General features: G+C 44.3%; 2 protein-coding genes across 9 annotated transcripts in view; both read left to right on the plus strand.

Moving 5' to 3' along the window:
- The first annotated feature begins 23,458 nt into the window (after nucleotides 1-23,458).
- PLEKHA1 (pleckstrin homology domain containing A1) lies at nucleotides 23,459-77,417 on the plus strand. 8 transcript variants are annotated; one of them, XM_065923471.1, is made up of 13 exons: nucleotides 23,495-23,683; nucleotides 41,756-41,916; nucleotides 47,610-47,666; nucleotides 49,922-49,967; nucleotides 57,433-57,530; nucleotides 63,319-63,444; nucleotides 64,603-64,746; nucleotides 66,268-66,336; nucleotides 68,725-68,789; nucleotides 69,388-69,451; nucleotides 71,140-71,229; nucleotides 72,450-72,520; nucleotides 73,810-77,417. In XM_065923471.1, exons 2-13 carry the CDS (start codon nucleotides 41,776-41,778, stop codon nucleotides 74,018-74,020), a joined length of 1,182 nt encoding a protein of 393 aa, XP_065779543.1. In that variant the 5' UTR covers nucleotides 23,495-23,683; nucleotides 41,756-41,775; the 3' UTR covers nucleotides 74,021-77,417. The 8 variants fall into 8 exon arrangements, with proteins under 8 accessions (XP_065779542.1, XP_065779543.1, XP_065779544.1 ...); XM_065923472.1 differs by having other exon boundaries at nucleotides 72,450-72,490; XM_065923470.1 differs by lacking the exons at nucleotides 23,495-23,683; nucleotides 72,450-72,520 and adding an exon at nucleotides 23,459-23,478.
- Nucleotides 77,418-97,948: 20,531 nt separating this feature from the next.
- The window catches only part of HTRA1 (HtrA serine peptidase 1), a 57,124-nt gene continuing 10,893 nt past the window's right edge, over nucleotides 97,949-144,179 (plus strand). Inside the window, exons 1-3 of the mRNA XM_065923476.1 lie at nucleotides 97,949-98,560; nucleotides 127,319-127,418; nucleotides 127,880-128,084. Of these exons, the coding sequence (XP_065779548.1) occupies nucleotides 97,957-98,560; nucleotides 127,319-127,418; nucleotides 127,880-128,084 (909 nt within the window). The 5' untranslated portion in view covers nucleotides 97,949-97,956. The remainder of the gene's footprint in view (nucleotides 98,561-127,318; nucleotides 127,419-127,879; nucleotides 128,085-144,179) is intronic.

Raw genomic sequence — 144,179 nt, forward strand, 5'->3', positions numbered from 1 at the left:
AAGAGTACTGGAGTGAGTTGCCATTTCCTTCTCCAGGGGATCTTCCCGATCCAGGAATTGAACCCGGGTCTCCTGCATTGCAGGCAGATGCTTTACCTTCTGAGTCACCAGGAAAGCCCTATTTCTCAGAATCATGAGAAATAGTTAAGGCTGTTTTAAGCCACTAAGTTTTGGGGTGGCTTATCACCCAGCAATAATAGAGTACTGAAAAACGCAGCCTTTTGATTAAAGAAATCCACATTGGGTGTTTATATGGATGAAAACAAAATCCAGGAAAAAGCCAGTGACTTAGTTACAGGTTGTTCCTTGCAGCATTGTTTACAGTGCAACACGTCAGCATGATCTCAGCTGTCCAACAGTAGGAATTAGAATACTGTTCACTAGGCAATCATTGAAAAGTTATTGTTGAAGCATTCTAGTGGCAAGATTTCCAGGATATACTATTAATTGGAAAACCAGAACAAATTCTAAAAACCTATGTGATCTCATTCAAATATGCATATTTTAAGTACACTTTTATATGAAGTTGGGCTTCCCTGATAGCTCAGCTGGTAAAGAATTCGCCTGCAATGCAGGAGACCCCGGTTTGATTTCTGGGTCAGGAAGATCTGCTGGAGAAGGGATAGGCTACTCACTCCAGTATTCTTGGGCTTCTCTTGTGGCTCAGCTGGTAAAGAATCCGCCTCCAACATGGGATACTCTGGGTTCGATCCCTGAGTTGGGAAGATCCCCCTGGAAAAGGGGAAGGCTACCCACTCCAGTATTCTGGCCTGGAGAATTACAGTCCATGGGGTTGCAAAGAGTCAGACACAACTGAGCGGCTTTCACTTTCACTTTATATGAAGTTGGTGGGTCCAAGGGCAAATTGTAAAATTGCTCTATAATGTGGATGGTCCACTTTTTCTTTCCACCAGCAGTGAACCTTCCTGCTTCTCTGGGTCCCAGTTACTTCCCACCAGCCACATTTGAGAAGCAGGTCAATCCATTCTTGGAGCTGATGTGACTTGAAGCAAAGATAGCTTCAACTTTTATTTCATTGAACAGGATTTCCTGGTTTCTCAGCCAGCCAGAGCTATCTTCCCCTGACCCATTTCTCACCTCAAAAAAGGGGCCGGATTGACTCCTGGACCCCCTTAAGGAGAGACCTTTTGAGCCCAGCACCACACAAAACCAAGCAGGAAGCCGGACTCTGTGGGCATGGGGTGGGAGGGCAGCCGGCGGCAGGGGGCTGTCACGTGTCCACCCAGAGCCTCAGCGAGGGCTCGGCGAGTCTCGAACACAGTGATTAACTCCTCTTTATCTCCGCATCACTGAGCAGCCCGGCCAACTGCTTGGCCTCCCCGGCAAGCTCTGCATGAGTCACCGCTGTCTTACTGCGGCCTGAGCACGTTTCCTGGTAGGCAGGTGTGGCTGTTCCTTTATGTGCCCTTGAGATACCCAGGGAGCGAATAACACTTTCTGTCCCCCTCTAACACCAGCTGAATATCGAATCTGTAATGCCTTCCTTAACACAACAAAATTTTGCCCCAGAGTCTTTTTCTCCTGCTGGTTTCAGCACCCAAGAGATGAGTCCCCATTTTCCCCCTCTTCTCCCTGGCTGTTGAATCAAGGCTGAAGGTCCCTGGGGTCTGGGGCATTTCCTTAAGTAACAGGAAGCTTATTAACTCATGGGTTAACTGAGAAAATCATTTACCAAACCACATGTGAGCGTGCGTGTGAGCAACCCTTGACCTGCTGTGCAGACCGGAGACCCAGCGTGACTTGCTGAGCGCCTTCTCCGAATGTGGGTCACTCCTCGAACTAGGACAGGCTGCAGGTGTTCCCTTTGTGCTCAGGCAGATACTCAAATCTTAACCCCCGAGAAAAGAAGGAGGGCCAAAGGCCGGCCCGGGCACGTTGAGGAGCAGAAATCTCAGAAGGAAAACACCAGAGACCTCTTTGATGATGCAGGCGCCTTGTTCGCCTCTTAAATGACTGTGTCATCTGTTAAGTTCAGTTAGGATCACGCAGGCCTGGAGTCCACTTCCCCGTTCCTTCAACCTTCTAGCTGTGTGACTTTCACAAAATCACATCACCTTCCTTAGCTTCAGTTTTCCAGCCTCCCAGAGCCACCGTGAAGACGAGATGCTGTGATGGATGGGGGTGTGTGGTAGGCAGAATACTGGCAATAAGATATCCATGTCCTGATCCACAGAGCCTCTGAATGTTACCTGACATGGCAGGAGTGATTACATTAAGGATTTTGAACTGGGGAGATTATTCTGGGTTATTCAGGTGGGCCCGAAGCAGGCGTTGGAATCTTTAAGGGGGGTGGGGGTGGCAGCAGATTGGAAAGGTGAAAGGTGAGGACACCATGGAAGCAGACACTGGAGTGATGTGGCCACAAGCCAGGGAATGCTAGCAGACTCTAAAAGCCAGAGGCGGTGAGGATCAGCATCTTCCCTAGAGTCCTCAGGAAGAACCAGCCTTGCCGACACCTTGACTTTATCCCAGTGACGATGTCCGCCACACCCGTAGGGGGGATACATGGATGTTGTTTTAGGTCACTGAGATCATGGTAATTCATCATAGTGGCCACAGGAAATGAATACAGGATGATGTGAAAATACACAGTCCTCCACAAGGAGAAGGATTTGCTGTAATGTCGTCAGAGCAGGTGAGGCCAAAGGCGGTGGGCGTGCCTGATAAGCTGGCAAGGAGGCCGACCGCAGGTGTCTCTTTGCATGAGCTTATTTGCCCGAGGGAAGGTGCCCCCGAGGCAAGCGGCTGTCTGACTGGAGCACGCCTGTGCTGGGACCCTGCCTGCTCACCAGATTTGCGCGCCAGGGCAGTGGGGAGAGGCTCTGGAGAGAGCCTCATGGGGACAAGCTGTCCTGCTCTGGGGCCCAGTGACGAGGCAGGACACAGAGGGCGTAGGCAGCATTTGTCCCATTTCTAGACACACCACAGTCTGGCTGCGGCCCAGGAGACACGGCCGGGCATGTCCTGGCACCCTGAAGCCTGCATCTCAAGACCGCTGGCTGACCTCAGCCTTGGCCTGGTCACTGTCCAGGTGGCCAGTGGAGAAACAGCCTCCTTGGAGCCGTGCATGCAGCAGCGTGCGTGCGTGCTCAGTCGCTTCATTGGTGTCCGTCTCTTTGCGACCCTGTGGACCGTAGCCCACCGGACTCCTCTGTCCATGGGATTCTCCAGACAAGAATACTGGAGTGGGTTGCCTTGCCGTCACAGGTATCACTGGGCTTCCCTGGTAGCTCAGCTGGTAAAGAATCCACCAACAATGCCGGAGACACCAGTTCGATTCCTAGGTCAGGAAGTTCCCCTGGAGAAGGGATAGGCTACCCACTCCAGGTTTCTGGGGCTTGCCACGTGGCTCAGACAGTAAAAGAATCCGCCTGCAATGTGGGAGACCTGGGTTCGATCCCTGGATTGGGAAGATCCCTTGGAGGAGGGCATGGCAACCCACTGCATTATTCTTGCCTGGAGAATCCCCAGGGACAGAGGAGCCTGGCGGGCTGCGGTCCAGGGGGTCGCAAACACTCAGACATGACTGAGCAGCTAAGTATAGCACAGCGCGGCACAGGCGTCACTAAGAGGTTTGAGCCAAAGACACAAAGTTCCCCTGCACCTTCCTTAAAGAAGTAACGCAGTGAGCACTCGGGGAGGCGAACTCACGCTACTGGAATGTGGACATCATATGATGGTGCCACTGATGAAGCCTTGGCCCCTGTCTGCCCTTCCTGTCACTCGTCAGGTTTTCCCTCCGGGACATCTACTCCCTGAAGGTCCACTGACCCGGTTCACAGCCACCACTCCACTCCCTGCACAGAGGTGACCACACCCAACATTTCATATTGCAGCTTATTCCCTGGTTCTCACGTACGAATCTCTGAGAGCTCCTCCTCCTCCTGGCCACTCTCTTTCTGGGTGCACCCAGAGAGCCGTCAACGCCAGTGGCCCAGCAAGACGCTGGGTGTCACAAGACTTCTCAAGCACCGGGTATCTTAGAGAGTTTTGTTAACCCATCAGCACTGCAGCTGATGGCAAGGGTGCCCTGCCCACTGGGGGTAGCCCTAGGATTGGGGTCCCTTCTGCTCAATCAGTCAACAAACCCTGAGTGGGTGGCCTGTCCCTGTGAGCAGACACTCACCTGCCCAGCTGTGCTCCTCGGCTACCAGCCTGGTTGAGTAGCCTCTTTGCCCTCCTGATCTGCAATTCCCACTTCTCCTCCTGCCTCCCCACTCCCCAGCCCACAGCCCACAGAGCAGACCCAACGACCCAATTAGGCTACAAATTAGATCAAATTGTCATTCCATTGTTTTAAAACCCTCTGTGCATGCTAAGTCTTGTGTCTGACTCTTTGTGCCCTTATGGACTGTAGCCCTCCAGGCTCCTCTGTCCATGGGATGCTTCTGGCAAGAAATACTGGAGTGGGTTGCCATGCCCTTCTCCAGAGGACCAACCTGGGTCTCTTACATCTTCCGCATTGGCAGGCAGGCTCTTTACCACTAGTGCCCCCTGGGCAACTCGCTTAAAACCCTCCATAGTGATAGTGAAGTCGCTCAGTCGTGTCCGTCTCTTTGTGACCCCGTGGACTGTAGCCCACCGGGCTCCTCTGTCCATGGGATTCTCCAGGCAAGAATACTGGAGTGGGTTGCCTTGCCCTCAGAGGTATCACTGGGCTTCCCTGGTAGCTCAGCTGGTAAAGAATCCGCCTACAATGCCGGAGACACCAGTTCGATTCCTGGGTCAGGAAGTTCCCCTGGAGAAGGGATAGGCTACCCACTCCAGGATTCTGGGGCTTGCCACGTGGCTCAGACAGTAAAAGAATCCGCCTGCAATGTGGAAGACCTGGGTTCGATCCCTGGATTGGGATGACCCCTTGGAGGAGGGCATGGCAACCCACTGCATTATTCTTGCCTGGAGAATCCCCATGGATAGAGGAGCCTGGCGGGCTATGGTCCAGGGGGTCACACAGAGTTGGACACGATTGAGTGACTAAGCACAGCACAGCAAGAATACTGGAGTGGGTTGCCATTTCCTTCTCCAGGGGATCTTCCTGACCCAGGGATTGAACCCTGGTCTCCTGCATTGCAGGCAGACGCTTTAACCTCTGAGCCACCAGGGAAGCCCTAAAACCCTCTGCTGCTGCTGCTGCTGCTAAGTCACTTCAGTCGTGTCCGACTCTGTGCGACCCCATAGACGGCAGCCCACCAGGCTCCTCCAACCCTCTACTACCTTTCAAATAGGACTTGGAAAATATATTTCACGAATAAAAACACAGAATGCCAGTTAAATTTGAATTCCAGGTAACACATGAATGATTTTTTAGTATAAAATTTATCTGAAATTCAGATTTAACTGGGTGCCCTCTATTTTATCTGGCAACCCCAACTGAATATGATGGATGCCATCTCAATTCCTCACCTTGGCACAGCAATCCTGCAGAGCCCGCCTTCCCCCCTCCGCCCCCACCCCCTGGTGAATTCACCTTAACTCTTTACCTGCTCCCCATACCTCCCACCACTCCGAGCTTCTTCCTGCTGTTTGAGCATTGAGTCCTTCCCTGCTCTGAGCCCTTGGGCTTTTTGTCCTCTCCCTAGAACATTCCTCTCCAGATCCTAACACCGCTGGCCTCTAGGTCCCAGGTCTCAGCTCCTGGTTACCCCCCAGGGTGGCTTCCTTGAAGTCCTCCAGGCTCTCTCTGCCCCATCCCTCTCTCCTGTTTTCTTCCTGCTGCTCATCTAAATCCACTGCTCACTGGGCTGGAAAATCTCAGGAACCAGCCGAGTGGAAAAGGCACAGGAAGCCAGTGAAGTGATTTTCCATCGGGATGGCCTGAGCTGGGGTCAGTGGAAAGCTCTGGAAGCGTTGTCCTGGTTCTCCTGCCACATTACAGCTTACTCTTCCCTGCGGGGCTGGAGAGATAGAGCGGGAGAGGGACGTGCGTCTCTTTTGGGGTCTTTCTCTCCCCACCTCCTCCTTGGCCTTGTTTTGTAACATCATCCCCCATGGCATCTCTCTGTCCTTGCCACTGTCTTGCCTTCTTTATTCTCAAGTTTGGCTCCTCTAGTCACACATTAAGGAAGGTTTTCCCTGGTGGCGCTGTGGATAAAATTCCGGCAGCCAATGCAGGGGACACGGGTTCGATCCCCAGTCCGGGAAGATTCCACGTGCCACAGAGCAACTGAGCCCATTTGCCACAACTGCTGAAGGCTGTGGGCCTAGAGCCCTGATCTGCAACAAGAGAAGTCACCACAGTGAGAAGAAGCTAGAGCACTGAACTGGAGAGTAGTCCTTGCTCTGAAAGCCCGAGTGCAGGAAAGAAGACCCAGCACAGGCAAAATTAAATAAACAAATCTAGCAGTGTGTACATGTCAGAAAATAAATTTATTTTTAAAAAACAGTTATGAAAACTCTGGAAGGTTTCTTCTGGTCACTGGGTGTCTACACAGATCTCACAAAAGATCTAAAAAACAAAACAAAACAAAAAACAACTCTTGCTACGAGTTTTCCTCTGAAAGACTTTTTCAGAACTGGGGGTCCTGAGAGATTCTAGAATTTCAAAATCTGTGGTGCCATGAGGGGGCAGGTAGAGGGGAGCGAGCTAGAGAATCCTTTTGTTCAAGCAAGGTCAGCTCCTCTGGAAATTGGGAGCCAGTCCTCAAAAATCTCAAATGTTCTTGACGTGAGCCTCTCAGAGACCTTCAGAGGTGATCCCTGGCTGAGGACTTGCCAACCTCGAAGGTAACCTCTGTGCCTTGAAACTGTGATGTTAGAGCAGGAAGCCGGTCACACAAATAACCTTGCTATCAGCACTGGTTGTCTAACCTGAATGTGCACGTATCAGGATCACTTGGAAGGCTGCTAATGCAGACTGCTGAGCCCCCACCCAGGGAGACTCAGGGTATCCAGGCTGAGAGTGGACAATTTGCATTTCTTCGTTTGTTTGCCGAAATGTGACCCATTCTTGTGGGGTGATGCCAACACTGAATGCAGGACTATTTTAAAATCATCTTGGACCTAATCTTACTTTCACAGGTTCCCTCCTTATTACATCAAATATATTAAAACTTAGCCCATTACACATCAAAGCAAGTCTATTTTGCTACAAATTTTACAAGGGCTTTCATAAATATGCTTTTAATAAATATTTACTGTATTTATAAATAAATCATTAATAATAACAAATGATAATGTAATTTATAATAAATCATTTATTTACTGTAATTTATAACTATACAAATTATTTAATAAATAATTTACTGTAAACGGTCTATGATTTCTTAACAGTCATATATGTTTGGGAGCTTTTTGTGAAGTAAAAGAAATCTAATCTCTGTTATTAAATGTTAAGACATTCAAACACGCAATTGGGAAACTCAGCAATTAGGGAAGTTGACAAAATGTTACATTACAGGTGGACATACAATTCAATGCTTATTAATTTCAATATCATCATTTTTAATTTTGAAGCTAATAGATTCTTTTCTTCTGGTCCTAATCACTTTCAAAGGCTCATGGGTCCAGGGAGTGTCTTTTTAATGCCTGAAGTTTAAAATATTCCATCACATAGGCGCTTGGGATGCCCTTGCACAAACAGCCCCGCCTGGGCGCCTCTCCTGAGAACAGCGGTGTGGTTCATTCTTTTACCTTCTTGAAGTGTGTGCACAAGTATCACCTTCTCCTTGAGACCAAGCCTGACCGCACCCGCCTCTCCTTGGCGTCCCTAATCTCCTTTACTTTGTTCGACTATTTCACCTTAAATGTACCATATAATTTACTCAATCTTTTTGTTTATCTGTCCCTCTCTCCCCATGCCCACTAACCACATCCAGACAGAACTGGAGAACCAGAGAAATGGGAATGGGAATGGGAATCTTTGTGTTTTTCACTGGTATATCCCAAGTACCTAGGATAGTTGTTGTTATTTAATTGCTCAGTTGTGTCTGACTCTCTGTGACCCCATGAACTCTAGTCCTCTAGGCTCCTCTGTCCATAGGATTTCCCAGGCAAGAATACTGGAGTGGGTTGCCATTTCCTTCTCCAGGGGATCTTCCCAACCCAGGAATCAAACTAGCATCCCCTGCATTGGCAGGCAGACTCTTTATCAACTGCGCCACCTGAGAAGCCCTGTGGGGAGGGAGCAGCCAAATCATAAGGGATAAAGATAAAAATATAAAGGACAGAGTGATATAGTGACAGATTTCTTCTTGGGCTCTAAAATCACTGCAGACGGTGACTGTAGCCATCAAATCAGAAGGCAATTGCTTCTCAGCAGGAAAGTGATTACAAACTTAAGACAGTTTGTTGAAAAGCAGAGACATTACTCTGCTGACAAAGGTCTGTATAGTCAAGGCTATGGTCTTCCAGTGGTCACATATTGTTGTGAGAGCTGGACCATAAAGAAGGCAGAGCTCCAAAGAATTGATGCCTTCAAACTGTGCTGCTGGAGAAGACTCCTGAAAGTCCTTTGGACAGCAAGGAGATCCAACCAGTCAATCTTAAGGGAAATCAACCCTGAATACTTGTTGGAAGAATTGATGCCAAAGCCGAAGCTTCAGCATTTTGGTCATCTGATGCAAAGAGCTGACTCGTTGGAAAAGACCCTAATGCTGGGAAAGATTGAGGGCAGAAAGAGAAGAGGGCGTCAAAGGCTGAGATGGCTGGATGGCATCACTGAAGCTATGGACATGAACTTGGGCAAACTTTGGAGATGGTGAGGGACAGGGAGGCCTGGCGTGCTGCAGTCCTTGGGGTTGCAGAGTGTCAGACATGACTGGGCAACTGAATAGCAACAAATAGTGACAACAAAATAAAGATAATGCTGCCTTCGTATTAGAATAGTAACAATAACTAAGATTCATTGAGTTTACTGTGACAGATTCCTCACATACATCATTTCATTTAATCTTTAAATAACCCTGCAAAGTTCCAGATAACATCTTTATCTGCCCTTGAGAAATAAGTGAGGGAGACAGGAACAGAGAGGTTAAGGGGCAGTTTCTAAGCCATACCTCCAAGCACCAGCAGAGCCAAGACCTGAGTCCAGGACTGTCAGATTCCAGAGCTCTCAGCCACTGCCCTGCTGGAAAAAAAGACCCACCTCTTGTTATCCAGCTGAAAATTGTTTGAGGCTGGCTTTGAACAAGGCAAGAGATACTCTAAGAATGGTCTGGAGCTGTGAAAGTTCAGTGGCTTAGTCATGATGGATGAAATTAACAACAACAAAAAAAACACCTACAGCCCATGAACATTATTTAAATTCATCTTGGCTGAAATTTACTCCATGATTATGAAGGGAAAGAACCATTACCTTCCCTGATAGTCCTGAGTTGGCTGATGCATTTAAAAACCATTTTTAGTAAATTAAAGGGTATTTTTGCCCACTCTTGCTGAATGAAAAGCCAACAGAGCAGACAAAAGGGCACGTTTGTCCTAAGAAAAATGAAAGGTGATACACTTGAGAATTCTGCTTGGACGGAATTGGTGAGGGCTGTGTGATTAAACCTCTGAAAAGAGCCCGTGGCCTGATTATCTGTCCGCAGACAGGTCCGGCTGCCTAGATCCCACCTTCAGAAATCTGTGCTTTTGGGGTAACACACGGTTGTTTCTAGAAGTCTTCTGCTTTCATCTCTTGTGTCTTATTTGGCTGTTTATCCTCAGGCGACTCAATTCTTTCACTAACTTGCCATGGGAACTTCAGTGGCCACTCTGGGGACTTGTTAGACAGGACAGGTGTGGGGGGAGGCAGGGGTGAAGGGTGGTGGGAGAAGGGCCATGCTCTCCACTGAAGTGCTCAGGCCCAGCAGCAGAGAGAAGACAAGACTTACCTGCAACTCAGGGAGGAGGAAAGAAGGACTTGAACAAAGTGACCTGAGGCTTCAGAGACAGATTCTTCTCAGCTAACCAGTTGGAGAGTGACCCAGGCAACGAGTTCAGCAAAATTTTACAGGAGTAGCAATGAAAAGCCACTTCTTTGGGGTGGCCAGAGGGTGTCCTCCTCCTTCTGTGTCACTGAATCCCCTGTGGCCTGTAGAGACGGGCTTCCCTGGTGGCTCAGATGGTCAGGAATCTGCCTGCAATGCAGGAGACCTGGGTTCGATCTCTGGGTCGGTAAGATCTCCCTGGAGAAGGGAATGCTTACCCATGCCAGTATTCTTGCCTGGAGAATTCCATGGACTGAGGAGCCTGGTGGGCTACAGACCATAGGATTGCAAGGAGTCGAACATGATGGAGCGATTAAGCACGCACGCAGGAAGTCAGCCAAGAAGGGTGGAGGTATGGAGAGCCTGGCGGGGGGGTTCATTCTCTGCTATACCTTGGGCAAGTCTTTTTTTCCTATCAGGGCCTCTTTATCTGTAAATGGGTTGACAGAGAGGCAAGCGCTGCCAGGCTGCCTCCCCCAGATGTTGTAAGTATGGGGCCCGTGTTGTGAATGGCTCCTCAGTCAGGGCGCTGTTGCAAATGGGTCTTTGTTCCTTGCCCCAGGAGGCTGCTGTGACTGACGGAGCCATCTCCTGACCCACGAGCTCACAATCAGCAGGATGGGGGCCTCTCTGCAGGTCCTCCTTTCCTAGGAATCTAACCTGCCTCCCTAGCTTGCTCAGGCCAGTTGCCTCTTCTCTCGTGGGACAAGCAATGCCCGCTTCCTCAGCAGGAAGTTGATGTCCACCAAGGACACAGCTCCAGTCTGAGCTGGGAGAGCACCCGGTCCGAGCTTGCCCACTGGCAGCTCAGAGAGGGCACCGCCTCTAGTCCGTGCAGCCCCAGAACATTTGTCCTTGTTGCCAAGATAGGCCTCGATGGGACTGCCAAGGAGCCAACAGCTGCCTCTCTTCAGGAACCTGGTTACCCTGGTTACCTGGCAGGGGCACCTGGCCACCGCTAAGAGAGCCTTCAAGGCAACTGGTGCTTTACTCATACCACGAAGGCCAGGGGGAGGGTGGGCCTCTGGCCTGAAGGAGATCAGTCATTTACTGCCAGGTCCCTCCTGTCACTCATTTAGTGATGTGCTCACTCCATTCATCATTCATTCATTCATTCATTCATTCAGGCATTCCTTTGCTTCTTGATTTTTTCAGCTATCCGTTTGGTCATCCACTCATTTAGTTATTCATTTATTCAGTCAGACAGTTGTCCACCAGTCCACTCATCCATCCATCTACCCACCCGTCTACCTACCTATCCATCCTATATCCCTTTATTTGTGTGGTCTGTAATTAAATCAGCCAGGCAATCAATAGACACATATGTATTCCCATGTCCAAAGGACTGTTGTTTGGCGAAAAGGAGGTGCTAACACCCACTGCCAGGCCACTATGTGCCAGGCAATGTGCCAACTTCTTAACATATCTGATCTGCACATTAATCCCAGAGGCAAGTACTAAGGTCCCCACCTACAGAGGAGAAAAGCAAGTCCAGAGACTCTGGTTGACCTGCCTAGAGACAGTCAACCAGTGGGACCAGAGCCAAGGTCCCACCCCAGGTCTCCCTGGCTTTGCAGCCCATGCCTCTTCCCATTTTTTTGTTTACCATCATTGTTCACACAACAACACAATCACAACAGTCAACATTTTCATTGCACCTCAAACTTTGCAAACCCTCCTCTAGCCCCACTTTACCTCTCCATCCTCTAATTTCTTTGTAACTATAAGTTAGTTCTGGAGAAGGAAATAGCAGCTCACTCCAGCATCCTTGCCTGGAGAATCCCATGGACAGTCCATGGGGTTGCCAGAGTCGGACACAACTTGGCAACTTCACCGCCACCACCATAAATTAGCTTGCATTTCCCACAGTTTCTATTATAAAACTGGAATCATGAAGTATGTTTCTTGGAGGGAGAGTAGTGGGGTTTTTTTTTTGTTTGTTTGTTTGTTTGTTTTCAGCTGCACTGCACGGCATGTGGGAACCTTAGTGCCCTGACCAGGGGTTGAACCCAGGACCTTGGCAGTAAAAGCATATAGTCCTAAACACTGGGCCACCAGGGACGTCCTATGGGAGAGCAGTGGTTTTTTTTTTTCCTATTTATGTTTTTCCTATGTACGGGTCTGGCTTCTCTCACTTGATGGTATATAAAAATAAAATTGTTTTTGTGTATTGCTCCTGTATTCTGCCACCCTAAACTCAGTTGACTAGCTTTTGGGGGTAAATTTCTTCAGATTTTGTGGATAGGCAATCATGTTATCTAGAAATAAAGATCATTTTACCTCTTTTTTAAAAATCACTATTTACAGTATGCTTTTAGTTCTTTTGGTGCACATCCCAGTCCTGAGAGTTGCATTGTATGGTCCTACTGATCAAGTGACCAAACTGTGGCTCAGAGAGGTTGAGGGAGACGCTGAAGATCACAAGTTGCCAAGGACAGAACTTGAAATTGAACTTGAATTTTCTGACTGTACAGCTTTGTTCTTTCCACAGCATTGCATGCTCCAAGAATTAGGCCCACAGAGTAGCAAGTTCTGAGTGGCGCTGGCCCGTGGGGTGTGGGAAAGAACCCTGGGGTCTGGGAAGGGAGCTGTAAACATGTGCTGAGGGATAGGAAAGAATTTCTGGAAGAGGAAGAACCAAGCCAGGCCTTAAGTACAGGGAAAATGTTGCTGTGTGGAGAGCACTCCAGTGGGGCAGGGGTGCAGAGAATCTATGTAGGGGGCTGGCTACAGCAGACAACCTGTGCTGGGCAAAGGAAGGAGAAGATACTGGAATCTAGGTGGTGTCTTTCCTTCCGGAAAGACTCATCAAAGAGTTCAGAGGACTTTTCTAACCCACAACTCTGATCACATCCCTTTCTTATTTAAAACTTTTTCATGCCTCTTCTCCAAAGCCCCCAAGACAAAGCCGACACCACATGCTTGGCCTGCAAACCCTCCATCCCCACCACTCCGCCTGAGCACCCCCCCACACCCCCACAGTCCTGCCCACAGAGTATCCTACCTCTGACATGCCTGTGTAGCTGCTTGGATGTTCTGGCTTCTCCCAGCAGTGACTCAGGGAGCAGCTTTTGTTTCAAGGAACCGCATGGGCAAGCCTGCCACTCCCAGGCTGCCCTCTTCCATCCAAAACAAACAGTCTGGCGGGTGGCATGTGGGCAGCAGAATGAAATGGAGGAGGGCATTTCAGGATAACCAGGAGAGCACCCAGAGCAAAGCTTGTCTGTTGGTGTTAGGAAATAAAGACGATGAACACAGGAATGGGTCTGGAGAGGGGATGGGCGTGAGGCTTCTTCAATGCTCAGGTGGACACCCTAGTGGTAGCCTTCCTGAGCACTTGCCAGGCACTAAGCCCCATCCTGACAACCACTATGCAGCAGAGAGACTGCCTGACAGAGAGGAAATGGAAGCGCAGAACTTATGATTGAGTGGTTCAGTTACATAGCCAGCAAGCGGTCGATTTGAACTCAGAACAGCAGCCCTTTGCCACTGTGTTGGGGGTCAAAAAGCTTAGATCACAGAGATGTAAACATTTAGGTCTTTGTGAAAGCAAATTTCTAAGCAATGCTAATCATCTATGACCTAAAGCATGAATTGTTGAAGAGCTGTTAACTCAGAGACTGGCCTTCCTAAGTAGTGCTATTGGGTTGCCATAGAGAATTAAGAACTGTACCAGTAGCTTTATTTAAGAGATGTAAGTGAAGGACAGGAGAGAAATCAGAAAAAGTAACCCTGCAGCAGACAGTCCACTGACTCCCACTCACCCAGCATCCTGGGTAATGCCAAATGTCCCACTGGAAGGGGCGTGGCAATCATGAGGGACAGGGGCCACGTGGCAGTTCTTAAGACAGAGTTCTGGGCCATGGCAGAGTTAGGAGACCCCAGTCCCTCAGAGTTGAGGGCCCACTGACACCCTGTCTCAGGGCTCTGTCCTCCCAGGCTCCTGAGCTCATCTCCACAGGTACCATGTGGGGCTCAGCATCCCAAGTTAAGCCAGGGCCTTGGATTTAGGACTTTGGGGTTACTGTCAACGGTGAGTCCTGGGCAGCTGCAAGCCATGCTCACACCCAATCTGTCCTGCTGGGGCTTCCTGTCAGGTGCCTTCGTGGAACATGCTTAGCTCCTGCCAGCCTCCCATCCCAAAGCCAGATCTGTCCCCAGGTGTCCCCACTGTCCCTGGCAGGAGTCCGGCCTCCCAGAAACTGGTCATTATTTCCTGTGGGAGGTGTACCCCTGAGAAACTGGATCACTGATTTATTGCTGGTAGGTGCATGCACGATAAGTTGCTTCAGGTGTGTCTGACTCTTTGCAACTCTATAGAGTGTAGCCCGCCAGGCTCCTCTGTTCATGGGGATTTCCCAGGCAAGAATATTGGAGTGGGTTGCCATGTCCTCCTCCGGGGATCTTCCCAACCCAGGGATCAAAGCCATGTCTCTTATATCTCCTGCATTGGAAGGTAGGTTCGACCAACTTTAGACCAATGTCTCTGAAAAGCAGAGACATTACTTTCCCAACAAAGGTCTGTCTAGTAAAAGCTGTATTTTTTTCCAGTGGTCATGTATGGATGTGAGAGTTGGACTAGAAAGAAAGCTGAGTGCCGAAGAATTGATGCTTTTGAACTGTGGTGTTAGAGAAGACTCTTGAGAGTCCCTTGGACTGCAAGGAGATCCAACCATTCAATCCTACAGGAAGTCAGTCCTGAATATTCATTGGAAGGACTGATGCTGAAGCTGAAACTCCAATACTTTGGCCACCTGATGTGAAGAACTGACTCACTGGAAAAGACCCTGATGCTGGGAAAGATTGAAGGCAGGAGGAGGCGGGGGTGACAGAGGATGAGATGGTTGGATGGCATCACTGACTCGATGGACATGAGTTTGAGTAAGCTCCGGAAGTTGGTGATGGACAGGGAGGCCTGGTGTACTGCAGTCCACGGGGTCACAATGAGTCGGACATGACTGAGTGACTGAACTGAACTGGACTGCAGCATGCCAGGCTTCCCCATCCATCACCAACTCCCAGAGCCTGCTCAAACTCATGTCCATCAAGTCGGTGATGCCATCTGGGAAGCGCCACCTAGGAAGCCCCTTTGTGCTGGTAGGAATGTACAATGGTATAGCCACTCTGGAAAACACTTTGGCGGGTTCTTTTTTCTTTCCTTCATTGCACTGTGTGGCATGTAGGAGCTCAGTTTCCTACCCGGGGTTTGGACCCATGCCCCCGCATTGGGAGCACAGAGACTTAACCACTGGGCCTCCAGAGAAGCCCCCAGGTCACTATTTTTTGACCCCTCCTATCTCCATGCCACGGTGCTGGGGGCTGAGATTATCGAGATAATTAAGACATGGTCCCTGTCCTTGAGGACGTCATGGTCCCTTGACAGAGATCCCCCTAAATAATTTCAAACTGGAGAGCAGTGGTGTCACAGAGGAGAGAGGCTCATTTCTCCAAAAGGTCAGAAAGGTTCTCAGAGACAATGAGTTTTGCCTGGGGTCTTCGTGCTTGCCTGTTGGAGTAGGCAGATTTTATTTGTAAGAGATCAGGGGGTGGAATGAAGCTGGAGGGAAGAGCCATTTTGGCAGAGGGAGCAACATGGAAAAAGAAACAATAGGGGAAACAACCAAAATGTCCATTTATAGGAGAGTAGATAAATTGTTCTTAATTCATAAAATGACACATTACATAGCAAGAAAAAAAAGCAAATTGTTACAACACTCAGTGACATAGATAAATTTCACAGGTAGGATGTTGAGCAAAAGAAGTTAGACCTCAAAGAGTATACAACATAGTATATAATTACAATCACATGACGTACCAGAACAGGCAAAACTAATCTACCGGTGTTAGAAATTGAGGAGTGATTACCTCTAGTTGGCATAGGAAGTCTCTGTGGGTGTTAGAAATGTAGTGTCTTGATCTGGATGGTTGTTACATAGTTTATTGGTCTGTATGCTTAAGAGTTGTAGACTTTACTATATGTCTTAGCTCTGGCTGCTCTAACAAAATACCATACTGGGTGGCTTAAATAGAAACTCATTTCTCGTAATTCTGGAGACTGGAAGCCTGAGACCAAGGCACTGGCTGATTCAGTTCCTGGTGAAGGCTCTTTACCTGACTTGGAGACGGCCACCTTTGCACTGAGTGTTCACATTTTGGGAAGGTGAGCTTTCTGGTGTCTCTTCCTCTTTTTTTTAGTATGTATTTATTTGGCGCACTGGGTCTTAGTTGTAGCATGCAGGATCCTTGCTCTTTAGTTGCAGCATGTGAACTCTTAGTGGGAGCATGTGAAATCTAGTTCCCTGACAAGGGATCGCAGTCAGGCCCCCACATCTGGAGCACAGAGTCTTAGCCACTGGACCACCAGGGAAGTCCTGGTGTCTCTTTTTGTATGGACACTAATGCTATTGGATCAGGGTTCCATCCTTACGACCTCATTTACTTTATTTACTTCCACAAAAACCCCAGCTCCCAAATAGTCACATTGGGGATGGGGGCTTCAATGTATAATTTTGGAGGGACACATCCAGTCCATAATACTGAGTTGCTCAGTCATGTCCGACTCTTTGCAACCCTGTGGACTGCAGCATGCCAGGCTTCCCTGTCCTTCACTATCTATTTGCTTAAACTCATGTCCATTGAGTTGGTGATGCCATCCAACCATCTCATCCTTTGCTGCCCCCTTATCCTCGTGCCCTCAGTCTTTCCCAGCATCAGGGTCTTTTTCAGTGAGTCAGCTCTTCGCATCAGGTAGCCAAAGTATTGGTGCTTCAGCTTCAGCATCAGTCACGCCAATGAATAGTCAGGGTTGATTTCCTTTAGGATTGACTAATCTAATCTCCTTGTAGTCCACGGGACTCTGAAGAGTCTTCTCCAGCACCACAGTTCGAAAGCATCCATTTCTCTACACCCGGCCTTTTCTATGGCCCAACTCTCACCTCCATACGTGACTACTGGAAAAAAACATATTTAAGCTTTACTTCAAAGCGAAACAAAGAAGAAACAAATAACGCTCAGGTCAATTCCTTATTGCCAGAGATTCTGATTCAATTGGTCTAGGGTGGGGTCTCGTCCTAAGAAATACTTTTAAGGCACTTAGTGATCCTGACATGCAACAAGGCTTAAGACTCACTGGAGTGATCCCTTTTAAAGACTTCTTTCAGTGGTTCTAGGGCTTGAATCTGGCAGGAGAAGAAGCCAGCTGCCAGGCTTATCCTGGGTTGCATAGACTGCTGTGCTGGATAAGAAAATCAGTGTAAAGCTCTCTTTTATCTGAAGGAAGTCTTGCATGAATTGCTGGTGCAGAGACAGCTGCTGAAGTCTCCAGCCTCGGGGCAGCCTGGCCCTGTCCCCCTGCTTCTCAGGGCCAGCCTCACGTGCACACCTGCATGGGCTGCTCTTGGCAGGGGCCCAGGCTTGGCATCCCCTTTCAGCTTCTCGAAAGTCCTGCCGAGGAGGCAGGAAAGCTGGGGATTCGAATAAGCCACAGGGGGACTAGGACCAGGCGAATAATTGTGAATGGAATCCATGCTCGAGACTTCTGGTTCTCACAGCTGCGGATGGGGGATCACCATGGGAATTCTGGGTATTGTTCAGCGCTGACTGCAGCTTCCATTGTTGGGCTCTGATTACAGCTTTTGTTTCACCATAAAGTACAGTTATTAAATGCCCAGCCGGGAACAAAGACGTATTTACATGCCATGGGGTCGGGGAAGGCAAGTTATTTTTAGAGTTGCCCTGCTGTTAAGACTGTGGATGGGGAAGGGCTTGGAGCAGTGGTTCCAGTTTTTAGGTGTAAGTGAAAGATTTCTAAAGGAGCAAAGAGGATGGGAAATGATGAAGTCATCACAATCCTGCTCTAATCTTCTTACGTCAATTTATTTATATTTATTTACTTTTGTAGCCAGGAGAAGGGGGGTGGAAAGAGTGCTTGGGAAAGCAAATTGAAGTTCCCCTGTATTAGAGATCTCCAGAGAAACAAACAGGAGATGGATGGATGGATAGATAGATATACAGACATAGGTATGGGAGGATATTTGTTATAGGAAATGTCTTGCATAGTTATAGAGAAGTTCCATTATCTGCTGTCTACAAGCTGCAGAACCAGGAAACAAGTGGTGTAATTCAGTCTGAGTCCAAAGGCCTGAGAATCAGGAGTCCAATATTTTAGGGCAGGAGACGAGGGATGTCTCAGCTCAAGTAGAGAGAGTCAATTTACCCTATTCCCGCCTTTTTGTTCTATTCGGGCCTTAAATGGACTGGATGGTACCCACCCATGCTGGGGAAGGTGATCTTGAATCAGTGTACTGATTCAAATGTCAGTCTCTTCCAGAGACACCTTCATTGACACACCCAGAAATAATGTTTTACCAGCTATCTGGGCATCCCTTAACCCAGTCAAGTGGATGCATAAACATCCCCGAGAATGGCATCCTGGGTCCTTCCAAATCAGGCCCTTTTTATTTCCCCAGCAGCGTATCCACATGGCCCTGCTTCCCAGTCATATCGAATTCCCCAAAGTCTTAGACCACAGTGACCACTGCTATCTCGTCATCCAGCTACGTGTGTGGTCCACAGCAATTGAAATAATTCTAGAACTTACTCACTACCCAGGCGAGAGACTCTGAATGTGTCATCCACCTTGCTCAGACAGGCTCAGGAAGTGGGCCAAACAAGATCACATTGATGGAGCCAGTAGTATATGCCAGACATTTGGTTAAGGGCTTCACATGCGTTATTCCACTTAAGACTTGGGATGAGGCTGTGAAGTAGGAATTGTTACCAATTCCATTTGATAGACACTGAGGAAATATTGAGGCTCAGAGAAATAAGGTAATAAGCCCAAGGTCAAGGCTAGTCAGCTCAGATGGACTCCAGAAGACCAGGGTTTTTGCTTGTCTTTCCTGGTGTCCACAGGGTCAGCTGGTGGAAGCCGTGACATCTGCTGCTTTTCCCCTGGGGGTCACAGCACAGCGGCACACATCAGCCTTCTCGAACGCTTGAGGCATTCGTTCTTGTTGAACAGAAACATTCTCCTGACAAATGGCAACATGGATGAGAGAAACCATTGGCCTCTGACCTGAGCTGGGTTTAGCTAGCCTTAGACAGGTGAGTGGCAGGGGTCTGAGGAGGAATGTCCACTGCCCAAGAATTTTCATTCCCAAATTCTCCCTCAGCTTTGTCTGGAAAGAGCCTTCACCTTCTAGAATGTTCCCCACTTCAGTGTGGCAATTAGCTGCTCAGGTGTGACCCTGGACAAGCACTTTGGCTTCAGAACATCTTCCTTTGCAAGTTTTCATGTCACATTGGAGCAAGAGTTCACATGTTTGGAAGATGCAGGCGTTGTGTGCTCTGCAATTTTGGGGCTTATCGGAATTGCATACTGGCCACACGTGGTCAGAATAGTTAATGCATGACCTAACTGGGGTGTCTGATGGGGCTGGGACCTCACCAGACCCCAGCGATCACAGGGATTGCTGGGGACCCTCAGGGCTCCTGTGCCATCAGGCGATATTCCATGCCAGGCTCCTTCTTTGTTGCCTGATTGTCCTAAGGCAGGAAAGTGCACCCAGGGCAGGTGGTCCTGCTTTCCAAACATCTTGGAGGCAGTCATCCTCCCCAACCCTCAATTTTCTTCCCTTTGTGAGCTTGGAAGTCAGGTTGGTTGCTGACCTGTTTGGAAATCCTGTTCTTGAACCTCAGTAAGTGTGACATATGGGCAGTCCCTTAGAGCTCCTCCCTGAAGGAGGATTGTATTACAGCCCCAGGATACAAGGATTAGCTCCAGAAGGAGAATCAGTCACCTTATCTGTATTTTGAGCAGGTCACCTCATCCTATTATGTCCAGGTTAATGACTGAGAATCACTCTTCCTACGGCATGGCTGAGACCAGGTACACGGGCGAGCCAGTCTTCTGACTCCTCAACCTCAAAAGCAACCCCCACAACTTCCCTCCCAGGGTGTGGGGTTCATTTTCACACCAAAAAATAGGAAAGAACTGTCTTTCACTCTCTGCTAGCCAGTTTCTGAAGGGGATAAGAAAGGATAAATGCTGGGTTCAGAGAATGAGTGATTCATATCTGCATTTTGGTGTCTCTTGGTTCTGATTTTTAGTAAAAACAGTAGTTTACTTCTGGAGTTGCTTCTTCACGTTAACTTCTGATTCTGACTCTGTCCATGAAGAGAACTGGTGGTATCCATCATTCTCCAGATACTTCTACTCTAGGCACTGAGGATCCCCTGGCAGTCCAGTGGTTAGGACTCTGTACCTCCATTGCAGGGGGCAAGGGTTGGATCCCTGGTCAGGAAATTAAGATCCCCCACGCCACATCCCATGGCCAGAAAAAACCAAAACAAAACCGATAAAATCCCTGTGGGTGTGAATGTTACCTTCTAGTGTGACACACAGAGAATAAACAAGATAAAGAAGTAAAACATATAATGTGTGGGAATGTGATCATTGCTAAAGAGAAAAAAATAAAGCAGAAAAAAAAAAAAGATGGGGGGCGGGCGGGGGGGAGGTAGTCAAGTGCTTGGTCTCTTTGTGTGACTTTGCATTATTCTCCTGACTTCTCTTCACTGTTCTAATTTGCATTGTCAAAGGAGCTAAAGTCTGTATGGAGGATCAAGAGCCCAGCAGGTAAGCATACAGGAGGGGCTCAATAAATATTTTTGCTGGAAACAAGTGCTTTACACCTGCAAGGCAGGATGATGGTGATGACAAGGATGTTTTAAAGGTAAACTGCAGATTCTTGAATTCAGACTCCTCCTCTCCCTTTTCTTTGGATGACAAGTATCCATGGAATATTCCAGCATTTCTCAGTGCCGTCTGTGGGTCCTGAATGTTCTTGGTTTGCTCCCAGACTGTAATTTCAACAAGGGAATATTCCACATACTTTTTTTTTTTTTAAATAACACTGAAAGCACTGTTATGCAATGAACCTCTCCATCCAAAAAAAGGCTGGAGGAAAAGCAGAGAGTGTTTTTTTGTTTTGTTTTTTCTTTTTCTTTTTTCTGTTTTTATTTCTTTTTTTGTGGGGGGAGGGGAACCGTCATGTTTATTGGCTGATCCAGAGCCTTCCACACAGAAGGATGCTGACAGGTTCTGGTTGGTAGCCTCAGAGTAGCCCTGGGCTTACTTTGCTGTATGTCTTTGGGCAATTTGAGTCACCTCTCTGTTTTTCCTCATAGTCTGTAAAGGTGACTGTCAGAATCAAACCACCGTTGGGACTTGTTACCCAAAAAGAGCAAAGGAATAATTTAAAACCACTCAGTCAATGATGTCAAATGAGAATAACCATCAGGAGAAAGATTCGCTCTGGATCCCATCTGGAGGGAGGGAGAGCTCTCTGCTTTAGTGGCCTGATCTCTGAGCTAGGATTTTCAGATCAAACACAAGACGTTAAGTTTGAATTTTAGATAAACAAAGGAATATTTTTCTTAAGTTTAAATATGTCCCATCTAGAATCTTCTAGGATTCTGGAGCTGGAGACCCTTCTAGACCCTCTAGCCAGGGACAAGCAGCTCAAATGTCCAGAGAGATCAGGCAAATGACATCTGGTGAAATCTCCCTATTTTTAAATGTTAGCCGCCCATTCAGTTAAAAATAAAACCCACTGTGTGGACAAAAGGAAATAGCTCTGGCCAGTTTATAAACTACGATGAGGCCAAATCCTTTCAACCATTGTAAAGATGAGGAAATGCGGCCCTGGGAAGACAGGTGTCAGCAAGGCAGCCCAGCTAAGGTTTTTCAAAAGATAACAGAACAGTCATCTTGGAAATGCTGAAGACAAGCAGCCTGAAAGAGCCAGGGCGGGACCATTCCATGCAGTCTAAAGAGCATTTTCCTCTCTATCAGCTTAGAGGACTCTGAGAACATTTTGGAAGGTTGAGCAGTTGAGGTCACTGAGGATCAGAAGGGTAGAGTGTCATCTTTTGTCTAAGGTCACACAGGGGAATGTCCACAGGTAAGTCTAGGGCTATTTTTAACTCCACCTCTGATTCAGATGAGATAATACCTAAGCTTCCTCAAGGATCCTGAGGAAGGCAAACTCCAAATCCGGTTCTCTGCTTCATAAACAGAGTTGAGTCAGGAGGCCAGGCCAAGTGCTGAGACTTTTGACCCAGTTCACAAATAAAGAAGGGGGTTAAGTCGTCAAGGTTCCATCCGTGTTACCAGGCTTGTCCGCACGTACCTTGTGCCTTTTGTCCCAGCAGCTTGATTGTCTCCTGGACATCTTCACATAAGGAAGGATGTTCTGAAAGGTGTTGATAAAGATTTTGATGGGGGAAGGATGTGATCTAAGACTGGTTAGGCGAAAGAAAGCAAGAAGAACACAAACGGAACAAATATTTATCGAGAGCCTCATGTGTGCCATGTGCTGCGAAAGCGTGGCCTGTAATCCTTTGCCAGCTCTTTGCGTGTCTGAATGATTTTTTCCCCCCTCAGGTTTCAGCTCAAAATTCACTTCCTCAGAGAGCTTTCCCTGACCATCCTCTCCAAAGAACCCCTCCGTCTCCCCCATCGCTCTCTTTTTAGATATATAATTTTACATGTTTATCTTTGGCTGTGCTGGGTCCTTCTTGTTGTGGACGGGCTTTCCTCTAGCTGAGGCAAGTCAGGACGGCTCTCCAGTTGCGCTGTGTAGGCTTCTCATTTCAGACTTCTCTCGTTGGTGGAGCAAGCAAGGGCTGTAAGGCCTGAGGGCTTCAGTAGCACGTGGGCTCTAAAGCACAGGCCTAACTGCTGAGAAACTCATCCGCACTATCTCTTTAATTTGCTTGGTTTCTCCCTTTCCTAAACAGCTGTGTTCATCCTACCGGTTTAAGGACTAACCGCAGGCTTCCTGAGGGCAGGACGACCCTCAAGCGTGTGCCTAGCGCCTCTCAAGGGACTCGCCATGGCATGGTAGGTTCACGAATAAATATTTATGATAAGACATCTATGTTCCAGCCCGTCGACTAATTGAATATCAACTGAATTTTGACTAATCATTCTTAAGTTTCCCTAAGCCTCTTGTCCTACTAAGTAGGAGGCGGAGCTAGTTCTAGGAAGAGAGAAATTGTTAGGAGAAAAAAGAATTGGCATGAAGAGCTGGTAAAGCATTTTTTCCCTCAGGTGACCCAGCAGCCTGTGAATTTTACACTTCCCGGACTGATTTATGGGATTGCTTGCAAACAAATTGTCTGTCGCGAATGAAGCCTATTTTTAAAGATCCTTGCGCCTGGAAGTTCTCGGCGGTGACATCAGAGAACCCTGAGCTCCACTCGCGAGCCAAGCCTCGCGTTCCTCCAAAACTACGGATCCCAGGATGCAACGCAGCGTGAGGGCCCAGAGCTCCGCGCGCGGCCCTCCCCTTGGAACCCAGTAGACGCCCAGAGCCCGGCCCGCCGCGCCTCCGGGGTCCGCGCGGTGCCTGCTGGGACTTGTAGTCAGCCCCCCGCCGGCTGGGAGTGCCCGCTCCGGAATCTCGGCCGCCGTCTGGGGGGCTGAGGCGGCTCGGGCACGCGTGCGCAGTGCGCGGGCGGGCCGTCGTGGGCGCCGCTCCCGGCAGCTGTGAGTGCCTGTGGGATTCCCCCCTCTCCCCGCCCCACTCCCCGGACCGTGGCGGCGCGGGTGCTCCGGGGGCCGAGGGCCGCCGTTGAAGTTCGGCGTGAGGAGTGTGAGGAGCGGCGCCGGGGCAGGGGTGAGCGGGGCCGGGCTCCCGGAGCGCGGCGCCGACTGAAGCGAGCTGGGACGCTCGAGGGGCCGGCGGGCGCCGGTGAGTGCGGGGCGGCGGCGGCGGCGGCGCGGCGTCCCCGGCTCCCCGAGGCGCCTCCTCAGGCGGGGTTGGCCGGCCAGCCGGCGCGGCTGCACCTGGGCGAGGCCGCGGGGGGCCCGGGCTCACCTGCGCGCGTGAGGTCATGGGCGGCGGGGGTCCCTCTTCCCGCGCGGCTCCCGCGCCCTCATTGTTTTCCTGACCTCGGCCCTCGGCGGCGTCCGGCCGAGGAGGGTGTGGGGAGCGCCCCGGGCGGCCGTCGCAGAGGAGCTCTGCGGTGACTCGGTTCAAAAGTACCGTCGCGCCCTCGCCTCCCGGTTGGCCCGGCCGGCCAGCTGTCGGGGTTGGTGGTGGGGATTCCCGGCGGGCGACGATTGTCGAGCGGGGGTGACTTTCAGGGTTGTGCCCACCCCCCATCCCCCGGAGGGGGTGCTCAGCCGCCTGGGGCACGGTTTTCTTTTTCCTGCGCTTTCGCTTTAGGACTCGCCGAGTCAGAAGTCGACTCCGCCCAGTGTACCCCCGCCGGCATCCTGCAATATTCGTGCTTTTTTACCCTCGCACTTTCGTGGTTCAATGACCATAGGGTGGAAAAAGTTGGAAGTGACTCGTCCAGGGTCACGCAGGTAGCACGGAGGAGGCGAACCCAGGTCTTGAAAGCTTAAGAGGCCAGCAGCTGCCAGTCGCACCGCTTTGGGACCTGCTTGAATGGTTTGTGGTTTCTTTCGGATGCTTTCTATTGACCGTCCTGGATAGACCATCAGAGGGGCGAGTGTTGTCATAATGAAAGTGGCGTTTGGTAGAATTCTAGTTGTGTTGTGCCCCACGACAGAGCATCTGACCCCGCTGGGCACCTCAGCAATGAAACTAGATCGTTGTTGTTTGGAGGCAGATATAAGAGAAAGTTATAGAAGATATAGGCAGGCAATTTGTGCCATTTTTTTTCTCCTCCTGTTTCACCTTCCAGTCCTATAATACTTGTTTTCTTATTTTACGATTGATCGTTGTCAGTTTTGTTACGATTTTCTTTGCTTTAACAAAGCCGTTGCCATTTGTGAATTAGTTTTTCAGCTAGAAAAATCTTATTTCCTGTGTGCTTAATGAGTGGAACCAATAGCGCACTATGCGGTTTATACCTTTGTCTTTTATCGTAGAACTACTGATTAGTCGGCTTTATTTCCCCCAAGCACTCGGCTTCTAAACTTTCTGGGTTAGTTTAATGCTGTTGAAATACTTCTAAGTAAAATTTGGGTACCCTTTATATGATTCAGACAAAAACTTGAAAAATTAATTTTGTAAAACTGTTTTTCTTCGCAAAAGACTGAAGAATTGTTATTTAAAAAAAAATAGTAAGATTCTTTCTGACTAAAAAGCCTATTTTTTTCATACTCAAATTTTCATATTAACATGTCTGTGGCAAAAAATATTTCCCCAAAGAGTTTGTTTAAAATATCCTTAATTTGGCCATATCTCCCCAGGGGAAATGACATGTTAGAATATTTGCAAATTTAAACAATATTTAAGCTTAGCAGAATTTGAGTTAATAGTCAGTTTTGTAGAGCTGTAAACCCTACAGTGTATCCATTGACAGGGTTCTCTTGAAGAGTATATCCATATCAAAGGATATGGCCAGGACTTTGTGGTAAGCAGAGGATAACTTTTGTGACATTGAGAAGATGTGATTTGTATAAAGCTGCTTTCTACCTCACGTTATCTTGTTAATTAGTATTTTTATTGTTACTTTGGATAAAGGCGGGAAGTAGCAGGTTTGTATCCCCCCTTTCCTAAGTTTTAGCAACATAGCAAAATAGGAAAGAACTGGTGTGTAAATTTGAGTTTGTCATGGACTAGGAGAGACAGTGAAACAGGATAAGTAAACAATTGTTAGGAAGCTGCCTTGAGTTCATAAGCCGGAAGGACCTTTTTAGAATTGTTTAAGGACATTAAGAATAGCATTGAGTTATTTTCTTTAAAAAGTCACTGTGGGCATTACTCACAGGTTGGTTGTTAATATATAGGATGTGATATTGAAGACTCCTTGAAAAGTACTTGAGAAAGGTGGAAACATTTTATCTTTTTATAAGGCATTTTCTCAAAAAACATTTAATGCAGCTTAAAAAAAATAAGACCTTTATTTAAGCCTGAAAGTTTTTACAGCCCTACTGCCAAACCCACAGTTACTTCTGTTGATGACAGTTTGTAATCCAGAATAAAATCTGTGAAGTAATTTATTAGTGTAATTTAACTTGGGCTTTTACTTTGACACACTGCTTGATGTTAAATAATTATTCTTGTTTAAATAATTGTCATTAAAGAATGAGGGAGATAAATAGTTTTCGGAACAAAATGTAGTAATTAGTCAGGTGTGACAGTAGTTACATTCTGCCTTTATTAGAAAATTTCAAGTTCTGTGGTGGTAACTGCCAAAGTTGTGAACTGAGGTAATATACACATATTGCTTTTTTACATGCTTGAGTATTTTACTTTTAATAATATTAAAATTTGATTTAAAATTTCAAAATGATTGCCTTGCATTTAGATCTACAATAATACAATAAAATGGCTTTGGTAGGAGATAAATGTTAAAATTTAGCTTTACTTCTTTTGAGCATTTGTAAGCCCATAGCATTTGGAAATTTATTTACTGGTATCAGGAAAGAGTTCCTAGGGTAGAAACTTTCTGTGGCTTTAGACACTTGTCTGTAATGCTTAATTATTTTTAGAAACATAAAAGTGTAGGGTTTTTCAAATATAAAGATAAAAATTGTTGGTATTTGCTATAGCTGTAGGACTTTGTTGTGCTTAATGAGTGACATCGAACCATTTGAACTCTGAGTGATTTCTTTTCCTCATAGCTGCTGTATGATAAAGAACCTGTGAGTTTGTATTTCCTAGAAGATATTTAAGCAAACATGTGTTTGTTGTTTATTTTGGTAAGCCTTTGATTAGCTGAGTTGCTTTGATTCAGGAAGATGGTATTTTGAGGATTTTATATTGTAAACATTCTTTGAACTGAAATTTCTGTTGAATATAAAAGAAAATCAAAGTCATTTAGGATTTTTTTTAACACTTAAGTCTACTTAAGTCGTGAGAGTTTTAAAAATATTGAAGTCTTAAATATTTTTTCCTTCACGAAACTCTTATCAATCTGAGAGTTTTATTGTTCAAAAAGTTGTGGTTTTACTCTGTTGGGCCTTTAATAGTTTACCCGTTGAAATCGATTCTGGATGCAAGAAGTTTAACCTCTTTTTGAAGAAAGGACAGTCATAGACACTTAGAATTGGAAGCACTCTCAGAGGACTTCTAATGTAGCGTCTTACCAGGTGCAGTAAATCCCCCATGGGAATTTTCCACATCAGGTGTTCCTCTCATTAGTGAGGGCAGTGATGCTGTTCCATATGTCCTCAGGTCATTGAGCAGTCTGAGCTTGGTGAGAACCAGACTTAAGACGGTTATATTTTTCAGCATCGACTGCTTTGAACTATGCTTTGTTGAATCTTCCCTCTTGCTACCTCATGACTCCATGGGCAAGTGGTAGCTTTTCTATCATTTACAGCTTTTAAAAGCTCCAGTCTAATCTATTTCAGTTTAGACCTTCAGTCTATGAAATATGAAAGCCCCTCTTTTCCTTTACCCCAGTATCTGGCCACTTTATCCCCAAAGCATTTGCAGTGGGGAGGGGTTGTTGCATGCTCCCTGGATACCTCTTTTCCCTCTTTGTCGGTCTGTTTGGACAGGGACTGGTTAGAAGAAAAATGGGAAAAGGCAACTCTCTCTCACCATCTTAATAAAGTTCTCTCTTGAATAACAATGGCAGGCCGTTAATGTTGACTGGTAGGCTTCCAAACGGGAAATTTTGGTGAGATCTTGCAGGGAAACTCCCCACTGTACAGTCCTTGGATGTGAAATTTGCTGTGGGTAGACCTTTACCAACCTACATTCCGTTCTCCTTGTTTCTGTCCTCTCAGTCTGCCCGCTGATTCGTATGAGTGTTTGGGGATGAGGTGGGTTTCACTCTGCCATCCAGAGTTTTTGATAACAGAAAGACAGCTCAAGTCCAACTACCTGCTGTAATTTTCACTTAACTCACTGGAATCTTACTTCCTCTTGATGTCAGATGGCAGCACGCAGGCTGCTTAAGTCTGTACCCTTTCTGCGTGCTGCCTGCCGTTTCTCAACAATTCTCCTTGTCCCCCTGCTCACACAGGCCCCAGGACAGTCACTCAGTCTCCCTCATAAGCCAGCATCGAACTGGAGAATGAGGTGACGCTCTCTGCTCCTCGTGGGCGCTTCTGATCTTGGTGAATGATTCTCTTGGGGCCCCCTTCCACAGTTTGTGGGTAGATAGCATCTTCCTCCCAGTACCCTTTTGCCTGGAAAATCCCATGGACAGAGGAGCCTGGTAGGCCGCAGTCTATGGGGTCGCTAAGAGTCGGACACAATTGAGCGACTTCACTTTCACTTTTCACTTTCATGCATTGGAGAAGGAAATGGCAATCCACTCCAGTGTTCTTGCCTGGAGAATCCCAGGGATGGGGGAGCCTGGTGGGCTGCCATCTCTGGGGTCACACAGAGTCGGACTTGACTGAAGCGACTTAGCAGCAGCAGCAACAGCAGCATCTTCCTTTCTCTGTGTTTTTCCTGAACACTTGGAATACTTTTCTTTTTTCTCCCTGTCTTCTGTCAATTGATTGTATAGAGTGGAATGATGATAAGGCTTTGGTTAGGGTACCACAGCCCTGAGTTGTGTGTGTGTGGGGGGGGGGTGTTGGTGCCAGACTTCACAGATGTTTGATCCTTGATGACTGTATATCTTTGGCTTTATGTTTGTCAACAGTTTTGGGACAAGACTACTCCCACTCAACTTCTAATCAACAAACAGTACTGAAGTCCTATGGGCCTCATGAAGTCGCACTGTTCAGAATTTTCTTTTCTTTTCTTTCTCTCTTTCTGATTTTTGTTTTATTTTTGACTCACTTCATGGTTCCTGACTGATGAAGTGCTTTTAACTGTGTACGTCAATTAATGAGTGTTTGTATACGCTAACCACTCCTAAGAACACAAGTAAATCTGAAGGATAGATTTTGTGGTGGTTTTAATAATACAATTTTATCTGTTCCATCATCTAAGCAAATCAGTTAAGTCTCCTAAACAATTTCTCATCAGATGAGGAAAAAGCAGCTTTCTGTCTGGAAACTTAAATGTTAATATTTGATGCAATAATTATAAGTTCCTTAATATTTCATTCAGCAAATTGTTACTGAGTCCCTTCCATATTCTAGCCACTGTTTTAAGCACTGGAGAAATAATAGTAAATAGAAAAAAAAAAATGTTGCTGTCATGAAGCTTACTTTCCAGTGTTGGGAAACAGACAAGAAATAGATAAATAAGTAAATGATACTGTTTGTTAGCAATAAATACTAAGAAGAAGAATGAAGCAGGGAAGGGAGATGGGATGGCAGGACAATTTGGAGCATTTTCAGTTTTCGATAGGATGTCAAGAAGGCTTCACTGGGAAAGTGATATTTGAGTTAAAAGGCTCTGAGTGGGGAGCTTGTCTAGTGTAGTAGGCATCCAGTGGCCAGATGTGTAGCCAGTCACGGGGGCTTGGGACAGGTTGAGTGGGGTAGGGGAAGCCTGTGTATCTTTGTAAGAGCTTTGGTTTTTACTTTGAACGCAGTGGGATCGAATTAAAACAATGATTCTTAACCCTGGCTGAACATGGGAATTATTGGGGGAGCTTTAAAAATGTATTGATGCTTAGATCCCATCTCCAGAGTTTCTGATTTAATTGGTCTGGATGCTCTAGTCTAGGCATCAGGTAATTCTAATAAGCAGCTGAAGTTGCAGAGCTTTTTGAGCAGAGTGACATTATCCAGTACTGAAGAGCATGGGCTTTAGAGCCCGATTCCTCTGGTTTGGATCCTGGCTCTGCTGCTTCCTAATTGCACGACCTTGGACAAGTTATTCGTAAAACCTTCTGTGCTTTGGAAGAGATCTTAGAGAAAGGAATTCCCTGGAGGTCTAGTGGTTAGGACTCCACACTTCCACTGTAGCGGGCCTGGGTTCAATCTCTGGTTATGGAACTAAGAGACTCATGGATCTCTGCTCAAAGTTACGTGGCAACCTGCATGAGAGGGGAGTTTGGGGGAGAATGAATACATGTATGTGTATGGCTGAGATCCTTTGCTGATCACCTGAGGCTGTCATATCATTGTTAATCAGCTATACCCCGATACAAAATAAAAAGTTAAACAAAAAATCTGTTCTTTGGTTTTCTCATCTGTAAAATTGTTGTTATAAGGATTAAATCAAATGAATGTTTACTTGCAAATATTGAATAAACACTTGACTATGTGTTTTAATGAGATCGCTGACAGCTTTATGGAGAATGGAGTGAAACGGGCAGGAAAGCCCTTGGGGTAATCCAACTGAGAGGTGATGGTAGCTTGGGCCAGAATGGCAGCAATACATCTAGTGAGAAGTGGTGGGATTCTGGATGTATTTAGAAGATGGAGCAAATAGGATTTGCTTATGGATTGGACATGGAACGAGAGAAGTCTTGCTCCAGTGTGACCCAGATTTTGCCTGAGCAGCTGGAAGAAGTGAGTGACTATTTATTGAGATGGGAAGGACAGAGGGGAGCAGATTGCCGAGGGGGTATATCTGCGCCCAGTTTGTTAAGTGTGAGATGCCTCCACTGTCTCCCGAGGTTTGCTCAAATTCATATCCATGGAGTCAGTAATGCTATCCAACCATCTCATCCTCTGCTACCCCCTTCTCCTTTTGTCTTCAATCTTCCCCAGCATCGGTGTCTTTTACACTGAGTCAGCTGTTTGCATCAGGCAGCCAAAGTTTTGAAGCTTCAGATTCAGTTTTGGTCTTTCCGGTGAATATTCAGGGTTGATTTCCTTTAGGATGGACTGGTTTGATCTCCTTGCAGTCCAAGGGACCCTCAAGAGTCTTCTCTAGCACCACAGTTTGAAAGCATTGATTCTTCAGTGCTCAGCCTTTTTTATGGCCAAACTCTCAGATCCATACATGGCTACTGGAAAAACCATAGCTTTCACTATACAGATCTTTCTCAGCAAAGTGATGTCTCTGCTTTTTAATATGCTGTCTAGGTTTGTCATGCCAGTCCATTTTAGTTTGCTGATTCCTAAAATGTCGATGTTCACTCTTGGCATCTCCTTTTTGACCACTTCCAATTTGCCTTGATTCATGGACCTAACATTCCAGGTTCCTATGTAGTATTGCTCTTTACAGCATTGGACTTTGCTTCTATCACCAGTCACATTCATAACTGGGTGGTGGTTTTGCTTTGGCTCTGTCTCTTCATTCTTTCTGGGGTTGTTTCTCCACTGATCTCCAGTAGCATAATGGGCACCTACCGACCTGGGGAGTTCATCTTTCACTGTCCTATCTTTTTGCCTTTTCATACTGTTCATGGGTTTTCAGGCAAGGATACTGAAGTGGTTTGCCATTCCCTTCTCCAGTGGACCACGTTTTATCAGAACTCTCCACCATGACCTGTCCGTCTTTGGTGACTCTACATGGCATGGCTCATAGTTAATCATTGAGTTAGACAAGGCTGTGGTCCATGTGATCAGATTGGTTAGTTTTCTGTGATTGTGATTTTCAGTCTGTCTGCCCTCTGATGGAGAAGGATAAGAGGCTTATGGAAGCTTCCTGATGGGCTAGACTGACTGAGGGGGAAACTGGATCTTGTTCTGATGGGCGGGGATCATTTTAGGAAACAGCAAACTAAAATGGACTGGAATGGGTGAATTTAACTCAGATGACCATTATATCTGCTACTGTGGGCAAGAATCCCTTAGAAGAAATGGAGTAGCCATCATAGTCAACAAAAGAGTCCAAAATGTAGTACTTGGATGCAATCTCAAAAATGACAGAATGATCTCTGTTCATTTTCAAGGCAAACCACTCAGTATCACAGTAATCCAAGTCTATGCCCCAACCAGTAATGCTGAAGAAGCTGAAGTTGAACAGTTCTATGAAGACCTATAAGACCTTCTAGAACTAACACCCCCCAAAAGGTGTCCTTTTCATTATAGGGGACTAGAATGCAAAAGTAGGTCAAGAAACATCTGGAGTAACAGGTGAATTTGGCCTTGAAGTACAGAATGAAGCAGCTGCTGCTGCTGCTAAGTTGCTTCAGTTGTGTCTGACTCTGTGCGACCCCATAGATGGCAGCCCACCAGGCTCCCCCATCCCTGGGATTCTTCAGGCAAGAACACTGGAGTGCGTTGCCATTTCCTTCTCCAATGCATGAAAGTGAAAAGTGAAAGTGAAGTCACTCAGTTGTGTCCGACTCTTAGCGACCCCATAGACTGCGGCCTACCAGGCTCCTCTCTCCATGGGATTTTCCAGGCAAGAATACTGGAGTGGGGTGCCATTGCCTTCTCTGGAATGAAGCAGGGCAAAGGCTAATAGAGTTTTGCCAAGAGAATGCACTGGTCATAGCAAACACCCTCTTCCAACACCGCCAAAGAAAACTCTACACATGGACATCACCAGATGGTCAATACCAAAATCAGATTGATTATATTCTTTGCAGCCAAAGATGGAGAAGCTCTATACAGTCAACAAAAGCAAGACTGAGAGCTGACTGTGGCTCAGATCATGAACTCCTTATTGCCAAATTCAGACTTAAATTGAAGAAAATAAGGAAAACCACTAGACCCTTCAGGTATGACCTAAATCAAATCCCTTAAAATTATACAGTGGAAGTGACGAATAGATTCAAGAGACTAGATCTGATAGACAGAGTGCCTGAAGAACTATGGACGGAGGTTCGTGACGTTGTACAGGAGACAGGTATCAAGACTGGCCCCAAGAAAAAGAAGTGCAAAAAGGCAAAATGGTTGTCTGAGGAGGCCTTAGAAATAGCTGTGAAAAGAAGAGAAGCAAAAGCAAAGGAGAAAAGGAAAGATATACCCAGGTGAACGCAGAGTTCCAAAGACTAGCAAGGAGAGATAAGAAAGCCTTCCTCAGTGATCAGTGCAAAGAAATGGAGGAAAACAATAGAATGGGAAAGACTAGAGATCTTTTCAAGAAAATTAGCGATACCAAGGGAACATTTCATGTAAAGATGGGCACAATAAAGGACAGAAATGGTATGGACCTAACAGAAGCAGAAGATATTAAGAAGAGGTGGCAAGACTACATAGAAGAGCTATACAAAAAAGATCTTCACGACCCAGATAATCACAATAGTGGGATCACTCACCTAGAGCCAGACATCCTGGAATGTGAAGTCAAATGGGCCTTAGGAAGCATCACTAAGAACAAAGGTAGTGGAGGTGATGGAATTACAGTTGAGCTATTTCAAATCCTAAAAGATGATGCTATGAAAGTGCTGCACTGAATATGCCAGCAAATTTGGAAAACTCAGCAGTGGCCACAGGACTGGAAAAGGTCAGTTTTCATTCCAGTCCCAAAGAAAGGCAATCCCAAAGAATGCTCAAACTACCACACAATTGCACTCATCTCACACACTAGTAAAATAATGCTCAAAATTCTCCAAGCCAGGTTTCAATAGTATGTGAACTGTGAACTCCCAGGTGTTCAAGCTGGATTTAGAAAAGGCAGAACCAGAGATCAAATTGCCAACATCTGCTGGATCATTGAAAAAGCAAGAGAGTTCCAGAAAAACATCTTTTTCTGCTTTATTGACTATGCCAAAGCCTTTGACTGTAGATCACAACAAACTGAAAAATTCTGAAAGAGATGGGAATACCAGGCCATCTGACCTGCCTCTTGAAAAATCTGTATGCAGGTCAGGAATCAACAATTAGAACTGGACATGGAACAATAGACTGTTTCCAAATAGGGAAAGGAGTACATCAAGGCTGTTTATTGTCACCCTGCTTATTTAACTTATATGCAGAGTACATCATGTGAAATGCCTGGCTGGATGAAGCACAAGCTGGAATCAAGATTGCCGGGAGAAATATCAATCACCTCAGATATGTAGATGACACCACCCTTATGGCAGAAAGTGAAGAAGAACTAAAGAGCCTCTTGATGAAAGTGAAAGAGGAGAGTGAAAAAATTGGCTTAAAGCTCAACATTCAGAGAACTAAGATCATGACATCTGGTTCCATCACTTCATGGCGAGTAGATGGGGAAAGAGTGAAAATAGTGGCAGACTTTATTTTTTTGGGTTCCAAAATCACTGCAAATGGTGACTACAGCCATGAAATTAAAAGGCACTTGCTCCATGGAAGAAAAGTTATGACCAACCTAGACAGCATATTAAAAAGCAGAGACATTACTTTGCCAACAAAGATTTGTTTGGTCAAAGCTATGGTTTTTCCAGTAGTCATATATGAATGTGAGAGTTGGACTATAAAGAAAGCTGAGCACTGAAGAATTGATGATTTTGAACTGTGATATTGGAGAAGACTCTTGAGAGTCCCTTGGACTGCAAAGAGATCCAACCTGTCCATCCTAAAGGAAATCAGTCCTGAATATTCATTGAAAGGACTGATGCTGAAGCTGAAACTCCAATACTTTGGCCACCTGATGTGAAGAACTGACTCATTTGAAAAGACCCTGATGCTGGGAGAGATTGAAGGCAGGAGGAGAAGGGGATGACAGAGGATGAGATGGTTGGATGGCATCACCAACTCAATCAATGGACATGAGTGTGAGGAAACTCTGGGAGTTGGTGATGGACAGGGAGGCCTAGCATGCTGCAGTCCATGGGGTCGCAAAGAGTCGGACACGACTGAGCGACTGAACTGAACTGAGGTTTGTCATAGCTTTCCATCATACTAATTCAGATGCATTGTGTAGAATTTTTTGTTTTGTGTTGCATTTGTATATTTTTTCTCTTACTGTGAAAATCCCAATTCTTAATAACAAATAACAGTTTTTTAATTTTATTTTAAATATAATCATAGCATCAATATGTTTGCATTGGCCTATTGTTGAAGTACACGAAGTACTATCATTTAAATAAAAGAGTTTCAGAATTACAATAGCAAGTAGGATTGTCAGTCATAAGGGAAATGCACATTTGATTTTGTTAAATGATGCCAAATTCACCTCAGTAGGGCTGTACCATTCTGCATTCCCACCAGCAGTTTAAAAGAGTTCCTATTTTCTCACAGCCTTACTAGTATAACATATTGTCAAACTTTTGAATTTTTGCCAGTCTCATAGATCAGAAATGGTATCTCTGTGCAGTATAGATTTTGGGGGGAACTTTTCTTTTTGTAATGAAGAGCTGTGAATATCCACAGAAGTAGACAGAATGGTATAACTACAGTACCCATATATTTAACTCCAACAGATATCAACCTGAGCCATCCCTCCTTCATCCATCCCTCCTTCCAGATTATTCAGGTAACACTTTGTGTGAATAAATATCTCTAGATGATAAGGATCCATTTTCTTAGTAATATAACCACAATGTCATTGCACTGGAAAAAAAATTAACTATTTCCTTAATATCTTGAGATGGTATTCAAATATCCAGTTTCCTTAGATAAACCAGTGTTGTTGTTGTTAACGATTTAAATAAGGTCTACATGCTGTGATTATGTCTTTTCAGGTCTTTTAATTTTTAGGTTTTCACTCAGGTTTCTTTCCCCAACCCCTTTGGAATTTATTTCTGAAGAAACCATGTTGTTTGTCCTGAGAAACTTCAAGAGTTTGAATTTTTTCTGTCTGAAACTCTGATATAGTTGAACATGTTCTTTTCTCTGTCTTCTCTATTTCCTATAAATTGGTAGTTAGATCTTGTATCAGGTATTTTTACATTTTTTTCCCCCCATAAGTGATAGATGGTATAAATTCCACAAGGAGGCACATGAAGTCTTTTGCCTTTTTTTGTGATGTCAGTAGCAATGTCTGCTATATCTGTATGTTATTTTGGAACTTTGTTATTATGAGTGAAGTTGAGCATCTCTTCGTATATTTAAGGGTCATTTTTATGTTTTTTCTTGTAGAATATCTGTTCATGTCTTAATTTATTTTTCTCTTGAAGTTTTGATATATTTCCTTTGACATTTTTTGCAAGCTAAATTTTAGGGATATTAGCCTTTTGTCTTGTAAGGTGCAAATATTTTCTTCTGGTTTTGAGTTACTATCAGGATGTGTCACACAAAATATTTTTTTAAAAAATTATTTGTGGTCACATTTATCAGTGAATTTTTTGTTCTGGATTTTTAAAAAGTTCTGGAGTTAAATTACATACACTAAACTTTTAAAGTTAACAATTGATAAAAACAAAACAAAACAAACAATTGATGAATTTTGACCATATTGTTGCATGCATTACGAGTTCCTTTATATTATAGAGTGCTATTTCATGTTATAAATATAGTCTGTTTTAAAAATCTATTCACCTTTTGATGGACATTTGTGTTATTTCTGGTTTGGAGCTGTTATGAATAAAGCAGCTATGAATATTTATAAATTACTCTTTGCATGAATATATTTTCATTTCTCTTGAGTAAATACTTAGAAATAGAGTGGCTGTGTCATAGGTTAGGTGTATATTTGGTTTTATTGCCAGAACTTTTCCCACAGTGATTGTACCATTTTGCATTCCCATCAGCAGTACGTAAATTCTGGATGCCCCACACCTTTGACATTATTTGGTGTTGTCAGTCTGTTTTAATTTTAGTCATTCTGAGTGAGGATATATGTTTTAAAAACATATCGCCATTATTGAGGTATTATTTTACATACAGTGAATTTTACCCCCTTTAGTGTACAGTTTTATAAGTTTTGATGGATGCATGTAATTGTTCTAGCTCTACCACAGTCTAGATATGCAACAGCTATGTTGCCAAAAAATTTTTTCTCTAGTCTTCTTTTGTAGTCAGGCCTATCACAAGCCCTCGCAACTGATGTCTGCTTTATATCACTGTAGGTTTTTAGTTTTTCCTTTAATTTGTATGCAGTACAGCTCACTTTGTGTGATACGTGAGCCTATTTTTGATAAATGCATAGTTGTTGATCCTATCACAATCATAATCAGAACAGTTTTGTCACTCCATAAATTATCCTTTGAAGTCAGCCACTCTCACTGATCTGTTCACATCCCTGTAGCCTTTTGGTCTGACTTCTCTCACTTAGCAAAATGCATCTGGCATTTACACACGTTGTATATATCTCTACTTTGTTTGTTCCTTTATCTTGCTAGATAGTATTCCATTGTATTGGATAGAACAGTTTCTTCATTTACCGGTTAAAGAACATTTGGTTTGATTCTGCTTTTTGCCAATTATGAATAATGTTGTTTTAAGCATTTGCCTATAGATGGGTTTCCTTTGTGGCTCAGCTGGTAAAGAATCTGTCCGCAATGCAGGAGACCTGGGTTCTATCCCTGGGTTGGGAAGATCCACTGGAGAAGGAAAAGGCTACCCACTCCAGTATTCTGGCCTGGAGAATCCCATGGACTGTATAGTCCATGGGGTCTCAAAGAGTCAGACATGACTGAGCAACTTTCACTTCACTTTGTGTAAATGTAAGATTGCAGTTCACTTGGATAAATACCTAGGAGTGGAATTGCTGGGTCGTATTGTTAAGGGTAGGTATAACTTTCTAAGAAACTGCCAAAGTGTCTTCCCAAGTTGCTTTGCCATTTTGCATTCCCATCAGCAATATGAGAGAGTGTTCATTTGCTTCACATCCTTGCCAGCATTAGGTATTGCCAGGGTTTTCTTTGTTTTTGTTTTAGCATCTTAGTAGGTGTGTAGTGGTATCTCACAGGTTTTATTTGTAACATCTTCTTGACTAATGATGATGAGCATCTTTATATGCTTATTTTTATTTGTCTTTTTTCTTTTTATTATTTTTTAAAAACTATGTATATCTTCTTTGTTGACTTGTCTGTCCAGAGTTTTTTTGCCTATTTTCCAATTTTTTGTTTGTCTTATTGTAGTAGTTCCTTGCCTATTTTTGGATATGTGTTATGTGATAGATACATGTGTACTGAATATTTTCTGGTGTTCTGAACCTCATCATTTGTGTCTTTCAAAGAGCAGTTTTTAATTTTGATTAAGTCCATTTTATTAACCATTTCTATGGGTTAGGCTCTTTATGTCTTACCTAAGAAATCTTTGTCTAACCCTAAGGTCATGAAGACTTTCATTCATAGATGTATATATTCATATATGTGGGTGTGTGCTCAGTCGTGTCCGAGTCTGTGCAACCCCACAGACTGTGGCCCTCTCTTATCCTTGGGATTTTCCCAGCAAGCATACTGAAGCAGGTTGCTGTTGCCTCCTCCAGGTGATCTGCCCAACTCAGGGATCCAGCCCACATCTCCTGAATCTCCTGCATTGACAGGTGGATTCTTTACCATTGAGCCACCTGGGAATCCCATATATTCATAAGATATATATCAGTATATATTTTATATATGTGTGTATATATGTATTAGAATTTTAATTGTATATTAGGTTTCCAAACCATTTCAAGTTAATTTTTTTCCACATGGCTCACTAATTGTTCCAGTATCATTTGTTGAAGATGTTTGGAGTTGCATTGACATCTGTTGAAAATCTGTTGACAGTATATATATGTTTGTTTCTGGATGCTGTTCTGTTCCCTGTATTTACTGTTATCTTTTCACCAATCCTACACTGTCTTTATTGCTGTAGCTGTATGGTTACTCTTGAAATCAAAGTAGTGTAAGTCTGTTCTTTGGAAAATAGATTTAGCTTTTCTAGGTCTTTGCATTTCAACTTATTGAATAGAATCACCTCATCAGTTTTGATAAAATATCTTGGAATTTGATTGAAAGTATTGATAGCTCATTCCTTTCTGTGTCTGGATAATATTCCATTGTATGTATTATGCATGTTGATGGACATGGGTTGTTTACACTTTTTGGCTCTTGTGATTACTGTTGCTGTGAACATTCATGTATAAGTGTTTGAGTACCTGATTTAATTCTTTTGGATATATACCTGGGAGTGGAGATGCTGAGTCATGTGGTAATTCTGTGTTTAACTTTTGAAGAACCACCAAACTGTTTTATGCAGCTGTTGTGTCATTTACATTCCCACCAGCAATGTAGGAGGGTTCCAGTTTCTCTACTTCCCTGCCGATACTTATTATTTTCCTCTCTTAATTATATCCATCCTAGTGGGTGTGAAGTGGTAGCTCATTGTGTTTTTGACTTACATTTCCCTAGTAACAAATAATATCGAGCATCTTTTTGTGTGCTGGTTGGTCATTTGCTTCTCTTCTTTGAGAGAAATGTCTTTTTAATCCTTTGTCCATTTTTAAACTGGATTTGTATTTTTGTTGTTGAGCTTAAAATAAGAGGTTTTTTTGTATATTCTGGATATTAGACTGTGACTTCAAATATTTCCTCCTTTTCTACATGTTTTTATTTTCCTGATGTCCTTTGATGCAAAAAATTTTTTTTAATTCTTATGAAGTCCAATTTGTCTTTTTTCTTTTGTTGTATGTGCTTTCAGTGTCATGTAAGAATTCATTGCCAAATCCAAGATCATGAAGATTTTCTTCTGTTTTCCTAAAGTTTTATAAGTTTAGCTGTTATATTTTGATTAATTCATTTTGAGTTATTTTTTGTATATGGTGTAAGGCATGAAAGTGAAAGTCACTCAGTCGTGTCCAGTTCTTTGTGACCCCATGGACTATACAGCCCATGGAATTCTCCAGGTCAGAATACTGGAGTGGGTAGCCTTTCCCTTCTCCAGAGGATCTTCCCAACCCAGGGATCAAACCCAGGTCTCCCTTATTGCAGGCAGATTCTTTACCAGCTGAGCCACAAGAGAAGCCCAAGAATACTGAAGTGGGTAGCTTCTCCAGTGGATCTTCCCAACCCAGGAATCAAACTGGCATCTCCTGCATTGCAGGCAGATTCTTTTTTCTTTCTTTTTTAAAAAATTAATTAATTTATTTTATTTGGACAGTAATTCAGTTCAGTTTCAGTTCAGTTGCTCAGTCGTGTCTGACTCTTTGCAACCCCATGAACCACAGCACGCCAGGCCTCCCCTGTCCATCAACTCCTAAAGAGTCTACGCAAACCCGTATCCATTGAGTCAGTGATGCCATCCAGCCATCTCATCCTCTGTCGTCCCGTTCTCGCCCTGCCCTCAATCTTTCCCAGCATCATGGTCTTTTCAAGTGAGTCAGCTCTTTGCATTAGGTGGCCAAAATATTGGCATTTCAGCTTTAACATCAGTCCTTCAATGAACACCCAGGACTGATCTCCTTTAGGATGGACTGGTTGGATCTCCTTGCAGTCTAAGGGGCTCTCAAGAGTCTTCTCCAACACCTGGCTTCAGTCCTTGGGTTGGGAAGATCTGGAGGAGGGCATGGCAACGCACTCCAGTATTCTTGTCTGGAGACAGGAGGAGTTACAAAGAGTCGAACACGACTGAGAGAGTAAAAAATATAAGTTTCATGTGAATAGCCAGTTGTCCCAGCACTGTTTGTTAAAGAGGCTGTTCTTTCCCATTGAGTGATATTGGTACCCTTGTTGAATATCATTCACAGATGTATGGGTTTGTTTCTGGACTCTTAATTCTATTCCTTTGGCCTGTGTCTTTCTTCATGGCAGTATACCACACAAGTTGATTGTTTTTACCTGTTAATATGTTTTAGTATAGTATATTGAGTTTTCAAGTTTTGGTTACATTTTAGAAGTTTTTAAAAACTTTGGGTTAGTTCATTAAAAAATTATCTCCAAGTGTCAGATTTATGATAACACATGTATACAAACTTCATGGATAGTTTTGTTTAAAACATTTTGGTGTGTTTCACCATTTCTCTAGCTGCATACAGATGAGTGATTTAGATAAGCAGTGTATCAGGGCATATTCTAACTGAATTTTCGCCATGAGTTTAATGAGAAGCTAGCTACATAAATAATTCAATCTGTCACAAGATGTTGACACTTGCTCTGGAAGGCCCAGAGTAAGAACAATCTAGAGATTTGCATCACATCAGGAGGGAATCATATATATAGTTTCTTAGAGAAAAATGGATGGAAACACTGCTTTTTACCCAAGTCATGGTTTTTAACTTTAATCAACACAACAAAAATTTCAGTCCTTCAGAATCAAAATATGATATGCCTCTGAAGTTTCTTTTCATCTGTAACTTCTCTCTACTCTCTCTTTTTCCTGTAATAATTTATTTGCTGAAGAAAATGGACTTTTGGTCCTAATGTTTCCCATTTTTGCTGATTGAATAACTGTGGTGCAGTTTGATATGTTCCTGTGTTCTTTATTTCCTGTGAGTTACAAGTTGACCTTAGGGAAATCTAGAGACTTGATCAGATTGAGATAAAACATTTTTTTTGGTTATATGCACCTCATTGCTAATGTTAGTGTCTTCTGTTAGTAGGCACATAATACCTGCTTCTCTGGTGACTCAGACAGTAAAGAACCCACCTGCAATGCTGCAGACCTGGGTTCGATCCCTGGGTTGGGAAGAACCCCTGGAAGAGGGCATGGTAACCCACTCCAGTATTCTTACCTGGAGAATCCCCATGGACAGAGGACCTGGTGGGCTGCAGTCCATGGTGTTGTAAAAAGTCAGACACGACTGAGTGACTAAGCATAAAATACCTGCTTATGTCTGTTTTTATCATGTTAGCTTACTTTATTTTGATTCATTTTGGTTTTAATAATTCTAGGGATTTTAGATGGAAAGGTTAAGATACAAGCTCTAGAGTCTAAGAATCTTGGTTCATGTTTTATTTCATTACCTACTAGTTCACTAATTTTGGAAAGTCACTTCCCCTACTCAGTGTTAAATTTTTATCTGTTAACATGAAGAGGGGATGATGGTGTCTACTCATGGGGAAAAAAGTAAGCAAATTATTCAGCTGAGATGAATAGCTCTCCTTTGTCCCCATCAGTGTACAGTTGCATATAGTAACCACTCAAAGTAAGCTTAATTGCAAGTGATTTTTGCCCTTGCTTTTATGAATTCACATTAATCAGCTCCCAACTAATGTTGGAAAGTAGGCTCTTTGTTGAATAAACTGTACCATAGCATGTTTTATGCTTGAAGTCCACTGAGAAGTACTTACTGCTAATTTTTTTTTTTTAACAGTGTAATGTTCAAGCTCAGAAATGCCTTATGTGGATCGTCAGAATCGCATTTGTGGTTTTCTAGACATTGAAGAAAATGAAAACAGTGGGAAATTTCTTCGGAGGTACTTCATACTGGATACCAGAGAAGATAGTTTTGTCTGGTACATGGATAATCCACAGGTGTGTAAAATCCAAAAGGTTCCCTCTTCAAATGCATATGAATTTTAATTATTAATTATTAAAGTATTTGACACACTAACTGTGTGTTAGGATTTGTCTTCCTAAACAACATATGTTAACAACATATGTTTAAATTTATTTCTACTATTCTTCTTGCCCTGTACCTCCAGCTCCTACTGTGTTAAAGTTCGGAAGATGAAGCTCAGTTTGTTTGATAAAAATTTATGCATGTGTTTATGTTTTTCCTTCCTTGGGAGAAACAACTCTAACTCTGGTAGAAAATTTTTGGATTGTTTAGATTTGAGGTACTGTCTCTAAGATAGAGACTACTATCTTTTGGTAAATAAGCTGCTTAACCAATTTGACACTCTTGCACTTGTGTAGTCCTTTCATCTTTTAGTGTCAGACTTGAGTGACAGCCATTTGTGAATTTGATTTTTTTTTTGTTACCTTGCAAATTATTGGGGGCAGATGTCATATATTAAAACTTAGAATCCCATTTTTAAGATCTGTGAGAGGCCTTGGCCTGGAGATCATCTGTTGAATGGTTTTAAATTTTCTTTATCCGTGAAACTCTTAATTCAAATTGAGATGTATATTGCAAGGAAGTATGTGCAAAGCAAGAGATGAGTCCCTAGCAAACTTTTAAGCTGATTTGGTCTAGTGGATGCCCTGTACAGGTGAGGAATGAAAAATTGAGGAGAGCAGGGACTGGTAGGAGGTTCTGTTCTGTTTCACAGAGAAGGAACCAGAACCCCTAACAACTGGTCTGGTATTCTTTTCTCTTCAATATTGATTTTAGATTAGGCAAAATGCATATTGCTAATACATTTATATTTCTTTATATAGAATTTGAGTTGTGGGGAACTATAATACATTGAGATAAATCATAATGGAAAAGAATATAAAAATGAATTCATTTTCTTTCATTTTCTTAATTCATACAGAAAATATGTTCATTTTCTGAACATATATATATATGCAGCAGAAATTAACACAGCATTGTAAATCAACTATACTTCATTCAAAAAGTCAAAGAAAAAAGAGAATAGGATAAATACTCGACAATTGAAAAAGTAGTCAGTTGAGTCAATCAACTCAAGTTGATTAACCCCTTGAAGGCCACGGGGTTCTGAGTGATCCCAGCAGGACTTTGTGGAAAGCAAGTCCAGTCCGGAAGCAAACATCCCCTCATCCTCTCTTCTAATGGGGACAGAACAAGGAGAGATGATGAATTGGAGCTTGATAGTGATAAGTTTTTAAAAAAATTCTCTTATATGAAAGGTAATAAAGTGATAATCAAGTCCTCTAGGGGTTTATAATGTACGTAAGCTCACACATTGTAACTGGAAGTTGATCATCAGCCATTATTTTAGAAAATATAATGTCATGTATCTTGGGTTTGAAGTTTATACATTTATCATTTACTATACCTGATATTCGGAGAAGGCAATGGCAACCCACTCCAGTACTCTTGCTTGAAAAATCCCATGGACAGAGGAGCCTGGTAGGCTGCAGTCCATGGGGTTGCGAAGAGTTGGACACAACTGAGCGACTTCACTTTCACTTTTCACTTTCATACATTGGAGAAGGAAATGGTGACCCACTCCAGTGTTCTTGCCTGGAGAATCCCAGAGACGGCGGAGCCTGGTGGGCTGCCGTCTGTGGGGTCGCACAGAGTCGGACACGACTGAAGCGACTTAGCAGCAGCAGCAGCATACCTGATATTACTGACAGCTTCTACTGATAATTAAAAGAAATTATAAACTTCAAACTAATTTTTTTGAGTTGTAAGGGATCTTAATCCTTAGTAGTAATTCATTCTCCTCCTTAATGCAAGAGACCCATTTATTCCTAATGTTCATTACTATGTTGTTTGAACTACACATTACTAAAAAGTATTTATTATAGTTGAGACAGCTTTAGTTATTGTTTTGCATGCCAAAATCTAGTTCTTTGTATCTTCTATTTATGGACCTACTTTTACCGTCTGATTCTCTATACATTTAGTCCTGTATCCACATGGAGTCTTTTAAATTTTGGAGGATTATTTGTATTTTAATTCAGTTTACATTATTTGATTGCTGACCTTGTATGAGGCTTTTTTTTTGCTAGGAACTGTGTCTTCTCTACCCTTGTCCTTATTGAACTTATTGATACCCTGTTTTACTTCCTTATTTCTGAGTATGACCAACTTTCTTGGGTGATAGTAACCTGTCTATGCAGCTACGTGATTAATATCTTTATTTACTTGATCAGAGTCATTGGGAGAAGGAGTAAGTCGGCAGAAATCAAAAGCTCATGTTTACTTTCTTTTCTCCTTTTTTTTAAAAAACATGAATCCAGTTCCTCCTTTTTATTGCCCATCTCTTTATCTGTAGCACAATCCCACTCCACGTTTCCAAGGTGGGGAGTAACTTAGCCCCTCTTGTCTCCCTCTGATTACAGTTTACTAGATTCCAGTTTCCGATTTTCCTCCCCACACAAACCAGTGCTTAGTTCTATCTATGAGCTTCCCTTGATTTCTCTCTTTCGTAAGATCTGGTTGACTCTTGTACAGTTTCTCCTGAATGTTATTTACACCTGCTTGATTGTTTCTCTGTCTTCATATAATAGGTTCTTCTCCTTAGAATATCTCCTTTTGTCAGTACTTCCCACTTAAACAGAACTAAAGGTAAAGAACAAAATAGAATATGTGTATTACATAAACTTGGATTTCAGAGGGAAGTTGTGATTGTAGCTAGCAGAGGGAGTGAATGTCTTCCCGGAAGTGGTAGTAACATTTGAAATTGACCGGGAGGAAAGAGTATGATTTTTTATTTTGGCCAAGATGTAGAGAAATGGGTATTCGGTGCTCACCCAGTAGCGTGGGGCAGGAAATCAAAGTAAGGAACCCTGTGGCATACTTGGGAAGTAATTGGCTTTGGCTGTAGCAGGGAGGGTATTTGTTAAAGTGTGTGCTTAGCTAGATCTTTTTCACATGCATTCTTTTTTTAAAGCCAAATTTCTGTGGTGTAATTACTTAGCCCATTAGTTTTTTTGGAGTGCAGAATTTTAAATCTGTCTTTCTATTCAGTTTATTCTTAATAATTTTATCTCTTCATTCCAACTAATAAGAATCTTTTACACTCTGCATTCTGTCATCCAGTGTATTAGCTTTCAATACCAGCTTTGTGTCACTTTAAAATGTATTAAGACATGTCTTGTCATGAAAACTTTAGTAAAATGTCTTGCTAAGATTATTGTGTTGAACCACATGAAATTACCATTTTACTACCATTTTGATCTACTAAAAAAACAAAAATGGTGATTTCATATGATTCAGCCTGGTTGCATATGTTACATGCCCTAGCAGTGTTTCACTGATTTTAGTACCCTGTCCTTAGGCAGCCATTCTTCCTCTGATCACTGCTTTCTTTACATTGACCATTGGTTTAAAAATCCATTCTAGAGTATTACTAGGGACTCAATTTGGGGCTGTCTGTGTTTTGTTGATGGTGTGAGACATGGTGGAGAATTAATTAGCTTTATTAGAAAGTGAATTTGAAAAAACCTGAAAGAGGATTTTCGCAAAATGAGTAGAGGAACTCAAAACAAATGGTTTGTTTCCCTTTTTATCTTAAATGTCATACTAGTTTATTGTTTCTTGTTCATTGTCAAATAACAGATTTGAAACCCACTTCTTTTGTGAATTGGCAGCAATCACACCACTTCGTAGAAACTAGGTATTTTGAATATCCTTTATCTGCCAGGTACTTATATTTCATTGTATCGTGTCACTAATCTATGGCCTTTTATGTCATACAGTCAGGATATAGTTGCTCATTTCTTTTTCTCACCCATGGGATTAGAACTGTATTCAGCTAGTTCAAATGATAGAATTATGGAGGATTAAAAGAAAAATAATGATTTCGAATTGTGGAATAGCAGTATTTGGGAAAAAAAACTCTTTGATAGTGGTTAGAAGAGCTTGAAGACATTTTAATATTTCATTTCCTTATCCAAATTGAAAAGAAAAAACCCTTTAAACATAAGACATTTTGTATAAGGACAACCATTTAAAGATACACATTAAAAGTTATAATTTTATGTACATGTTTATTATATAAATATAGAAGCTTGTATCAGTATATAGTCTGGAGTTTAAAGCAAAACATAATGCAATTTTACTCTGCATAGAAGTGACAGTTTTGAAAAGACTTGTCCATGTAAGCAATAATCAATTTGTGATTGAGAATCTTGTCTTTTAAATGTCTAGGCTTCCATATCATTAACTGTTTCCACTAAGCTTACAGAGGTTTGAGACAGGTACCTCCTAATCATTCATCAAAATAAGCCCATAGATTTTTTTCTTTAATGTACATTATTATAAGGGAAATTAAAAATTGATCCTTAATCTACAGTGGAGGAAACTTTCAAAATCAGGACTGTTTTACTTTTACTTTTGAAATCATCTATCAGTCTTTATGTTTATTACTTTTTTCTAGATTCTTCTATCTGGTTTTCCCATCTCCATCTTCCCCGTCTATTATAGTCCAAGACATGTTAATTAAAGCACAGTTTTGGTTACAGAACTGCTTACAAGCCTTCTTTAATGGTTTCAATTATATATATATATATATATTTTTTTTTTCTGGGGGGCTGCTTGCAGGATACTAGTTCCCCAACCAGGGATTGATACCCAGCTACCACACTGAGAGGACTGAGACCTGAGCACTGCGTGGCTGGGAATTCCCTCCAAGTCTTCACAGTATAAATTCCTTGCTCCTTTGTTTCTTATTTGGGTCTTCTATGATTAAGCTGTTAGTTTAAGTTCCTAAACCACTGTTTCCTACTTCAGCCCTGTGTGGCCCCATTTTACAGGCCAGCGTGGTCTCTTTCCCGTTTCAGCACAGTACGTCCTCTTCCGCTTGGTGAAGCTCATCTGTTTCTCTGCCTGGAATATTCTCCCTCCTGCTCTTTGTGTTTAGAACTTTATAAAGTCCAACTTCAATGCTTTTTATTCTTCCACTGAATCTTTCTGATAGCCTCAGCCAGAAATGATTCTCCTTCTTTTAAGACACATACTATATAAAAAAAAAAAAAAGACACATACTATAACCCAAACTTGGGAAGGGAAGAATAATTACATTTTTTATGAATGTGCCAATATATACATTCCTTGCATATGGTTTTAAAAGTGTCAATAATTTTCTTGAAAAATGGTATCAATGTAGATTAGTAATGGTGTAATAAATACTAACAATTTAAATGGGGGAAAATCCAGTCTTTTTAAAGAGATATATGTGATTTAATAATTTTAATAAAACAAAGTATATATTTACTCTTTTGAAATTTCTTACCTTTGTATTTGTTTTATGTTTAAATATTTTTCCCCATTGTTTTCTGAAACACAATCTGATCTTGCTTATGGTTTGTTAAGCTCATGAAAAAAATTTAGTTATAATGATAGTAAAATAGCCTTTAACTATAACAGAATGCGTTGTGGTGGAACAGAAAGAATTCAGTGTTGTTATCCATGTTGTCCACTCGATTTCAAACCTAGTAAATACTTGAACTGAAAAGTTAACTTGTTAAGTGTGACATCTAAACATCTGATTTCTCAACTTTTTTTTTAGTGTGTATAGGGCATTTTATGTGAAATAAATTTGTAATGTTGGATCATTAATTATATATTAATAATTTGTTTATAGAACCTACCTTCTGGATCATCACGTGTTGGCGCCATTAAACTTACCTACATTTCAAAGGTAGTTTCTCTGTATTGTCTTACATTCATGCTTGAATGAAGATCCCTTAGAATGAGTATGAATGAAAGGAGCCGACTCTTCTCTTTGTCATTTAAGATGATGTTGTGGTTCATATCACACTGATAACAGTACTTGATTACTATGTTTAGGAAGTTCTTTGGTAAAATTAGGATATTTTATCAAATTTAGAGAGAATACAGAGATAAATTATAGAATGTAGCAAATTGGGAGGTTAGCATTAACTTTTATGATTAGGCATATGAATGTCAGGAGGGGAGATTGATCTGTTAATTGTTAGGTTCTGTCTTTGGGAAATCTGGTGAAGATTTTTCTGAATCTGTATTTATTGAAACTAATTTTTAATCTCATTACCTTTTTTTCTTTACATCTTACTTTGAGGAGAATATGAACTATCTTCATGATGAAAGTTGATTTTTTTCCCTCATTTGACTTTGTCTCTATTAATTTCTTTTCAATGTTTGTTGGCTTTTCAGAAATTTTTGCAATACTATTTTTCTTTTCAAAAATTTAGATTTGTATTAGGTAGTTTTTCCCCTCTTATTATCTTTTATTAGTGTTTTGGGAACTGAGATAGATGCTCAGGAACTATTAATAGTTTTGTTTTACAGAAAGTAATAAGCTTGGTGATGACTTGAGATATGAAAGTAGTAAAACAGTATGATTAAATAATATGCATATACATACTGTTATGCATATGTTGGGATTTATTAGCAAAGGTCTTCATCAGAGGACCAGTTTACAAGTATGCCTCTGTTTAAAAGAAAAAGATATTTTTGATAAATAAAAAGCTTTGTTATCAGTATCATAATAGAGCTATTCATTCTCACTGACCAAAAAATAAAATAGTCCTTGGACAACAAAAATTACATATTTAAAGGGAACCATTTTACTTTAAAATCGTTATTATGTAAATTTTCAGAAGACAAATTTTGTTTAAATATACCTCAAGTGTTCCTATAAATTTAAGACATTTAGTAATACTTCAGGGTAGATAGCAACTTAAATTCTGTAGAGACTATTGTTAGGAAGTGTAGGATTCCATTGTAGAACAGACTGTAGATGCCCCCGAACACCCCACCCCCTCATCAGTTTCCTTGATTGCCTGCAGTATACATATACTGCAGTGTAAACATGCTGCCAAGGATTTTTGACTCTTAGTGAAGTGATGTGGAAAGGCCTATTTCATTGGAATAGGCAGTTGAGGTAGAAATTGCCCATGTGCCTGTATCTTTTCAATTGCTTATTGCCTGGTCTTTTTAAAAATGGGAGGTCTTTTTAAGGGTTAAGATATTAATTCAATAAAACAGGCAGACTGGCCACTGCTTTCCCCTCCTCCATTGCTTCCCTTTTGAAATATAACCTCTGTGTAGTGAAGTTTCACCACTGCCCTATAGTATATTGAAGTTTGAATTGTATGCTTGTACTCTATTTTAGACTTGCCACTTTCCCCTCAGGATTTATCCCTGGAACAAATTTCGTTGTGATTCAGTGCTCTGAATTTGTAGTTGGGATCAGTCAGGAAACCTAAACTTAGAATTCCTTCTGAAGGTGCAGAACAGATGCTTCAGTTCTGAGCTCTGACACCGGGCAGCAGCGTGGCAAACAGCCATGAATGGGCTTCCATGTGAGCCACTTAATTTAAAGGGCCAGCAGCAACCAGGTGCAGCTAGTTGTTCACTTTCCACATGGGACCATGTGCTGCATGTAGTAAAGGGGGGCCCCTTATCCTAGGGTATTTCAGTGAACAAATGAGGATCCAGTGCCATTTTGGTTTCCTCATTGCAGACTTTGTTAAATATACAATTTGGCCCTTACCCACCACCATTTCCTCATGCAGTTAATTTAGAAATATGAAATTTGGGAAGAATTCATGGTTTCTTTGGAGTATTCCTTGAGGGTATTTTGAAAATTGCATGAAACCAGAAATGTTTATATGTGTGACATAAAACTTACTGGTTTATTTTCAGTTTCTTCATACTTCCTTTGAAGAAAAAACAATTTTGTTCAAAGAGAGCATGGAAGTAACACTTGTTTTTGTGCATCTTAACATTTGGGACCCATGTTCTAAATTTAATTTATAGTTCTTTTTCATTTGCCTTAAAGTTTAACTTTAGATCTATGTGCTAAATGTGTGTGAGTACTGGGAAATCATACATGTGGAAGTTCACACAGTGTTTAAGTTTGATTATAATAGCATATGAAGAAGTGAGTGATTCATTTTTCTCTCTTGTTAGGTTAGCGATGCAACTAAACTAAGGCCAAAGGCTGAGTTCTGTTTTGGTGAGTAGCCATATTTTATACATTAGTAATTTTAAGTTAGACTAATATAATTAAATCATATTGCAAGAGAAAACAGTCACAGAAAGCCCATGACTTAGTCCTACGGGTTAATGAATTATTCTAAGGCAGATTGCCTTGAAATTACTGTCTGGTGAAGAAGTAAAACTGCTCCCCCACCCTTCCTGTGTCCCATCCCAGTCACAACCTCCTCCCACTCTACCCATGTGTAATCATTATCTAGACATTTACAGTGATCACATCCAGTGAGATTAATTTTATTATTATTTGATGTTCAGTGCTTAAATAATGAAAAGGATTTAGTTTGCAGCTTATGGGAAATGAGAAGTGCACAGCTTGGGAGCACGGTAGTTGAGGGTATTTGATTAAGTACATTTGATTAAGTGCTCAGTAAACATTTAATGAAGGTCTAGTATATGTGCACTTTACTTGGCACTGGGGCTGTGAGAGTAGTAAGAAGCAATTGTTGCCCTTGAGAATCTCCCAGGCTGCAATTCTCACAGACATGTTCAGTTCAGTTCAGTTCAGTCGCTCAGTCGTGTCCAACTCTTTGTGACCCCATGGACTGCAGCATCCCAGGCCTCCCTGTCCATCACCAGCTCCTGGAGTTTATTCAGACTCATGTCCATTGAGTCGGTGATGCCATCCAACCATCTCATCCTCTGTCATCCCCTTCTCCTGCCACCTTCAATCTTTCCCAGCATCAGGGTCTTTTCCAATGAGTCAGTTCTTCGTCACGTGGCCAAGGTATTGGAGTTTCAGCTTCAGCATCAGGCCTGGGATGAACTGGTTGGATCTCCATGCAGTCCAAGAGAGTCTCAAGAGTCTTCTCCAACACCACAGTTGTAAAGCCTCAGTTCTTCGGTGCTCAGCTTTCTTTATAGTCCACCTCTCACACCCATACATGACTACTGGAAAAACCATAACTTTGACTAGATGGACCTTTGTTGGCAAAGTAATGTCTCTGCTTTTTAATATGCTGTCTAGGTTGGTCATAACTTTTCTTCCAAGGAGCAAGCATCTTTTCATTTCATGGCTGCAGTCATCATCTGCAGTGATTTTGGAGCCCCAAATCAGGTACAGGGCCAGGGAATTACCATTGCATTTATCACAGGTGGTAGATAAAGGGGTAGCAATCTATTTAATAGAGTCACAGAAGAAGAGCTTCAAATCCTTTTTTGGGAATCTTGGGAGTCAAGGGAGCCACACTGCATGAGGCTCACATGATCATCCTTTATCACTGGGGAGAAAAGGTGGGAGGACCCCTGGACAGAGGCGTGCAGGGGAGAAGAACATGGTGTATGGGGGAATCTGAACACTGAATGAAGCTGGAGAGAGTGGTGAGAGACTGAAAAGTGAAAAGGCAGGAATTAGGGTGTAGTATGTTGACAAGTGATTTTTTCTTGTTGTTTTTTGGAAAATGAGAGGTAAGAGATTAGAGAACATCTAGAGAGAAGATAGAAGGTGAAGGAAGTTTTTTTGTGTTGATAGGAGAGTTTGATGCAAGGAGACAGGTTAAGTGGTTTTTAAACTACTGTTCCTAACATGAGCCTGAATTAGGATAATGACTTTGGGGGAAAGAGGAGGGATGAAGAACATTAGAAGGAAAAGCACAAGGACTTGGTGACTGGACATGTGGGAACCAAAGGGAATACAGAGATGTCAAATAGGTTTGCTTCAAGGAAAGAAATGGAGGATCTAGGAGAGCTGATTTGATAGGGTGAAATATTTAGTATAGGATGAGATATTTAGTATGGAGTTTGAGTGGTGGAGAAGCATACAAATGGAAATACTCAGGTGACAGTAATTAGGGACTGGATGAAGCTTGAAGATCAAGAATGGAGAACGTTAGAATCTGTTATCATAGTGGGTATAGTTAAAGCTGGGAGAATCTATATGCTTTCAGTGTGTGGACGTTAGTGAGGAAAGGGACAAAAATTAGTAGGAGTTTCCAGCTGACCTCAAAAGAGACTATTTTACATGCAAGTAGAAGATATTGGTTAAATTTTTTTTTTTTTTTTTTGCTTGGGTAGGGCAGGTTTCTTCTGTAGGCAGTATGGTAGGGATAGCATTGTATATGTCCACTCAGAAAGTGTGATACAAGCAGGATATAGTATGAGGATCCTCTGTAATGCTTTCATCACCACTAAGAAGCTATAAAAAATCATGTATTTCTTACAAATTTATAATTTTTGGTTGCTAAATCAGAAAATGCCTCAGAACCTTGTTGAATGAAAGGCTCCTGGAGGCAAGTCACGTGACAGAGAACTTTGTATTTTAGAGTATATCATGCACACACTCTTGAAAGTTGTTAATGTAAAATCTCAAACATACAATTTGAAGGGCTAGCAGTACACAGGGAAAGATTTGACATTCAGTTATCGCGGTATTTAGAATGAGGGATTTTAATTGAAATCAGAGATTAAGATTAGTTATCTACTGCTTTGCCAGTAGTTTATTAGTCTTCTATTAGAGGGAGTGTTGCTCAGTTGTTTTCAAGTCTTTGCAACCCCACAGACTGTAGCCCGCCAGAGTCCTCTGTCCATGGGATTTTCCAGGCAAGAATACTGGAGTGGGTTGCCATTTCCTTCTCTAGGGGGTCTTCCTAACCCTCCCCCATCTCCTGGGTCTCCTGCGTTGGCAGGCAGATTCTTTTAACACTGCACCACCTGGGAGGCCCCTGTTAGAGGAAGGATTCATAAAATGTTTACCTTCAGAAAGAGGCACTGACTTCTAAAATGGACCCACAACTTCCATAAAAATGGCAGCATAAAGACTTTCCTCCCTTTTTTTTGTTCTTGTTCAGTTGTTAAGTCATATCCAGCTTTCTGCTACCCCATGGACTGCAGCATGACAGGCTCCCCTGTCCTTCACTGTTTCCCAGAGTTTGCTCGGATTCATATCCATTGAGTTGGTGGTGCTGTCCAACCATCTCATTCTCTGCTGCTTCCTTCTCCTCCTGCGTTCAATCTTTCCCAGCATCAGGGTCCTTTCCAGTGAGTCAGCTGTTTGCATCAGGTGGCCAAAGTATTGGAGCTTCAGTATTCAGCATCAGTCCTTCCAATGACTGTTCCTCTCCCCTTTCCTCTCAAATTCCCTCTAACAGTGAGAACAAGAAACATTCAAACCATATTCCCTGAAATGAGCAGATTTCTGTTAATTCACAGTGTATAAAGATGGGAAGTGGATGGAGGAGGAGGAAATAACTTAGCAGAGTAGAAGGGGCCCCTGAAAAGCTAGCCATTTCCATATCCTGCCCCCACGCCAACTCTGGACAGACTAGGTGCTGGATCCAGTCTGGGTAAGCATCAAAGGAGGGACCCAGATCAGTGACTCTGTTTGCATGTCTCTGTAGAAACAACCTCTGGTCCCTACCTCCAGCTGGCTCAGGCAGGCAGCCACCCTTCCCCCATCCCAGCAAGGAATGGCATGTGTAGTATCTCCCGAAATAGAATCAGTGAGGCTCTGTGCCTGGGGACATTAGTCCCAGAGAAGAGAGGGAATGAGGCATGAAACGGAAAACGGGAGGATTAAATAAAAGTCTGCACACCGAATGCAGTTCTTTCCTATGTCCAGGCCCAGAGCATCAGGCAGCCAGGTGGAAGTGGGGCAAGAATCTGAACACCCCAGAGAAGAGAGCCATAGGTACTGACAGCTGGCATTTCTGTCAGAGGGGCTTGCTGTACAGTGATGCTCACCAGTCAGAATCCCTACATAATATTCAAGAGAACTTCCAAGGAGTTTTTTGGTATCTTGTTTTTAAGTATGAATGGCCAGCCCAGAATTACATGACATTTGAGGGGAAAAAACTGTCAAATAGGAAAAAGAACATGAGACTGTGAAAAACTCAGAAGTACAAGTCAAAGAAAGCTAAAAATGAAGCAGATAGTAGGAGAGAAATAAGAAGATTAAATTAGAGGCTCCCTTCAGAAAACTGATGTGTGACTAGTAGAGAAAGAAGAGGGAACAGAGAAAACAGGAGAAAATTGGCAAAGAAATATGATAAAATGTCTCATAACTATTTTATCCATAACCGTATTTGAACCATAGCAGTTGATCCTTGGTTGTGAGATGATTTTTATTTTGAATCAAGCTAATGTTTGTGCTTCAGGTTTTATCCATTTGATAACATTCACTCTGATGGTTAAGATTTGAAGTGAAATAAGGGAGGTACTTAAGTGAAAAGCTAGTAAGCGTGCAAGCCTCTGCTCTACATTCATTATACACAATAAAACCTTTGCTTTAAAAGCGTGGAAACGTAACCGGTTTCATACAGTTTATCATTATTCTTATTAAAAGTATTTTTCCTTCCTTTGCCTGTCTGCCTTTTCCCCATCACTGTTAATAAAATTTTTCGTAAGTTGCTCTAACATTTTTCACAATGCTTCCTTACTTGGAAGTCTCCAGATGATACTGATGATCATGAAGGTGATGAAGATGGTGACAAGGAGTTTCTGTTCTCTTCCCAAGCCCTATGCTAGCTTCTTTACACACATCACCTTCACCCTCAAAGGAGGGATGGGTTACATTCTATTTCATAGATGAGGAAAACAAAGAGTCAGAGATTAAATAGATTTTATAAGATGGGATTGTTAGTAAGTGCATGAGCTAGTTAGGTTTGGTTAGCTCTAGGCTCAGATTTTCCCTCCTGTCAAATCACTATGCCTCTTCCTGCCGTGAAAATAATTCTTAAAGCACGTGATTTTTTATTTAGACTGCAAATTGTGCTAAGAGTCTTTTTAGAGGTATATTTACCTCTTTTCTTTCCCTTAAAAGATACATTTCTATAAATGTTACTTATTCAAAAAATATGTATTAAGCACTTCCTTTATAGCAGGTATAGTATATTACCAAGTGCTTAGAATTTTGTACTCTTCAGATGTTCTAGGCAGATGCCCAGAATAACATTGAGCGGGAAAAAGCCATTATGAGGGGAGTGCAGCTTCAGCCTAAGTTGGAAAAGCTTATAAAGGATGCTTTACTAAGTATTGGAGATTAAAAACAAAAACTATATATTGACATATATAATAGTCTAGTGAGTTACTCACTTATCTTAATTTATATTTATAGCATTTTTAATTTCTCCAGTCACTAGTAAGATATAAAAGAACAGATTTATAGTGTGTTAAATTTCTTTAGGTCCAGACTAATTGTTTATAGCCCTTCACAAGATAAGATGTGTGTCAATTCAAGGAAGCTCTGCTTTAGTATCTTGTTCTCAGTCTTAGTTTCATAATCTAGTGTGTTTGAGAAGTAAGCCTTTCCCCCTCTCCCTCACGTTTAGCTGAGTATTAGTATGCTATTTAAAATTTTGTTGGAGATGTATAGAAGTCATTAAAAAAAGTATATTAAAAACAAAAAATTACAGCACCGTAGCTGTTCAAATGCTTTAGCTCTTAGAATATTTTTTTAAAAATAAATCATGTAATATATAATTAATAAGCTTTAATTTTAACATTGACTATAATAGTTTGTTGACAACTGTATGCAGGAATGTTTTGCTTCATAGAAGTAGTAGGCACTAAATGGGTATATGTAAATTAAACTGCATAAAAAGTTCTAAATGTGTTAAGATTATAAACATAGAATGCATAAGTGCTAGAAAAATAAAGGTTTATTTTTATAATCTTGAGTCAGGGAGACTTTCTAAATATCACATGAAAGCTAGAGTCTTTAAAGAAAAAGATTGATAGGCTATTTCTGATTCGTTAAAATACTGTGAACTAAGTGACAAGACTAATGATAGACAGGGAAAAGTACTTGAATTAAAGCTGAAAGGGTTAATATAACAGTTCAGTTCAGTTCAGTCGCTTAGTCTTGTCTGAGTCTTTGCGACCCCATGGACTGCACCCCAGTCTTCCCTGTCCATTACCAACTCACAGAGCTTACTCAACTCATGTCCATTGAGTTGGTGATGCCATCCAGCCATCTCATCCTCTGTCATCACCTTCTCCTCCCATATTCAATCTTTCCTAGCATCAGGGTCTTTTCCAGTGAGTCAGTCCTTCACATCAGGTGACCAAAGTATTGGAGTTTCAGCTTCAATATCAGTCCTTTCAGTGAATATTCAGGAGTGATTTCCTTTAGGATGGACTGGGTTGGATCTCCTTGGAGTCCAAGGGACTCTCAAGAGTCTTCTCCAACACCACAGTTCAAAGGCATCAATTCTTCGGCGCTCAGCTTTCTTTATAGTCCAACTCTCACATCCTTACATGACTACTGGAAAAAACATAGCTTTGACTAGATGGACCTTTGTTGACAAAGTAATGTCTCTGCTTTTTAATATGCTGTTTAGGTTGGTCATAGCTTTTCTTCCAAGGAGAAAAGCTCTTATAAATAAAAAAGCTTTTATCAATCAAGAAAAAGTACATGAACGACTCAGGAGAAATATGGGTAAAGAAAATAAACAGAGCTTACAAACAAGTGTAGACAACCAGTAAACATACAAAACTAATTTGTCTCAGTAATCAAAGATTCAGATTTAGACAAGCTATAATTTTTTACCAGTTAGGTGGACAGAGAGTCAGGAAAACACACCACACTTGCCGTTTCAAACCCAGGGGATTTGTTACAGGGAATTGGTTGATCAGATGTTGAGAGGCTGAAGGCACAGGAAGGGAATGCTGAAGTAACCCAGCGATTAAAAACTGTATGAAGCAGCTTCCATCACCAGGGCTGGATAGAGGAAAGGGAAGAGATGATATCACCAGAACCTAGGACTTGCTGAGGGGACTTCAAGGCTGCTGTAGGGAGCAGCAGAAGAGCTTGGAGCCACACTGGTTGTGTGTTGCTGCTACTGGAGGGGCGTCAGCAAGAGCAGTCCCCGCCCCCACTTCCCTCCCACCTCTCGTCTCCCACCAGTACCACCGTTATAGCAAGACATGGCCCAGGCTGGCAAGGAAGTCTGGGAAATAATGTCACAGCATCTCGGGGCTGAAAACAAAAGAGGTGCTAGTGAGGAATGTTAGATAATCGAGGCCTTTGGATACACTATTGGTTGGATTCAACCTTTGGGGAAGACAGTTTACTAATATCTGTAAACATGTTAAATGTGAATTTTCTTCTTACTGAAGCTTATGGTAAGAAATCTATCCTATAGAAATGCTAGCCAAAGTGTGGAAAAGTATACATACATGATGTTTCATTGGGATATTTTACATTGTTTCAAAAATCAGAAATAGTGTAAATGTCCATCATTAGATGATTGGCTAAATATATTGTGGTATTTTTACATTTAGTGAGAAACGTGACCATTAAAAATTAGAGTCTTATTGATGATAACTCTATGTTATTGAGTGATGAAAGCAATATCATATATGATCTAACATTCTGTCAAATTCAAGAGTCACAGTACTGAAGCTGGCAAGGTTTTTCAGCTGCCACAGACATATGTCTAGATGATAAGTACACAGTTTCACCTGTTGTAGTTTGTTTTTTCTTTCAACAGTTATGAATGCAGGGATGAGGAAATATTTCCTACAAGCCAATGATCAGCAGGACCTAGTAGAATGGGTGAATGTGTTGAACAAAGCTATTAAGATTACAGTAAGTATTTGTATTTTTTGTGTGAAAAAAAATTTTTATCTTCACGTGATCTTTACAGATTGTACAATATACCTACTGAGTGTCCTTAGCTTACCAACAGTTTATCCCAGAGTTCCTCAAAGTTTGTTTAAAAGACAGGTTATAATATGAATGTTTTTTCCTGTTTTAATACATGATAACTTTTGCCCTTAAAAATCAACCCATTGATGCCTTTTTAACCCATTGTGTACCTAATAAAGGTCTGTATTACTGTAGATTTTAACTGCTGTTTGTACTAGTGTTTCTAAGGGAAAATGCAGGTAGAGTTCTACGTTTTGGATATGTTTTCCCCCTGCCCTCCCGCAGGGAAGATTAAAAGACTTCTTGCCACCTTTCCAGGGAATAGAAATGGCATTCTGTCTGTCTTTTAAGCCACGACTGGAACTGGTCGTGGGTTGGTAGGAGTTGAAGATAGGAGCAGGACAAGGCAGTGAAGGGCTTAGAAAGGACTTAGGGGTGGGGACTGATCTGAAGAACTGCAGTAGCCGGAGGGTCCTGCCTGCGCGGTCCTTGGGGGTTTGACTCAGGCTTGAGACTTTGTCGCATCGCTTTTTTCCCTCCAGTTCCTGGGCACTCATTTTCTGTGCTGCAGTTTCTTGCTTCCAACTCGGGCTTCTCTTCTTGATTTTCTGATGAACATTAATATGTGTTGTTTGCCTGTAGTGTGCCAGGCCTTGCACTGAAGTACCTGAAAAAGTGAGGCTTAGAAGGATCGCGTGACATTTATAGGTTCAATAGCTGTTACGTTGTGGAGCTGTGAGCCACACCATCTGCTTGACTCTGGAGCCTAACTCTGAAGCTCAGTGCCTCACTGCTTCCTGAAAGAGCGAGCCTCCATCCTTCCTCTCTGACCCTAAAGCAGAACACAGACTTCTGGGAGAGTTTAGTACTGCTGCTGCTGAGCAAGTGACGGGAACTGTTCCCTGATGAAGCCTCTCCTTCCCGTTCCCCTCTTACACTCTGTTGGAGAAGCACACACAGCAGGCCCATAGGGGAAGAACGGGGAAGGAGGTCCTGGGTGAGGTTGTCTAAATTGAGGGGTGTTTGCTAAAATGAGGTTATTTACTGACCCAATATGACTTACTCTTTAAAAGCATATGCCCTGACAGCCAGCATGTGTTTGTTTCCATTTAAATGAATAATTCCATGTTTATATCATAACACAATAAAGAGTTAATGTAACTAAAGCTGTTCTCAGAGTTAGGTTGATTTTTTTGGGTCTTGCACCAGAACAGCTTGTTACCACATGACAGAAAACACCCACGCACTGCATCTGATCTGTACATGAAGCAGAAGTTATTTTAGGTTTGTGCAGTTTCAGGAAAGCAATTTTTTAAAAACTGATTCAGAAGTGCATTTTCTTAAAAGGTTTTAACTGGTTGTTTTTGACTCTTTGCAAGTATTCCCTATTTGAGAAATTTTTTATAAAGACAGTATGTAGTAATTTCACTGAAGTAATTCTTTTTTTTTTCTTTTTTTTTTACAATTTGCAATGAGCAGCAGCATTGGTTTCTTAGTGCTTTAAGAGAAAAAAGTAGTCAATTGAATGGTCTCAGACTTTTTACCATTTGGGAGGTCTTTTGAACTGCTGTATCTAATTTATTAATGGTATGAAACTGTCTTATACAAGTGACACTTTAAGCTTACTCAAATGCACAAGAAACTGATTAGGAATTGGGTAGTGTGTCAAAGTATGTGGACTCTTAAATAGCTTTTGTGGTCTTGCAGCTGTTGTTGAAACTTTTATAGTTTAAAAATGAATCTGTTGTATATGTGTTTTTATAATTCATATTTAGAAAATATAAATTTAAGATATAGAAATCCATGCTTGTCAACTAAGTGGCGAAGTGGTTATAACTATGTTAAATCGGTATCACTTAGTAAAAATTGGTTTTATGTAGGTACACATTAACTCATAAGATAGCAATGAAAGAATTTCCCATGCTTTAATAAGAAACATTTTATTTCACTGTTCTTTTAAAAAAAAATCTTACCAGTGTTAATTCCATATGCATTTAAGTGCACAATCTTTAATCTAGCGTACTTCCCTATGGAAGTTGCTGGTAATTTACATATAGATTTCTTTGTAAATTTCAAGTTCCCATTTTAATATATGTACAGTTTACCTTTCTATGGAGTCACTCCAAGTGACATTTGGTAAACTGTGTCATTTAGTAGTCTGCTGAGTACAATGTAATATATAAACTTGAAAGTTGGAAATTTAAAATTAGGTTTTGGAGGTATATGGTTTCAGAATAGAGGTGATTAGAGGACAGTGGGTAAGGGAATGGTGATTATCTATCTACTTACTAGTTATAGTACCATGCCGTCTTAATGGACCATCCTCTAGCACCGTAGTTATGACTTTCCTCACTTTCATGAATTCTGTGTGACTGTGTGTGGGTGGCTGTCATTAAAACAATTTTCCCCTTACTTACAAAAAAGAGAGAAAGAGCAATAGGAGAGAAACCAAAAAGCAAGAGAGTTCCAGAAAAACATCTACTTCTGCTTTATTGACTGTGCCAAAGCCTTTGACTGTCTGGATCACAACAAATTGGAAAATTCTTAAAGAGATGGGAATACCAGACCACCTGACCTGCCTCCTTAGAAATCTATATGCAGGTTAGGAAGGAACAGTTAGAACTAGACACGGAACAACAGACTGGTTCCAATTTGGGACAAGAGTCCGTCAAGGTTGTATGTTGTCACGCTGCTTATTTAACTTATATGCAGAGTATATCATGAGAAAGGCTGGGCTGGATGAAGCACAAGCTGGAATCAAGATTGCTGGGAGAAATATCAATCACGTCAGATATGTAGATGACACCACCCTTATGGCAGAAAGTGAAGAAGAACTAAAGAGCCTCTTGATGAAAGTGAAAGAGGCGAGTGAAAAAGTTGGCTTAAAACTTAACATTCAGAAAACTAAGATCACGGCATCTGGTCCCATCACCTCATGGCAAATAGATGGGGAAAGAATGGAAACAGTGGCAGACTTTTTTTTGGGGTTCCAAAATCACTGCAGATGGTAACTGCAGCCATGAAATTAAAAGACACTTGCTCCTTGGGAGAAAAGTTATGACCAACCTAGATAGCATATTGAAAAGCAGAGACATTACTTTACCAACAAAGGTCCATCTAGTCAGGGCTATGGTTTTTCCAGTAGTTGTGAATGGGTGTGAGTTGGACTATAAAGAAAGCTGAGTGCCGAAGAAATGATGCTTTTGAAATGATGCTGTGGTGTTGGAGAAGACTCTTGAGAGTCCCTTAGACCTAAAGGTCCATCCTAAAGGAAATCAGTCCTGAATATTCATAGGAAGGACTGATGTTGAAGCTGAAACTCCAATACTTTGGCCACCTGATGCAAAGAACTGACTCATTGGAAAAAAAAAAAAACCCTGATGCTGGGAAAGATTGAAGGCAGGAGGAGAAGGGGGTGACAGAGGATGAGATGGTTGGATGGCATCACCAACTCAATGGACATGAGTGTGAGTAAACTCTGGGAGTTGGTGATGGACAGGGAAGCCTGGTGTGCTGCAGTCCATGGGATTGCAAAGAGTTGGACAAGACTGAGCAACTGAACTGAACTGAACTGAGAGGAACCAACCTTGAAGGAAGTATTGATGACTAGAATTTGGAAAGTCAACTTTTCAAAGTACACTTTCAACTATTTTTTTGGATGCATATGGCATATTCCTAAAGAGAAACCTACTATTTTTTAAAATAATGTCTTTTCCCACTGTAGGTTTTTATTTAAAAAATCAGTATTTGATTTTAACCTAAAAATAAGTGTTTTGAAATTATGGCCAAACTTCCACGCTTTTTTTTTTAATTTTAATTGGCAACTGGGAGTAGATAGAATAACCTGAATAGAGGACTTCTGTCTTACCAAGATGGTGTATATATGTAATCCAAAGTGTAAGGCTTTATACTTGTGTTTTTCAGCCTGTAGGTAGAGCCCTCAGAAAGCTCCTGTCATCCTGGAGTTTGTTCCTGAATGTTTTAGGTTTCAGTCTTCAGGCTTGCCATTTTGTTCATCTCTTCTCTAGTCATTTTTACCTTTCCTTTTTCTGCTATTAGAATTTCCTATCATTAGGATCATGTGCCGATGCTTGCCAAAAATACATGCAAATCTGTCACAGAAAAACCATCACAACAGTCATGGATGGGAAACAGGGAAGAGGGGATAAGCAGTCGGCAGTGAAACCAAGCATGTTCAGTGTCTGACATTTCCCATCTGTCTAGTGAGGTCACTTTTCTGATTCTCATTACAAGTTGCCTGACTGGTTTTTTTGGTTCTGAAAATGTGTTTATTTTAATGACTTCATTGAGAGCTAACTTTTCTTTCAGAATTTTTAAGGGAGTTACTATATTCATGAGTATTTTGCTTATATTTTTCTTGCTCTTAGAAATGTTTACCATTTAGATAATTTTGATTCAAAAATGTAATTCTAAGTCAATTGTTGAGCTATAACGTTGGAATTATGCTGTACTTAACATTCTGTTATAAGGATAAATGAGAAGCAGTGGGTTTAACAGTATAGGCAAGGGGTTTTTAATATACTATCATTTCTAGAAGAAAAATGAAAAAAAAAAGCCAATGTAAATTTTAGTATATTTTTAGGGAGATATTAAAGGTATTTTCTTAGGAAATTCTCACATATGACTAAACCCTCAACTTCTTGAAAGAGGGAGTAGCCACTTTTTGTATGGGTCACCTTTCAGCAGCACATTGCAGCTAATACAAATGTTGGATAGCTAATTCTCTCTCTTCAAATTCTTTTAATGCGTTTTTCTGTTCTTATGGATAACATGGCCACATTTTCTCTGTCAGAATAATTGAAGTAGATGATGCTCTTCACTAGTCCCCCTCTTAACGCTGGGACTTCTTAGCAGATTGTTTCTGGGTATAGTGAACTTTCTATAGCCCTTTCACTCTTAAGTATTTTTGCGAATCTTGGCAAGTAAAATTCTGTCTGTAGTCATGTTGTCTTTAAAAAGCTCTCCAAAATGTGCAACCTCTTAGATAAAATCTCTTAGAAGAATTCAGAAAACTTTCCCCTTCAGAATTCATTTCTCTTCCCTGTCCTTCTTATTTCCTTCATTCTTTTGTTTCTGCCCACGACTGGTATTATAGTTTAATTATGGATGAGAGGGTGGAGGGTTGGCCTAAGGCCTGGGGAGAAAGCCTTTAGGGGAACATCTAAAGAAACAGGATCCCCTGTCCTCAGGATTTGCACAGTCTTGGGCAGGAATGGAGGAATGGGAAGGGTAACAGCACAGAGCTGTAATACATTCTCAAGTGCTCTGATAAAATGGCGATGTTGTTATAGTGGTTAAATGTGAAAGAGAGTTATACAAACTTAGCTAGAACGTGGACCAGCCAGGATCTAGACTTACATTCCCTGATGCCTCTTGAGCCTGTTTTCTTACTGCTGTGGTGATGCTCCTCCTATGCATAGGATTGACAGGAGGATTAAAAGGGAAAATATATGAAATAGTACCTGCCCAAGTGAGCACACAGTAAATGATGGCTGTGTCATAAATACTGTAAAAGAAAAATCAGTATGCAAACTTAAAAGGTTTTATATATATATATATATATATATATATATATATATATATATACTAAAAATAATTTTTATATGTACCAATTATACATAGACTTATGATTGGTTGGAAATTCTGTGATAAAAGAGGATCTCAGATAATGCTTTTTGCAAAATGATTCATCGACTTACTATTTTAGGTCCCAAAGCCGTTAGACTCACAGCCTCATCCTGATAACCCAAGTCGCCAAGGCGAATGTGGAAAGAAGCAGGTCTCTTACAGAACTGACATTGTTGGTGGTGTGCCCATCATTACCCCAACTCAGGTAGGAAATCAGTTCTTCTATTGTGTGATGGTTTAGCTACTGCAGATTGATTTTTTTGTTATCAAAAGTAAATGGTACATCTTTATTGAATAAATGCAGTAATTAAAACATAAGACTTTTATACTTATTTCAAAAGTATGTTTTTATTGTAAAAAATCTGGAAAACATAGGTTTAGCACTTTACATGTTTTCTTCTGAGCCTTTCTTTTAGACCCTTTTGCCCCCTAGAAATGTAAATACTTTGTAAACAGCTTTTTTTCCTTAGGTCTGAAACATTTTCCAAGTCACCAAAAATTATTTCACATCATTTATCATGACTGTGTAGTAGCTTTATTCCTAATCACCCAAACATGGTAGTAACCCAGGTGCCCTTTAATGGGTGATTTAGCCAATGGGACGTCCAAACCGTGAATATTGCTCCCAGTGAGAAGGGTTGAACAGTTGGTACAAGGACCAACCTGAATGAATTCCCTGGCGAATAATACAGTGTGGCAAACCCCAATCTCAAAAGCCCACGTACTGTGATTCCATTTGTATTAAATTCTCTAAATGTCAGAACAAGAAGGATGGAAAGCAAATTAGGGGTGGCCAAGCAGTTGGGGACGGAGGCTCTAAAGGGGCAGCCTGGGGGAGCCTTGGGGTGCTGGACGCTTCTGTGCTGGGGTGGTGGCGGGGACGCAGATCTGGTAGTAACACTGCACAGAAGGATACACGCACAGGGACAGGTGAATGCCTGTGAAACGGGGAAACGAACAGGTCTGTGACATGTTCAGTGTCTGTTTTGATAATGTGCCGTAGAATAGTTTTCCCTGTTTGGAGAAACTGGCTGAAGGGCACGTAAGACCTCCTGTACATTGTGTTTTTACAACTTCCTGTGAATATTTATAATTATTTCAAATTAGAAAGTTAAGCTCCAGCATCCCCTACCAAAAAAAAAAAAAAAATGCTGGTGGCAAGACTTTTGCAGAAAAAGAGAGAAATCTGGGTTTTAATTATTGTTGTTAAAAGTTGTGATTAAGTATCTCAAATTAATTAGAAAACACTTGAAGATCTGTTTTCCTGACTAATGGATTTTAAGAATGCTGGGATAACAACATGAACTGCAATATGCTTTTAAGCGAAACAAGCAAGAAAAGACTTTATTTTGCTTCATTCTAGAAAGAAGAAGTAAATGAATGTGGTGAAACTATTGACAGAAATAATTTGAAGCGGTCACAAAGCCATCTTCCTTACTTCACTCCTAAACCACCTGCAGATAGCGCAGTTATCAAAGCTGGATATTGTGTAAAACAAGGAGCAGTGGTGAGTAGTTTAACAAAGTATGTGAAGTAATAAAAAGTGAGTATGCATTAGCAAACTCTCAACATACACATGGTTTGCTTTGTTTTGTGAAAGACCAGCTTGCTGACCAGGAGTCAGGAGAGGGCATAGGGGTTATTCTATGTTCAAAACTCAGTGCTATTATTTTCTTGGTCTGTAGGCGGCTGGGTAAGTTAATGCCCATTACAGCTAACCTGCAATTTTAAATGAGCTTTCCTAACAATTTAAATTTATCCCAGGAAGTGTTTCTGTTGATTTTTTTTACTCCCTTGGGAGTGGGTGAGGGAAAGGGAACTCTAGTAGGGAGATGACAGAAAAGGAGGGTGGGGTGTGGATCACTTACTCGGTGCAGGGTTGGGCTGACCCGAGTTGAAAATGCTGAGACCTTGGGTTACTGACCTAACCTCCCAGGCTCTCAGTTTCTGTTTGTTTGTTTCTTGGTGTTTGTGTATGTGGAAAATCATACCATAAAGCCTACCATCCAGGAGGCTTTTTGAAAGATGGAGATGAGAGAGCTCACAGCGTAGCACCTGGTCATTAGTAAGAGCTGTTACTGGTTGGCCCAGATGACAGATCGGCGATAGGAAACTGTGGAAAGAGCAAGTACATTCACCAGTATTGCTGCAGTTCCAAAGTGCCCTTCTGAAATATGAACTAAGTCTAGATTTTCATGAGAAAATAAACTTCAAAGTTTAGAAATAAAGTTAAAAAATTTTTTTACTTAAATGTGTACAGGCAGTTCAGCTTGATCTTGTAGAATAACTTCTGGCAACTCTGGTGAACTCAGGCCAACCAAGGCAAGTTCTTTCACTCCTAATGGTTTGACCCTCTCTAGGCTACAGGAAATGAAGGTTTTTCATTCTTGCATGTCTGTAGATCAAATCAGAATTCTCATCAGGCTGTGTGTTAATTAGGGCTCTTAAGGAGACATTCCTTTCTTTGTACTTTTAAACCCAAAATACTGACCGTTAGAAAATCTGAAGCACTTTCACAAAAACTATATTTCTTTGACAAAAAATATTTATTCAGAGTAGGTTCACTTTATTAAACGTGTTACTTTACTAGGTAGTATTATAAAGTGCCTGTTGAGGATTCATGCATTTTATAGATGAAGAAGCTTGATGTAGTTTAATAACATTTCCTGTGCTTGCTGTTGAACTCTTGACAGTCTTAACTTTGTGGGCAATGCAGGGGGTAGGGAAGTACTTGCTTTGTTTTTGGATTTTTTTTTTTTTTTAACTTTCAGAGCATCAAAAATGTAAGACCATATTATAAAAGCATATAATAAGAGCTAAAAGCCAAGCACCAAAGTTGAATTAGAAGTTCAAGGCCTGAGTAGCAAAAGAGATGAAATTTCCTGTATCTCCTCTTCTGAGGGGAGGGTGGTGAGGTTTTCCGGTGCTTGACATTTCTGATTGTGGGTTCATATCAGAAGAATTAAGTGATTATTAACATTTGACATCTTAGAAACAGAAGTCTTATGTCTGTGTTCATCTCTGGTAGATGAAAAACTGGAAGAGAAGATATTTTCAATTGGATGAAAACACAATAGGCTACTTCAAATCTGAACTGGTATGTTGCTTTGTCATAAATGTTGCTTTAAAAAGGTTTTAGAAGTGTTGCACTGTGGAAATTATATAATTTCTTGTCCTGCTTTCTATTTTTAAAATAATTAAATTTTGGAGATATATACAGTTCACTGTATTTTGTTGTGATGCTTTTGTTTAATGGCATTTTTATTCAATACATCTTAAGTAAAAAGAGTGTACCTTCAAAGGCATTCTACTCTGAAAGAATTAAAACATCAGAACCCCTCAGTGTACACATTTCCTCTAAAGGGGCCGTGGAGGAAATGGGAGAAAGTCCACATTTGACCCTCTGTATTTCTGCCTTCTCTTCCCTGCCCTCCCTTGACATTTTCTCTTCCTATTTTAGATTGACTTTTATGTTTCTTCACGTAAGATGTTTTTGTCCCATCTGAAGGTAGAATGAAAGATTGAAGTTCCCTCTTTCACTTGTTTGAGTAGCATCCTTATTTAAAATACTCTTGTCATGTGACCTGTGTTCTGCAGTAGATTGTTGGATAAATTGAATGCAGTTCTGCATCTTCTCTGATGGATGTTTGACAGAGGAACCATATACCTTAACGAAGGCATAGAGTGGCACTGTCCAGGTGGACTTTGCACTAATAGAAATGTTATCTGCCTTGACCAGATCTAGTGGTACCTGTGACTGTAAAATACAGCTGGAAATATGGCCACTGTGACTGAGGAGCCTGACTGTATTTAATTTTAAAGTTAAAACCAGTCATATTTAATATTCTTTTAATTCAAATAGTTACCCAGAGCTAGTGACTCCTCTTGGACAACAAAGCACTGGAGAATAGGAAGGGCATGTTTTAAGATTCATCTCAGGTGTCTTTTCTTCTGGAAAACTTGTACGCCTTTCCTTTACACATGTGGTATACGTTGCCCACTTCGGTCATAACACTTCCCACTGTGGTTTGTTACTGTGTATTTATTTGTCTTTATCAGTTAATTGCACCAGCTTCTTGAAAGCAAAGATTCTCTTTTGAATTCTTTTATCAACACAGCGCCTGGTACTTAGAAAATAATCAAGTATTTTGAATGAATTGAAAATTGGCTTAGCATAACAGGAATAGCCATTTTAGCATGGGACCCTTTTTGGATTTCAAAATCTAAGAGCCTTAACTGGAAGCAGTAGTTACTTGGTTCAAAAAGTACCAGCCTTCGTGTCTTAGAGGCTGCACTTTTGCTTGGTTGACAGGTTAACTGATTGCTTTCAGTTAATGCCAGTTCTTGTGGGAAGAGTCATTCCCACACCAGATATTCCTTGAGCTCTCTATGGCCCTGGGAACTGGGAATAGAGAGACCAGTCAGCAATGTTCTGGCCTTCAAGAGTTCAGTTTTACCAGAGAAATAGACATGTCACCCACTGTAGTTATAATAAGACAAGAACTATTATAGACATATTTAATTCGAAAACCTGCATTTTATAGCATAATAAAGCAACTGAAGATTTGAGGGATCCTTCCTCATCCGCTTTTCCTCCCATCAATCCCAAACAATTCAGAGTAGATTTTGTAGGTGAGGCAAATCACCGCAGGTGTCCCTGGTAGTGGGGCAGAAGCAGGAGCAGCTAGAGTAGCCAGTGTGGGCAGCCAGAGCCCAAGCGGATGAAGAGGCCGTCCTGGAGGTTATCTTAACATGAGCTACTTTCTAAAACTATGGTTTAATTATTTTGTTAGTGCTGCATAAAATAATGGTATGTCTTAAACTCATGGTGTGTCATTTTCGGTGAAATACAGTATATAGTATTTCATGAAATGTTTACTGTGAATACCATGCCAACTAGGAACTAGTTATGTCATACTCTTGTATCTGGTTTTGTAGCCTTAGTTGAAGTAATTAGTATGTCTAATCCTGTTTGCTCAGGGGAATAATAGTGCGTGTATTCTAGGGTTGTGGAAAGTAGGGTGACACATTTAAAACCTAGCACATGTCCTGTCACTTAGTACATGTTTAATAAACTGTGTTTGTTAAAAAGACAAATTTAACTCAGAGAAGCTGGGTATTCACTACTCTGGTCCGTCCTATATGGAAAAAAAAGAGGAAGTACTGACTGGGTCCATAGCGGTTCATCGAGGAAAAGATGGATGATTATTGGCTTTTAATCAGCTTACACTATCATTTAGGACATCAGTAATGTGAACATGGGTTATATGTCAGTTTCCTTGTTTCAAACCACAGTGTATATAAGGTTATAATACTTGAGCCCTTCTAATGCTAGATGGTTCAAGAAGATAGATTTGTGTCTTAGATGTGCTTCGGGAAGGAAGCATGATTCTCACAATAGATCTCCAAATAAGACAGCTAATGATCAAAAGGATTTTAAAAATGTATGTCATATATCTGTTTTTATTTGCTTTTTTTCCAACAGGAAAAGGAACCTCTCCGTGTAATACCACTTAAGGAGGTTCATAAAGTCCAGGAATGTAAGCAAAGGTAAGCACCACCTCAGACTTAGTGCCTAACACAGCTATTAGCACACAGTATATAGTTCCTCAGTTTAATTGATGCACTTTCAGATGATATTTTTCTATATTACTGCCAGTGAGTTTTGCTGAAACTTTCAAAGTCTTCAGATTAAATATTGAGATTTTTTTGTTTGAAAACTACAAATTAGGGAACAATTCTTAAGCTTATTAATGGAAAGGACAAAATTTAATATGAACAACTTGTCATACTTGACAGATTGATGTATTATTAATTTTAGTATTTCAAGGTTGCTGCAAAATAGAGCTTTCATAAGAAAATATGTTAACTGTGCCACTGTTTCTTTGAGCAGACTCTCTTCAGAGTTGAAAACTTTGGATTTTAAAGTTGTTTTTGCACCTTTCTAAAAATACATATAACTGTATAAAATATGTAGAATTCAATGCAAGAATAAATTGAAAAATGATAATTTTGGTATTTCTCAATTAAATCAGTATTTTACCTTTAATATTTATTGACACGTATTTGGTACTGGGTAAATAAGTGAAAAGAAAACTGTCAAACAATTGCTACTTGAGTACAATTGGAAAATTTGTTTTGTTAACAGTGACATAATGATGAGAGACAACCTCTTTGAAATTGTAACATCGTCTCGAACTTTCTATGTGCAGGTAAGATACTTCTTTTGAGATTATAGATCCTCCTAGCAAGGAATTAATAATTTTAGAGGTGAAATAGGCATAAATAAATGTGTTGCTCATAAAAACAAAAATATGACAAATGTAATTGCCAACTTAATAAAAAAAGATCCTATATCTAAGATTATTGGTAGGTCATATGTTCAGCAAAGCGATATTCTTTGCTATAAGTTAATTGAATAGAATTAAGTTTTATATGGAAGAAGGGAAATGTGCTATTTAGATGCTAAGTGGGTATTTCCAATTTGGATTATTTTTGCACATATTTTGGAATTTCAATTATATCACTTTTTGGTAATTTTCTTAAAAGGGAGACTCAAGTATCCATAAAAATATCCATAATAAAAGTAAATAGTAGATTTTATTTCACTAATGGTGGATAGGTATTCTATATCTAAGTTTAAAATACGCTTTTTATTTAACACATTAATTTACTTAAAAGTTTTTTTTATAAGAACATTTAGTTTGTTTTTAAAAGTTATTACATATGGCTTTTGCAGAAAATGTAGAAAAATACAGAATTTCAAGAGAAAGGTGCTTTATAAAACATAGAATTCTACATTCAGGCAGCTGTTCTTTTGTTTGTTTGTTTTTATTAAGATATATGTTTTTATACCAAGTGGGATCATATGAAATATAGTGTTGTATCCTATTTATTTACTATATTATGGTCACTTTTCCCCATGTCATTAAGAATTCTCTGAAAGCCTTTTAGAACTATGTTCTCTTATATGAGTGTTCTACAATTAAACTATTTCTGTACTGTTACCGATCATTCATTAACATAGTTTTTGTACATTTACTGTGGTATAACGTGTTAGTGAACATTTTGTGAATAAATTTGTCTGGATTTCTTACTTCCTTCTGATCAGTTTCTAGATCAAGAATAACTATTAGAGCACGAGATTTTTTAAACCTATCTTTTACCGAATTGATTTCTAGACTGGTGCTCCTGTTTGTAGTGGATGAAAGTATACTCTACCTCTGCCTGCTTTGAGTTTTTCCTTTTAAAAACTCTTTGTTATTATCATTGGTTCAAAAATATTACTTGTGTCTTTAAAATTTTTAAACTTAATCTAGAAGGGGCCTTACCTCGCCACCCCTCTGAGGGCCTTGTTTAATTGAAGTCATCGGAAGGTTTCTAATGCACATTGGAAGCCACAGTCCTATCAAGGAACAGCCTGCTTTGGCATATGACTGCTAACACTGCTTTTAGGATTTTAGGGTACAATTAGAAATTGTTTTTAGAAAAATAACATAACATGATGTCACTGGTTTTTTTTTACTGGACAATTTTTTACTGGACAATTTACTGGACATAAATATCCATCTTGAAAATTCAGACAAGTGTAACAATTGGAGAGCAAAATGAGAAGGTCTTTGTCTTCCTCCTCTTCTTGTTTTCTCTCCAAAACTGTTCATGATGACACTTTTTGACGTGTCTCATTTTAGAACATTAAGTGTCCAACTTACTTCTATGTGTTATCATTTACCTGGCAAAATCTGGTTTAAAAAAGTGATTTCTAAAATTTCTTAGAAACCATTGCCTTGGGCTGATTTTGTTGTTGACATTATGTTAATTACCAAGATGAACACATTGGATTTATAGACACAAGAGCTGATTTTGAGGAAAACTTAAACGAATCCTTCCTTCCCCTTAGGCTGATAGCCCTGAAGAGATGCACAGTTGGATTAAAGCAGTCTCGGGTGCCATTGTAGCACAGCGGGGACCCGGCAGATCAGCGTCTTCTGTATGTTTCCTCTTCTCTGGGGTGATACTCCCTTGGATCCCCGATCCTGTCAAGTTATTTTTCTTCCTCTCTCCCTAATCCTTTTGATTTCTTTCTGTTTTGAGATTTATCTGCATGTTGACTTTCATACCGATTGGACTTGCAAAAAAAAAATAATGCATTTCTAATTTAATGCTTCCTATAGTGTTATGTATACATAACTTTTCTGTGCATTGTATTGTCTTAAATGCACAAGCAGGGCAACTAAAGAATGAACGTTTCCTTGTTTTGTTTTAGGAGTTTTTACTTGTCAGTAGGTCCAGATTTGGTATAATTTTACCAATTCTTAGTGTGGTATTTGCCTAATCATTTAAGGCACCTTTAGTTGTAGCATTATATAATTTCGTGAAGTTTTCTTTTTAACTTCCTGTAATTTCAGTTTAGGTTTTTTGCCTCAATAGTGCCATAAGACAGTTGAGCAACTTGAACCTTAAATATAATGTTCTCGTTCCATTTCATTCTCATTTTTCACTTGGTTAATTTAAAAGGCTGCTTTTCACTATGTTAAATCTTTGTGGTAGTATAATTAAACCAGCTAAACATTCTCAGTAAGGAATATGTTTTTGCTTTTTAATTTACCATGTACATCATAAGAATAAGATTTAGCTTCAGGATACTTTGGTCACTGATCTCTGATCTGAAAATACAAATCTACTAAGGAATGAAAAACTTTCAAGCATGTTAAAATGCAGTATATTTGTCTACAGAAGGTAGTCTAACCCTAATACAGAGAATGATAGCCTTTATTACCGAGACTCATCATCGATGATGATATTCTGCACTTCTAGTATTTTCCTGCACTGCTAGTATTGCAGTAATGCTGTCTTTTAATCTTTTCTTGTTAGAAATGATCTAGGTCAGTAAATACAAAAAAAATCCATCTTTTCTCACTTTTAAAGTTATTCTTATATCCTTTTTGGAATAGCTCAGAAATTATTTTTAGAGGTGTTAATTTTGTAACCACCTGTGTTTTATGTGACCTTTTCAGTGGTCAAGTATGAGACTCTCTGCAAAAACAATATCTGTTGGGAAGAGGAAAAGCTGGAGAAGGGTGTTTGTGTTCTGTGCTCTGTGGTGGGGGCAAAGTGGGCTCTCTGGCTCTTACTGTCAGCAGAACTGTCTTTTTTCCTCCCCTCCCCAGGATAGGTTAACTCTAATCTTAGCTTTGCACTGTGTTCCAGATGCGGCAGGCCAGAAGGCTGTCGAACCCTTGTATACAGAGGTATACGTCAAGAACTGGGGAATGCAGCACGTATGTGGGCTCTCACGCACACGTGCCTTCTTACTAGAGGGCCCGGACTTACTCACTACTCACAACTGATTCTAGAAAGTTGAGTTAACCAAACTGCCTTCTGCAGTTACCGTAACTGACTTTGTCAACACTAACGCAAACTATTTCACTGCAGTCATCAGGTTGGATATGTCTAAAAAAATAGTGGAAAAAAATAGAACTTTACTAATTTAAAAAGCCCTGTCTATTTTCTAAAGCTTAATTTCCTGAGTTGCCACAAGAATTTCAATTTCTGTATTTAATGTATTTGGGAATTTTTTATACTACACGACTTGAAATGCACCTTTGTGGTAATGTGTACAAACTCACAGGTGCACATGCACTGGATAAACTCTACGTTACTGTAGCTTGCATGGCATATTAGCTCTTCGGTGAAATTTAGCCAACTAATGGAAATCTGTAGTGTTTCAGTGGTTTGTTGTAGCACTTTGTTTTCAAAGCCACCAATGTCACAAATGAACACAGTAAATTAGGACCTATATGGCAGTGCATTTAGTATGGTCATATTTAAGGTTAACTTCAGACTTGATTTAGTCAGAAGCATACTGAAATGAATATTCACAACTGAAATTATTTTATGACAGTTTTAATAATTGCTTAAGTATGTACCCTTTGCTGTCTTTAAAGTGTCAAGCCATATGAATGTGTGCCATGTGCAAAAATAAATAAATGCAGTTAAATAAGAAGCAAAAGGACTATGATATTATTGGTTGCAGGTGAAATTCAGGAAAGCAAAAACTAAGTTTATGAGGCTACCAGACAAAATAATAGGTTTGAAAAATGTTTAATTCTGCTTATTAAAGAAATAATTGCCTTATATTTTTATATTCTACATTTTCCTTGTTTAATCTTTCTAAAACATATGGGATAATTCCTACTGTTTATTGAGAATAAACTCAAGTGAAAATGGTAAAGCTGGTAGGCCCCCTGTTAAACACAGTTCAGTTGCAGTTGGTACACTGCATTCCAGTCTAGGCTTATTGAGCCTTTCAAGTGTCAGAGCTGCTAGATTTGACTTTGGTGACAGAACTGGTTTCTTAGTGGAGATGGTTGTTGGCTGTCATTGCTCTAAACTCACTCCTAAAAATGCACTGCTTCGGGAAAGAACTTGCACACGTACGCTGCATGGCTCATGCTTCTGCTCCGTGTGTGTCTTGTTCTGTTTGTTTTTCAGAGAATAAAGTCTCACACTGAGTTACTAACCCTGTCGTTATCGATTGCCTGTGTCTGACCACCACTCCTCTTTGCAGGAGCATTCCAACAGTCCTTCCGAGCCCAAACACGCTCTCCGCTCTGCCGGTGCCGCAGCAGCCACCCCACATTCCGCAGCCTCTCGCAGCAACTCTTTGGTCTCAAGCTTTCCCATGGAGAAGCGAGGATTTTACGAATCTCTTGCCAAGGTCAAGCCAGGGAACTTCAAGGTCCAGACTGTCTCTCCAAGAGAACCAGCTTCCAAAGTGACTGAACAAGCTCTGCTAAAACCTCGAAGTAAAAATGGCCCTCAGGAACAAGATTGTGACCCCGTGGACTTGGATGACGCAAGCCTTCCAGTCAGTGACGTGTGAGGTGGAAGCTCGTGGAGCCTGACCCGCCTCATCAGCCCGCGGTGTCCTTTTCACAAGGCTTCTCGCCAAAGATGATAAAGGGGAAGTGGGTTTTAACGCGTAGAGTATCCTGCCTCATCGGTGTCCTCTTTATAAGCTGGTAAGCCAAGGAGCTAGCAAGTGGCCAAACTAAATGTAATTTCTTTAAAAGAAAGAAAAATGCCCTGTTAGTATCAACTCTCTGAAGCTTTGTTCTCATTGGGATGATAAAAATGTGTGTGTGTGTGTGAGAGAGAGACACTTTTTCCTAGTGAATTTGACAATTTAACCGCTTCACAATTTAAAACATGAAAAATGCTTATTAATTACTTTGGTTGTTTAAAAATGCTACTGTGACTTCCTATTAGATGTTCAGTCTCTACACATTCTTACTGGTTGATATTATTGATTGAAATATTGTCAGACAAAGATGTCTAAACTCATGATGTCTGTGGTGCTGTAAAATTTATACTACAGTGTGGACACTTTTGAAACGGTAACCATTTTTGATGCTCTGGATCTCAAGGTGAGCAGTGCATTTTTGATTAGAGGGTATTATTGAACTGTTAGTGAGGGTTGTGGGCTGTACTGTTGGAGGAAAGGGGAGAATTAGAATTCAGACAGGTATATCTTGGACATTTGTTTGTGAAATCTTAGTCAGGATGTGCAGCACAGCCATTGCTTTTATTCAGTGAAAATTATTTGGTATGAAATTTCTTGGAGGTCTGATTTTCTTGTCAAAATTTTGTAAATAGTTCTTCTATATTTGAATCAGTGGAAGACCTCGTTTATATGTAAAGATACTGCCCTTAGTCATGTGGTTGTAGCCTCTGCTTTTTGTCACTAGTAACCTGTATCCAAGTGTTCATCTTGTTTAGGAATGTTTTGAGATTAATGTGCTCAAAAGTCCTATGTGATTGGTTTTAAACAATTGGGATAAAATTAATTTTTAGTAGCATAAGTTAATGTGCTAAATAGCATATCATTTTGTGTTAGAGATACCAGAATGTTGTTATTCTACTATCTGTGCAATACATGTTTTAAGCACAAATTTGAGTATACATTTAATCATGGCTTTGTCAAAAATACAAGCTTCTCTCAAAAATGTCGTTAGTTTCAGGTGTTGAATAATAGACCAGTTTGACCAAGTACTGTTTCTACGGTTCAGTCTTAAACATTCGCTTTAAGAAAATAGTCTTGAATTTCATATGCTGCTATTTTTTATGATATTTTGCCATATTACAGTACTGTTTTGTTTTGAATTCATACATGTCACTGTTTCTCCTTTTCATTTTCTCAGATGACTTTTTGTTTGAGAGCGAGAAAGTGGGAGTGGATTTCTTAAATCAGAGTGGAGTCCAGAGGTTGCTATCTGTTACGCTAGAATTATCATAGCATCAGTTTAAAAATCCAAATGCATAAAGAATGCACCACTCAACATTTTTATTCATAAGCTATTATTTTTGAAACTTATATTTAGATTTTTCTTCTTTTTTGCAGCTACATTTGAAAATGATAGAATGAAAAGGTTTTAAGTTGTTATTTTCTCTGCAGATGCATCCATTTCATTGGCTCTTTTAGAAAGCTCTTTTCTCATGAGCACACCTAAAAAATCTTGTGCAGACAGTTGGTGATATTCAGGAGCTGAATATTCAGGAGCCTAATGCTGTTTTCTTTGGTACAGCTTCCACACTGCATGTTCATTTTAATATTTTGGTATTGGTAATTTGATATATTTCATAGTGGCAAAATATTAGCTCTATTTTGGGACTTTTTATAGAACTACCCTTGCATTCAATAGCATAGGAAAATGTTCTTGTGATTGTCAGGGTCTTCTAATATTTATCTCAATACTTTTATAATTCTATGAAAATTATTTAATTATTTTAAAACATACTTTTCTTGTAAATATGTCACATCCGAATTGTCAAAGAATTACTTTGAATACCTTAATATTTGCTGCATTTTTTTCTGTATATATAACATGTCTTCTCTCAGAATGGGAATATATGTGTGCTTCCCGATGTTTACTTTTATGTCTGGTATCTTTATACATCAAACTGGTTAAACACTGTAATGCTTCAAAATAAACTCAGAATTAATTCTAACTTATTTCTCAGGACTGATTCAGTTCTTGTGTAAACAAATAAAATGAATACAAAATATGTTTCATTAATTGATGTAAATTTACATGTTTAAGAACAGGCTAATTAGTTGGTAGCCTTGGAAAGGCATAACTTGATAAGAAATTGTGCAAGGAAAGATGAGTGTTTTGGGGGAAATGAGCTTATTTTTGCTTAATTAGAAAACATGTTCTCAAAGGCAGTATTAACTGTGTTGGGTTCAAAGCATCATTTGAATCATCTGGGCTGCACTTGTATAACTTGGTTATTAGTTAGATGAGTGTGAGATGACTAAAAATGAGTGCAGAGGATGTGCTGATCCACACGTGGGCTGTGGACACGACTCGTAAAAACACCTCATTAAGTGTTAGAAGCTGCTTCTCGCAAACCTGCTACTAATAACAAATAGTCCACCTTTGCTGTGTATCCAGCATCTAATAATAATGAAACTGGATAAGGATATATTGACTGGCGCAACTTAATTTCTTTCTCTGAAAAGTGTTTTAAATGTTCTTAATTAAAAAAATGAGAAAGTTCTAAACTTCGTTACTTTTACAAAAAAGAAAAAAGAGATCCCTTTCTCAGTCATCTTTTTACTTCTAGTTAAAGTTGGACTTATGTCTGTATCAAAAGTTCTAACAGTGAGGCATGAAATGTTCATATAAAAATGGAATAATGTAACAGCTTAGTACCAGATTTCATAACAGTCTTCCTTGTTATGAGGGGTTTTACATTTCACACAGGACATGGCTGTAAACTCACTTAGATGGGTTTGTCTTTGCCATATGTAAACTTCCCTGTTAAGCGGGTCTAGAATTGATTATTTGTATGTGTTGTTTATTTTTTAATGACTTATGAAAATCACATTTTGTCAAACCTTATTTAAGGCATGTATTAATACTGCTGAATTTATAGTATTCAATGCAATTTACAGTTGCATTTACAATTTTGATCCATGTGGTCCTAGTGTTTTATTTTTATGACAGTGACTAGGTCTGTGATGTGGTATATTCATGAAGTAATAGCGCCATCTTCTGGTTATATCATTGTTAAATTTGAAATAATTTGAAATCTCACTTTATTTCACTTAGAAAATTAAAACATGTAATTGCCTAGGATGACTTAGAAATTAATATAAAATTTAATGCAACATTTGTGAGTGACTTCTTTAAACCTTTTATTTGGAGATAATCATAGATTCCCATGATATTGTAAGTAATAATCCAGGGGTCTTGTATACCCTTCACTCAGTTCTACCCATAAAACAACAATTCCATCACCACAAGGATCTCTCATTGTTGCCCTTTTATAATCACATTTACCTCCCATTTTACAGGAGGAAAATAAAAGTCATTTGCTTAAATTCACATTAGGTTTAAAATTTACTTTTTTATTCCAAGATCTGCGCTCTTAACCATTATGGTATTGCTGCCACAGTAGAAGTCTTCAAAATTGCTCTGTTTATATTGTACTATCTCCAAGGAGTTGAACTTTCCTTCAACTTATTTTCAGTGTTTTTCAGAACCATAATATTTCAGATGATAGATTTCTTTATACATGCATTCACATTTAATATTTGAGAATCAATAGTAGATAAATATCCTGATCATTACTTCCCTGAAAGATTTTAAGCCCTGACATTACCATTATATAAATTAATAAGGTTACCAAAATAAGGATCTTGAAATAGCTCTACGATGTCGAATTCCTGAATTGGAAAGAGTTGTGGAAACTGGTTAGAGTTACTGGGTGTAAGGTAAGAATGAGGTATTTTTCCATGTGGAGAAACTTTGGAACTTCTGATAAAGTCAGGTCAAATTGGTGTCTTCAGTGTACAATATGAAGTGCACAGGAAACCTCAGAAGATGATGGGGATTTGGAAAGGTCCCAGGAGAGAAAAATTTCTTGATAAGTAAAAGCTATGTGATAAGATAGTAAATTTGGAAGTGTTGATTTGAAATTTGAAGTCTCCAAGTTGGTGCATAAAATTTAAGTTGTTCTCTTGAAGTTTCATTTTCTCCCTTCCAAACTATGGTACTTTTTCCCTGTCATACTGGTTTTCTTCAGCATTGGTGAGGGTTGGGTGGAGGAGCCAGGAGAATGGCTGAGTGGGTGGGAAGGGGGGAACTTTTCATGGACTTCCCACATGGTGCAGTGGTAAAGAATCCACCTACCAATGCAGGAGATGCAAGAGACATGGGTTTGATCCCTGGGTCAAGAAGATCCCCTGAAATAGGAAATGGCAACCCACTCCAGTATTCTTGCTTGGAGAATCCCATGGAGAGAGGAGCCTGGCAGGCTACAGTCCACGGGGTCATAGAGAGTTTGACATGACTTAGCACACATACACATTCCAAGATTTAGGAACTTAACCACCTCAGGCTCATTTTTGCCTGTCTTTGGTAACTTCACGACTTGAACTTATTCTGTTCCCTGTGGATCCTTATTATTTCCAAGTAGAGACCATTGGTCCCAGTAACATTTTTTCTTTGTGACTTTCATATACACCATGCTTCTCGTCTTGGCTCATGTTAGCACTACCCTTGTTTCTCACTCTCCTTTTGCCTGTCTGTATTGCAAAGGTGGAAGATTTCCTAATGGATTAGAAATGGTGAGTGAAAGGAAGTGATATATTAGAGGTAAAAGCAAGTCCTGTGGCCTGAACAACTGGAGAAACAGAGTCCATGATCTGAGGTAGCCAAGTTTGCAGGTAGAACAGGTTTGGAGGCGGAGGTTGTGACTGAAGTATTGAGTGTGATGGTTTGAGATGACTATTAGATACCAAGGAGAAACATCAGAAAGGCAGTTGGATATGCAAATTTGGAATGGAGGGAAATCTTCATTGGAGATAAAAACTGGGGAGCCTTCAGCATACTAAGTGGTGGTTAAAGCTTTGAGACTGGATTAGAGAGATGAAGAAAGAAGAAAAGAGGACCAAAGAATGGATGGGGCATTCCAATGCTAAGAGCTCAGAAGAGGAACCAGTGGTGGAAAATGAAAAGGTGTGGTTACTGGTCAGTTGGAAGCCAAGAGATGCAAATGAGTCAAGGGGAAGGGGTCAGATGTGTCAGTGATGCTCACAGGTCTAGTAAGAAGCCAGCTGAGAAATTGGGTTTGTCAATGTGAAGGCCACTGGGAATCAATAGGAGCAGTTTTGGTGGAGTGGAACCAAACACAGCTGCTGTGAGGAGTTCTGCTATAACAGGAGTAGAGAAGTGGGATGCTTGCAGATAAGCAAAAGCAGAGTCAAGTTTTTTGTTTCTGTTTTAAGATGGAATAATGGCATTTGGTTGATGAGATGACCCAATAGCCAAAGGAAGACAGATGATGTAGGAGATGGGAAGGATGGTTGGAACCAAATCCGGGGAGAGATGAGATGAAATCTAGCGCACAAGTAGAGGGCTTGGCTGTTTATACAGCAGCATCGATGTTTGTCTGCAGTAGGAGGGCAGAGTAAGTGGAGGCATGGGTGGGAGGAAGTCTCTGAAAGTCCACTTGCTTCAGTCCCAGTGAATCAGGAAGTGATCCTCAGCGATGAGTGAGATGGGGAAGGCAGTATTGCGAGGTTTGCGGAGAGAGTAGATGTGAATTGTCCCTGCTGTGGAGAAGGAAGGGACCAGGGACATAGAGGACATCTTGGCAGCACTGAGAGCCCACTTGAGCCTGTGCCCACGAATTACAGGTTAATGTTAAATAACAGGTCACTGCGGTCATTTTTGTCATCCTTCTGTTTTGAAAAGCCCTCTAGGTTCCCACTGAAGGGCGTGGTGCTGGCCTTTGGGCTGAGGTGGGAATATTTGATTCAACTATTCATATTTTATTGAGTTTTTTTTAAATGAAGAAGAGCAGTTGAATTTTATCAAATATCTTCAGTATCTGTTGGGCTTCAGTGATGGCTCAAAGGGTAAAGAATCTGCCTGCCGTGCAGGAGACTCAGGTTCAATTCCTGGGGCAGGAAGATCCCCTGGAGAAGGGAATGGCAACCCACTCCAGTATTCTTACCTGGAGAATTCCACAGACAGAGGAACCTGGCCGGCAACAGACCATGGGGTCACAAAGAGTCTGACACGACTTGAGTGACTAACATGGAAATAATCTTGTTTCCCTCCTTAGGTCAGTTAATTTGATGAATCATATTAATTCATTTCCTATTATCCATCGTTACATTTTGGAAATAAATACCATTTGGTCAGAATATATTTAAATAAGCTGCTGCTGTTTGCTATAATTTTATCAGGAATTTTTGCCTAAATACAAGTGATGCTGGTTTGTACTTTTCTTCTGTATGGGTCTAGTCTTTGTGGGTTTTGCGGTGTTAAAACTAGCTTCATGGAAAGAATTTAGTAGATTTCTTCTAAACTATTTTGGAACAACGTGAAAAGAATTGGAATGATTAAAGAGTTGGTGAACTTTCCCCATTAAACATTCTAGACCCTTTTGTGGGGGTGCATCCTGACAACCTCCTCATTTCCTCCATGAAAACTGATGCACTTAGAACCGATCTTTTCTAGAATTCATTTTAATAAACAATATTCCTAGAAAATTAGACAAGTTTTCAAGTGTATTTGCATGAGCCGTGCAAAATATGCAGGACAAGAACTCACTTTGTCTTCAATTCAGAATAAATGAACTAACATGAATATTTCATTTATATGGAAAGCTGCGGTATCTGATTCTTAACTTTGCACCAAGATAATTACAGACACAAACAAGGACCCTAAAATAAAGTGGTGGTTTTCAGGTATGAGAGTTCCAAAAAAAATCTGCTTTATTGACTACGCCAAAGCCTTTGACTGTGTGGATCACAACAAACTGTGGAAAATTCTTCAAGAGATGGGAATACCACACCACCTTACCTGCCTCCTGATAAATCTGTGTGCAGGTCAAGAAGAAACAGTTAGAACTGGACATGAAACAACAGACTGGTTCCAAATTGGGAAAGGACTATGTCAAGGCTGTATATTGTCACCCTGCTTACTTAACTTATATGGAGAGTACATCATGTGAAATGCTGGGCTGGATGAAGCACAAGCTGGAATCAAAATCACCAGGAGAAGTACCGATAATGTCAGATACACAGATGATACTACCCTTATGGCAGAAAGCAAAGAGGAACTAAAGAGTCTGTTGAAAGTGAAAGAGGAGAGTGAAAAATTTGACTTAAAACTCAACATTCAGAAAACTAAAATCATGGCACCTGACCCCATTACTTCATGGCAAATAGAATCAATGGAAACAATGAGGGACTTTATTTTAGGGGGTCCAAAATCACTGCAGATGGTGACTGCAGCCATGAAATTAAGACTCTTGCTCCTTGAAAGAAAAGCTATGACCAACTTAGCGTATTAAAAAGCAGAGGCATTACTTTACCAACAAAGGTCCTTTTAGTCAAAGCTATGGTTTTTCCAGTAGTCATGTATGGATGTGAAAGTTGGACTAAAGAAAGCTGAGCGCTGAAATATTGATGCTTTTGAACTTTGGTGTTGGAAAAGACTCTTGAGAGTCCCTTGGACTGCAAGGAGATCAATACAGTCAATCCTACAGGAAGTCAGTCCTGAATATTGATTGGAAGGACTGATGCTGAAGCTAAAACTCTAATACTCTGGCCACATGATGTGAAAAACTGACTCATTGGAAAAGACCCTGATGCTGGGAAAGATTGAAGGTCGGAGAAGAAGGGGACAATAGAGGATGAGATCGTTGGATGGCATCACCAACTCGATGTACATGAGTTTGAGTAAGCTCTAGTAGCTGGTGATGGACAGGGAAGCCTGTTGTACTGCAGTCCATGGGGTTGCAAAGAGTCGGACTTATCTGAGGGACTGAACTGATTCAGGTATGAGGAAGCCACTAAATCAAATGTCAGTGAAAGTGAAAAGTTAAAGTTGCTCAGTCGTGTCCAACTCTTTGTGACCGCATGGACTATATAGTCCGTGGAATTCTCCAGGCCAGACTACCGGAGTGGGTAAGCCCACTCTTCAGGGGATCTTCCCAACCCAGGGATTGAACCCAGGTCTCCCTGGGTTCCTGCGTTGCAGGCGGGTTCTTTACCAGCTGAGCCACAAGGGAAGCCCAAATCAAATGTCAGGGTCTTCTAAAAATTCAAGTGTGACATGTATAATTTCTCATAAGGAACCAGTGATCTCAGGAGAACAAGTCTGGCTTTCCCACTTGAGAAACTCTCTCCTTATGGAAAGTGTTTAAACTTTTTAGCTTCAGGCCCTCGCATTTCCACCTCCTTATACTGCTCCTTGTGTCTCCTACACACCAGGTCCACTGAATCATTCTTTGGTTCCTGATTTTCCCACCTCCCTGTCATTCTTGCTGTCATTCTGCCTGAACGCTACTTGCAGATGTTTAATTCCACCCATTGTTCAATTTCCACTAAGATGCAACTTTCTCCTTGAGATGTTGAACTTACCTTCTCATCTTCCCCACAACACAAGCCAAGATGACCCCAAAATAGCTGATTGCCTCTCCCTTCCCATGCCAACATTCAATTCAGTTAATTGGAACTGGAATTCAATTTAAGATTTTGTTCTTAAACTCTGGGCTGATTATATAGCTTTTTCTCTCATCACTGTAGTCTTAAAATAAAAAAAACAATGACTTCAAAATTTGGAGGAGATTAGAAAATAGAGACAGCCCCAATCTAGCTCTTTGTTGATTAGATTGGCCCCAAGTACATAAGACTGGAAAGCAAAATTTAAACAGATTCTAGTATTAATGGCAGCTCTGTAAAAATACTCAAGTATGCGTGATTTCAGTAGTCATGCCCAGCTGTTGGAGGTCAAGGGTCCCTTTCACACTAAACACATTCAATTTTACATTGAGTTTCAGGTCACCCATAACCACCCAATGGCTCTTCTGAGCCTGCAGTGAAAGTAAACTCTAATTCTTGAAAGCAGTGGCTCTTAAAACTGGTCGAACATCATCATCATCGGAGAACTTGACATGCAACTTATCTGTTCCTCCCCAGTGCCTGTAGGGAGGGGACTGGCAATTTTTTTTTTTTTTTAATTTGTTTTAATACCTCCAGGTGATTCTAGTGCCAGTAGTTTGAGATAACTGCCCTAAAGCATCCATTGTGTGTAATGAATTCTCTCCTAGGCATCTCCTTAGGAGAGCTGAGAAAACAGTCAACCCACATCACCATCTGGGTTTGGGGGTTCAGTTAAGGAACCCCACTGAGAAAGGCTGCCTGAAACCGCCTGCTTTGAGAGATTACACTCAAATAGGAATAAAAAGTTTTCTTTGTTTGATATCTTCTATGTGTGCTAAGTTGCTTCAGTTGTGTCTGGCTCCTTGCAACCCTATGGACTGTAGCCCACCAGGCTCCTCTGTCCATGGGATTCTCCAGACAAGAATACTGCAACAGGTTGCCATTTCCTTCTCCAGGGGATCTTACCAATTCAGGGATTGAACCTGCGTCTCTTATGTCTTCTGCACTGGCAAGTGGGTTCTTTACCACTAGCACCAACTGGGAAGCCTGATATCTTCTATAGAGACGGAATTTTACCAAGAATCTAAAAAGGTGCTTACACCATCTAGCTCAGTCTCCTGGCAATGGAAGAACCAGATGTTGAGTTCTAGACGTCTTTTGTTGTTGGATGGAAAGAAACGTGTCACCTTTTCTGAGCCAGAGAAACTTCTTGACATTGAATATTCAGAAGCTTATGTCATGTGGATGTGTTACAAGGGACACTGAGTAAGATGGGACCAGTGTCCTTAACACCAGCACAGGAGTTTGTCCAGTTTTCTCTATGTGGTTAGTATTTAAAATCTATTTCTTCCCACTGATTTGAAATAAGGCTTTTATCAGTGTCTTAGCTTGGGCGGCTACAACAGAATACTTTAGACTGGGTGGCTTATAAACCACAGAAATTTATTTCTCACCATTCTGGAGGCTGAGAAGTCCAAGAGCAAGCTGTCTCAGTGTCTAATAAGGATCATTTACCTGGTTTATAGGCGAAGCTCTCCTGGCTCTCATGTGGTGAAGGGAACTCCCAGGGATCTCTAAGAGGGGTGAGAGCGAAGCCCTCGTGACTTATCACTTGGCAAAGACCTCAACTCCTAGCACATCTCCTTGAGGCTTAAGTTTTGAGACATGAATTTGGGGGGAACACAGACATTCAGGTTCTAGCACTAATCACTCATGAAAGTGAAAGTCACTCAGTCGTGTCGGACTCTTTGTGACCCCATGGACTATACAGTCCATGGAATCCTCCAGGCCAGAATCCTGGAGTGGGTAGCCTCTCCCTTCTCCAGGGGATCTTTCCAACCCAAGGATTGAATCAGGTGTCAAGCATTGCAGGCGGATCTTTACCAGCTGAGTCATAAGGGAAGCCCAAGAATACTGGAGTGGGTAGCCTATCTCTTCTCCAGCAGATCTTCCCAACCCAGGAATCAAACCAGGCTCTCCTGACTTGCAGGCGGATTCTTTACCAACTGAGTTATCAGGGAAGCCCTGATAAGATAATCACTCATCGTGGAGTCCATTTCTGAACTTCCTGTAACCTGAATATGGGTATTTCTCTGCCAGAATCATATGAAAAATTACAGTTAATAATACATTCTAATAGCACATAAATATTTTTCTATTCAATTTTTAAACCTCTGGATCTTTATTTTGGAGTTCAAAAATATCCTTTTTTTAAAAAATTGGAATTACGTTGAGTTTCTAGTATTGTGAGGTGCTAGTTCCTGTTACACCTGAGAAGAGACACTACCTGTGTTTGGTGGCTCTGGGCAGATGAGTCTTTCCCGCCCCCAGGGATCTTCCTGGTAGTTGTTTGCATTTGGGGGGAAGGAGGTTGCAGAGAGGAAGCCCTGTGCACCATGAGAGAGGACGGCTGGGTGCGGGCTCTGAACACAGAGAAGGCTGTGAGTAACATCTGCCTTTGGAGATAGGATGATAAGAGATGCTTCTGCTTCAGGACCAAGCGGCAGAGCGGTGCAGACAAGGGCCTTCTCCCCAGTTCTGCAGAACTTGGTGTGGACCCGGTCCAAAGGGCTGACGTCTCTCTGCCAGGCCATGAGTCACCCCAGTCAGTGAGGTGCTGGGGCTGGCTCCGGAGAGTCAATTGTTGAGTTTGGGGGAATTGTGCAAGCTGGCTGTTGTCAACCAGCCATAGCTGAAAATCAGACTTATAAACTTACAATTATATAAATTTCATTAGGAACAAAGGTAATAAAAACTCAAACTCACCACTTTCTAGTTTTACCACACTTTACTTTCGCCCATGCTCTAGGGGTTATTTACCACTCCTGGACCTGAGGGGTCGCTGAACTGCGTGATGCTGTGCCCGCTCTCACCCCAATTCCATGTTCAGTAATGTCATATTGGCAGCGTGACAGGGGTATTTACACCATGGAAATTGGCAAATGCTACAAATTAAGCCTTGACTTATTCTTTTACTGACTGTCTAAATGAGAGGTTGGCAACTTTTTCTGTAAAAGACCAGATAGTAAATGGTTAGGCTCTCCATACAATCCCTGCGTCTTTATTTTTATTTTTCAAATTTAGGTCTATGATCCACTTTGGATTAATTACGTTTGATGTCTGTATGGGACCAATGTTCATTCCCCCCCACCCCCATATGAACATCCAATTAATCCAGCACCATTTATTGAAAATAACATATTTAATTGCAGTTATGCCTTTGTGAAATCAGGTGATTTCTACATGAATCTGATTTGGGCTCCTTTCTGGTCCACTGATCTACACTTTCATTTGCATGCCAATACGCAGCAGTCCTGATTATTGTCAAACTATGCTCTGATATCCAAACACCATCTTCAAAGACATCCTGGGAGTTACCACCTCTATAGATTTTGCGAGGGCAATTCCTTGCATCGGGACACAGAGCACTGGCCCTTAGGAATAGGGACAGTGAAACAGGCAAAACAGAACTGGCTTACCATGGCCAGATACCAAAGGGTCCTCCGTGGCTTAGATGGTACAGAATCCACCTGCAATACAGGAGACTTAAGAGACTGACTTCTATCCCTGAGTCAGGAAGATTCCCTGGACAGAGGAATGGCCACCCACTCCAGTAATCTTGCCTGGGAAATCCTATGGACAGAGGAGCCTGGCAACTACAGTCCATGGGGTTGCAAAGAGTCGGACATGACTGAGCAACACTTTGACTTTCTTTCAGATACCAAAATATCTGATATTTCAGATATCTGAAAGACGTTAAGCTTTTTTGTTTTTTAAAGATGTATAAAGACTTCCCTGAGGTCCAGTGGTTCAGACTTCACCTTCCAGAGCACCGGGAGCAGGTTTGATCCCTCCTTTGGGAAGCTGAGATCCCACATGCCTTGTGGCCAAAACAACCAAAACACAAAACAGGAGCAATATTGTAACAAATTCAATAAAGACTTTAAAACTAATCCACATCAAAACAAATATTGAGAAAAAAGATGTAGAGATGTTCTTGTAGATTAAAAAACTTATAAAGGCACCCTCATATTAAAAATGTCAGAAAATATAGTTTTGAAACACTGCAACAGATTTTTGTTTTCATTTGGTGCTAAGCACTTGAGATGCTTTTTACTCCGTGTCCAGTAAATAGAAAGAAGTCATGGCTGGGGCAGGTGCCGAGCTCAGAGGAGCGACAAGGTGTCTGAAATGCCTAAGGGACTAGGAGTGACCCCAGGAAGGAGCACAGCCCACAGCTGGGAGGCCCCAGGAGAAGGACCCTAGGCTATCAGGAGAGCATGACTGGGCCGGTTGCCCCCCTGTAGAGCTTTGGTTATTCTCGACATTTCCTTCCTTCGTTTGAATCCTCTCTCCCCTCATATCAATGGTTAGTACAGAAAATAAAAAGCAGAAACTACCTTCCATCACTCATCAAGCCTCCACCCAGAATGGACCACTGTTAACACTCAGGCTTTGTTCCTTCCAGGTTTGAGTCTGATGATCTTTTTTTTTTTTTTTTAAACAATTGGGGGCAAACAGTACGCACAGTTTTATATCCTGCATTTCTTGTTCGGGGTATAAGTAACCCCCTGGGGTCTTTCTTCTGTTTCCTTTTGAGTCTCAAGCTAGGGAAATTGGGCTGTTAGCGGGAGGATTTCCTGAAATCCCCTTGAATGATCGCAGGAGTTGGGCTCCGTCTTCCTCCAGTTGAGAGTTCTGTTTTTTTTCCTCCCTCCCCTCCTATGAAGCTGCAGGTCAGGAAGGCAGACGGGAGACTCAGCTTTCAGGTCTGATTTCTAAAAGTGGTGGTTATTCTTTTTTTTTTTTTTTTAAGGAATAGAGAATCAATTTAATAACAGGGTGCCAGCAATGGCTAGGCTTGAGCGCCCAGAAACTGTCCCTAAGAAGTGGAGTCCAGGAGGAGAGAGAGACGGAAGTCTCCGCAGGGTGAGGTGACTACAGAAGGATGGAGTGGAGGAGGGGCTGTGGCCGCGGGCCCAGTGGAAAAGTACCTCGTTCGTGAGTCATCACGGACAACACGTGGCTGGTGCCCCGCCATCGGCATCCAGGAGCGCAGCAGTGACAGCTGGAGGTCACATCAAAGATGGAACCACACGGAAGGGAAGAAAGTAAAGGAAAAGTGAGATGAAAGTGCACCACGTCAGGGCGATACCTGGCTTCAGCTGCGAGCGAGCATCTCCAAGTCAGCCAGCGTGAGCCCTGTGTCTGCTATGTGGCTGGCGCTGTCTGGCTCAATGGGCAGGCCAGGCGGCCGATCCAGGAAGCTTCCAGTCCTGAAGTGGGGCGGGAGAATGGCATGGCACGACCCATCGAACACAGTTTGGCTGATTAAAGAAGGGCTGTGGCTGAGACAAATGGAGTTCCCAGTGCCACGGAATTTTGGATCTCTAAGGATATTGCCCTGGTTATAGAATAACTGGATGGTTTAAACATGTGTTCACATAGCATCAATATATAGGAAGGGCCTGCGGTCGTCATCTGGGCTGCTCATTAGAGTTCTTGGAAGACCCTGAAAACTAGACACCAGGGATTTTCAACCACATCCCAGAGGGTTTTTATATATATATATACATAATTCAAATAGCATCCCATTCTCCTTAGAAAAGTGTACAATTCAGTGGGTTTTAGTATCTTCAAAGACACGTGCAACCATCACCATAGTCAATTTTGTAATATTTTCAAAATGAAACCCTGTACACTTGGTTATTACCTCTCTATCCCCGTTTCCTCCTCACAGCTACAAATCTACCTTCTGTCTCTGTAAATTTCCCTGTTCTAGGCCTTTCATGTGAATGGAAGCATATAATACACAATACAAAGTTGACTGACTTCTCTCACTTAGGGCAATTTATCCAGTAACCCCGTGGGAGGTCTTGTGAATCTTTCCCAGGGATAATGCATGTTACAACATGTAACATGGACTGCAGCATGACAGGCTCCTCTGCCCTCCTCTGCCTCCTGGAGTTTGCTCAGATTCATGTTCTTTGAGTTGGTGATTCTATTTAACCATCTCATCCTCTGTCGTCCCCTTGGCCTTTTGCCTTTAATCTTTCCCAGCATCAGGGTCTTTTCCAATGAGTCAGTTCTTCTCATCAGGTGGCCAAAGTACTGTAGCTTCAGCTTCAGCATCAGTTCTTCCAATGAATATTCAGGACTGATTTCCTTTAGGATGGACTGGTTGGATCTTTTTGCAGTCCAAGGGACTCTCAAGAGTCTTCTCCAACACCACAGTTCAAAAGCATCAACTCTTCAGCAGTGCTCAGCCTTCTTTATCCTCCAACGTGCACATCTGTGACTACTGGAAAAATCATAGTTTTGACTACAGACCTTTGTTGGAAAAGTGATGTCTCTACTGGTAACTCTGTTTAATTATTTGATCAACAGATGGATTCTTTTTCAAAGTGACCACACCACTTTCCATTCCCAGCAGTAATATATGAAAGTTCCCATCTCCCCACATCCTTGCCATCTTTTGTTAATCATCTGACTTTTCAATTCTAGCCACCCTAGTGACTGTGAAGTGGCGTCTCATTGTGGCATTGGTTTGTTGATGACTAACAATATTGAGAATCTTTTCATGTGCTTACTGGTGCTTTTTTTCCTTAAATTTTATAAATTTTGAAATAATTTTAGGTTTAGAGAAAAACTGTAAAAACAGTACAAAATTCTCATTTACCCTTAGCCTCAGTTCAGTTCAGTTCAGTTGCTCAGTCGTGTCCGACTCTTTGTGACCCCATGAACCGCAGCACCCCAGGCCTCCCTATCCATCACCAGCTCCTGGAGTTTACCCAAACTCATGTCCATTGAGTCAGTGATGCCATCCAACCACCTCATCCTCTGTCATCCCCTTCTCCTCCTGCCTTCAATCTTTCCCAGCGTCAGGGTCTTTTCCAATGAGTCAGCTCTTCTCATCAGGTGGGCAAAGTATTAAGAGTTTCACCTTCAACATCAGTCCTTCCAAAGAACACCCAGGACTGATCTCCTTTAGGATGGACTGGTTGGATCTCCTTGCAGTCCAAGGGACTCTCAAGAGTCTTCTCCAACACCACAGTTCAAAAACATCAATTCTTCTGCACTTAGCTTTCTTTATAATCCAACTGTCACATTCATACATGACTACTGGAAAAACCATAGTTTTGACTTTACGGACCTTTGCTGGCAAAGTAATGTCTCTGCTTTTAAATATGCTATCTAGGTTGGTCATAGCTTTTCTTTCAAGGAACAAGCATCTTTTAATTTCATGGCTGCGGTCACCATCTGCAGTGATTTTGGAGCCCCCAAAAATAAAGTCTCTCACTGTTTCCACTGTTTCCCCATCTATTTGCCATGAAGTGATGGGATCAGATGCCATGATCTTAGTTTTTTGAACTAAGGATTTCAGAGCATGAATTCCTTATTGCCAAATTCAGACTTAAATTGAAGAAAGTAGGGAAAAACCACTAGACCATTTAGGTATGATCAGTGTGCCTACTATGTGCCAGAAAAAGGAAACAGGAAGATGGCCTGGGTGGGAGAATGTGACTCGGTGAGTGGAATTCCAAAGCCTGTATAAGGCCATCTGGGTAACCACTAAAGCCGGTGGCAGGGCTTGGGGTTACACTGATGGAAGGCAAGATCTCAGCTGTCTGCAATTTCTGGTCCAGGTTAATTAGAGTAGACATGGGGAAAGTTGCATAATTCTTTCATATTCTTACCTCTTTACATATCTCATGGTTCCTATTAGTTTAAGAATTAAAAACAAAAAAAAAATTGGCAGTTATATATAAGAAAAAAACAATTCAGATTTGAAGAGAAAGAATCTGGGTCTTCTAGGTCAAGTTAATTTAAACTTTGGCTTCCAAGCACCTTAGAGATTCTACTGATAAATAAACCTAGTGAATGCTTTTTAATGCTTCTAGAACTTTGCTATTTTGTGGGTACTTGTCGTTCAGATGGTAAAGAATCTACCTGCAATGCAGGAGACTTGGGTTCCATCCCTGTGTTGGGAAGATCCGCTGAAGGAGGGCATGGCAACTGACTCCTGGAGTGGGGAATTCTTTCCTGGAGAATTCCATGGACAGAGGAGCCTGATAGGCAACAGTCCAGGGTCGCAGAGTCAAACACGACTGAGTGACTAACAGTGCCTACATAACTAGATGGTGAGATAACTCAAAGGTTGAAGCCCTCTCCCTTAAAAAAAAAGTCTTTATTTCCTTCAGTCAAAGTCAAACAATCTTGCCTAAAAGACAGTATGTTCTACATGTAACCTTGGTCCCATGTAGGTGAAGAGGGTCACATATGGTTCATATGTGGATGAAGGGGGTCAAAATGTACAAACTTCCAACTATAAGATATATAAGTCCTGGGAATGTAATGTACAGCATGGTGTCTACAGTTAATAATATTGTATTACATATTGAAAGTTGTTACAAAAATAAATCTTTAAAGCTCTAATCCCAGGAAAAATTTTTTAACTGTCCATGAAGGACAGGTGTTAACTCAACTCACTGTGACCATCATTTCATAATATACACAAGCACTAAATCATACTATACACCTGAGACTAGTATGATGTTATATGTCAATAATACTTCAATAAAAATGCATGCACCCAAAATAATACCTACTTATACTATTAAGTGCAAGTAAACAGATACACAATGAGCCATCAGAATGACTGATGGTGGAATGGAGCTGGAGAGATAGATAATGTGAATAAACGAAAATAAATATATAAAACAAGACAGGGGCCTTGGATGGAAAAATATTAAAAGGATGATTTATTCAATCCTCGGCACCTGAAGTCCAAAATAAATACATCAATAAAAATACAAAATATCCTTAAAAATACTATACATCCCGAAAAGCCTTCTAAATGTTAAAAAAATATTTTCTTAAAAAACAAGAAAATCCCTTTTCAGAAGGCAGATTTTTTTTTTCCAGTAAGAGTTTTTCCAGTTGATTTCTGAATGACATTTTCCAGGGTTCATTTTGTGACTAACCCAAGGGGGCAACATGATGCTACCTTCTCTACCTAAAGATGACGTCATCAACCCACCACCAGGGGGGTTGCGTTTTGGTTTGTTTTCTATGACGAGGTGCTGGTTTGTGTTGACTCATACGAACTTCTTAGCAAGCACATGTCCTTTAACAGTCTCGCCCCCACCTCCCTTCCCATTCTTATTTCCTACCTGTCTAGACAAATGGGCTCCTTCCTCGCGGCTCTTTCAACAGCCTCATCATAGTTCTGTGTCTTAGGACACGCATTCTGTGCCTCCTTCAAACGTCACTTCCTCCATGAAGCTCTTTCCAGCCTGGCCAGGAAGAGTTAATCCACACACAGTGGGGAGGAGACAGAATAATCTGGGTACAATTCTCACCTCTAGCACTTAAGTGAAGTGAAAGGTGCTCAGCCGTGCCTGACTCTTTGCAATCCCGTGCACTATACAGTCCATGGAATTCTCCAGACCAGAATACTGGAGTGGGTAGCCTCTCCCTTCTCCAGGGGATCTCCCCAACCCAGGGATGGAACCCAGGTCTCCTGCACTGCAGGCGGATTCTTTACCAGCTGAGCCACCAGGGAAGCCCTCTAACACTTATGACCTCGATAATTTACTGGATTTTTCCAAGTCTCAAGTTTCGGTCGTGATAATAATACCTATGTTACAGGGTTTACCTATGTTAAATATCCTAGATTTGGATATTTAAACTACTGGGAATGTGCTGATGCTCAAAAAAAATGCTTGTTCCCTTTTTCCCCCTGGGGGGGGATAAAAGGCAAACAATCTTGCCTAAAAGGCAGCATGTTCTACATGTGACCTTGGTCAGCTTTTCATGCTGCTCCTGAATAACAGCAAATCGACAAGCCATCATTCGTTACCGTTGGTGGCTGCCTGTGGATCTATTTGAACTTGTGTCTGTCCAATATGTGAAATGAAGAGTGGAAAAAATTGGTCATGTGCCATGTACTTTTACTTTTTAAAGCAAATATATTGGAAAAAGCCAATTAGGCATATATGGGCTGTTGATCTCCTGTAGTTGATTTAGAGGATGGGTTAGCCTAAATTAATGGAAATTCTGAATTACAGATCTTGAAGGCTTGAAGGAAAACAGAGTAGCAACTAGGTCTGGGGTTGTTTTCTAGGGGATCCTTCTTGAATTAATAGCCCTGAATGTTTTGAGATTTGATATTAGAAATCCTAATATTTCCCTTGTGGCTCAGCTGGTAAAGAATCCGCCTGCAATGCTTGAGACCTGGGTTCAATCCCTGGGTTGGGAAGATCCCCTGGAGAAGGGAAAGGCTACTGACTCCAGTATTCTGGCCTGGAGAATTCCACGGACTGTATAGTCCATGGGGTCGCAAAGAGTTGGACACGACTGAACAACTTTCACTTCACTTCGATATTTCCAAAGCGTTTCATAATTTCTCCAGACTACTTGAAACATCCACACCATTTGCAGTATTTCTGAAGACAGGGTTTGCATTGAAGAGGTCATTGCTGAAGTGAACGAACTATTACAAAGCTGATGGAATCTCTTCTCATCCTATCAGGTTATGATAACTGCATCTTCAATTTAACTTGAAGTACTCCCTCACCTAAAATCTAATAATGTATCTGTATTTTAACATGTGTGTTCCCAAATCCACTTTTTAAACTCAATCTACCACCTATACTGCAGCAGGGTAATTTTGCTAAAACACATCTCCTTAAAAGCCTCGTGGAACTTTTCATCAGCGTCAGTGACAGCCCAAATTCCTTCGGAGGATAGCCGGAGCCCTTCACAACCTGCCCCCTCCATTTCAGCTGCCTCTCCTGCCCACAGTGACCCCCTTCCTCTTTGCAGCCACACTAGAGAACTTCCCCATCTGGATGGACTCATAATATTCCCTCCCTCTGCAACACCCTTCCCCCACAATGTGTTTCCTGGTCTTCCCCCTCCTTCACGATGGAGCTCAGTTAGCATCTTTCTAACGCCCCAATTTTCCCCTCATAGAATTCCTTCAACCCCCCAGCAATTTTCTGCTCATGCTTCTCTCTCCCGCACTAGTTTCATGCACCTCATGGGTTGCATTCAAGTGGCTGTTTGCACTTAAATGACTTAAAACAAAAGACAAAATTTAGTTCCTTGCTGCCACTTGCAGCATTTCAAATGCTCAGCAACCACGTGCAGTTGGTGGTGACCACCTTGGAGGGCACCAGTTGGAAACCTTCCATCACGGCAGAGAATTCTAGACTTTGAGCTCCTGGTGGGCAGGGCCTCGGTCATTCACCATCACATCACTGGTGGTCAGCAGAGTGGCCAGCACGTGGCAGACACTCAAGAAGCTTCTCTTGAACCAAACCAAACCTATTGGATGTGAGACTGGCTTCAGAAAAGCAGGCTCAGGGTGCCTGGGTCAACAGAGGTCACAGCATTCTGATGGTGGAGTTGGGGGAAGGGGTGGGAGTGTGGCTGGTACTCAGAGGGGAGGGAGCCCAAACCAGTGTGGAGGTCATCTTTTTTTCTGGGTGGCATGTCCTAGCCAGGATTCTGTTACTATGGAGAGGATGAAAATGGTTGCCAGGGAGAGCCCCAGATATCTGCTACCCTGGGGCCAGAGGACAGCCTGGGTTAGAGGACAGCCTGGGGGAGAGCGTGGGGCATGAAGTCTGGACTCCATGTGACTGAGATGGAGAGGCCGGGAAAGTAGGGGCTAGGGCAGTGGTAAGACTTTAGGAAGAGTCAAAAGCATCGCCACAGCTCCTTAGCTTCTGGTCCTTGGAGTGAGGAAAGGGTGTAGAATCCCCTCTGCCCACCACCACCACTCTGGGTCCTTCGTGTACCTGGGAGGCCCCAGGCGGGAGATCTTTTTCCTTCTGGGAAGCGCAGACATGGATGCTCTGTTCCAGTTCAGAAGCCGGACTTCCTAACCCAGGTTTTGGCAGCCCTGGTGTTTCATTGTTCATTATTTCATGAATAGACTTGACTTGGTCCGGAATTAAAGCTTCCATGCAGCTAATCTGGCCTGCAGAGGGGATGGCCGGGAACTCGCCTGTGTGGCTCCAGAACTGGCCCCTTTTCTCTGGAAAAATCCTCTCTGGGAATCTGTGCCAAGACCTGGTGAGTGAGAAATGACTTCATGATGTATCCAAAAATTGCATCTTTTTAAGAAACTGTCTTTATAAATGGTATCAGAGGGGGAAGGAAAAAAGAGAGAGAGAAAGAAAGAAGGGAGTAACCCTTTCAGATCAAAAGCGTTCTCTCTAGATATGGAGATGTTTGGGGCAAAGGGAAGGTCAGCCTGGGCCCCCGGGGCCAGGCTTCACCTGACTTGTGCTGTGTTCTACCACACGTACCCCGTCGTGCACATGAGGCGCACACACACACACAGCACCCTCCTGTGTGGACGGGTCAGGTCCCCGTAATCCTTCTGTGGGGGACTTTAATCTTCTAACTCGGCATCCATGGTCCTCTTGGGGTCCCTGACTCAAGCTGTCTCCTTGGTGACCCATCTCATCCTCGGAGCAGGAAGGTGAGCTGCACTCACACCTGGGAGGTGATCATGATGCAATCCTGGTCCCTCTAAAGCCTTTTGTGCTGTGTTTAGTTGCTCAGTCGTGTCTGACTCTTTGCAACACTATGGACTGCAGCCCACCAGGCTCCTCTGTCCACGGGGATTCTCCAGGCAAGAATACTGGAGTGGGTTGCCATGCCCTCCTCCAGGGGACCTTCCCAACCCAGAAATCAAACTGGGGTCTCCCACATTGTGCGTGGATTCTTTACCGTCTGAGCCAGGAAAGCCCCAAAATACTAGAGTGGGTAGCCTATCCCTTTCCAGGGGAACTTCCCAATCCAGGAATTGAACCAGAGTCTCTCTCCAATTCTGCTTCTCAGGCTTGGCTTGGTCTTCTGTTCCTCCTTTGGTTGGCCCCTTGTGATGAAACCGCCAGTGTGGTTTCCAACAGCAAAGAGATGCTGTCTTCCTTCCCTAGTGGATCAGCGCTGTGGCCTCTGTGGCTTGCACTTCTGATCATCACCAGCACAAAAACTTCTTTTAGGTTGCAAACCATCACAGGAGTTGTTCCATTGCTGAAAACACACTTCGATTAGTTCCTCCAGGGAGACCCAAGGTCACTGCCATTTTCCTGGTGAACGTCCCTGAGATCCAACTTGCAGAAAGTTACAGAATTAAGGGCCAGACTGGGATTCTGAATTCAAGCCCATCAGATGACATGGCTCCCGCCTGCTTCACTAGGTCATGCTAACTTACCCTGGGAGGGGAGGAAGGATGCTTCAGAGAGGAGAGCTCGAGCTAAGGCAGAGAAACCTTAAACAGGAAGGTACGTTCCAGAAAATGCAAGTTATTCAGCACTGGGGGAGCGAAATATATGCAGTGGGGGGAATGGAGTGAAGAATCGGAGGGAGAGGGTGATGGGGACTCAGTGAGACACTCAGGGACTTATTCTCTGACCAGGAAGGAACTTGGATAAGTTGTGGTCATGTTTTGCTTTGAATCAGCTGGTTCACCCTGCAGTCTGGCCACCTGGCTGGAGGATGGAAGATGCGGCCAACAGACGGGCACAGCCTGTTTAGAAAGTTTGGTGGCTCCATCACTCCCAACTTGTGTGACCTGGGAGTCACTTACCCTTTCTGGCCTCCAGTTTTCTCATCTGTAAAATACAAGTATTGGATGAAAAGAAGTTTTCACCAGTCTCTTCACCACGGCGGGCCCATTTATCTCATCTGCTAGCTGGGCTACAGTGGGGAGAGTCTTTTCATTTCCTGATGGATTTGCATATTACTCCTCTGTGACACCAGGCCAACTCCTCTTTTTTGGGTAATCTCAGCCAGTTGAGCACTTGGGGCCTCTAATCAGGTATCTTTCACCCCTTACCCCCCAAATCTAGGGCTGAGTCAATTCTGAGCGCAGGCCTCCCTTCCCACAAGGTGAGGTCCTGACTTTAGGAAATACTGCCCCGGGGTCCAGACACTCAGGACAAGGCCAAAACATCTTGTCATGCCCCAGGATGTGGACCTCCTGCTGGCCAGTTTCTTGGGCCCAGGGACCCCTCTGGACCCTGGACGCTAACATGTCTCACATTTGGGAGGTGCTTTGAGGTGGGTGGGGGGGAGTTATACATATTCGGATTTTACATTTAAACAATTTTTATTGGAAAAGTACCCGGTACCCAAGGGAACAACGAAATACAGAACAGCAAATAGTCCCTAAGCCTCCACCACTACCTTCCCTCTAAGGCCAGCCCAGTGCCCACCCAGTCACCCCTGGGCGCCTCTGCCCTGGCTCAGGGCTGCGGGAGCCCTCCTCCTCCCGGATCCTTCGGTGCCAGCTTTGCCCACCTGCGGGCCTGGCACCGCCCAGGCACGGGCACCACCTCCGGGGTCGCCCCTGCTCCTCCTGGCCACGCCTAGATTAACTTCAGTCCCAAATGATATGCACCAAAGACTCTCGAGTGGGGGATCAAAGGCGAGCTCCTTTATTTAATAGCGTTTGGAGGGAATCAGGCACGTGGTGAAAGATTCAAACAGTACACAGCCCCTCTCCGACCACCGCCCCGCACCCCAACCCCCGCACCCCGCAGCCTGTCGCGTCTCCTTCCCTAGCCCTTCTGGGCAGCCACAAGCACGCATCCCACCCGTAACTTTTGAAATGACTCTAATGACTATATTCTAACTATTTCTGCTCTCTGCTTTTTTCGCTTGTTGGTGGGTATGGGCGCTGGCTTTGTGCCAGCCCCGCGGGCCCCGCCTTCTTCGCTGGGGGGTGTCCACGGTCACGGTCGCGCGTGCTGAGCGCGGGGCTCAGTTCCAGAGAGATGTTCGCCTCCCTGCCCTGGAGCGCGTGACCCGGCCCGGGGTCTGAGCCACGGCCCCTCCCGCGGCCGGGCGGGTCCCCAACTCGGCAGTTTGCGGGAACTTTCCCGGGCGCTCGCGCGCCGGCCCCGCGCGGGTTCCCCCGTGCGAAGCCTCTGTTTGATTTTAAGGTCCCGAGTGGCGGCGGAGAAAGCCGCGAGAAGCGGATACGTGGGAAGCGGAGACCGGGAAGCAAAGCCCCGCGAGCCGGCGGACCCACCCGCGCGCCGCCCCGCCCGCTCGCCCGCGCCCACGAGCCCCGCAGCGCCCGCCCTGCCCCGCCGCGGGCGGTCCCCGGTCCGCCCGCCTGCCCCCCTCCCGCCCGCACCGCCCCCCCACCCCCCGCCATCCGGTCGGCCCCCCTCCCGGGCGCAGTGCCCGTCCCCAAGGCGGCTCGTCACCGCCGCGAGGCCAATGGGCTGGGCCGCGCGGCCGCGCGCACTCGCTCGTACCGAGTCCCTCCCGCGCTCTGCCCGGCGCCGCTCTCCGGCCCTCGCCCAGCCCGCCGCCGCCGCCGCCGCCGTCGGAGTCGCCATGCAGTCCCCGCGCTCCCCGTTCCTCCCACCGCCGCTGCTGCTGCTGCTGCTGCTGCTCCCGGCGTCCGCCTCGGCGCAGCCGGCCCGAGCCGGACGCTCGGCGCCGGGCGCCGCCGGGTGTCCGGAGCGCTGCGACCCTGCGCGCTGCGCCCCGCCGCCGGGATCCTGCGAGGGCGGCCGCGTCCGCGACGCGTGTGGCTGCTGCGAGGTGTGCGGCGCGCCCGAGGGGGCCGAGTGCGGCCTGCAAGAGGGTCCCTGCGGCGAGGGGCTGCAGTGCGTGGTGCCCTTCGGAGTGCCAGCCTCGGCCACGGTGCGGCGGCGAGCGCAATCTGGCCTCTGCGTGTGCGCCAGCAACGAGCCGGTGTGCGGCAGCGACGCCAAAACCTACGCCAACCTGTGCCAGCTGCGCGCCGCCAGCCGTCGCTCCGAGCGGCTGCATCAGCCGCCGGTCATCGTCCTGCAGCGCGGCGCCTGCGGCCAAGGTACCGGGGCTCCGGGAGCTCCCAGGTCGTGACATCCCACCCCCGAGGAACGGACGGGCCGGGAGAGGGGCCGCGAAGCTTTGTTTGGGTCTTCCGGGGGCACCCACTGGCTGGGAGAGGCGGGCACCGACCCCCGGGGTGGCAGCGATCCGCGGGCTCCCTCGGAACGGAGCTTTGCGCCCAGCGCAAGGTCGGTTCCGCGCGTGGCAGTCCATGGCCCTACTCTATCCCGAAGACCGCCCCACCCCCCCGGGGAACCGGGTGCCGGGGCCTCCCGCCCATGGCCGCCTGCTGGTTGCCCCGCGGGGAGCCACACCGCGCCAGGGCCTGGGGTACAAACAAGACGGGAATGTGGGCATAAAGAGGGTTGAGAAGTTCGGGGCTGGGAATTGTCCGGTGCTGAGTGAGCCCGGGGCGTTGGGACCACCAAGTCTCATTTCTGTGGCTTTCCCTTCCTTCTCTTCATCCGCCCCCCCACCCCCCTTAAGATGAACAGGGTTCATGTTTCACATTAGCGATCTCCTGGTTGAGAACTTTTAACTTTTTATTTGAAAGAGGTGGCCATGCCCTTCAGGCTCCCCGGTTTCTCCCCGCCCCAGGGTTTCCCGGTCAAGCACCGGTTTAAGGAGGCGTAGCGGGCACTGATGCCAGCCTCGCTTCCTGGGTTTTGAGCCAGCCGTACAAAAATGAAAGTGGCTCCTTTTGAATAAGCTGACCGTGGATCAGGGAAAAGGCAGAGGCACGGGTGAGGGGAGCGCGTTAGGGGTGAGGGAAAAGTGTAGCCTTCTCCCTCCTGAAGCATCTTCTCTGTATCAGTAAGACCCGTCCTGGCCGGGGAGGCCGGGGTGGGGGGAGCGAAGGGTGGAGCCATCCTCTAACTCTCTCGCGGGACCTTCCCGAAGGATGCTTCTCTCCAGTCCCAGAGCCCATGTGGAAAAACAATGCTGAGTTCAGCTCCGGCCAATCCAGTGGTGTGGGGACGGGCCAGCCCTGCTTGGCACGGCACTTGCCCTCAGCCTGAAGGCTGCCTCCTGACCGCGGGCAGTGCATGGAGACGGGAAGGCGGGAGCCCAGCCCCGGGGAGCTAGGCTAGGTTTTCTTGGTAGGCAAACGGTCTAGGACCAACCCGGGCCCCCCAGCACAGGCTAGCCAACCTGGGGAGGAGGGTGCCAGAGCCACGCAGGTAAAACGCAGAACCTCCGCCCTCGGGAAACAGCCCAGTTAGAGGGTGGAGGAGACTATTCCAGAGGGAAGTGGACCTGCCCAGTCTGGGTTTGGGCGCCACAACGCATGTGTATTGGGTGCCCACTCGGCACCCCAGTCCCTGGGCCGGGTGTGTTACTCGTGCGACCACACTCGGCCTTCACAGCCTCAAGAGGAGGGAACTCATTTCCACTTGACAGGTGGGACAACTAAGGGTGAATTACATGTCCAAGGTCACTCAGCTGGAATTTGAACCCAGACAGCCTTGTTCAGAAACAACCCAGTGCTTTACCGGGCTGGGGAACAGACGTTGGGGAGGGTAAAGGAAGTTTGGGGAGGCCCCGAAGTGTGTCCCAAGTGGAGTGGGGGGGGGGGGGGGGTCAGGCTGAGCCCAGCCTTGTTTGATGAGTAGATTGGTGTGTCTGGGTAGGCATCAGGGTGACCCAGGCTGGTGGCGCAGAGTCCCAGGGCCAGAGGGGACGGGCTGGGTTGTGTTCTCAGATGTTCCTGAGCCAGGCAGCTCACAACAACAAAATAAAACAAAAAAGCTGGGTAGGATGAAGCTAGCGGTGGAAAGCAGACCACACCGGGGTGCGGAGGCATGATGCATGCCATAATTTGGGTGTGAGGTGAGGACTTTAAAAAAGCACATTGCATGTTTTTTTTTTTTTTTTTTTTTTTTTTGTCAAAAGCAAGTCAGCTGTTACTGTTTGTGGTCTCATGGCGCAGGGTCCTGAATAACTGGCACTATTGGAGTCCCAGATTGATTGCCAGCGAGGTGGAGTCACTTAGCAAGTTTTGGAGTTGGCGGAGTCATTAAGAGTCAGCATGTGTGTATGTGGAGAACAGGTCGTCTGCCGCTGGCCAGCAGGCCCGCAGCAGGCTCCGTGGAGAGCCAGAGAGGGGACAGACCCAGGAGGACGAGCGTGGTGAGAGGAGAGAGAGACAGAGGATGCAGAGCGGTTCTCCCCTGTCCTTTCTTTCTGCAAATATTTACTGAGCTCCACGGTGCATCCGGCACTGTGTGTGTGTGTGTGTGTCTGCTGGGCACTTGGGAGGCACCTGGCAGATGTGTGTGTGGGGAGGATGTTGAATGAACAAATGAATGGAAGAAGAAACCAGAGGTACTGGAAATCCACGGCCACCCAGTCTTTCTTTCCTCAATGAAAGGTTTTGCTTTTGCTGCCCTTCTCCGCTCCCCCTGCTCCCCGCCACCCCACCCCCCGCCCCCCACCGATCCCTGCGTCCAGCCTACTGCCGCTGACTTTCCAGAGGTTTCCTGTCCTCTGAGGACAGGAGCCTGGGAGCCAAGGCTTCATTCAGTCGAAGCCTTGCCCATGAGCGGGTCACCTGACGTCATTGTTCAGTGCGGTGCATTGGCTGCTGGCTCTGGCTCCGAGGCTTGGCCGGAGCGTTCCTTTAGCTGGAGTGGCCGTGGGAGGTCTTTTGGAGGAGGTGTCGTTGGACTAGCAGCCTGGAGTTGGAGCGAGCCTCCTGAGGACGTGGGGAAGGAGCTCCCTGGGCAGGAGCGGCTCTGCCAGTCCTGGGATCACAGGGAGGGTTTGACTGGGGTGGAGAGAGAGAGGGCAGGGGCGGTAAGGGGGGCTGCTGAGCAGCCTGTGGGAGTCGCGGCGGATCTTTGGATGGTGGGATATGTCCCCATTCAAAAGAGAGCACTTTTTAAAAATTTTTTATTTTTTAATTTATTTTAATCGGAGGCTAATTACTTTGCAATATTGTAGTGGTTTTTGCCATACATTGATGTGGATAAGCCATGGGTATACATGTGTTCCCCATCCTGAACCCCCCTCCCACCTCCCTCCCCATCCCATCCCTCAGGGTCATCCCAGTGCACCAGCCCTGAAAAGAGAGCACTTTCGTCTATGAGCTGCTTCACAAAGACTTTGGAGAGGGTCTCTAATCATGGTTCTGGAAATGAGGGCGCATCATCTATTTCAGAAATCAACGCTGCTGTCAAGGTTTGGCTGGGAAAGTGTACAGTTATACCAGAGATTAGAGAGCTGCTGTCTTCCACCAGGAGCTGATTGGATTAGTTTAAAGCAGAAATTCTACACTGATCAGGGGATTACAAAAAAAAAAAAAAAGGGATTGCAAGTAATAATAATCTGATAATAAGGGCTAACATATATCTCGTGCTTGTTCTGTGCCAGCCCTGTGCCAACCCATTTGATCCTCCCAGCAACCCCATGAGGGGTGTGGTGTCATCCTCCCGGGATGACAGCTGGGAGACAGAGTCACAGAGCTGTGCCTTGCCCAGGACTTGAACCCGTGCATCTGGTCCACAGCCCATTCATAATCACTCTGTGCTATTGACAGAGAAACCGAGATTATAAGCCAACCCCGGCTAAGCTGAAGCGAATAGCTGGAATAAACAGAGCTCCAGATGGCCGTGGCCTGGAGATGAAACACAGGACACGTCACGGCGCTTGCTCCACCAGCACAGCAGTTGGAGAACATGGTTACCCCCAGATGCCATTAAGGTAGCTCTTGCTGGAAAAAAAAAATTAAAAATCACAGAAGGAGCTGTACTAGAGATATTTCCAAACCAAAGCCCTGGGCCCCAGACTGTTCTTGGGCAGAGAAAAGCTTCTTTGGAGTCCCAGACATTGCAAAAAACTAGCCAGGATCTCTGACCGGTCTCTGCTGAAAAATGGACAGGAAGCCAGGAAAGAGGCCCAAAAAGACTCCCCAAGTATCGGAAGCCTAATCTTTTTTCTCCTCCTCGTGCACAGTCCAGGAAAACACCCCACCCCTGCCTCAAACAGCAGCCCTGAGCCCAGAGGTCTCGAAGCTCAGGGACTCCGCATCGTGGTCCCACCCGAGGCCTGACAAGGAAGGGCTTCTGGGGGAGGCTGGCCAGGCACTCCTGGTGAAGAGCCTCCACCGGCTTGGAAGTGATTTATAAGGGCTTTGCTCACGCTGGTTGGTCATCTTCCTTGGCTCTCTGTTGGTCTCGCTCTGCTGTACTTTGTCACTCGGCCGTGTGCAGCTCTTTGCGACCCCATGGACTATAGCCCCCAAGGCTCCTCTGTCCATGGGATTCTCCAGGCAAGAATACTGGAGTGGGTTGCCATGCCCTCTTCCAGGGGATCTTCCCAACCCAGGGGTCGAACCCAGGCCTCCCTCATTGCAGGCAGATTCTTTACTGTCTGAGCCACCAAATAGTTAAAATATTAAGGTTTCATAAAATTGGTAAGCCAAGTGTCTAGAAGCCAAGCGTTTGAGTAACTTCGTTCCATGCAGAGGAGCCGTAAATAGGTTGCATTAGTGCTTAAAATAACTGCATTCAGTGAGTGATTATGGCAGGACCATGAGCTAACTGTGGTCAGACGTCCGACAGCCTCAGGACGGCGGTGCTGGACTCTGAGTCCACGAGCAGTTGTACAATCCTGGACATCGTTTCATGCCTTGGATTGAGAAATCAGACTTTCCATGAGCTTTTATTTTAAGTGAATAAATAGCCCTGGTCAGGCTTAGTTTGAAGAAGAGATCAAGCTTGGCAGTGGGTGAGGGTTCCTTGGAAGGCCAACTCGGGTGGAAGGACTGGTGGGCCAAGCCTGGCTCTGACCCCTGCCTAGGCTGTTACCTGCCCAGGTGGCTGGCCTCTGACCTCACAAAGCCTCATCAGTGAGGGGATCGGACCAGTGATCCCTGAGGGGTTTTCTGGATGGAATGGTGTATGATTCTCTCTCTCAAGAATTATGGTAACATCATCCCTGCTTGGGGGGCTTCCCGGGTGGCACAGTGGTAAGGAATCTACCTGCTAATGCGGGAGATGCAAGGGACATGGGTTCGATCTCTGGGTCGAGACGATCCCTTGGAGGAGGAAATGGCAACCCACTCCAGTATTCTTGCCTGGAGAATCCCAGGGACAGAGGAGCCTGGCGGGCTACCATGAGGTCACAAAGAGTCGGACACACACACACACCCCTGTTTTAAAGCCTGGAGTGACTTCTTCAAGAGTTATTTCTTTTTCTTAAGTTATTGAGAGTTAAAGCCAAGGTGGACGTTGATGCCTGTAGCCCATCTAGGGCCTGGCTGTGGCAGTTTCCCAGTGACCACTGTGGAGACACGTCTAGACGCAGGAGGTGAGCTGCATTGAACCTGGTGGTCCTGCCTGCTTCCCAGGGGCTCCCAGGCTGGGCTGCAGGTGTCCTCTGGAGCAAGATCCCTCCTGAGTCTTTTCTCTTTCCTTCCCCATCTACCCTGCTATTAAAAGGAAAGAAAATTAATGTCAACAGAGAAATTGAGAAGTGTAGCCATCCCACATGCTTTTCCAAAAGGCTTCCATTGAAGAGGCATGTCTGTTGCTGCTGGAAGGGGTCAGATTTCAGCTTTGGGAATTAACGACGTGAATTCTAAGTTCATTCAGAGCATTTATTGAACACCTACTGTGTACTCAAAAGGTCCAGGTAGAAGGAGTCAGAGGTAAGTAAGTCTGGGTAGTCCATGATGTCAAGGAGTTTGTAGTGGGTCGTATCACACCCAGCTTAAGGAGTCTGATCACTTCAGTTCAGTCGTTCGGTTGTGTCCAACTCTTTGCGATCCCATAGACTGCAGCATGCCAGGCTTCCCTGTCCATCACCAACTCCCAGAGTTTGCTCAAATTCATGTCCATTGAGTGGATGATGCCATTCAACCATCTCATCCTCTGTCAATCCATTCTCCTCCTGCCGTCATCCTTTCCCAGCTTCAGGGACTTTTCTAATGAGTCAGTTTTTCTCATCAGGTGGCCAAAGAATTGGAACTTCAGCTTCAGCATCAGTCCTTCCAATGAATATTCAGGACTGCTTTCCTTGAGGATTGATTGGTTTGATCTCCTTGCTGTCCAAGGGACTCTCAAGAGTCTTCTCCAACACCACAGTTCAAAAACATCAATTCTTCGCTGCTCAGCTTTCTTTATGGTTCAACTCTCACCTCCATACATGGCTACTGGAAAAACCATAGCTTTGACTAGATGGACCTATGTCAGCAAAGTGATGTCTTTGCTTTTTAATATGCTGTCTAGATTTGTCATAGCTTTTCTTTCAAGCAGCAAGCGTCTTTTAATTTTATGGCTGCAGTCACCATCTGTAGTGATTTTGGAGCCCAAGAAAATAAAGTCTGTCATTGTTTCCATTGTTTCCCCATCTGTTTGCCATGAAGTGATGGGACTGGATGCCATGATCTTAATTTTTTGAATGTTGAGTTTCAGGCCAGCTTTTTCACTCTCCTCTTTAACTTTCATCAAGAGGCTCTTCAGTTCCTCTTTGCTTTCTACCATATGAATGGTGTCATCTGCATATATGAGGTTATTGATATTTCTCCCGGCAGTCTTGATTCCAGCTTGTGCTTCACCCAGCCTCTCATTTCACATGATGTACTCTGCATGTAAGTTAAACAAGCACGGTGACAATATACAGCCTTGACGTACTCCTTTCCCAATTTGGAACCAGTCTGTTGTTCCATGTCCGGTTCTAACTGTTGCTTCTTGACCTGCATACAGATTTCTCAGGAGGCAGGTAAGGTGGTCTGGTATTCCCATCTCTTGAAGAATTTTCCAGTTTGTTGTGATCCACATGGTCAAAGACTTTAGCGTAGTCAATGAAGCTGACATAGATGTTTTTCTGGAACTCTCTTGAGTCAGATTACCACTTTCTAAAGGGATGACGTCTCTTATGTGACAGGCTCTCTCAGTTTCATTTTCTTCATCAGTAAAATCATAATGAAAATAATGGTGTGTACATACGTATGTCATAGGATTGTTGAAAGATGGAAGCAGCTAATTATATGCCCTCAGTGCTTAGGACCATACCTAGTGCATTACTAGAACTGGGTCCGTGTTAGTTGTCATAATTATCATCATCATTATCACAGAGACGGCCAAGGAGGAGTCAGCTCAGTGGAGGTGGTGCTGTCTTGATGTCTTCCTGGGGATGAGGGGTGTGGGTGGGTTAAAGGAGGCGTCACAGAGGAGGAGGGTGACACCAGGCCTGTGTCCTGGAGGCTGACTTGGAGTTTGCAAACAAACATGTTAGAAAAGCTTCTCTGGGCAGAAGGACTCAGACACCACCTTGCCTGTCACCCTTTGAATCCCCCAGTCATTGTCTGCATCACCTAAGAAGCTTGTGACTTCTCTGGACTGAAGAGATGACTGTCTGGAACAGCTGGGATTTTCCAAATGTCATCTGGTTCACCCTTCCTAGGGTTTGTGATGCCCGGGACAGAGCAGTGCATAGAAACCCTGAGACCCTCTTGATTGATGCTTGGTTCGTTTTCCATGCTTCGGGAATTCCTTATGAGGAAAGATTTGTCATATCTCAAGGAAAAATTAAATAAGTTTGAGAGTCCACGGGTGGCCTATTGTTTTAGATCCCCGGTACAAATTGTCATGTCAGCACTTGCCATAAAAACAGTTCTACCCAGTGTCACGTGACAGCAGCTGGTCCCTCATCAGGAGATAATTATATCTCCTTGGGCACATGGTGGTTTCAGAGGGCACATTGTTGTGGCTGGAATTTGCGATAGTTTTCAAATTTGAATAAGCTCTGTCTTAATGAGTCAGAGCCTTGTGCAATATTTTCAAACCTCAGGAAACATCTTTCTCGTTAATTGTGCAATCTGATCTTGAGAATAAGACGGTAGGCCTGTCTGCCTGATGAATTTTTTTCCCTCCGAGTTTGGCAAGATCTGCAGTAGAGTTCCCTTGCACACAGTCTCAGGCGAGGTTTTACTCGATCATCCAACAGTTGAGTCATCTCACACCCCGTGACTAGGAGAGCCCTCTCTTTGTGGCCAGTATTCCAAGTGGTCGTCACCACTTGGTGGGGATGGATGGACACAGAGGGTTTTGCCAGCTGGGGTTGCCCAGGCCGATGGCTGCCAACTGGATACAGAGGAGCGAAGGCTTGGCACTCGGCAGTCACAAGTGCTTCTCTCTGGCGGAGACTGAGCAAGCCTGGGGGAGAGGGGAGAAGGGTCAGTATTCTCCTGGACAACCAGGTACTGTGGATGGAACCATGACCGGGAGAGCTCCCACTGCTGGGTGCTTCCTGGGAGCTGGGTGCTTCCTGGGAGCTGGGTGCTGTGCCCTTGGTGTCATGGGCCCACCTTGTGCATCCCTCATCGCCACCCAGGGAGAGAGGAGTGTTATCTCATTGTCCAGCTGAGGAGTAGATGAGGCTTTGAGAAGTGAGTGATAACTCTCCAGGGCTACTCAGGAGAGGGAGGAGGAGCCAAAATTTGAACCCCAGTCTGCCTCATTTCCCAACTATTTCTGAGACATCTTTGACCTAAGTGTTACTTAGAAGCATGTTATTTAATCTCCAAACCCTTGGGGATTTTCCAGCTCGCCTTCTGTTATTGATTTCTGGTTCAGTTTCTCTGTGGTCTAAGAACATACTCTGCGTGATTTCTGTTCTTTTAAATTGGTTAGGATGTGTTCTCTGGTCCAGAACGTGTTCTCTGGTGTCTCTTGGTGAACGGTCCATGTGAACAGCATAATTTTCTGGTGTTGTTGGATGGAGTGTTTTGTAAACATCATTTAGGTCTAGTGGATTGATAATGCTGTTTGGGTCAAATGCATCCTTACTGATTTCCTGCCTGCTTGGTCTATTGGTTCCTGAAAGATAGGTGTTAATGTCTCCAGGGTCTTTTCTGGAGCTCAGAACTGCTGTTTCCTAGTGCCGTCTCCTCCATCCTCTGACACGTACAACTGTGTGCACACACCTTCCACGACCCATCTCTAACCTCATCAACTCTCCACTTTCATGTTTTCTGGGATCCTGTGGACAGAGACACCTCCTTCCCTGCAGAGGCGCTGTTGACTGATCAGAACCACCAGTTGACTTGTGGTCAGAATCCCAGAGCTCGAAATCTGAGTGTGGAAGGTTCTCGAAGGTCCCATAGCCCAACCCTTCACTTTAGAGAGAGGCATCCAAAGGGAACATGACTCTCACAAGCTGCTTAGCTCATCGGGGCAGGAGGGTGGTGGGCCGGTGTGGGTTCCACACTGGATCCCTTCCCTCCTCAGCTGTCCCTTCCTGCTAAATCAGGGGGCTGTTTGGGAGAGGCTGGGGTCCATGCACACCATTTCCATGAGGCAGGGAGACAGTGGGCACTTTCATTTAGTCTCATTACAAAGTGATGCTAAAGAAAGTTTCCTCCACCCCCGCCAAAAATAATCTGCTTGGATTGGAAGATGATCAAAAGGCTATCCATATAATGACTGACTTCTCCTCTCAAGAGTTCTAAGCACCTATTAATGCCCTTGAACCATAATTACAGTCCTCCTGCTAAAAAGAAAAAAGTCAGTATAAATATCATAGTGGACATGCCAGATAAATCAGGGCTGAGATGCTTCAATATCTTTTACGCTGTGGTTTGATTTTCTTGGGGACGAATATACTAAGATTTTCCTCTCTCAGCATAAAGGCTCTTTTTAATTTCTCTTCACCGTGCTGCTTAGACATCATGGGAAATGCTTTGATGGCATATTACACTATGCCAGTTTTTGGAAGTTATACTTTAATCACATCAAAAAGAAAAGAATAAAAAAGATCTAGGATTCCACTGTTATTCCAGCAGCTTCATCGTTTCTATCCCGAACGTTATCACCATCTGGTTAGCAAGTCCTTTTTGTGTTCGTTTGGGCCATGTTTTTCCCAAACCAAACATTTTTGTGTTTATGGATTTCTGTATCTAGTTATTCTTTGGGGATAGATACTAAAAAGCACAATGACTGGATGAAAGGGTAAGAGTTTTTATGGCCCATGGTGTACGTTGCCAAATTATTTTCGAGGGGATTATACCCATATACACTGCCATTGGCTACAGAATTAACAATCTCCTAAATCACTGAAAGCTGGGGCAACCAGGAAGAAACTGCCCCCAAAGAAATCCATCAGGATAAATGGAATCAATGATACTAAACCAGTCACTCTGCTTCATCAGTAAATTACCTGGTCTGTGTTTATGTGACTTTTATTCCCAAGTCGACTGCTTTTAGGAGATAAATAACGTTTGGGGTAGAATAAGAACTTTTAAAATTTGATTTTACCTGCTGAAAGTGAAAGAAGAGAAAGTGAAGTCGCTCAGCTGTGTCCGACTCTTTGCGACCCCATGGACTGTAGCCCACCAGGCTCCTCTGTCCATGGGATTTGCCAGGCAAGAGGACTGGAGTGGGTTGACATTTCCTTCTCTAGGGGAATCTTCCTGACCCAGGGATTGAAGCCGGGTCTCCGGCTTCAATTGCAGGCAGATGCTTTACGTCTGAGCCACCAGGGCTGTCTGACCTAATGGGGGTTGTGGGGCCAGGACCAGCGAGGGGCTGTGAAAACCCAAGGTAACAAGCCAGGATGTGGCAGAGGCTCTGAGTCCCTGGACTCCCCCGCCAGGGCTCTCTGCTCTCAGTCTCCCGGATGCCAACTCAGTTCAGGATGCAGGAGGAGGCCAGACTGTTTGTGCTTGTTTGGGAAAATGAACAATATGTTTACTGGAATGTTTGGTTACACATAGACCAAAATACAACAGGAGCCACATATATAAAATACAATTTTCCAGTAGCCACATTAAAGAAGTAAAAAGAAACTGACTTTCCCCCTATTTTATGCAATTCTACTGAGATATTATTCACATACCATAAAATTCACCCCTTTAAAGCAGACAGGTCAATATATTTACAGAGCAGTGCCAACTGTCATCACTGTGTAATTCTAGAATACTTTCATCACTCCGAAAAGCAATCCAGTACCCACTAGCAGTCTCTCCATACTTTCCAGTCTTTCCATACTTTCCCTTGGAACCACGAATCTGCTTTCCGTCTCTATGGATTTCCGTGTTCTGGACATTTCATATAAATGAAATCATATATTTGTGGTCCTTTGTATCTACCTTCTTTCACTGACTGTAATATTTTCAAGGTTCATCCACATTATGGGTGTCCATGCTTCACCTTGTTTTATGACCAAACAATATTCTGTTGTGTGAATATAGGAAGGCCAGACTTTTATTTTATCCCCTCTTCTTCATTAGGGTTTCCCTAATCCCAGCCCCAAACGTCACTTTGAAAGTCTAGACAGCTGAGGCGGCCCAGAAGAAGCTGGAACACAGGCTGCAGGAAGCCAAGATGGAAAATAAGAATATTCTATAAGGATGGGAATTACGTACTGAAAGGGAAAGATCAGGAAATGCACTTTTCAGATATATTAGATCATATAATTTTTTCGGGAGCTGGAAAGGATGTTGGAAATGGTTTAGTCAGCCCCCTCATCTTACTGATGAGGTAACTGAGGCTCAGAGAAGGGAAGTGGCTCGTCTTAGGTCTTAAGACACACTTTTTACTTCTCACTTGAGTCAAAGATTTCTTCTGAGTTTTGTCTCAGTTTTACAAGTTACCCTGCTCTTAACCGGAGGATGGTTTACCGTTTAGTTGCTAAGTCATGTCCAACTCTTTTGCGATCCCCTTTGTTGCCTGCCAGGCTCCTCTGTCCGCAAGATTTCCCAGGCAAGAATACTGGAGTGGGTTGCCATGCCCTCCTCCAGGGAATCTTCCTGACCCAGGGATCAAACTTGCATCTCCTGCTTGGCAGGCGGATTTTTTACTACAGAGTCACCTGGGAAGCTCGAGGATAGTACTTATCAGCAAATGGGCAGAGGGGGTACCTCTCTGGATGGTCCCTACCCAGATGGAGGGTCTTGGTTCACCATCACATTCTTTCCCCCATACTTCCCCATCTTCTAACCTCAAGCCCCAGGCCTGCCCTTCTGCACCAGGGCCTGTAGGAGGGTGGCTGCTGACAGCTCAGGAGTGTGTCCCAGGCCCTTCATTGACAGACCGGTCACCTCCCAGCCCGCTGCTTGAGGCTGGAGGCTTCGCAGAAGCCTGAACTGCCTTGGTCACTTCAGACACAACAAGCAGGAGGAGCTGGAGCAGGAAGAGAACGGGGCTGAGAAATCTGGGAAGGTCAAGACCGGAGCCAGATGCTTATCAGGAGGAAAGTTAATAGTGTTTTTGTGAGCTGAGCAGTCAGCCGTTTCCCCAAAGATAATAATAGACACATCATGCTGGGTGTTCAGGAGACTTCTGAAAAAAGAAATTGTGTGGTGGAATGGATTGGAAACCCTTTTTTTTTTTTCCCCTAATACGTCAAACAGGTCAGGAAAAAAAAAAAAAAAAAAAAAAACCTATGAAAGGCAACAATACCCAGCAAACCCAAGCATTCAGCATGGGTATGCAAGCGAGGACTTTTTTCTTTTTTGCCAGTGAGACTGAAAAGCGATTATCAATGACAGGCACCTTTAAACATAGACACATTGTTCTGGAAAAAGCCTTTTACCTTTTACCAGTAAAGTTGAAACTGCAGAGAACTGGGCCTTGCTTATGACTGACTGGCCAGCTGGCCGGGTGCCCCCTGAAAGCCATTCCTCCTCCTCCGGGGCGGCTGTCTTCGACTTGTTTGGGTTGTCTCTCTCCTCCTTCACTTCACCTGCATTTCTTTTCTAGCATCCTCGGTGGCAGCCTTGGCCCGGTCCCTGCAGACAGGCACCCTCTCAGGGCACGTGGAGGTGGGGGACGGGTTTGCAGCCTGAGGTCTGGCATCGGGCGAGCTTCTCCCACTCTGAGCTGTCTGGGAGACTGTGCCGGAAAGCCAGGAGCTGCCAGGCCTTGAAAGTGCCAGTGCGGGCTGGAAATCGAGGCCAGCCTCCCTGGCTCCGCCCCGTCTTCCTCCTTTATTCAGTAGGAGCGGAAAAATGGGTCACACGTAACTCTCCTCCATTTTGCTTTTTTATTTCTCTGCAAAAGAGAGAGTGTAGTGGTCCTCCATCCAATTGTGAATCTTAAAAAAAAACAAAAAACAAAACAGTTGCTACCTGTGAATATTCAGTTTCTTTTCACAAGAATGGGGCTGAGGGCCTTTGGGCCTGGGACCCTTAATTCCAAAGCTTTGTCTTTTCTGTTGCGTGGTTCCTGACGTTTGCAGACAGTGGCCCTGATGATGCACAGGATTTCTGGGTGGATTTCTCAGTCAAGTGATGCTTCTCTGCCCCTCCTGTGTGTTCTCCCTGCAGGGCTCAGAGAAACCTAGCTGCACGGGCCCCTCTGCCCTGGAATTTGCAGTCACAGCACTGATTAGAATGGGGGTCTGATTTCCTGGAATGTGCAAGGTCTCGCTTCTGTCTCTGCTGCCTCCACACTCCAGACCAGCGCGGGGCCAGACTCCACGTTGGAGCCGTGGCTGACACATGTCCTTGGAATCTAACGGAGCGGGGCAGACAGAATGCAGTCGCTCAAACTGAAAACATGGAGAAAGTGTGTCTGGCAGGGCATCTTTGCCACCTTCGCTGGGTGATGCTTTTTTCTTCTCCAAGCAAGTGCTCTGCCAAAATGGAGGCCCCATCCCCTTTGCAGACTTCCCAGGTAGCTCAGCAGTAAACAATCTACCTGCCAACGCAGGAGACACGAGTTCGGTCCCTGGTCTAGGAGGATCCCCTGGAGAAGGAAGAGGCAACCTACTCCAGTTTTCTTGCCTGGGAAAGTCCATGGATGGAGGAGTCTGATGGGCTACAGTCCATGGGGTCACAAAGAGTCAGATACAACTCAGCAACTAAACAACAAGCTCCTTTGCACATCCTGGGTCATTATCCATTAGGAACCTGTTTAAGTCAGTGTCTCTCCTGACCCTTAGGGGGAAGGTAGTCCAAGGTCAGTGGGAGAGGAGGAGGTGTCCTGAGCTCCTCTGGTGCCCCGGCTCCTTTAACTGCTGCCTGCTGTTCCTTCTTCCCCCTCAGCTGGCCAGCCCTTCTCCTCCTATGCCCCTCGAGGTAATGCTCAATCCATCACGCACCCTCACAAAGAGAGCTTTGCTCAGTGAGAAAAGCATCCTTGTGCCTCCCCGGGATGTGGACCAGTCGCTCTCCCAGCTGTGCGGTGTTAGGTTACTTAACCGCCTGCCTCCCAGTCCGGCTCCACGCGCCTACTCCCCTGGCACAGGTGTCCAGCTGGGGCCCTGGGTGCCCGAGCTCTGCCAGAGGTGTGGAGGCCTGCCATCCAAAGTCCCGATGTCGGGGGCAGCGTGGCGGGGCTCGCCATTCATGGTAAAGCTCAGTCTTCCAGCTTCTGTCTCTCCACGGTGCCGGCGGCTGCCCTTGGCCTGAAGCCCTCTCCCTGTCTTGGGTCTGTTCTGGCTCCATCAGGAGCCGGGGGGCCTTTGGCTCAGGGCAGTATGATGCCCAACATCGCTGTCCCCCACCCCTTCCCAGCCTTGCCAGGCTCCACTTGGCCTCGTGGTAAAGGTACTGAGCAGTGAGTGGAACCGGACCAGTGAGACTGGGCCCCTGGGCCCATGTGGATGGTGTGTGAGTGATAATTTCCTCCTGGGGATGAGGGGTCCTCTGTGCACTTGGGCCTGGATTTATTTACCAAGCAAGTAGCCTCTTCGTAGTTACTTTTAATCTCGCCCTACTAGGGACAAAGAAATGTTGACATGTGGCCCTGGGACCCTCTACAGATGAAGAAGGAGACAACCTCGGGCGTACACCCCCTGGCAGTGCATTCTGAGGGGTCACTGGATTCTAGGCCTGAATCTAGGCTGGTCCTTGGAAGATGGGGCTGCAGAGACTGGACCTCCTATAGGGAGCACCATCTTGGGGTGCTTTGACTGTGGGAGGGTGGCCTGATGACAGGTGAGCGGTGCATACCAGACCTCTTACTCAACTGAGCCGTTCCCAAGGCTATTTAAACTTTCCCTGACACCCACTACAAGCCTGCTGTGCTTGCTCCTTTATTTACCATTTCTGAGCCTATGGGAGACTGGCTGGCTGTGTCTGCTGGTGGCCAAGAGAAATTTCCCAAGGCTTCCGGGCAGAGAGCAGTGGTGGGTCCAAGCTGGCATCTCAGGGGTAATTACTCTTCCTGGTCCTTCCAATGAAAACAGAGGTTTTCCACTGGCTTTCATTTCCAACCTCTGTACAATGCTTTTGTGCCCTTGCTTTAATAAGAACTTTGATCACTTATGCCCAGGTACTCTCAAGGAAGAGAGGGCTGGACCCAAAGTGCCCGGGGACTGCGTCAAGTGCAGGAGAGCCGGCCGTGCACGAAAGTGGCTGCCCTGACTGGTCTGCCACAGCCCCTTGGCGAGTAGACCCTGGATGAATCCAGTCATCATTTTGTCTGAGTTGCTTTCTTCCTATTTTGTCCTTTCCCCTTTGCTGGTGTTCACTCACTGAATCGTGTCTCACTTTGGGACCCCAGGGACTGCAGCATGCCAGGCTTCCCTGTCCTTCACTATCTCTGCTCAAACTCATGTCCGTCGAGTCGGTGATGCCATCCAACCATCTCATCCTCTGTCGTCCCCTTCTCCTCCTGCCTTCAGTCTTTCCCAGCATCAGGGTCTTTTCCGATGACTTGGTTCTTTGCCTCAGGTGGCTAAAGAATTGGAGCTTCAGCGTCAGCATCAGTCCCTCCAGTGAATATTCAGGGTTGATTTCCTTTAGGATTGACTGGTTTGATTTCCTTTCAGTCCAAGGGACTCTCCAGAGTCTTCTCCTAGCACCGCAATTTGAAAGCATCATTTCTTCCTCGATTAGTCTTCTTTATGGTCCAACTCTCACATCTATACCTGACTACTGGAGAAACCATAGCTTTGACTATATGGACCTTTGTGGGCAAGGTAATATCTCTGCTTTTTAATATGCTGTCTAGGTTTGTTGAAATTTTCCTTCCAAAGAGCGGTCTTTTAATTTCATGGCCGCAGTCACCATCTACAGTGATTTTGGAAACGAAGAAAATAAAATCTGTTACCGATTCCAGTTTTCCCCCTTCTGTTTGCCATGAAATGATGGGACTGGATGCCATGAGTTTAGTTTTCTGAATGTTGAGTTTTAAGCCAACTTTTTCAGTGTCCTCTTTCACCCTCATCAAGAGGCTCTTTAGTTCCTCTTCACTTTCTGCCATTAGAGTGGTATCATATGCATATCTGAGGTTGTTGATATTTCTCCTGGCAATCTTGATTCCAGCTTGTGATTCATCCAACCTGGTATTTCACAAGATTTGCTATAAATAGAAGTTAAATAAGCAAGGTGACAATATATAGCCTTGTCATACTCCTTTCCCAATTTTGAACCAGTCAGTTGTTCTAGGTCCAATTCTAACTGTTGCTTCTTGACCCGCATACAGGTTTCTCAGGAGACATGTAAGGTGATCTGGTATTCCTTTCCCCTACATGCTGTCAGTTGTCAGGACCGGGCTGTGTTATGATTGGAAGTTTTTAAAGTATGACTGTCTGTGTGTGTGTGCTTGTGATCAGTCGTGTCTGACTCTTTGTCATCCCATGGACTGTAGCCCACCAGGCACCTATGTCCATGGGATTTTTCAGGCAAGAACACTGGTGTAGGTTGCTGTTTCTTCCTCAAGAGCATCTTCCCGACCCAGGGACTGAACCCACGTCTCCTGTATCTCCTAGCATTGTAGCCAGATTCTTTACCCACTGAGCCATCAGGGAAGTCCATGACTATACAGGAGACGCAGGAGACGCATCTGCCTAGGTGCAGCCAGATGAAGGCATCATCTCCAGCAGGTCCTGAGCAGTGGCATCATAGCCAAGCAGTGTTGTTGCTGTAGTCTTTAATTCAATTTTTGGTAGATTTCCCTAGTTGTCCTGAGGGTCGGGATGTCTTAGAGACCATCACTCCTGCCCATCTTAGTTTTCTATTGCTGGTGATGAAGGACCAGAGACGAAGCAGCTTTAAAACCACTCAAAGTCATTATCTCAAGTTACATGAAAAGGTCCCCAGGCACAGTTCCCTCTGCTCATCACCTCCCTGGGCTGAAACTGAGACATTGCCGAGGCTCAGGATTCTCTTCCAAGCCCACTGGATGTGGACAGAATTCACCTTAGTTTTCACAGTGAGATCCCCGTGTTGTTGCTACCTCTAGATCAGGGACCTACTGATGCTTCTCAGTTCTTCACAAGCACTTTGGATTTTAAATCAGATGAGGTTGGAATATAGGCAGGGTCTGCTTCATGGGTGTGCAATCTATTCAGAAGGACCCCCACTCCTGACTTAATGCTCTGCTCATCATCCTGGAGTTCTTGATAATTTTGAAACAAGGGGTCCCTGCATTTTCCTTTTGCCCTGGGCTCTGCAAAGTATCTAGCTGGTCCTCAATGTGGGACAGGGCATTAAAATGCCAGTGATTTGACCAATCTGCTCCTGCAACTGATTTGAATTTTGAGAACATGTTGTTCCTGTTGAATAAAGGGGGATTTATTTCTTTTCCCTCGAATACACTGCGTTCTGTTTTCCAAATTAGCCCTACTTATCAACCCTGTGGAGAATTTGGAAAGCGCGATTGTTCTTGCTGGAAGTGAAGGTTGGCTTGTTAATCCTAAATCCTGGCTCTGAGTTCTCAGGCCTGGAAGTGAGAAGCTGGTTCCCACAACCGCAGGGGCCTCAGGGGGCTGGAGGCTGGGTGAAAGACCGCAGAGGCAGAGCAAAGAGCTCCAGCTAGGCAGCCAGACAGACGGGGTCGTCCTCCCGCCTCTGCTGCTCGCCAGCTCTGAAACTTTGAGCATCGTGCTTGACTTCTGTGATCCTCTGTCTCCCCATCTCTGTAGATTGGGGGTAACAGCCTCCTGCAGGCTTGCAGGAATAATTAGAGAGAACAGGTATTCAGTGCCTAGCTTTGCACTTGACACATGCATAGTAGATGCTCCGTAAATGTATAGTAGTATTATTGTTGGTGCTATTTATTGCCAAGATTGAAAGCTGGGTGGGATTTGACTTGCTGTTGGGGAGGAGAATCTGTATGCTGGCCAGGAAGGAAAATGTGTGTGTGTGAATGCAGGACGTGGGGTGGAGCGTGGTGTTTTTGGAGGCTTGGTGAGAGGTTTGCACACGTGAAGAATGTGCATTAAGGAATCTTGGGAGATAGAGTTGGGGACTCATAGCCACGTGATGGAGGGAGTTGTGGATGAGATGGGGGGTGGCCGTGGGAGTCCTGCAGTAAGTTCATGTACCCTAAGTGGTAATTACTGAAGGGAGACATCGAAAACCGGCCTGCCTGAATTAGAATGTACAAGTGGGATTTTTAGAAGTTTTGGAGTGAGGAGGAAACTCTGGGAGGTGTGGAGATGTACCTGGGAGGCTGAATGCAGGGTGAAGAGCTGGGAAGTGATAGTCCAGCCTGTGGCCTCGAGACAGGGGTGGGTTTAGCGCTTTTTGTGCTGCTGTCACTCAGGAACGTTCTGGGGTTTGAGTCCAGCTTGGCCTTCCTGTCTCTCCCAGGAAACCATCTCTTTCTGAAATTTTTAAAAATTGTTATTTTAAAAAATTTTTATTTATTTTTGTTTTATTTTTTGGCCTTACGGCATGTAGGATCCCTAGCTCCCTAACCAGGGATCAAACCTGAACCCCCTGCATTGGAAGCACAGAGTCTTAACCACTGGACCGCCAGGGAAGTCCTGCTGCAAACCATTTCTGTCCTAGGGTAGATAATCAGACCCAGAAGTGACTTCAGAGCACATAAATGTATTTATTAATTAAACCCAAAGAAAAATGATCCTCCTAGATGTACTTTCCCTGTCGCCATATCCCTGAATGTCCACAGCACTCCAGCAGGACAGGAGATGACAAAGGGAAAGAGACAAGGTTTTAGCCAATTGTAGTTTAAGTATTTCACTTCTGCAGATTTTCCAGAAGCTTTTAACAACTGAATGCTTTTCTGGGACAAATGCAGGCTCTAGGCCAAAACCTTGACTACCTTCCCTATAAATCTTCTACTTTGATTATTGTAGCTGTGCTGTGCTGCAGCATTATCCACTGGAGAGAGCCCAGGAGACCAGGCCGAGGTTCCCATAGTTTCGTGGTTTGTGCACACTGGATGTCTTAGTAATTGCTCCAAAATCACTGCAGATGGTGACTGCAGCCACAAAATTAAAGGACACTTGCTTCTTGGAAGAAAAGCTATGACAGCGAATTAAAAAGCAGAGACATTGCTTTGCCGACAAAGGTCTACCTAGTCAAAGCTATGGTTTTTCCCAGTAGCCATGTATGGCTGTGAGAGTTGGATGGTAAAGAAGGGAGCGCTGAAGAATTGATGCATTTGAACTGTGGTGTTGGAGAAGACTTGAGAGTCCCTTGGACAGCAAGGACTCTTATGTCAAACCAGTCAATCCTAAGGGAAATCAACCCTGAATATTCATTAGAAGGACTGATGCTGAAGCTGAAGCTCCAGTCTTTGGCCACGTGATGCGAAGTGCCAACTCATTGGAGAAGGGGAGACAGAGAATGAGATGGTTGGATGGCATCGCCGACTCAAGGGACATGCATTTGAGCAAGCTCCAGGAGATGGTGAAGGACAGGGAAGCCTGGTGTGCTGCAGTCCATGGGGTCGCAAAGAGTCAGACACGACTGAGTGACTGAACACTGGGCCAAAAGGATCTGACAGTTCTGTTCATCAGATAATTAGGTCCCAACAACTTAATAAGTTTTTGTGTCCTTGTAACACAGCAGTCGTTTGACATAAAAAGGAAAAGAAAGAGGGACTTCCCTGGTGGTCCAGTGGCTAAGACTCTGTCCTCTCAGTGTAGAGAGCTTGGGTTTGATCCCTGCTCGGGGGAACTAGGTCCCACGTGCTGCAACTAAAGATGCTGCAGTCTGCAACGAAGATTGTGAAGATCCCGAGTACCCCAACTAAGACCCGGCACAGCCAAATAAACAAGAAAGAAAAATGACATTTTAGTTTTATTAGTCACTATCCACAGTTACTTATAAAATTAATACATATGATCTATGTGCACTCACTGGGAGCCACACAGCCCCTCAAATCTTAGATTCAAATTGGACAGTGCCGCCCATTTCCAATTCAACATTGGTTTTTGTATGGTGCTGGCTTTTAATGACAGCGACCACCACCACCCGACATCCAGGTTGACAGACATACGGAATCGCTGAAAGAATGGAATGCAATCTGATTGTGAGATTGTGAACTGCTGAGAGCTCGTTCTCACGGTGTCCAAAAGTGTTTTCCCAGGACACGTGAAATGTCCTGGGAGTTTGCCATGGCACTCTGGGCTGGCTTTGGGCTGAGTTTGAGAATGAATGCGTTAGCATTGGAAAGATTGCTTCCTGCTTCACACCTTATCTTTACCTGACTGTTTTGCCTTAAAGATGAAAGAAGCACATGGCTTAATGTATTTAAAGCACATGTGCAGTTGTGTGCCAAATCTTTGGAGAGAAATGCAGGTAAAAGTTTGTCCTTTAATTCATAGCCCCCTCACTGTGATTTTCATTTTCACTGCAGCCACTTTTCTTCAATGTGATAACGTATGTCAAATACTTCACTTTCTGCCTGGCCTTTGTTCACTAAACACTTTATAATGGAAGTGTCTGTTATTCTAATTTTTTTCTTTTTTACAAAAATATTTATTTGGCTGTGCCAAGTCTTAGTTGTGGCACAGGGGATCGTTACTCTTTGTTGAGGTATGTGGGATCTAGTTCCCTGACCAGGGATCAAACTTGGGCCCCCAGCATTGAGATCATGGAGTCTTAGCCACTGGACCACCAGCAAACTCCCTGTTATTCTAATTTTGATAATAATCATCAAAACTTATCAACAGTATGTGTGTGTTTCCCTCTTCTCCTATTAGGAGGTTGTTGAAAATAGTTGAGAAGTATTACTTGTAAAACCCCAGAGATGAGAGTTCCAAGGAAGCAACATTTGTGGAGTTTTGTACGTGACTAGGGGTTTATAAAGAGGAAAGATGAATCATTTATTATCTTTGGATGGGAATCTATTTTAAAACTCATAGAACTATAGGAAATGGCTATTCTTAGTGGGTCATTGGTTGTGTTAAAATCAGTAATGATAAATATTTACTAGGTAAGTGGAAAACTCCGTCTTTGTAAAATGTCGTGACTTATCATTCTGCTAATCCTAGTTATTAGAAATTTTTCTGTTTGAAATAAAATCACATAATGTACCTTTCAGTTCTCTCTTTTTGAGAATTAATTTGATATCCTGCATTCTTTGCTTTGCACGTAAATTTTAGAAATAACTTGTCAGTTTCTACAAAATTTCCTGCTGGAGCTTTCATTGGGACTATGTTGAACCCATAGATCAATTTTGGGAAAATTGATAGCTTAATAAGAGGGAGTCTTCTGACTCAAATATGATGTCTCCGTCCATTTATTTATGTTTTCTTTATTTTAGCAGTGCTTTGCAGCTTTCGGTGTACAGGGCTTGCACATATTTTATTAAACATTTTCCTAAGTATTTAATGGGCTTCCCAGGTGGTGCTAGTGTTAAAGAACCTGCCTGCCAATGCATGAGATGCAAGAGACGTGAGTTCGATTCTGGGTCAGAGTCATCCCCCAGAGAAGGAAATGGCAACCTGCTCCAGTATTCTTGCCTGGAAAACTCCATGGATGGAGGAGCCTGGTGGGCTACAGTCCATGGGGTCTCAAAGAGTTGGTCAGGACTGAGTGACTAAGCACAGCACCCAAGTATTTAATATTTTTGGTGGTGTTATAATTTGAAATTTTGTTTCAAGTTGTTTACTGTTGTTTCCAGTTGTTTACTGATAAAACCTAGAAATACAATTGATTGTACATGTTGACCTGTAACCCTGTGATGTTGATAAACTCGCTTATTCTAGGTAGCATATTTATAGATTCTTTTTTTTGTACACCCTTAATGATATCTGTAAATAAAGACAGTCCTATGTTCTCCTTTCCAATCTCTTTGCCTTTAAATTTCTTTTTCTAATTATTCTAAGGCTTTAATAAAATATTGAATAGAAGTGGTAAGAATAGATGTCCCTGCCTTGTTCTCATTTTTAGCTGTGTGTGCTATGCTCAGTCACTCATTCGTGTCCCATTCTTTGCAACTCCATGGACGGTAGCCCGCCAGGCTCCTTTGTCCATGGAATTTTCCAGGCAAGAACATTGGAGCACTTTGCCATTTCCTTCTCCAGGGGATCTTCTAGACCCAGAGATAGAAGCTGTGTCTCTTGCATAGCATTTATTTTTTCACCATGAAGTACGATGTGAGTTTTAGGGATTTTTGTTTTGATCCCTTTTGTCAAATTGAGGAAAGTCTCTTTTATTTCTAGTTTGATGAGGTTGGCTTTATTTTTTTAATCATGAATGGATGTTCAATTTTGTAGAGTCTTTTTTTTTTTTTGGTATCTATTGAGATGATTGTTCAGGTTTTCTTTTCTAATATGTTAATACATGGAGTTGCAAAGAGTTGGGCATGACTGAGTGACTGAACTGAACTGAATAGTGAATTACATTGCTTGATTTTCGGATGTTACACCAATTGTATTTATCCTTTCCTGGGGTAAACCTCACTTAGTCATGATATGGTATCCTTTTTATTATATTGATAAATTCTATTTGTTGAAAAATTTAAGGACATTTAGTCTATGTTCCAGCTTCCCTCGTGGCTCAGATGTTAAAGAACACTCATAATGCAGGAGACCTGGGTTTGATCCCTACATAGGGAAGATCCCTTGGAGAAGGGAGTGGCAACTCACTCCAGTATTCTTGCCTGGAGAACCCCATGAACAGAGGAAGCTGGTGGGCTACAGTCCATGGGGTCACAGAGAGTAGGACATGACTGAGCAACTAATACTAGTTTTATGTTCATACTGAATATTAGCCTATAATTTTCTTATAATATCTTTGTCTTTTATATTAGAGTAATGTTTAGTTCATAAAATAATTTAGACAGTAGTTTCCTTCTTCTGTTTTTGGAGAAAGTTTGTGAAATGTTAGTATTGTTTTTTTCTTAAATGTTTGGTAGAATGTACCAATGAAATCCTATGGGCCTGACATTTTCTTTGTGGAAAGGTTTTTAACTACAGATACAATTTTTTTTTTTTTTTACTAGATATAGCATTGTTTGGGTTATCAATATCTTCTTGAGTGAGTGTTGATAGATTATGGCTTTAAAAAAATCTGTCCATCTTATCTGAGTTGTAGAATTTATATGCATGATTTTGTTCATGATGTTTCCTTATCATACTTTTAACGTCTGTAGGATCTGTAGTGATGCTCCCTCTTTGACTCCCTATGTTGGCCATTTTTTGTCTTTTATTTTTTTTACATTAATCAGGAATGTAGACAATACCTTACTTTAGTGCTTTTGAGTTGTCAGCTTTCTATAAATGGCCGGCCACTATTGAATGCCAGCCAATTCTAGCTTTCTGTGATAAGGGAGCAGCTAGAAGGCCCAGGCCTCGACTCTGCTTGAGGTTTCCCAACCTCATTACCTTCTGCGGTGTCAGTTCTGGCCTAATTAAACAAGTCCCTCACCTCACAGAGGGAGTTATATTTGCCTTCTGGGGCAGCTTGGTTGCTCCAAGGGAATCTGAGCGTGCACCTGGGCTTCGGTTCAGGCTTGACTATTCTGCTGACCCAGCGCTCATCTAGCTCTGCAGTGGCTAAGGGGTGCTCTTGTAAGCTGGGGAATGGAGGTACACATCAAAGCCAGAAAAACTGGCTTACCACACAGCTTTACTTTGATCTCTGCCTCTGCACTCGTGGCCATGATGGCCCTGTTAGGAGTCTCCAAGACATACACACATTTGCTGAGTGGGAGAGTGGTTCTCTGGGCATGTTCATCTCTCCCTTTCCTTTTCTGCTGTGCTACAGAGGTAATTGGTGCTCAGCCCTGTCTGGACCTGCCTAGTGAGAAACTCTACCAGTTCTTTTGGTTTTTTTTAATTTTTAAGCTGTGCCATAACTTGGTCAATCACTTTATCATACACAGTAGCTCATAAAGTCAGTGTCAAAAACATGTGGAAGTAGGAGACTTCCTTGGCGGTCAAGTGGTTAAGACTTCACTTCCCAATGCAGGGGTGCCAATCAGTCCCTGATTGGGGAGCTAAGATATCACATGCCTTGGGCCAAAAAAAAAAAAAAAAAACAAACCCCAAAACATAAAACAGAAGCAATATTGTAACAAATTCAATAAAGACTTTTGAAAAATGGTCTACATCAAAAACATCTTTAAAAAAAAAGTCACACACACACATGAAAGTAGATGGGCTTTGCTGGTAGCTCAGTTGGTAAAGATTCCTCCTGCAATGCAGGAGACTGGGGTTCAGGTCAGAAAGATCCCCTGGAGAAGGAAATGGCACCCCACTCCAGTATTCTTGCCTGAAAAATCCCATGGACAGAGGAGTCTGGTGGGCTACAGTCCAAGAGGTCACAAGAGTCAGAGTCAGATACAACTCAGTGACTAACCACCAGATAAGACTTGGAGGCGTCTTCCACCTAAGGTCACACAGCCAGGAAATCCTGGACCAGGTGTCACACTCTGATCCTTCTGAGACCAGAGCCGGTGCTGTGACCCATCCTCCCCATGCGGAGTGGCTTGGATGCCCCAGCCCTCCGTCTGCCTCCATCACTCGGAGAGTGGGTCATGACAGAGCCAGGTCCATCTCTGGAATTCTTCACCCAAGCTGACCCCTCTTGGAGGAAGATGGTTGACTCACAGTTGAAATCACAGCAGATGGGGCCAACCAGGGTTTCTAAAGATCATGAGGCAGCAGCAGCAGCTTCCTCTAGTTTGATGGACAACTTTTTAAATGGAACCAGACTCTGACACTGAGTCAAGCTGCTCTTAGCGACCCTTTTATTCCTCATTCGAAAATTGTGTTTGGAGAAGGCAAACACTTCTTTGGTTGGACGTTTTGCCCGTATATGGACTACTGGTTGATCCTGCTTCGGTTCAGTTTTTCTGCTCTGTTTATTTCTCCCATTGACACGGATCCACCAATGATAACAGAGGTCACTCGTTGCTTTTTCATCTAAGCTGCACAATTAAGGCTTGTCCCTTGGGCTTCTCAGTGTGGTCTGTGTTCCCACTGCCCTTCTGTTCTGTTTACTCATCTGCAGAATTAGGCAAGTCCTGTGCCCAATCTCAGATCACACAATCTCTTTCTCTTGCTGTAGCGTGTTGGAATGAGAGGGAGGGACAGGGATTAGATCACAGAATGCTGGAGCAGGAATAGACTTCACAGCTCATTCTAGAGGTAGTTGGCCCCATTTTGCAGACGGGGAAATGGAGACCACCCAGTAGGCTCTGGCTGGAACCCGGGCCTACTGGTGTCCAGGCTAGCTCTGGACACTGCTCTCCCGTGTTGCTGTCCCAGCTGGGTAGACCCCGGAGCCCCTTTCTCCAGTGTGTGTAAGAAAGCAACTGCTTCTCATTTTAGCTGGAAAAACCCATGCTCATTTTCATCCCTGACGTAGGCAGATTCTCCCAGGCCTTTGTGGGAAGTAGAAAGAGGAAGCGAGGGGATGATTTTTAGTGGCAGGGCTCTAGTAATTGTCCTTCTTGTGAGGTTCTCAGAATCTCCACACTTCCCTGGGGTTGCTGGTCTTGTTGGAGTTAAGCCTCCTCTTGGCCTTTCTCAGGGAGCAGGTCCAAGGAAGCCCAGAGGCGCTTGTTTACAGCTGTCTCTGGGTGATGTTCGCCAGGTTCTGAGTTGGGGAGGAATGTTTCTATCCCCTTATTTATTTCTCCCATTGGAGAACTCAGGGAGACACACGAGTTAAATCACCACAACTACCTGGAATCCTGGGAGGACAGCAGATACGTTGGGGGCCAGTGTTAGGTTGGAAATGTATATTTGCTCAGGTTTTTCTGTGATTCGTACACCCTATGGAGAAAGTTTAGTGTCTATGTAGAAATCACTTTTAGTCTGTGAGCCTCAGTGTCTCTAAAGGTTGTTGTTGTTCACCTGCTCAGTTGTGTCAGACTCTTTGTGAACCCCATGGACTGCAGCTTGCCAGGCTTCCCTGTCCTTCACCATCTTTTGGAGCTTGCTCAAACTCATGTCCATTGAGTCGGTGATGCCATCCAACCATCTCATCCTCTGTCAACCCCTTCCCTTCCTGCCTGCTGTCTTTCCCAGCATCCAGATCTTTTCCAACAAGGCAGCTTTTCACATCAGGTGGCCAAAGTATTGGAGCTTCAGTGTCAGCCCTTCCAGTGTATATTCAGGGTTGATTTCCTTTAGGATGGACTGGTTTGATGTTGTAGTCCAAGAGACTGTCAAGAGTCTTCTCCAGCACCACAGTTCTAAAGCACATGGGAACAATATCCAGTATTCCTCTTCCACAGGAAGCGGATCATGAGGGAAGGTTTTCTGATAGTACCATATGAAAGGGTCCTGAAAACCAAGATAACAAAAACGATGCTACTGTAAATTTGCTGAGTTAGTTAATCTTGTCTCGTAGTTGCAGACCTTTTTCTGTACCTTAGAAAAATCAAGCTGTGCATAAAGGGAGTGGATTCCAGCCCTGAAATAAAGCAGTGCAGAGTCCAGGAGCTGGGACAGAGAGGGGCCCTTTGTTTTTTGATGGTCTCTCACTTCCAGGAAGGAAAGTTGGGAGAGGCAGGCTGGTCCCCAAGATGTCTCTGTGCCCAGGGGTATAGAGACGAGAACTGAGGTTCCTGGTGGGGTCACACAGCCTCTGGGGATACCTGTGGATATGCAGTTCCAAGAGCCATAGAGGATTTGAGAATGTCACAGGTTTCACAGCCTGGAGCAATGGCTGTACCCCAGGCATGGAGGCATCCTGTGTGTATGTATGTGTAAGAGTGCATGTGTGTGTCTGTATGTGAACATAACTGGGTACGTGTGTGAATGTAAGAGTGTGTGTGTATATATGAAGCTGTGTTTCTGTAAGAATCACATGGAGTTTGTATATATGTGTGTGCATTGAGTGTGTGTGGATGTCTTTATATATGTGTGTGCCTGTGAGTGTGTGTATGTGTGTATGCTCATGAGTATGAGAGTGAATGTGTGCATATGTGTGTGTGAGCGTGTATTCATGAACTTGTAAGTGTAGGTGTGGGCTTGTGTGTGCGTGTCTGTGTGTTGGGGGTGGGGTGCACAGACCCTTTGTTCGTGAGGGGCAGTTTTGCAGGCCAGTGGTTTCCTTTTAAACTTCAGGCTTCTTGTGAACCCCACTGTGTGAGTGGTGAGGAAGGCAGACCAGGGCCTCTCAGACCACCTGTGGTGAAGGATCAGGGTTCCTTTCCTTGTTCTTTCCTCCCCATCATGGTCCAATACATTCATAGAATGTGCTAAAAATGAGTTACTACCAAGATGAAGTAATAAGAAAATAAGAAAAGACACAATAATAAGAAAAGACACAACCAGCCCTATTAAAATTTTTTTTATATTTCTCTGTCATATTTCTTTGTAGGTTTCTGGAAACTCCCTGTGAGTCCCTTCCCCCCAGGCTGGGTGGCAGTGAGGCTGGCAGAGCTCTGGGTGCTGCCCTAAGCTAGACTCATGGCCGAGGCAGAGAGGAGGGGAAGGCAGGGTGTGGGATTCTTGGCTGCAGGCTGACCTGGAACCCCTCGGCCGTCCAAGCAGAGAGACTTGTATTCTGGGGTATGACCAGGTGGCACAGGTTTGGGGTCACAGTAAGAGGCTCAGACTGCCTCTGCCACTCAGGTACCCACAGAATGGGGGCTCGGTACCCTGAGTCTCCAGTAGCTCATTTCTGAGTCAGGTGCCATGGGTGCATGCATCGGGTTGGTGGCAACTAACTTCTAGCCTTCCTTGAAACCCTATGTGGGATCTGTGATAGCTTTGTCTGAAAGTGGCTTTGCAAATGCCCACGGTATGGGGATTCCCTAATTATAGTGCATATGTTTACGTAGAGAATTTTGGTCATTGGATTTTTCCCTTTTTTTCCCCCCAGCAGAATCAAGGCATCTTTTGGCCTTGGATGTCCTGGTGTGGGAGGAGTGGAGTGAATGATTAAGATGGAAAACTGCTGCGGGGACAGACAGTGGGGAAGACACTATCTGTGCCTTTGCCTTAGTGCTTTTTCATAGTAACCTCTTAAATCTCTAACATCTGATGGGTGTCATCTCATCAGAAACAGCTTCAGCCCTCCCCTCGACGGCGGTGGTATGCTGAGAAGGGCTGCCCTGTGGTTCTGGGAGAGTCAGGGAAGGGACACTGGTGGATGGTACCATGTCAAGGTGACCCTTGGGCGACCCACTGTTTGGAATACTAAAGGAGGCCCAGGTATCTGCTAATGCCTCTGGTTCAACATTTTCGTGATGAAACAGTTGAGACCAAGGAAGCCAAGCAAAGAGGTCATCTGTGGTGGGTATTGGTATCTTATATGGGGCTTCCCTTACATGGGGCTCACTGGTAATGAATCCACCTGCAATGCAGGAGCCATAGGAGATGTGGGTTCGATCCCTGGGTTGGCAAGTTCCCCTGAAGGAGGGCATGGCAACCCACTCCAGTATTCTTGCCCGGAGAATCCCATGGACAGAAGAGCCTGGTGGGCTACAGTCCATAGCATCGCCAAGAGTCAGACACGACTCAAGTGACTTAGCACACACGCACATGCGTCTGAGTGGGTATTTCCTCAAGTGCTGGAAAGATCTTCGTTTCTGAGCCCAGGTCTTGGATTTTGTCTTCACCCTCCTTTACGTTTTTTGGTTCTTCTAACCCACAGCACAGAGCACAGGATCTTTAAGTGTCTTGTCTTTGTTTCTGTTCTTAGGTCAGGAAGATCCCAATAGTCTGCGTCATAAATACAACTTTATTGCCGATGTCGTGGAGAAGATAGCTCCTGCTGTGGTTCACATCGAACTGTTTCGCAAGTAAAGAGCGCCTTCCTTTTTCCCCCCAGTCTCCGAAGCTCCCACGAAAACTGCTGCCATAAGCAAAACAGAACTATTTCTGAGACACTTTAGAGTATCACTGAATACAGTCCTACAAGAAGATAAGCTCTTCTCACTTGGGATATTTTCATGTTTGCCTATTGAAACCTACATTCTTGACCCTTCTACATGTTTTTAAGAGCCTCTGGTTCTGAAGAGATTCCCTAAGAATATTTTCTAAGTGGAATTTGGGGATGCAAAGAAAAGTCAGTCTAACATTCTATTATTTTATTTTATTTTATTTTCATTCTTTTTTTTTTTTAAAGTTTAGTAAAGCCATTGTGCAGAGTAACAACTGCTAGTAATAGGTGTCTGTTGCTGTTATCGAACCGATGCATCCATGTGTCAGAGGGTCGATTTTAAATGTTTCAGCTTTAACCGGGTACTCTTTTTGGTTCTAGGCTTCCTTTTTCTAAGAGGGAAGTGCCGGTGGCGAGCGGGTCTGGATTCATCGTGTCCGAAGATGGACTGATTGTGACAAACGCCCACGTGGTGACCAATAAGCACCGGGTCAAAGTCGAGCTGAAGAACGGCGCCACCTATGAGGCCAAGATCAAAGACGTGGACGAGAAGGCAGACATTGCCCTTATCAAAATCGACCACCAGGTAGGCGGGTTTCCCACCTGCAGGACCACGTTCTCAGGAGCCTTGGCTGATGTTTGGCTAAATCCGGAGCGGTCCAAAGACACCAGAGCTCCCTGATTTTGTGAGTTTCCCAAGTGGGACTGAGCCGGTCAGGTCTGGATCAAAGGAGAGCATTTGGGAGATGCTGAGTGTGGTCTCAGGTGGGGAAAGGGTGGGATCTCATGGAAGCTTCTTGAATAAGCAGGCTATAAGATCAGGGTTTTAATAATAATGTTCAAAATTTTTATCAAAGCAGTAGGCTTATAAAGAAATGAGTAGGTAAGCAGTGAAAACTGAGTTTCCGTTCCATTCCTACCCCTGACGCAACTGTTGCTACAGATTTGTGTTCTTTCGTGCACTCACCATGGTGTAAAGAATTTACTGGGTTTTGAAGTTAACCATTTTTAACCTGTAAACAACTACTCTGAAAACAAACCAGGTCTCCCAAACTGGGCTTTTGCAGAGTGACTAGATGTGTTTTAAAACAATACTTCACACTCAAAAAAGTTTTGGAAACCTTGAATTAAAGCAAAGCTAATGGATTTTGTCTTCATAGCACTTCTCAAAGCTTTTCTTATGCTAAGGTGCATGGGACCCTCCTGCAAGAGTGTGACTCTGAACTACAACTATCTGAGCGTAGATTTTTTTTTTTTTTAATTGAGATGTAAAGAGCTCAGTTTGGGAAATGGCTTGCTTTCTGTGAAATATTCTCCTTGTAGTCATTTTTGTTCTGTTGGTTTGTTTAGCCAAATCTTCATGTGTGCGTGCTAAGTTGCTTCAGTTGTGTCCAACTTTATGCGACCCTATGGATCGTAGCCCGCCAGGCTCCTCTGTTTGTGGGATTCTCCAGGCAAGAATGCTGGAGTGGGTTGCCATGTTCTCCTCCGGAGGATCTTGCCAACCCAAGGACTGAACCCACGTCTCTTGCGTCTCCTGCATTTGGCAGGCAGGTTCTTTACCGTTAGTGCCACCAAGGAAGCCCAGAATCTTGGCTGAAATCAAGTCCGATTTTTATTAGAGCATCAACAGTTCCCACTTGTTGGTATGCTGATAACAGAGGTTTGGTTTGCTAAGCGGCAGGTGCCTGGTGAGATTTTCTGGTTTCTCCACACTTTGTCATTTTTCAGATTTCGTCTGGAAGGAGGAATTGGGATAGACTGGAATCTTGTTTCTGGATCAGGAGAAGGTCGTAACGGAGAGGCAGAGAGTGGTCTTCTTTTCCGGCTCTCTGGGCCCTTTACCCAATCTGAGCTGTGAGGTCAGACCGTGGTGAGATAGCACAGGCTGTTTTCGTTTGTGCTGTTGATCAGGGCAGAAATAGGCCCTGTGCCCAGCGTAGGTGACTGACCTTTAGAGAGGTCTCGATTGCATACTATTTCTGTTAGGTTACCATGGGATTTCTGTAACAACTCATCTTTCAAAATGTGTTTATGGGTCACAGTATAGTCATACTAACTTTACTTGATAAGCTCTAAAACTGTACCAGGCTTTGCCTTCATTTATAACTTTCACCTATTCGGTCAATGGCTTTTATCATTCCCGTTTTACATAGGAAGGAATAGGGATTCAAAGAGCTTAAGTCACCTGCCTGAGACCATATAGCTAATACTGTGGTGAAATTATAGCCTCCTAAGCTGGCCAGGGGGCTTCCCACAGAAGACGCGGTTCTGATCCCTGGGTCGGGAAGATCCCCTTAGAGGAGGGTATGGCAACATACTCCAGTATTCACGTCTGGCATGGACGGAGGAGCCTGGCCGGCTGCGGGCCATAGGGTCGCAAAGAGTCGGCCACGACTGAAGTGACTGGGCACACACACGCAAGCCTGCCAGGCTCCCCAAGTGCCCAAGCCCGTGACCATGACGGAGGGATAAAGCCTGACCTTTTGGTGTGATGAGACGGCTTGGCTTTAAATAACCCACGGGGAGGCTGGCACACCCCGGTGTAGGATCATACAGCTCGCAAGGTGTCCAGGATGTGGTAGTCTCACCGGAAGGAGGCTGGCCAGAATAGCACATCCTGTGGCCACACGCAGGACTCAGCTCCACCGAGCCCTGGGGAGGCAGCCAGCCGTGCGGGCTCTCTCTGCAGGCAGGGTGCTGGTCTGGACCCTGCGTGAGCTGCTCCCGCTGAGTAACTTCATGTTTGGCACGCGTGGGCGCATCCCATGCAGCTGCTGTGGGCGGGGGATATTCTTTTCAGCTTCTGAGCCAACGTGGAGAGTGGGTTCTCCTGTCATCCCTGGCAGGTCCCAGCAGGATGTGGATTATCTTGATGAACCAGCTTTGCAGGGTGTTTCTGACCTGGCTCTTGCTGTTCCCGGGAGGCTAGCCTTCCTGCCAGCAGCAGGCTATTTGCGATGCGTTTCTAGCCCCAGAAAAAAGAGCTTGAAAATTTAAAGTCGAACTAATGTGGCTTTGCAAAATGGAATCGGAAATGAAAGGATATTAAATTGCAGACACCCACACAAGAGACTGGTTTCCACTGACTAAACTGCTTTTTTTTTTTTGCTGATAGTAGTTGGAAGTGGGGAGAGTGAAAACATCTCTTCCAGCTCTTTCCATTTTGTTCCCTTAGTTGGAGGATTGATTATTTAGGAGAGGGGGGCAGGGACTGGTTTGTAATGAGGCTCAGTTTGGGAGGAGCCCCTTGATTCAGTGAAGACTACTGTGCCCCAGCACGGGATTTTATAAATGTGTCTGCAGTGCTGGGAGTGGGGGAAGGAGGGGTGAGCTTACCTTGCACTGTGTCACCTCGGGAGCAAAAAACAGCAGGGAATCTCAGAGGAGGCAGAACAGACCCAACAAAACTTGGACTTGAGGATCGAACTCATTCTGAATGGCGCTTGCCATGTGAGGTCATGGCTGAGTCTCCCCAGGACCATTTGCTCATAACCCAGTGAAACTGGGGTGACTGCCCCCCCACATACACGGACGGGCCCAGTGGTCAACTTGGTGTCTTATAATCTGGGCCCATTTCCTCCCCCAGGGCCAGGATTTCACGTGAAGGGCTCTCCATCACTAACACCGAGACCCTCCTTCCTGAGTGTGCTATTCCTGCCACTTTTAATGAATGGAAATTACTAGGGACACCTGTGGTCACTGCCCACGTCTTCTGGGCGCAGAGGCCAGCATCTCCTTCTGGATCTATTTCTGAGCCCCCTGGACAGTCTTGTGGGGGCACCAGTCACGGCGCACCCCCCGCCCCCCGCAACCCCCCTGGGGCCATGGGACACCAGATCCATCAGACCAAGCAGATCCTTCGCTTGGAGCAGTAGCTGAATGCCAACCGCAGGAAAATGACACGGGGAAGCCAGTGTGGCCCCTGCCGCCGGGACCCCCGGGCTGTCTGAGCTCCTGCCTTTTCAGAGCCTGATCAGCCAGCCTACTTTCCCTTTCACTCTTCAAGGCCCCCTCACATCTTCTGTAAACCCGCCTCGGCTTGAGCTTGCCAGAGACATTTCTGGGCTTGTGACCAAAGAGCGTTTTTGCTCCTCACTGCTGAGCGACTTATGTGCACTGACTTCCCCTGCTGAGTCTGAGCAGGGGAGAACCTTTGGGGGGAACCTCCCTGAGCAGGGTGCCTGCCTCCGCCAAGCTGGAGAAGGAGGGCGTCCCCTCCAAGGCAGCCCGCCTGCCCAGACACGTCTTTCCACTGCCCTTTCCCCAGGGCCACGGACGGGGCCAGCATTCGCCTGGGGCCAGGGGGGTGGTGCCAGCTGCAGGAAGGAAGGATAGTGTGCATGCAAACAGTTTAATAGAAAGCAGCTTTGAGGGCAAACTAGTTCAGCCTCAGATAAAAACTGATTCCAAAATGTGTCGAACATGACGCTGGCCGTGTGTGCAGAGCACTTAAAATTTTTTTCTTCAGAGGCCGTGTTTTGTCCATGCAGCATTTTTTTTTTTTTTTTTTTTTTTTTGCTGAGTAGTTCAGGAAAAAAGAGAGAGAGAAAAAATATATATTTGGTTTCTTTAGGTCAGAGTGCAGGACAGAAATAAGTACTGGGGATATACTGAAGAAGGTAAGAAAGTTACTTTTGTTGCAGCTGTTTTTCCAGCTGTGTTGATTAGGAAACAGGAAGGAGAAAAGCATCTGTTCCCCCCTCCCCGCCCCCCAGTCCCAGGACTGCAACTTTCAGATCGGGTCCTATCTGCCTGTATAAAGCCGTTCACACTCTCTCTGTGCTTACGGAGAAATCCTAACGACTTAACCAGGGACTTGAAGGTGCACCCAGCCTGTTGGGGGTCCCACTCTCCCCTCCTGCACTCTTCTCTCTACACCTCCCCCATTCTGCTAACCCTCCACTACTCCACACCCCCGCCGCCTCCCACAAAGCAGAGCTGTTCTCTAGGGCCCCTGGTCTTGCCTCCCCCAGGGTGTCCCCCTTCCAGCTTCTCCAAGGGTGACCTTCCGGTCCTACAGCGTGTGTGCGTGCTAAGTCGCTACAGTCATGTACAACTCTTCCCAACCCCACAGACGGTAGCCCGCCAGGCTCCTCTGTCCATGGGATTCTCCAGGCAAGAATACTGGAGTGGGTTGCCATGCCCTCCTCCAGGAATCTTCCAGACCCAAGGATGGAACCTGTGGCTCCTGCGGCTCCTGCATTGCAGCCGATTCTTTACCGCTGAGCCTCTGGGGAAGCCCCCGGTCCTTCAGGCCTCAGGTTAAATTCTGCCCCGATAGTCCTTCCCATCCAGGGAGCGTCCATGTCCCTGTCTCCCCCTCCTCACTCTGGGGACGCATAACCCCAGAGGGGATCTCACATCACTGTTCATATTTCCCTCCCAATTGTGTTTGCTTGCGGATTTCAGTTTCTCTCTGCTGCTGGGGTGTGAGGGCCACAGCTGTCTTAGTTGCTTGTCTTGTTGTCGGGGCTCAACAGCCGTGCGCAGAGGATGAATTCAGAGTCCTCCGCTCACAGGAGGCAAGGCCGGCTGCTTGTGGAGTGGGGGGGGCGGTGGCGGTGTGGGGTGGGGGGCGGTGGGGGCAGGAAGGCGTTGGGGCTCCTGCAGTGGCTGCTCCCCACTTTCAGTAGAGGAGGTGGACCACACAGCAAGTGGGCTGCAGGGCAGCACCTCCATCCCCACCCCAGACTCTGTGAAGCCAGCGCTCGTCTGATTCCTGCAGCTGGGACAACGTGTGGCCCTGCCAGGCCCCGGGGGCTCTGTGGTCCTTGGACCTGCAGAGCCCTGGGAGCAGTGAGGTTTCCTGTGGGCACTTCTCCCTGACGCCAGCACCCCCAGGGCATGTTTGGAAGCAGGCTTGTCCCGTCTTGTGAAGTGGGTTTCTTCCTGCACCTCCAGGCCGGGCCTGCAGCATCCGCTGCCATCTTTGGGCCAGATGCCACCTACCGCTGTTTGAAGTGGCTGAAGGTGACACATCTGGGCTTGGGGGCTGCTCTGTGGCCAGAGGGTCCTTTTCCTGCTGAGCTGGCTGCTGGGGCCAGAAGAGCTGACACCCCTCAACGGTGAAATGTAGAACCCGGATGGCTCTGGGAGAGTGAGGGTCCCACACCCTTCACCCCCGAGTCTCAGGAGCTGCTGAGTGGCTCTCGTCTCTCTCCAGGCTGTCTGTCAGAGCTTTGTCCGCTGGTGGCGGGCCTGCCCCGACTTCGCGGAGCGAGGCGGGTCCAGGTGACCTGGGGACGGTGGCAAGGGAGGGGAGCGGCGGGTGCAGGCGTGACTCATGCCCCCTCCCGCCCCCACCCCCCCTCCAGCCAGTTCTCCTCAGACAACCTGATTGTCAGAAGGCGCTGACTCAGCCGCCCGAGCTTGTCCAAAAGTGAATCAGATAACACAGGGCCCGGGCTGGACCGGCTCCCCGTCTTCTGGAGCCTGTCACTCATCCTCGTAAAGTAACCAGGAGCTGGAATGCGGCTCCCAGTACCATAGCTACCCTGGTATTTTGTTTCTGTGTTTTTCCATTTTGAATTCTTTTCTCCACTCCCTCCGTCCTGGGCGTTCTGTGGTCTCTCCTCTTTTTTTCTCCCTGAACTGAGAGGCTGGCATTGCATTGGCTAAAGAGGCCACAGACTCTTCTTGATGTTAAGAGGCTCCTGTTACTGTATTGATTTTTTACCATTTTTAGGGGGATGCAGATCAATATTTCATTAGATGATGTCCATCCAGATGCTGGATTGGAAGCCAGCATTTTTGCTCTGGGTCGGCCTTCGCCCAGGGGCTCATGGGGACGAGGCTTCTCGTTGTTCTGATTGCAGCTTCTCATGGAATGTGAAAATATTTCAGTTCCCCAAACCATCAAAAACCAGAGCCCTAGTGTGTTTTCTGGCCCCATTTCAAGAACTTAGTTGATTGTTAAGGAAATTCTTTGGCTATGTTTTTCTCTTAATATGGTAATGCTTTTTTTTTTTCACTTTGGTGATTTCTCTTCAGGGAATTCAACCAAGACTATTATTTATGGTTCTGGCAAAGCAGTTCCCAGGTTGTTGGGACTGAATCTGTAGGTGTCCCATGGGGAATGTCCCCTTCACTGCGGGGGAAGGCATGCATTGGTTCCATTTGCTAGTTTCGTTAGTGTGTATGTAGCAGTGTGTTGGGACCCGGGGTTGGCCAGCTGTGGCCTGCAGTCCAAATTTGGCCCTCCATTTGCTTTTGTAAATAAAGTTTTATTGAGACACAGCCATGCCCGTTTGCTTTGGTAGAGTCTACAGCTACTCTTACTGGTCAGCAGCAGAGTTGAGTAGTTGGGATGGAGGCCACCTGGTCCATGAAGCCAAAAGTTATTACTTTTTGACCTTTCACAGAAAAAATTTGCCAACGCCAGTGTGAGATGATTGACACCTTGCTCTAGGGGAGCCAAATGTGCTTGGACTGAAATATGCTCTTTAGATCCAAGTGAGGTGAAGTCCGAGGTAACACAGGGGAAAGGGCAGAGAAGCTGATCTCATTTGCTCTTGTGGGGACTGTACTTCTTTGCTGAAGAAGATGCTTTGGTCTTGATGGATTAAGCAGAGAGAGGCCTTAGTTTTAACCTCTTTCTCTGTAACATTGATAGAGAGGAATTTTGTGAATTCAAATTTTGTGAATTCTGAATTATTATCTAGTTTTAAATCCTAATGATCTGGTTCATTCATTGTTTCCGTTATTCTTTATTCATACATGGTGTCTATAAATATTTATTAAGCATCTATTTTGGGGACTTTCCTGGGGACTCAGACAGTAAAGAATTTGCCTACAATGCAGGAGACCTGGGTTCGATTCCTGGCTTGGGAAGATCCCCTGGAGAAGGGAATGGCAACCTGCTTCAGTATTCTTGTCTGGAGAATCCTATGGACACAGGGCCCTGGCAGGCTACAGTCCATGGAGTCACAAAGAATCAGCCACGACTGAGCCACTAACATAAACATCTATTTGACTAAACACTGTGTTGAAGATATAAAAGCAGTGGACAGAAGCCATGGAACTTACTGTTTGGTGTAGAAACAGGCAGTCTGGAATAAATATGGTGATTGGTTCAATGAAGGAACAAACAGAGAAAGCAGTAGGAGGCACTGAAGGCTGGGGTGCCCTCTGAAGCTATTGTAGGCTTGTCTGAGCAGATAACATCTATGCTGAGTTGTGAAGAACAGACAGAGCCAGCCAAGGGAAAGAGTAGGGGGGCCTAGAGCTGCTTCGTTTTCCTTTTCTGCCCAGCCTGAGGACGTGGACCTTGGACCAAGTGCAACCTTATTTCCCAGTGAGTTTACTAGAGACTTCCAGAACACAAGTTAACTGGTTCCTCTGCATATTGTCTATGTCTCTTATTGGCCTTGGGGTTCCTGGTCGCACTCTGGAAAGCTCCACTTTCTTATGCAGTCAGTCTCCTGAGAGTCTAGAAGTCCAGAGGGTTCATAATGAGCTGGTTGCCTCATTCATGGCAGGATGGAAGTAGATTCCCAAAAGTGCTTTCCTGAAACCAACCATTTTCCATGGCAAGGCATAAATAAGACATTCTGGTGAGTTGAGGACTGGTTATTCTAATAACTGTGGTAATTAATGAGTCACTTTCATTGAATAAGGCACCACAATCTGATAATGAGAACATGTGACTCATGGTATTTCCCTCTTTGCTTTGGCTGCCAGACGACTCATAGAAATCATTGGCCCTGTGGCTAGAATATTTTTTATGCTGCCATTTTATGTCATGACTATGTAAGAATTAATTTATTGTAATAAGCCCTGTGTCATTGACTAACCCAAATTATTTTTATATAAAGAAAGTCATACATCTTTGGGCTTCCCAGGTGGCGCTAGAGGTAAAGAACCCACCTGCCAATGCAGGACAACACACTCCAGTATTCTTGCCTGGAGAATCCTGTGGACAGATAAGCCTGGCGGGCTACAGTCCATGGAATCGCTGAAGTGACTTAGCATGCATACGTCTTGAATTTTTTAGAATAAATAATATGAAAATGATATATCCTGGGCAACTTCCCTGCTTCTGGAGCCACACACACTCTAAGTGGTCCTGGGTATTGGGGGTCCCCTCTGCCTTCAATTCAGCTTAGCAGATACCAAGAAGGTGAACACTGAATCTACCAAACAGAGTGAGGCCACACCCTTCCCTTTGTGGAACTGGTGGGTATAAGTGGTCTCCTATTACCTGAACCCCAAGTCTGCAGCCTCATAGAAAACCAGGCTGCATCCAGAGTCAGTTACCCAAACTGAAATGCCAGGCTTTGGCTAACCCCCAGTATTGGCCTAATCCCAATTTTAGGATCCTGATGGATCTTTTAAGATCTGATTTGTTTACTCATTCATATATTCACTTTCACATCCCTTGATTTTCATAAATATTTATTGGCCAAACACCACTGTAGCAGCATTAGCCAACTTGAAGTCACCGGATAGAAGCAGAGGAGCTGGTGGATGGGGAAGTCAAGTTGCACTCAGTGAGACAGTATTTTTCCTCCTCTTGATGCTAGAGAATATATACAGTCACTGGCCCTTGGGCTTCCGTATAAAAATGTTGACATTTTGCAGTTTAAAGAGCAAGAGTAAGGGGATCTTTGAAATGCCAGCGTTTCTTGATATAGCTTAAGGGAGACTAAACATTATGGTGGTGTGGGTAAACAGTGAGGACTAGGTTGATTCATTTGCTTTTTCTCGCTTTTGTTTTTCTGTAACCATCCTCTGTTTCTTTTCTCTCTTTCTCTCCTCCATCACTTCTCTTGTCTGTCCCACCTGAACGCCCCCCACCCGTCACCCCCACCCCACACCTCGCACATCCCACCTCTTCTCCTCCCCTCCCGGTACAGCAGCAAGAACATGTCCATTTGTGGAAACGGATGGCGGTAACTTGATGACACCGTCCTTCCGAGTTCTGTGTATGCTGTGATCTCAGCGCCACGCAGGAGATCCTTCCTGGCCCGGCCTCTCGGCTCACCCGCTCCCTGCAGCCCCCCTCCCTTGGTTTTACCCTTGACCTTGTCATCACTGATAACCTCCACCCTCTCTGATCTGAATCCCAAGCTTCTCATTCTTGGTCCGCCTCCTCCTCCCCTGGTACTGCCGCTTTATGGGAACAGGACCTGTGCATTCACAGAAGAGAACCCTGCTTGAGGGTTTAATGCTCTGAGAAGTGAAGTTGCTCAGTCATGTCCGACTCTTTGTGATCCCACGGACTGTTGCCTACCAGGGTCCTCTGTCCATGGGATTTTTCCATTTCCAGGCGAGAGTACTGGAGTGGGTTGCCATTTCCTTCTCTGTTAAATTCTTTAATGATTTTATCTATCTGTTTATAGCTGTGCCGGGTCTTCGTTGCTGTGAGATCCTTTCCCTAGTTGTGGTGAGGGGTTACTCTCCACTGCAGGCTGTAGGCTTCTTACTGCGCTGGCTTCTCTTGTTGCCGGGCGTGGGCTCTAGGGCCTGAGGGCTTCAGTAGTTATGGCTCCTGGGCTCAAGAGCACCGGCTCGAAAGTTGTGACACGTGGGCTTAGTTGCTCTGCGGCCTGTGAGGTCCTCCCAGATCAGGGGTTGAACCCGTGTCCCCCGCACTGGCAAGCGGATTCTTTACCACTGAGCCGCCAGGGATGCCCTCTCCCTTTTGGTTTTATCTTTGAATTTGTGCTTTGTGAGTGAAGTCCGATGGGCAGAGTATATGCTGGGTGCTTGGAGCCTTGGCCTCCATGCTGTTCCTTTCCTTGTTGCCTTCCCACTTCCCCAGGATGGGTTCTTGGCTACCCTGCTCCTCTGGCCCTTGGGACCCCTGGCCCCTTCACGGCAGTCACGGCCACCCTCTTTCCCCCAGGGAGTACAGACATGGGATATGTATCCCCTGCAGCATCCTGGGCAGCGGGTAGATGACTCTACAACTCATTCTGCTGGCAATAAGGCAGAGCCAAGCCCTGCCCACCCCAGCCAGGTACCTGGTGCATCCTGGCACCAAAGGAAGTTGCAGCACCCTTGGGGGTACTCTGTCCTCTGTGGGTTGGGGCAGTGGGCCTTTGGGATGGGGAGAGGCCTGGCTCAACGTCTGAGTCCCTGCTTGGGCACAGGTCTGTCCGATAGCTGGTGAGCAGAGTACTGAGTCTGAAGCTCTGGGTCTGTACTCACCCCATGAACAACTTCGTTCCCCAGGGAGCATGACACTGAACAGCAAATAAAAACATCAGGAGAGATGAAGAGAGAGAGAGAGAGAGCAGTAGAAGGAAAAAAAACCTTATATCTTAGTGCCTTTAATGGCACTTTTTATGTACTTTGTGAACAAGGGAGTCTGCATTTTTATTTTGTCCTGAGCCCTGCAAATTATGTTGCAGAGCCCTGGTTCATCCAATGTCCTTCAGCCCCTCATGGGCTCACTTCTCTCTTTGATGGATCCCCATGTCTCAGGCAAGTCTTATGTGCTGACATCCCCCTGAACTCTGGTCTACTTTGCTGTTCCTTAGGAAGCACGCAAGTTCAGTGGCACTGCTCCTTACTGTGATTGGGGTACGTGCCCTTTTCCTCCCATTGCATATTTTTTAAAGAAAATGAAAGGTTAGCATAACTGCTTCCAGAAGACCACATTGAATCACTTAGTTGAGCCTCAACCAGTTCCTGCAACATCAGCCTTTGAAGCAAACTTCATTGGACACATAGGACCAGCCCGTGAGCCTCAGCTCTTTGGAAATGCATGTGCTGGGCAGCTGGTGGACATGGTGGCTTCTGCAGATTCAGCAACAAAAATATTCTTGTAACAGGAGCACTTTATACTCTGCAAGGAAGAGAAAGAAGTTGTTGGCTTGCGTCATGAGGTTAAAAAAAAAAGTTGCCAATTTTTCTTTTAGTTTTGTTGGTTTGTTTTATGGCCCTTCCTTCCAAGCTTTGGGGAATGAGGTTGCAATGAGAGGAGCGCTCAAGGGCTTTTAGGCAAAACCCAGGGTGGCCAGAAGCTGAAATGTTGATGGATCATTGTTTTGAGGTCTGCTCTCATGATTACTGGCTGAGCCAGTGTATGGAGAATTCCAGGAATCCCCTTTCCTCTTGGGCTGTGAGAGTCTGCAGGAATCATCTGATCCCTTTGGGGAATCGTCTGAGAAGAGATTTATTAAGGGCTCTGAGGCTTGTTTTGATCTCACCAATTTAACCATTGGCTGCTAATAGGTTTTTTGGCAATCTACCAGGTCTTCTGGAAAGATCCCTAATTGTCAGAGCTGGGGTGACCTTGGATATCACCAGGCTCAACTCCCTTATTTTAAAAGTGAGCAAACTGAAACCCAGAGAAGTCTGTCAAGTGACCCAAGGTCAGAATGAGTTAATACTGATGTATTGCGCTCCCTGGGAAATTGCGCTCCCAGTCTATCTAGGGACTGAGGGTGCCCTTGTGTGTGTGTGTCTGTGTGTGTGTGTTTTGTCTGTGTCTTCACTCTGCACCACCCTTTGTGGATGTGGGAGGATAAGCCTGTGGCCAGCCATTAGCAGGGCTCTTGCTCACCACAGGCCTTTTCTTCCTGCAGGAATCAGAGTGGTGATGACCCTGCAGGGGGAGGCCAGGCCACACAGAGGGCTCATGAAGCAAGTGGTGCCCCACAGACTGCCTCCATGCCCAGCCCAGGCTTGGCTGAGTGTAACTTGGGCTCCCACTGGGAGAAGCAGCGTGGCCTGGGTCCTCACCCTGAGGATGCGTGGCCTTGGCCTCCTGTCTCGTGTCTGTTCTGACTTCCTTTCAGCTCTCCCACGGCCCTGTTATGTGTCATCTCTGCTCCCGTCTCCCGCTCTGTGACAAGGTCTGGCACTAGCAGCTCTTTTCTGGTCCATCTGGGCAGTGGGTTGAGGGGACTGGTGAGAACACCAGTATCTCAGTATCACTGCCATCAACCATAGGACCATTGGTCCCCTGGTGTGTAGACCGGGTACGATGCCTGTCCCATCTGCCTGTTGACTTAAATAATAGTCATAACCTAGAAGTTGATTCTTATATTTTATTGAGTGGGAATTTTTAGGACTTCAGTCCAGGGAGACAGCATCTCAAGTGACCCTGAGGGAACTGCTCGGTGGAGGAGAGGAGAAGAGCCAGATTATATGGAAGTTTTCCAACAGAAGGCAGGTAGTCTTACTTATGAAACCAGTCAGCCCCTAAGGAAAATCAACTCTGAGTATCATTGGAAGGACTGATGGTGAAGCTGAAGCTCCAATACTTTGGCTGCCTGATGTGAAGAGCTGACTCATTGGAAAAGACCCTGATGCTGGGAAAGGTTGAGGGCAGGAGGAGAAGGGAGCAGCAGAGGATGAGATGGTTAGATAACATCGCTGACTTAATGGACATGAATTTCCGGGAGACGGTGGAGGACAGAGGAGCCTGGTAGTCCATGAGGTCACAAAGGGTCTGGCACAGCTTAGCAACTAAACAGCAAAGTCTTCACATCAAAGATTGTTGTTAGTAAAAGCAAACCAGATATCCCAAGTTAGGGAATTTAGTGCCTTTTTTATGTATGGGATGATGTAGGAGTCTGGGTCCACTGAAATCATTCCTTTCTTACTCATCTCTGCCATCCTGGGTATTTCCTGTGCGTTTTCATATCGTGAGCAGCCTTGGGGCTCACCGTAGGGAGTGGCTGCAGTCTGACGGCTGGTAGTCTCCTTCCTGAGTGCCCTTAGGGTTCACTAGCTCATGTTGGAGGGCTGCAACTGCTGATGACTGTGGCATCCTTGTTTACTGATACGACAGGAAATGCTTCATTTCTCATGCCCTCAGGGCAGAGCATGAGGCATGTGGGGCATGCAGACAAGGCAGAGGTTTGCCTACAAGCCACTCATATCTCCCGCTGACTGCCCTGGTGATTTGTGATCATTGCTTTCCTCTGAAACAATGCTTTCCTTCCCTTCTCCTCTTCCTCCCTCCACTCCCCAAAAATCTGCCTGAAGGAATACGTACTTACAACCCTTTCGAGACTTGTATTAGGATCACCACTGTAAAAGGAACCATTTTTCCCTAAGCTTCAGTGGACGCTGATGGTGACCCACCACGAAGGCCTCCTCCGTCTTGCTGGCACAGCCCTGAGTTTGTTTTTGGTCCACTTCTGACTGCCCCCCGCCTTCCCCAGCACCTAACTCAGGCACATCCTGAGGGGCTAAGGCAGCCTCGGGGGCCATGATCACCCCAGCCCCCACCAGAGGATGGTTAAGGGTATCCTTGTGAGCAGACGGTGGCTGACGACCCCCAGGGAAGAATGGAACGTGCTGGGCCCTTCTGGACTCTCAGCCCTTCTGAAGAGACAGACAAGGGAGTGAAGAGCCTATTACTTCCAGTTGGTATTGTCACATCTTCATGTCCTGCCTGGAATGATGGTGGCCCTCTTGTGGCCATGAGAACAGGCTGCCATTGAGGTGGAAGGAAGGAGCTGCTTCTTTGCCCTTGAGCCTTGAAAGTGATCAGCCCTCCCACTGCTCTGCCCTTGAGCAGGTGGATGTTTATTTTATTTGCATTGGTTTTTCTCTTATTGCAGCTGAAAAAAAAAAAACCACCCTAATTAATGCACTCAAATCGTTTTTAGTGTTGATCTATATTTAGCTCTTATGGAAGGTTCTCTGCTGAGTTGCCCTTGGGGAGGGAGATGGATTTTAGCTCTTTTTATTGCTGTGTGTCCTGACGATTTGTGTGTCTACCCACCCGTCAGACAGTGATCCTGAAGGGCATGGGTGGATTTCATTGATCTTTTGTGATCTCTGTGCTGGGTGAATACTTGTTGAGAAGGTTCTCTCTCGTGTAGGCATTATTTCACAGGAGAGGTACTGCCAGGCCTGCTGGTGGTGGTTCATTTGTTTGCTGTCATCTAAATGAATGGTTAGAGCCTTCTTTAATCATGCTATGTATGTTTTAGCAGTAAAACATGCCTTTAGCAGTAAATCTATCACACCATTCCTATCCTGCCTACGGCTTATCCTTAGTGACTTAACATGGACATGGTGCGTCTGGAGTCCATACGCAAGACTCTGACACCCCCGTCTGGGCTGTTTCTCCGTCGACCTGGGTGGCATGGCCAATGACCCGGGGGATCCGTGTTGCCTTCCAGCCCCTCTTGCTGACTCTGCTGTGGGGCTGGCATTTAGCACAAGTGAGTCACTTACAGCCTGAGGGCCACGTGCCTTTCAACTTAGGCTTCCTGCCTCTCCCACTGGCCTCCCAGCCTCGTCCTTCTCATGAACAAGAGCGTGACCTTGAGGATAGGCAGTATGATGGACTCACTTTGGGATGCCCCTCTTGCTGGAGGGGTTGGGATAACATGAGGCTCTCCTGGTGAGATCCAAGGGCTCCTGCTTGGCTCTGGTCTGGAGCCTTGGGGTTGAGCTTTTGCCACTATGAGCTCTCCACCCCTGCTTTTCTGCGTGCCCGACTGCATTTCACCTTCCCCCCCAACGTCTGGAGAACCTGAAAATGAGGAACAGGAGCTGTACGTCTGCTCAGTTCTTCCTCCTTCCCCCCTGCTTCTCCCGCCTGCCAAGCAGAGGATGAATGTCAGCGGGTTTTCTTCATAGGCGCCCTGCGAGGCTCCAGCGAGGTGAGGAGATGTGGGCAGCGGCTGTCAGAAGCCAGGCTGGCATCTCCAAGATGGCCTGTGGCTGGGTCACTGCAGAGGGAGGCTCAGACAGAGTGTCTGCCGCTAGGAGCCAGGAGACGGCTTTGATGTGGGCAGTGTGGGAATTAGCCTGTGGACTGCAGCGCAGGGTTAAACCAGGAATTGGGAGGGGGTTGAGGGAGGTGGGCCCGGGGTTTTCCCATCCCTAGGTCAAGGCTGAGGCATGTCTTGGTGCTTCCCACTGTATCTGCATTGCATCTTCCCCAGGTCCCCCCGTGGAGTGTGTGTCTAGACAGCTATGGAATAAAATGCTCAATTACCAAGTAGGAATTTGGCCAGCAGAGGTATCGCTACATCAAGCAGACAGGCCCGAGATGAGGAGAGAGGCTGAGAATGAGCCCCTCTTGTATCTAAAACAGGCTGGAGAGCCTGGAGCTCACAGGGCCAGCCGGCACCTGCAGAGAGCAGAGGCCAAATGGCCCACGGAGAGGCATTTTGACCTCCTGAAGGGCTGTAAATCTAGCCTGGCCCACATCTCCAGCTCCTGTCACTCCCTTGCAAAGATTTAGGCCTACAATTAGAATTCAGATTAACACTGACAAAGGAGTGAAGCTCTAAGAGATGGGAAGCCTGTTCTCTCACTTAGCCAGGCTGCTTGCGAGCTGTGAGGAGTCAATTTGGCTCTGAGCCTCAGTTTCCACATCTGTAAAATGGGGAGAAATATGCACTAACTGCCAAGGCGGTTGTGAAAAAGGGCTTTGTCACCTGGGGGGTAAAAGATCATTCCTTCCACATCAGTCCAAGCTTCATAGGACTTCAGTCCCCCCTTGAGATATGTCCACTTGCTTACTTCTGTCCTATGATTGTCCCTTAGAATCTAGGAGATGTTTCTGTGAATAAAAATTAAACAAGGTGACACTCAGTGCTGCCGTTGCTGCAGGTTTGGCTCAATGACCGCTTGTGAGCTGAATTTCTTCCCCTTGTGTGGAAGTGAGGAGTGGTCCCTGGGAGACTCTGGGCTTGTATTGCTGGTGTCCACAGGTCCCAGCCTGTATGGTCACTCCAGTGAGTGACTTTCCTGCCCT

Source organism: Muntiacus reevesi, chromosome 2 (genome assembly GCF_963930625.1).
Source record: "Muntiacus reevesi chromosome 2, mMunRee1.1, whole genome shotgun sequence".
Taxonomy (NCBI): domain Eukaryota; kingdom Metazoa; phylum Chordata; class Mammalia; order Artiodactyla; family Cervidae; genus Muntiacus; species Muntiacus reevesi.

Coding starts and splice junctions, on each gene's coding strand:
- PLEKHA1 (XM_065923470.1), top strand. CDS start 41,776: ATGCCTTATGTGGATCGTCAGAATCGCATTTGTGGTTTTCTAGACATT. Junction 49,968..57,432: donor AAAGGCTGAGTTCTGTTTTG/GTGAGTAGCCAT, acceptor TTCTTTCAACAG/TTATGAATGCAGGGATGAGG. Junction 68,790..69,387: donor GTCCAGGAATGTAAGCAAAG/GTAAGCACCACC, acceptor TTTTGTTAACAG/TGACATAATGATGAGAGACA.